Source organism: Juglans microcarpa x Juglans regia, chromosome 3S, assembly GCF_004785595.1.
Source record: "Juglans microcarpa x Juglans regia isolate MS1-56 chromosome 3S, Jm3101_v1.0, whole genome shotgun sequence".
Lineage (NCBI taxonomy): Eukaryota > Viridiplantae > Streptophyta > Magnoliopsida > Fagales > Juglandaceae > Juglans > Juglans microcarpa x Juglans regia.
Window position 1 is genome coordinate 25,164,014 of NC_054599.1, and position 116,176 is coordinate 25,280,189.

Below are 116,176 nucleotides of genomic sequence, written 5' to 3' on the forward strand. Positions count from 1 at the left end.
ATATTTTTTAATTTTTTCATCTAATCATTGTCTAATCATCATAGTTTTTTCAAACTTTCAAACGAAACAATAAAACACAAAAGATAATTCAATTTTTTCAAATCTAAAAAAAAATTATATTAAAAAAAATTATATTATAACAATATTTGAACTTTTTTTTATTCTAAGTTTTATATGTTCTTTCTCAAAACTGTATAAAATATTTTAATTTAAATTATTTTATTATTATGCACAAAATATTTCACTATTATATATAGATTTCTCATCCTTATCTCATCTTAACATTCAAGAGAGGAGGCCTTGCATGATTGCATAGAAAATTTTGGAGAAGATGAGAAAAACAAAAAAATTAACAGGTTACTAAGAGAAGATTGATGGAGGAGGGGGTTAGTTGAACAAATCTAAAAGTTTAAGATTCTCGTTTGTTTTTTTAAATGTGATGAGTTGAAATTAAAATATTATTAAAATATATTTTTTTAATATTATTTTTATTTTAAGATTTAAAAATGTTGAATTGTTTATTTTATTTTATGTGAAAATTTAAAAAAAAATATAAAAATTATATGAAATAAATTGAGAATAGTTATAAAAACAAACAAGTAAATGTCCCAATTGAAACCTAAAGAATCATTCCGTCTAAAAGGCAAATCACGAGAGATTTGAAAAGCAGGAATAAGAATGAAGATAGAAGTTGGAAAAAGATTTGGCCTTTTTTTTCCTCAAAGTGAATAAAGTCAAGAAATAAAATTTCTTTACATAGTTGGGGAGCTACGAGTGGTGTGGCGAGGAATCCCTTATGGGAGACGATATTCGACGTTATCCGAACCCCCTTTTTCTTTTTCTTTTTTTATTTGGTTCCCTTCCACAAATATCGGACAAGTGTGGTGACTAGTGTTTTAACCTAATTAGGTCTCTGGAGATAGACTAGATAAGTTAATTAATTCTAATAAATTCTTACCGCGAATTAAATTAATAGATCAAAAAATCAAATAAATGGAGTACTTTATTACTAGTCGACCTTTATTTAGATAGGTGGCATGTCGTATATATACTAGCTAGGTTATATATATAAGACATAAGACTATATGCAGGGGTGGACCTACGTTGGTTGTTGGGGCGATATTTTTCAAAAATATGCTTTAATATATGGTTTTTTCAAAGATATCTTAATATAAAGATAATTTATCCCCCCAAAATATTTTCAAAAATCTCATTTAGTATTTAGTTGTCTAGGTTTCTTTTAGTTTTTTAATAATTTTTTCATAATTATACCTATTTTTTGTCATTAATAAAATCTCACATTCTCATTTTTTTTTTTTTTTTTTACATCTCATAAGAGGCAATAAAGTATCTTGGCCTTTTTTTATAAGCTATTTGGTAAATTTACAACCTCATTTTTTCAATTTATTTACACTTTTCCTTTTAAGTCTTCCACTAACTAGCTTGTTTGGATTAATTTTATTAGTAAGTACATATATACTACCATCAAGTTAACAATTAGGAGTGAATGCAACAAATCTTGCATAGTTATTTCTATCTATATTATAGAGATTTTATAATATTCAATGTTAGATTCAACAAAAAAATTTATCTTTGTTTACTTAATTTTTATCATTTGCTTCAAAAAATCTTACATAACTATTTCTATCTTAATTTTTATCTTTCACTTGAGTCCGATGGAGCTCAAGTGAGAGGTTTAGATGGGTGACTTTAATAATTTAATTTATCTCTAGATAACAACTTTATATGGTTAATGTTAAATGTCGGTGACATATTTTGCTACCTTAAATATCGATTACTGTTCATCTTTACATACGACACACTTTACCAATCGCCCCCCACCCCCCCGCCCCCACGCACCAAATCCTAGTTTCGCCCCTGACAACATGCTCCTTTTCGGAGAACTCAAAAAATTTTCAAAGGTATGTTCCTAAGGTTCATGTACTATAAAAGATTACAGAAGCTAGCTTAAATTTAAATAATTTTTTTATAAGGCATTTAAAATGTTTCCCACCAATTAGAAATTTTAACATATGACTTTTGATTTATTTGAAGAATGGACACTGGACAGTACTATAGATTATATATGGAAGAGCTAATTAAGTAGAAAGGTAACACAAAGAGCTAGGTAGTTCAGAACTCATTATCTATTTTATCTTCAAAAGAGTATTTATTACATTTGAGAATAGAGAAAAAAGAAAGAAAAGAAAAACATTGTGAGACAGGTTGCTCGTGAGAGTACATAATATTGTCATTAGCTAACTTAAACCCAATTTAATCCTAGTGCCTGTGTGCATGTATGGGAGTGTGTATTGGTTTCCCTAGTCTCTGCATCTCACGAGTCTCTTCTCATGGGTTTTTTCCGTCCTTTCTTTTTCCTTATGATCGATCTTTCTTTTTTGAGTTTTGCTTTGAATCTCTCTTTTATCTTTTTTGCTTTGAAGCTTTTCTTTCAATTTGCATTGTCATACCCCCTTGGGAACTTGTTCCTCTTGGGAAGGTAAGGAGAGGGCATCCCATGTTGCCACAAGAAAACCTATGCATGCCGAGCTAATAAGGATCGACTAAGCAATGAGAGGGATTAGTATCCATTAAACGAGCCTAGCTAGCTAGCAAAGCAAAGCGGCCTCTCTAGAACTTTTGGGTGCTCAACCATCATCAGTGATCAGCACATGACTTCATGAAACAAAACGAAATCGATGGTTGATATCCATAGATCATGGTTTGCATCATGTCATGAACTTCCCTCAGAATATTGGGAGATATAACCCAAGTTATTAGAGGCCGGTAGCATTTTAGGTTATTGACTGCATGTCTTTCTTAATTAGAATTTAGGGAGTCCACTGAGCTGCAATCTATGGTTATCATTTCTGTTCTCGTTTGGTTGGCGGCCATTTTTATAATACTTTTCTTGAAAGCAATAAAGCGTGCTTTCTTTTCTGGCATTCATATTTGTGAATAGCAAATTAGCAATGCTAATTATATTAACTCCAAGTAAACAAGTTTTGTGCAGAGACTTAGCAAAAAAATGAGTTTTATTAAAAATAAAGAGATTTTTTTTTCTTTTTTTTTTAACGATGGGATCCATTTTTTTATAAAGGGGCTGTGCTAGACTTGTGCAAATCATTAGGCTCCTTTTAGATACAAGAAATATTTTATCTCATCTCATCTCATCATTATAATTTTTTTAAATTTTCACATAAAATTTAATAAATAATTTAATTTTTTTAAATTTTAAAATAATAATAATATTAAAAAATAATATTTTATCCAATTTTATCCGAATCGCATTTTACTTTTTCATTGAAAACTCCTTCCACGTATGTGCGCGCGCACATACATATATATATATATATATATATATATATATATATAATGTTTCCAATCTTGAGCTCATGATTTAGTTCCATATTTAGGGAAGAGGGAATAGAGTCGAAGAATCACAATATTTATGACTTGTAAAAAGGAAAGAGCAGCCTGGCCATGATCATTCAAGTTGGCCAAAGAGGTTCTTGAATGGAGATAAGATTTGTTGCCAAAACATCGAAACGATAACCAAACTTGACAGCTTGTATGGTATCCAACGTGCTCAAAAGCAATTAAGCAGATAATATAGTTAAAATGAGTATCTTTTTATGTACCATCATAATTAAATAGAAAAAGTATGTATTATGAAATGAAAAATACTAGAGAGTTGGGTCCCCACAATTTTTATTTTTATTGTTATTATTTTATATTTAGTGATTAAAGAAGTGTTTTTAAATAATATTATGATTTTTTTAAAAAATATTTAAGAGTATAAAAAAATAAATAAAAAATAAAAAAATAATACTTTTTTATCCTTATCAAGACCGTTTTGTGCTACACCACACCGCTTATTATGAAATAAATAAATGATTTATACAATTCTAAGTGTTCAAATTTTGTACATTTTATTTATAAAAAAAATAGATAAAATGATGATTTTTATATATATAAAATACACTTTTTAAGGATGCATCCATTTTTTCTCAAAATAAATACGTGAAATTTGCATCATCTAGAACTCTATATAGAGAAAACGAGAGATTGTAGGGATGGAGTCAGGAATTGAGAATGCATCCACATGCTCAGTCGGTGTCTGCGCTTTCATCAAATGCGCCACTTATGATCTATATGATTGGAGCACGTGAAGCGCGTGGAACGTTAAAATTTGTAGATCCATACTGTAGCAAGCCGAGATAGAATGATCCTGGCCGTCCATGCACTTTACAAACACTCCTGATTATTAGCCCTAATTCTCATGTCTTTTCCCTTAACAGAACATATCATAATACGCTTTTTTTTTTAACAATTAATTATTTGATAAGAAAAAAACTACTCTCTCGTGCTTCCATGGTTTTATTATTTTGGTATCTTTTCGATTAATACTTAATTTTTTTTTTAAATAAAAATTAATTTAAAGATAAATGTGTAATATTATACCAATACAGTCTAAAAAAATTGAATAAAAATATAAGATATAAAATAATAAAAAAGGTAAAATTATGTAAGATAAGAATGTAGCGTAATATATATTAACAAAGGTCATATAATGATCATTCAACTTTGTATTAATTTATTTTCAAAAAAAAAAAAAACTTTGTATTAATTAATAAAAATCGATAAGGTAATCCCAGTTGTAGCTTTTTCTTGCGGAAATTTGGGATTAGTGGAACAGTACCCACCATGCCAAAATTCTAAATATTGTATTAATGTTCTTTATATTTTATTTTGTCATAATTACTAGTCAAACTATATATGTTATGTGATGTATTATAAGCAATTTTCTATGTCAAGTACATAAATGAATATTGACTTAAATTAATAACAGCCATGCATTTAAAATCATGTGTTATTCAGCACTAGTACGACTGGCCGGGGCTGATAAAATCGAACATGAAGAATAGCATCGCTCCATACTCATGCATGTGAACTAATCTAGCTATAAAGTAGAAAAATAATAGTTGATCGATCTTTAAACCTTAAGAAGAATATAATCGTAACGCAGGCTTTTCTCTTCAAACTGTTCAAAAGTAAAACAGAATATATATATATATATATATATATATATATAGCTGTTTTTAACTTGGTTGTAGTAATGAAGTATATCTAAGTTCATATGAACCTTTAGTACTTAGATTAGATTTTATACGCGCATTTAAATGGAAAGACACTACATATTCACATGAAATGCAGAATAATATATATATATATATATATATTTATATGCTTCTTATCTACAAAGTTTACTCCCCATCTCTGTCTCGATAAATGTTAGCATTACATTAACAATAGAGAAAAAAAAAAAAAGAGTCGGCCTCGCTCGCGCCCGCCAACAACGCTCACTAGCTACCTCATCCAGTTTTGCTGGCTACCGATTTGCATGGATAATGGAAAACAAAAGAAAATCGAAGAGAGAAAATTAGGGAATGGGAAATAAATGAAAGGTTAGTATACTGGACATGAGAGTGGGAGATGCAAAAGCCGAGAATTAAAATGAAAATGAAAAACCAAGGAAATAGCCAGTGCATGGGAGGCCCCTAATAAGGAGGAAGATCATCAGGATGCAGTACTTTTCCATGTCCGAGGCCAACAAATACAACACCCCATGCAATCTTATATATATTAGCTACATATATAGTATATATGTACGTGAAATTGGGTCTTCTAAGATTAATTATAAGACTATATATATGAGCAGTACTACTACTTTTCTAAAAATTTATGACAGAAATAGAGACTAAGTAAAATTATTAATGGAGCTAGCTTTCGAAGGGGGGCAGGTGACAGCCGCAAGTAAGAAATCATGTTTTGTGATGTATTAAACGGGGAAGGAAAAAACGTGAACAAGGTACAAGTATTGAGTACAAATTAGCAAGCCATCCGAATTGACTGTTCAGATCAAAACAAAAGTCACCCTCAGTGTCTTTGGCTTTAACCATGCACAAGCTGGTCGTAACCGCTTTCACTTCATAGATTTTATCTTTCGACATTAACAATCCGACAAAAATATGTATCATGATTTTCTGTTGAAAATGATGACTGCACTAAACAAAATTATAATATTCCTGAAAGCCGAAAATCATGGAGATATCCAGTGATGTACGGCTCTGCTTGAAAGAAAGCAGCTAGAAATATTTTCATATATGCACGTAATACCATCATTATCACATGCATTTTGTTGTAGTTTTCCACGTATCAGAAGGGAAGATTGCTATGGAAAAAAAATAAAAAACCGAAAGAAAGAAAGAAAAGTAGAAGGTTATAAAACCCACCTGACATGCTCGTTTGGATGTGTCTTTACAACCACAGAAAGAAAGGTGGTCGTGAGTAAACTCTTGGGGTTTGTCTAGTCTCTTTCTTGTGTCAAAGGATATCTGTACTCCATTGGAGCTCTCCCTATCTCTCATACATAAAGGGCTTTAAGTTACTTACTGCTGCTTTGCTGCATTTCTTTTCTTCATGTCCTTTCTGCACGATCTTTTTTCATTTCTATAATTAGAACCACAGGCGCTGAGGTTTATTTATCTGGCAATTTATAATGCTCCTCTTCATCTCCAAAGATTGAAAAAGAACTTAAAAATATTATTGCTCATATTTGTCTGTGTGTTTTGAAAGCAACGAGAATGAAAGAAGATGCTTTATACAATGTTCCTGAAAAAAATAAAAAGAAACAAGAATGGTCAAACATACTATATTAACCCAAAAGATCTGAAGTTTACCCCTCGGTTGTTTTCCATTCTTCCTGTTTTCTTTTTCATTTTCTCACACAAAGCAAGCAAATAACAGTACTGAACAAGAACGAATTAATATCCTCCTATACAATCTTATCACTCTGCCTGTTCCTTTTAGTCCCTTTGGACCAAATTAACTAACAAATTACATCTCGCACTCCACATCAATCTAGACAAATCCCAAAACCAGTAAAAAAAAAAATTAAAAGAAGAAACTTAAAACTCAAAGAACGCTAGAATGAGAACTAGGAGCCACTCTCCTCAGACGATGATCGCTTGAATTTTGAAGAACTCGACTCAACACAATTTAAGCTTCCAACTCTGCAAAACAAAGCCAACAATCTCTAGCACCTGGCCCCATAGCACGGAAGAAAAAGGAAACAAATCAAGCTGTTCTATACACAACATATATATTATTAGAGCAACTGATCAAGTACTCGTATATTGTGACTGTCACTGAGAACTACTGGGGCCTTCATCTCCACTATCAGTAGCTTGAGGCTGGTGTTGATGATGCTCTAATGGGTGATTTTGATGGCCAGAATTCATATTCAAACTGCCCCTAGAATAAGCTGCATTAAGAGCGGCCAACATCCCCAGATTGGACTCCGACATTCCTAGCCCAAGATGCTGAGAGGGCGGCTGCTGCTGCTGCATTAACATGGAACCCAGTTGTAGAGGACTGGCTCTACTTCCTTGGAATTCAAGACTGCCCGGAAGATTGAACCTCGGCATGAAATGCAGTGGTGCTTGCAATGTGTTCCCGCTCGCGGTTGGCGCCGTGGGAAAAGTCCACATATGTGATTCTGAAGGACCAGCCCCAGAAGTGGTGGTAGTGGTGACGGATGGACCAGCGGCACCAGCGGTCACGGGCAGCATCCAGAATGTGCTGCCTGCACCGCTGCTGGGTGCTGGTGCCACTGCCCACATGGCAGTGGCAGGCAGGATATTGGAAGGCCTAAGCAGCCCAGAAGATCCTGCCTGATCCTGTACTTGTGCTTTCGGTAATTGTAAGCCACTCTTGAAATGTTTATTCCCTGAAGGTGAATTGCCGTCTCCACCACCTCCACTTTCACTACCTTGCGGTTGATTATGAACATCTTCCTTGAATAGATCTTCTCTGAAGCGCTTTCTCATATAATTCTCTGTGGATTCTCCGCCACCTCCGCTCTCGACACCACCGCCACTAGGAAGCGCTTCTGCTATTTGATCTGCTGTCATAAGATGTTGCTGCTGCTGCTGATGAAAACCTAAAAAAGCCGGATGACCGAATCCTTCTTCAAGGTAAGAATGGTGAGCTAGAGCCAAATGGCCGTGAAAGGAATGAGAAGCAGATTTTGAAGGCGGGGCAGAGAGCGTGGAACCACTGCTGCGAAGCGAGACGTTGAGAGTGGAAAAATTGGCTGGGATGGTACCAGTCCCGGTGGCATCGATGATTGCTGGTTCGGCCTGCTGTAGCAGCCACTCGATGGTCTCACCGTCGGACTTGTGGCCCAATTCTCTCGTCAATTGGAAGACCCTGGCGGCGCAAGTGGCCGGCATTCTGATGCGGCGGCCTCGGCCGTCGACTTTGGTGTGCCGGTCCTTGGTGGATCGCTTTACTGGGGTGGTCGTTGTGGTAGCTGTTGTTGTCGTTGTAGTGGGTGTGGGTACGATTGACAGTTGTTGATTCTGTTGGTTTGGGCTCTTCTTTATGGAGTCAAGGAGGGGTGCGGATCGGGTTGAGGGTTGGGAGTCGGATCTGGTAGCGATGGCAAGCGAGGCGTCGACGAGGTGAGGAGGGGCAGTGGAGGAGGAGGGCGAGGAAGAGGTGGAGGAGGAGGACAAAGAAGAGGAAGACGAGGAAGTGGATGAACCACCGTGGGTGGAGAGGCCAGCTTGGATGGAGATGGAGCCCATGAAGGGTCCTCCCGATCTGCCATCAAAAGGGCCACAAGGTGGGAATTAGAGGACTGGTTCTGTTGTGGGTGATGATGATGATGGTGTTGGTGTTGCTGATGGTGGCGAGTGGTGGTAGTGTTGCTTTGCTTGTTGCTTTGCAAATCTGTTAGTTCCATTTGGTGGGGGTGGGGGTGGGGTGGGGTTTGAGGGGTCTTCTTTTACTACTACTGGGTTCAAAGGTGATTGATCAACCCCATATCTTTGCTTCTCTGACTCATCCCACTTATGTTATAGAGAGAGAGAGAGAGAGAGAGAGAGAGAGAGGGTCTTCAGTTTTGCAGGGTTTGGGCCTTGCTAAGACAGAGTTTGTGGGGGTTCTTTCTTGGTTCGTAATTGACTATTGTTTTTCCCTGAGCTGTGTGTGTGTGTGAGAGAGAGAGAGAGAGAGAGAGGTTTAGCTCAGATGGAGGGACGAGTAGACGGGGGACCTCGGAGAGGAAAAGGTAGCAGAAGACAGAAGCCCACTCGTGGGGTCTCGTAAAAGGAACGTTAAAATTCGCCATTTTGTTACTTTTAAACAAAACTACACCCTCGGTAAAAATACAGTAGTAATTTTGTTTAGGATTTTGGATGTTGTTTATAAATAACAGTGGGTTAAATAGATATAATAAATTACGTAGGATTTATTTAAAATGAATTTAGATGTATTTAAATGTTAAGATGAATTTAAAATTATTTATAAAATATTTAAAAAGTTTGTGGATCTTACGTATAAAACTATAAGAGGTAAAAAAAAATTGTATTGCACACGTATAGGAAGGTTTTAAATTAAGATGAGTTTAATAATTTGATAATTGAGGGCCAATTTTGGAATTCCTAGATTATTCATTGAAGAGGTTTTTCTGTAGTCTCGGTACCCCTTGGTTGCAAGACTTAACTGAAATTAATTATTTAGTTTAATTTAATTTGAAGTTGAATTTAATATCTAACTATTATCTTCTCAACTCATCATTACAATTTTTTTAAATTTCAACACGAAATATAATAAGCAATTCAATTTTTTCAAATCTCAAAATAATAATAATATTAAAAAATAATATTATAACAATATTTTATCATCTCAACTTAACTTAACTTAACTCAAGCTTCGTTTGGAACCTCAATTCATCATTATAATTTTTTCAAATCTCAACATAAAATATAATAAACAATTCAGTTTTTTCAAATTCTAAAATAATAATAATATTAAAAAATAATATTCTAATAAGATTTTTATCATTTCAACTCAATTCAACATCCGAATGCACCTATTCAACATCTTAATGCATCCTTAATTGTTCTTCACTATCTTTGACCAAATGGTTCTAAATTCTAAAATGGGGGTCAATGTCATATTTCAGTGGAATATGATAAGTATAATAGTTTACCACTCAACCCTCTGATCCCACTCTTTCATCCCTGGATCTCACCCTCTAATTTCATGCAGTGGAGCCGAGCAACAGTTTTTTCGATTCGGAAATCAATACAGAAGATGGGACTTTCTTCTTTGTTCATGATCTGCTCATTGCTGTTGTCATGAAAACCCTAATCCATACGCATGGTGGCTTACCAGAACACCACCAATAACAATGCTAGTTGTTCTACAGATTGTGGTCAGTAGTACTATTACTGTAGGCCAGATCAACAAAAGAAAAAAGAAAAAGAAAAAACAGAAACAAAATAGCTCGAGATAAGGACGTTATTAGGTAGAGAAAGGATTGGTGGTGTCTGTGTTTTGGAGAGCAGTGGGTAAATAGATGAGTCCAGGGCAGCAAGCAGCGAGACAGCACAGGTATGCATGCATCAGATAATAAAGCATCTAATGCAGTAGGACAGCTCATCCCAACCCAACCCCACACTGTTTTTGTTGTTTCTCTTTTGATTTTCTGGATTTTCTTTTCTTTTCTTTTTCATTCTAAATTTTCTCTTCTTTTCTGGCTGTAGTCAACTTGGGCAAACCCCTGCTTTTCAATTAGTGTAGCCTATGGGTTTTGAGATGACCCTATTGACCTTGCTTGGAGATCATTTTAGCAAACTTGGTAATTGAGACGAAATTATATGTCATGAGATTACATTACACAACAACTATATATTAGGATCAGTTAACTAAATAAGAAAAATAGTTGATCTACAAATTCTATATTAAATCAAAGGATAATTTTATAAAATATAGATTCATTTTTAATGAAGTGACATGTTTATATTGATTATTTATACGCGAAGTAAATTGTAAAAAAATTATAAAAGAGTCGTAGATGTATCATTATTCATATTTTGGAACTAACAATAATACTAATAACGATGGACATCCTTATTGATGATTTATAAATCTTAATGTATTCATAGAAATAAATTCTACATTTTATTTTAAGTGAAACCTTGTTTATAAGTATTCCCAATGTATGTAGAACAGTTAGCTTCGGTTACTATTGGTCAATATTTTCAATTTAATTCCTTTTTTTTTACGTACTTTATATATGTCATGTTAACCCACAAACACCGATACATTAGTCAAACAATCATTAATATCAACCTACTTCACTACCAAGCAAATAATGCACCAATCAAAACATCCCAAAACCAAACATCTATTGATGAACTAGTAGTAGTACATGTCACATATATATCCATACACTTGGACTATACAAAATGTTCATCAAAATTTATAAATTCCGATATCCAAATTTTGATAATGTAGCCCCAAAAGTCTACATGATTTAGAGCTTTTTCTTGAAAAAACAATGGAAAGACTTGTGGGTTTGAAATTGCCACGTCCATCGATGCCCTTATTAGTGCGTGTATTAAAAAACTTAGATAGTGTCTTTGTCAATTGAATTTGTGCTAAATAATATTCTTAGCATAATGACTTGTGGATGCCTTTAACTGTTGATTTGGAAAAAATTAGATTTTAGTCCAATTATAATTATTTGTCCCCAAAAGAGACTTAGTCCTATCATCATTAGGGTGGCCAATTTGTAAACTTTCGGAAAGCTTGTCCATATCAATTCCACTTTTCTTTTAATTCAATCCAAGAAAAATATAATCAAAATACTAATCAGCCATGAAGTTCCACATGGACCTACTTTCTTATTTAATTCCCTATAAAATAATTTAATTTGAGCAGATAATCATCTCACATAATTAATTCTAAAAACCACAAAAACCCCCAAACCCACATCTTTATCTCTTAGATATATATTTAAAAATAAAAAAAACTATACATCAGTTACTATTTATTTTCACACTTCATACTTATAATTTTTTTTATAAGATGTGGAGTATAGGATAGTGAATAGTGATCGATGTATATAATTTTTCTTTAAAAAATGCTAATTCAATAATTAAGAGAATTATCATATTCTCAAGTTGATATATAAAACACATAATTTAAATAATATATTTGATTTAAAAAAATTAAATTTATTTTTTAAATTAAATTATAACACATAAGCATCATGCGATTTCGAAGCCTTAAAATAGCATTAAATAGAAATAAGCAATCTGCAAGGCCAAGCTACTCGATTTAGGGGGGGGGGTGGGGGGCATAAAATGTAGTTGGAGATATAGTTGATGGGTGAATATGTCAGTTAGGGTATAATTGGTATATTAATTTCACTGTAGTGCCTGCAAGGCTCTTGGCAGTGGTCACAGTGGGAATTACTGTTCAAACATCATAGCCTCTTTGTTTGGTTCTCCATATATAAAGGGATTATTGATGGTGACCTCTCCCATCCCCATTTTTTTCAGTTTTATTTATTTATTTATTCCTATAACTTTTCCTTCCACGTCTCTCTCTCTCTCTCTCTGAAAGACTCTTTCTATCTTAAACCTTCTTCCACCTAACAAAAATAATTAAAATTACGTCACATTCCAAAACGATGGTGTCACTGTCTGTCTGAAACACCCGGCCCCACTTTGGCCTACGTCAAAAATAGACCACTTGTCTGAATGAAGGTATCAAAGATCAAGATTATCTTCAAATAAGCTTATATTTAATATCTTTAGAAAAAGAAAAAGCTTATATTTAATATGTGAATTTCTTTATTAAATATTATAGTATTTATAAAAATTAATATATATATTTATTTTTAAGTTATTGAGAATACCTGTAAAATTAATATTTATCCGTGAGGTAATATTTTAATAAAAAATGATTTATAAAAGCCTCAAATAATCAAGTTTACACAAATTTTTTATAAAAAAATAGATCTTATAAAGAATAAGTTTTTTTTAACTTTTTTAAGTTAAATTTGTTTTTTTATAAGTATTTGGATAGAATTTATTTATTTAAAATTTATAGAAATTATTTCTCTATTTCAGTACGGCTAATACTCGGTTTTTAGAAAGAAAAAAAAACATTAATAAAAGCTGCAGCAAAAATGAACAGTTGCGTCGGGATAAGAAAAGCTGCAACTATTTCAGGCTTTTCAGTAATCTCAAATTCAGTCCCACCGACCGTAAAAAGTAAGAATTTGATAATTTGTGCTTGAGGTTATTATAATGATATCCACCCAATAAATTATATAATAATATTATAAAATAGGTATTTTTATAAAATTATATTATTTTTATAAAATATTTTATAAAAATATTCTTTATTTAACATATTATTATATAATGTATTATACAAAATATTTTGTATATAGATCATTTTCTTAGAGTATTAACCTAAGTAAAATGATAAGATGACCATTGTGTTACTACTTATTTATTATTATTTTTATTTAATTTTTTTATTTTAAGAAAGTAAATATTAATAAAATTATATATTTTTTTAATTATTTTAATGATTAAGAATGTTAACAAAATATTTAAAAAATAATAATAATAAAATAAATACATTATAAATAATAAATAAATAGTAAAAAAAATAAATACATTACAAATAATAAATAAGTAGTATACTACCTAACCCTAATATTAGGGTTCCTCTCTACTTTGGATCATGTGTAGAAGAGGGTGCGAGTAAAAGTTTATTATTAAAAATTAATTTTTTTATATAAATTTTGTGTTTATTTAATTTTTTTTAAATGTAACACTATCGCTAATATCATTTTTCTTAATACAATTAGAATTTCGGCAGGGGACTTTCTTGCGTCCTTATCGTGCATTCATTATCTCCTCCGCACAACAGCCAAGCACGTGTTACGTGTACGGTCCTAATTCAGAAAACTTAATTATTTATTTATTTTAAGAAAAAGTATTCTTACGAACGATTTTACCTACTAAATCATACACCAATATTAATACGTAAAATATTCATTTAATAAAATGATACGAATTAAAAATAAAAATAATTTTTGTGAGATATGAAACTTTCTTATTCTTTTAAAATTATTTTATTTTTATTTTTTTAATAAAAAAATTATATCAATATTAATACGTAGTTTCATACGTCAAATTGCTTGTATTTATAATCTCTCCCTCATGCGCTATTGTTACATAAATCTTTTAAGTATAATAACCTGACTTGGCTGCATTTGGTTCCTTCGTCATCAAGCTGAGTTCGGTTCAGATATTTTTTAATATCTAAATATTTAATTTTTAAATCATTAAATTTATTTTAATTTAAAATTTCTTTATGCATAAGATTCACAAATTTTTTTTAACTCAATATCTCTTTATACGTAAAATCTACAACCTTTTATAATTCTTATAAATACATTTAAATTCATCTTAATATTTAAATACATCTAAACTCATCTTAAATAAACTCTACAAAACTCACTCTATTATCTCAATTCAATACTATTTATAAAGAACTCAACTCAGCTTAACATCCAAATACAGCCTTAAACTCTTTGTAAAATGTTAAATTCCATCATAATAAAATGGTTTACGAGTTTTGATATTCATCATTCATACACATTATATACTATTTTTATTTTTATATTTTTTTAATTATATTTGATTTTATTTTTCTTAAACTAATTTAGTTATTCTATTTATCATCTATACATCATATATTTAGTAAAAAAAATTAAAAAATTTAAGTGTGATGTGTGGTATGAAGATAATAGAGTATAATTTTTCTATTAATAATGAGCCTAAGCGAAGTTTATATATTTGAGGTTTGTTGAAATTATTACCCATGTCTAAATACGTAATTAATTAAATATCAAATGCGCACTAATCAACCATATTGAATTGAATTGAGATTGAATAATCTACCTTGTTGAAGTGTACATAAAAAAAAAGAACATAAAATAAAAAAGTATATAATGAGATTGTCCTATCTATGCATGAAGAGAAAAAAAAAAAAAGTATTTCTTGGATTATAAAATAAAGACAATAATACTATCCTCGTTCATGCCATTTCAATATAAAATTAGAATATATCTTATAAAGTAAATAAAAAAGGGATTGACATGACATGAATAAGACATGTTTACAATCTGTCAAAGACAATAACACAACTTAAAAAAAAAAAAAAAAGAGAAAAGAAAAAAAAAAAAAGAGAGAGTTGTTTTTCCTTAGTAGTGTACAGTGGCGTTGATTTCTACTTCACTTGGTAGTTAAATCATAGTCGCATCTGTCCTTTTCAATCCCAATTTAAATCAGTCATAATAACCATGCAATCTCCCATCCTCCCTATTTGTTATAATCGGTACAAATTTTAAATATATAAATTTTAAAAAGAGAAACGATAAAACAACCACTATTTTACAAATTTTTTTAATAATTTGTATTAAAATAATTTTTTCAAAATATTTATTTTAATTTTTATTTTTACTTGATATATTTACATTTTTAAATATATTATTTTATTAATAAGTTGTAAATAAGTTGTGGTTGAGTTATCACTGCTCTTTTAAAAATACGAACTCTATCATACAAATTTATACTTTATGTTTAACTTAAAAAAATATTTAAGAATATGTAAAAATAATTTGAAATAATTATATTATCAAAATATTTAAAAAATTATGGTGTGGAGATTTTTATTATCAAACGTATCTTGTTTTTGGTTGTCGGATTTATTGACCGGCCTTGTTTTAACTTTTAACTGCTGCTTCGTGGCAGCAAATGTCGTGTACGCGCGCGTGTTCAATGCCCCTCCCTTTTCTTGATACCAGTGGTTGAACCTTACGGCTTATAGCCCAATTGTGGCCCAAAAACAAAGAAGTTGTACCAAACCTAACCTCTTTATGGCCTTGTACTAAGGTGTGGGCTACTTCAACTGGATCTCGTATGAATTATTATTTAAAGAAGTTTTGTTTTTTGTTTTTCACCTTGATATTTAATTTCAATGATGATCTACTATAAACCTACTTTAAATATTGTAAACTTTTCATCAAAAAATATATATATATATATATTAAAAAACACATCTCGTGTGTGGCTGGCCGTGGCCCTAGTGAGATGGTCGGACCTATCAATTCTCTAGAGTTTTATTTTGTTAAATATTATCATTAAGAATAATTTATTAAATGCTTATTTTTTTTAAATAAAAGAAGTAATATTATATACAATTTTATAATGTATAAATCTCATGCATTTCTTTAAAGAAAAATAAAAAATTACTATTAAAAAGAATTTATGATTGTCTATATTCTCTTTTAAAATATTATTATTATGAATAATTTAGTAAATGTGTATTTTTTAATAAAAGAAAAATACTATATACAAATAAATTAAAGTTTCGCACACTTTTTAAAAATAAAAATAAAAATAACCATTAAAAAGAATTGAGTATTGTCTGTATTCCAAATTTGACTACCTTTTTAAAAAAATAGAATATACAAAACTTTTACCCTTAAAACTTACCAATAATTTTGTATCAATAAAATTATAGAGATTGATGCTAAATTGAGTTGTGCGGTAAGTCCTATGGGGCAGGTAGCACCCCTACCCCGCCCTTTGCCCCACATGGGCAGGGGTAAGAATTTTTTCCCAAGCTCTGCCTAGGTCCGTTGATGGGGGTGTGGGGGTGGATCTCCAACCATTCGCCTCCCACCCCTCCAATCTCCACAGCAACTCAATGATTCATAACACATTGAACACAATTAAGCAATTCACAAAACCATATGCACAATCAAATCTTATACAATTCACAATCTCATCTTCCTTTAATCTTATTCTCCAATATCCATCCACAAATAATAAAAAAAATAAAAAATATAGAGCGATTCAAGAAGAGATTCAGGAGTGAGCCATTGAACCCTACTTGCAATCGCCTGGTGCTAAGGCTGAGACAATGATGACAATCTGCGACTGCAACGGCGACTCAATATGACAATGGTGATTGGTGAGACAAACGACAAATTAGAGGGAATCTATAATTGAGAAAGAGAGGAGAAGAGGAATCACGAGGAAGAAGAGAAATAGGGGCGGGGGGTCTTCGACTAGATATTAACCTATAATCAAAAAAATACATGGATATATATTTTTTAATATAATACGTATTATATATAATATATAATTAATATATATATTGCAAACGGCCAGAGCGGGGTGGGACCTCACCCCTTCCTCCGCTTGGAGCCCCAAATGTGGACGGAGTCCCCCACACCCCGTAGCGCCGAATGGGGTAATCCGCCCCGCCATACAAGGGCGGGGCGGTTGGGGGATGGGGCAGCAGGGGCAGCGGCCCCTGCCCACCCCTATAATGTGCGGAGCTTCGTTTTAATTTTTACATAATTTCATGAACCCACCATTAGTTAGACAGCCCGGTCGGGCCGTCTGAATAACGTGATTCGGTCGAGTACAGTTTGACTTCGACCCTCCACTCTCCAGTCCATAAAAGCACCAAACAGAGATTAACGGGCATGAATGAGTCACCTCAAGCATTTTCCCTCGCGCGCGCTCTCTCTCTCTCTCTCTCTCCCCCTCACTTCTCGAGGCCGAAACCCTAACCCGAACTGTAACTCCGAGAGGCTTTGGTGATTCGCGAAGCTCGTGTTGAATGCATAAAGAAAACAAGGGGACAAAGTGATGGACACGCAGTTCACTCACAATCTGTACGAACGGCGCTCCATTGTCAAGTCCAATACCCCTGCCGTTAAGTGGTTCAAGGAGTGGTATGCTTCTTCTTCTTCTTATTTTTGTTTTTGTTTTTGTTTTTTATTTTTAAAAGAACTTGTTTAGTTTTAGCTTTTATGTTAATCTTGGTTCTACTTAACTAAAAAAAGAAACTTGGTTATATTGTATCGGTTTATAGGGATTAATAACTGTTATTATTTTTGTTCCCGAAAAAAATTAGCGGAAACGAAAAAAAAATGAAAATTTTAGATTATTTGACCATGTGCGGTTTTTGGTTTTGATGCTAATGGAAAACTGGCATCGCTTGAGCGCGAATGGATATCATTATTTGTGATAGGCTGTGATTTTTGTTTTTTGGGCGGGGGGTTTAAATAACTAGAATGATCCGTCTCTTGGATCAATTATGTTGTTATCTGCTTTCATGAAAATTGAGGAAAATATAAATGGAGTTTTAATTTTCTGAGATGCTATTCAATGTATTCTATGCTTGGTCTCTGAGAATTGGTATAAAGGATGAACATTTCAGGTGTTATGAAGGAAGGAAACTAATTGGGAATTGACTTGAATTTAGCGGTTTTTATTTTTTGTTTCTTTTTTCTTGTCCCATGAATATGAAATATTAGTTCATCGGTTTTTGATGTCTAAGAGTTTCAATTAACTGTAGTTAAGTCATTCCATTGCATATTGTTTTCTTTTTACATATTTAACACTTCAAATCTTATTTATCTTTTTTTTTGATAATCAATAAGAATTTTATTACCATGAATGGGCATAGCTCAAGTACATAGGAAGCATACAAGAGGAAATACCTACATATAGCGTCTAAGAAGATAGAAAAATGTCGTGTTGGAGAGGGATTTGGGGACATCGTAATATTGCAGCTGTTTGGAAGATGGTGCCCCTATGTTTAATGTGTTGTACATGGATCGAAAGAAATGGTCGATGTTTTGAAAATAGGGAACGTTCTCTGGATGTTTTAGGGCCTTCTTCTATCACACATTGTTGCTTTGGGCTTCATCCATAGTATGGAATGGAGCGAGCTTTAATGACTTTTATGCTACTTTTCGTAGCGGGTAGTTTGTAATTAGGCTTTTTTATTATATACTTCCTGTGTATTTGGGCATTGTCTATTAACGTGGATCAATAGAACTTCTTACTTATAAAAAAAAAAAAAAAAAAGATAGAAAAAGCTAGAATAACTCCAACACATCATCATCATTCATTACATTAGCCTTAGCCCATAGACATAGAGTTTTAAAGAAAAATTCCCTAATTTTCAATCGTTCTTTGTCTTCAAAACATCTCCCATTCCTTTCTAGCCATAGACATCACATCAGCACGAAGGAATCATTTTCCAAAATTACCTTATGTATCTTTTGTTTTGGTTTCCAAATTATATGAGCTCTACTTAAGATATATATGTATATATAAGTTTTGTTTAGACCCAAACTTTGTGAGGTTTTGCAGCAGTGCTTTCAAATTTTTACATAAGGTTGAGGTATGTGAGAACCAAAGGGTTGATTTGAAGTTTCTTCTCTCTCAATATTTGGGATAACCAATGAGATACTTAAGAATAGATTAGTTTTTGAGATATTTGTGCTCTAGCTGATTGGTTTATGCTATTTACTCCTTGTGTGTCGTGTGCCAATAATATACTGGCTTTCTTACAGGGTTCCTCAGGATGTTGTAGTAACTGGTGGGAAGTGCTTTCTCTTGAAATGGGTAACAGGTTTGTCTTACTTGATTTTTACTTGTCTGACTCTTTTTTAAAGGTATTTTGCAATTATCTTCCAGTAGGAGGATTTTTCAAACACTTCTAGTCCATGTTCTTTGAAGGCGTCTGTTTGTTTTCTCTGTCTTAAAACTAAACCAGTTTACATTAGAAGAGTGAAAATCAGCCCCAATTTGGAATTTCACCTTCAACTTTTGGTGTTGGTGCTTTCTAAAGGGGATGATCTTTTGTAACGCCCCAATGAAAGGCCCAAACCACATGGTCTTATCCTTATCATATGGAGTATCACAATATACCTCCCTTAAGTTCCCGACGTTCTCGTCGGGCCTGTTCGTTGTAGGTAGTACGGCTCAAGTCCCACATTTCTGGTTGAGATAGGTTCTGATACCATTTGTAACGCCCCGATGAAAGGCCCAAACCACTGGCCTATACTTCAAAATGACTAGTCAATGATACAATTGGAGTCTCATTGGAACATTATAAAGTGCAAAAACTTCTCATTCCTAAGCAATATGAGATCTCATACACCACTTACCCTTATCCTTCTCATATGGGGTGTCACATTTTTTTTTTCACATTTTTGGTTGAGAATTTATTAGAAGGGGAAACAATGACAAAGTTATGATATCGGTCTATGAAATCAAATGAATCTGTTGCAATCTGAAGATAAAGTACAAGCATACATATTTTACACCAGATGTACCTGTATCCTATTATATAGATCAACACAACAACAAGCTTCCATGAATTCAGTTCACCTGAAATTTATTCACCCGATCTGAATTGGAAGTTGAAGATTGTGCCTACCTGTTTTTTATGTAGCACGCTGTCTAGAAGTTAGACTGTGCCTACCTGTTTTTGATGTAGCACGCTGTCTAGAAGTTCGGAAAGTGGAACTCCAGCCAATGCACCATGACAACATCCCATAATAATGCCTAAAGTTTCGGCATCAACTTACCTTTTAATTGTTTATGTTTTTCATGCTTGAATTGCTCCTTAATTTATTGTTTCCTTTCCCAACCAATGACTTTACCAATCGTCCACTTCCCCTTTTGTCCTTTTGTGACCTCCTTATATAATGGGTTATCATTGTAGTATTGGTCATCATGAAAAATTGAATAAGAAAGAAAGTGACTTTTCTTCCACTTGTGATAGTATCGGAAGACATAGTTCTTTCAAGTATTCTATTTTTTTTACTTCGTTCCGCTATGCCAATTTTGGCATTAGAGCTAGGCTTTACCTGCTTAATGGCGAGAGATAACTCTCAAGATGAAGACCGTGGCATGCAAGCCATTTGGGTAGCCGTTAACTCTCAAGATCAAAGGAACCAACAACGTTTTGAAGGGATTGAACACATGTTACAGGAAATTCAAGCAGCCATCACTAATGTTCATGTTGGTGGTGACAGGGACCAAGAAATGAAGGCACAAACCGTCCAAGGGGAGGTCGTGGCTTTATGCATCAGCAGAGGGACCAAGTGCATGACAATTCTTCTAGTGATGAGGAAGTGGAGGGCTTCATTCATGGAAACCAAGGTGGTAGAAGGGCCCCAAACAACAACAACAACTTTAGAATTAAAATTGACTTGACATGCTTCAATGGTCACTTTTATGTCGAGAGCTTTCTTGATTGGATGCTTGAAGTGGAGAATTTTTTCGACTATATGCAAATTCCTGAAGCGCAACAAGTAAAATTAGTTGCTTATAAACTGCGAGGTGGTGCATCAGCCTGGTGGGAGCATATGCAAAATAATAGGAGGAGACAAGGCAAGCAGCCAGTCCGTGCATGGCCAAAGATGAAACAATTGACGAGGGCCGGATTTCTTCCTCCAGATTATGAGCAAATTCTCTACCAACAATATCAAAACTGCAAGCAAGGAATGAAGATTGTCAATGAGTATACGGAAGAGTTCTATCGACTAAATGCTCGAAATAATCTCTCGGAAACTGAGGGGAAACAAATTGCAAGGTACATGGGAGGTTTACGAATAGCCATCCAAGACAAAGTGTCCTTGCATACCGTCTAGACTTTGTCGGAAGCAGTCAACCTAGTCGTGAAGATTGAGATGCAGTTGGCTAGACCATCACTGAGGACATTGAATCAAGCACTAGAAACAAAAGTTGTCACCCAACATCAACAACCGAGTGATTCCTGTCCACCTTCATACAACATGATACAAAAAGGGGAAAGCAGTAATCAAAATACAAAGACTCCAATGCACATGGAAGGAGGAAGCAACACCCCGTATACTAGGCCCATGGTAGGGAAGTGCTTTCGGTGCAACCAGCCGGGGCATCGATCCAATGAGTGCCCCACATGCCGATCAGTCCATGTGATAGAAGAAGGTGAAGAGAATCCGAGAAAAGGAGAAAGCAGTGAAGATGATGTAGTAGAAGAACTCGAAGATGGAGATGAAGGAGAGCCAATCAACTGTTCATCCAACGAGTGTTGCTTGCACCCATGCTGGAGGATAGAAGCCAATGACACTCTATTTTCAAGACACGCTGCACTATCAACAATAAGGTATGCAATGTAATAATCAACAGTGGAAGTTGTGAGAACATAGTATCAAAGGCTCTTGTGAATGCATTGGAGTTAAAGACGGACAAGCACCCACGTCCATATAAGACTAGCTGGATCCAAAAGGGAGTCGAGGCAAGGATAAGTAACGTTTGTCGTGTTCCCTTTTCCATCGAAAAATACTACAAAGATGAAGCTATGTGCGATGTGGTGGAAATGGACGCTTGCCACATCTTACTCGGGAGACCTTGGCAATTCGATGTAGACGCCACTTACAGGGGGCGCGACAACACTATTTCATTTTGGTGGAGAGACCGAAAAATAGTGTAATGCCCATAGGGGATAAGGGTCCCAACTCCTTACAAGCTGAAGAGAAGAGTGCCTTGTTTACCATAAGAGAAGAAGTTGTTGACTCCAACGTCATACCCCCACAAGTGCAATATCTCTTGACTGAATTTGAAGGCCTCGTACCACAAGAGTTACTTGAGGGATTACCACCCATGCGTGATGTCCAACATCACATTGACTTAGTTCTTGGAGCCAGCTTGCCGAATCTGTCACATTATCGAATGAGTCCTAGTGAGCACCATATCTTACAAGAACAAGAAGAGGACCTCCTTCGTAAGGGACTAATTAGGGAAAGCATGAGCCTGTGCGTGGTATCAGCACTAATCACGCTAAAGAAAGATGGGAGTTGGCGGATGTGCGTGGACAACCGCACCATCAACAAAATAACGGTAAAATACCGGTTCCCCATTCTGTGACTACTGATATGTTGGATATGTTTGCGGGGTCAAACATTTTTTCAACACTTTTATGCTCATCATGCACCAAGTTCTCAAGCCCTTCATTGGAAAATTTGTTGTGGTCTATTTTGACGGCATTCTTATTTACAGCCACAATGAAGTTGATCACTTGAGTCATCTAAGGGAGGTTCTATCAGAGCTGTTCCATCACAAGTTATATATTAACTTGAAGAAATGCACTTTCTTAAGCAGCAGATTACTATTTCTTGGATTTGTGGTAAGTGCCGAAGGGATACATGTGGATGACGAGAAAGTGTGTGCTATCCGTGATTGGCCAACGCCCACCACCGTCAGCCAAGTTCACTGCTTCCATGGACTGGCCACTTTCTATTGCAGGTTCATTAGGAATTTTAGCTCCATGGCAGCACCCATCACAGAGTGTATGAAGAAAGGACGATTCATGTGGGGTAAGGAGCAAGAGGTTAGTTTTAATACTATCAAAGAGAAGATTTCCACGACACCAGTACTTCCCTTCCCAGCTTTGATAAGCTTTTTGAAGTTGAATGTGACGCCTCCATAATTGGTATCGGCGCTGTCTTGTTCCAAGAAGGGCAACCCATGGAATTCTTTAGAGAAAAACTAAATGAGGCCAGGCGAAAGTGGACTACATATGTGTAACAACCCGACCCAAAAATTAGGATATAAGATAAATTTTATGTATTTTTTCTTATAGTTATAAATATTATTATTATTATATAATATTTTAGAGTTTTGTTTGAATTTTAAATATCATTTCTTTCTATCCCAACCCGTTAGCAACAACCTCACACTCATCCTTATCCCTTAAATTGATAAATTCGAATCCTATTAGGAGACGAACTCGTATGAGAAAACCCTACCATAGTTTTTCCTCTATAAAAGCTCACGAAGCCTCTTATTAAATACACCACAAACCAGATCCACGCACCCAGCCACTACACAGCACCCTCACCGACAGTTCCTCCACGTCGAGACCCCACAGAAAACTGCCATGCATCACGCTGCCATGCACATGCCCCTCATGCACGAAAGCAGCCCTGTTTTGCACCCATTGAACAGAGCATCGTCAGCAACAACCATGAAAGGCCACGACTGGACGACGGAGCCACCGCAGCGACTCCACTACGCAGACCATGCATGACCGCGAGAACCACCAGGGCACGCCGCCGCCAGCCACCACAGAAGACATCGGCAGTGGCTCTTTGGCCGTATACTTCTACTGCCGTCACCAACCACTTCAAGGGACATCGGAGCACCACCCACGGTGACAGAAACTGCCGGCCGTCCTAGTCCCGTCGCACCCACTCCCTTCCGGGTAGCCTACCGCCGTCCGCCACCCTCACCTCACTCTTTTCCTCTCGGTAAACATCACTCTCTCTCTCTCTCTCTCTCTCGGTTGCACTGCCGCAGTTCACTTCCTTCGGCGTCGCACCACCTCAGACGAGCCCCCATTCGCGCTGCCGTGACCCCCGCCAGCAACCCAGAACCGCCACACGTCAGCCTCTCTCTCGGTGAGTCCTCTGCCTCGCACGCGTCTCCCGTTGCCTCTGTTTCTCTACATAACGTATTAGTTGCTTTTTAGGTTTATTTCACTCAGTGCAAGTGTTTAAAGTAGATTACTTTTATACCCTTTGTAACCCCTTCCCATAGTATCTTCAGTGTTTTTAAGTACGATTACATTTATAACTTATTGTTTAAGTGTATGTTAATTTATGAATATTAATATGTCATTGTATTGAAGTTGAGTTTATTTTATTAAATAAATATATTAGTCATGAGCTCATTTTACAAGAAAGTGTTTAAAGAATTGGAAATATATTTTTAAAGTATACTTTTAAGTCTAATATTTTAGTTAATATTTCCTTTATCAATTTAGTAAGATTTTAATAAAATTATTATGTTAAGAAGTAAAACTTAGTTAAGAATTTAAGTTTTATGAATTATTTTAAAATAGCTCGAGTATTCCACTATATTATAGATTAGTATTTTAGTAATTTAAATATTATGATTTATTGATTAAAGGGTTAAACAAAAGATTTGTTTGACTACCTATTAGATTGTGAATTTGATTTAGTAGGATATTAGTACATATTGTTTTCAAACAGATTTAGTGATAGTTATTATTGCATATAGGTGTCGAGTTACGAAGTGATATTCAGGAAGAAGCACAACGAGGTAAGTAATTTGATCATAAATTAGGATCATCACAATTAGCTTATATGTATGTATTATTCAAGCCAGTTCATTGACAACCATTATTTATAAACCGCTCATATCATATGCAAACATGTCATCCAGCATAGCATATGATCATGTCATTCCGCATCATGTTTCAGATTTAGAAATTATAATTATGTATGTATTATGTCATGCATCTCATGTGTATAAGACACGTAAGCCATCTTAATTTCAAGTGCAAGATAAGATCAGATCAGTTAATAAGATGGTCATTCAGATGCATGGTACCAATGCAGTTCAGTTCAGTTCAGGGTGGTGTGCAAGCCATGAACTTAGTCGTGGTCCACCATAGTATGCTAGAATACTATCAGCGGTTCCCCTTGCTACAGCGGGATGTGGGGCCGGTGCACAACTTTGCACACAGAGTTAAGTGTGTTGGCCAGTCAGATAAATCAGTTAAATCAGATAAATCAGTTAGATCAGTCAGTTAAAACAGTCATACATGGCATAAGCATAAGTATGAACAATCATGAATTTTAAGCTCAGCATGAAAGTTTTTATGAAAATCTTATGTTTATTACGTTTACGTTGTGATGGATTTCTTGCTGAGTCTTCGACTCATTTTAGTTTGTTTTCATGTTTTTTTAACCACCCAGGTGGAGATGATGATTACGAGCAGGCAGGCCAGGAGTAGAATGAGCATTTATTTTAAGTTCAGACTTTCTAAAATAAAACATGTTTTTTTTACATGAATTTATTCAGTTTATTTCATTAATGTTTTGGAAGACAGTTTTATTAGACGTTTTTTCCGCTTAATAAATTTCAGTTTTTTTCAATCATGAAATTATGGGATCTATTGCCGGATTTATTTTATGAAAAACACGTGACACACTTAGCCTACGGGAAGGGGGTGTTACAATATGAGTTGAAATTTTATGCGGTTATGTAGTCTCTGAAAGTGAAACACTGGGAGCACTACTTGATTCAGCGTGAGTTTATCCTCTACAGTGACCATCACGCCTTGAAATTCATCAACACCCAGAATAGCTTGAACCATCTGCATGCCAGATGGATTGGCTTTATGCAAAAATTTACTATGGTACTTAAACACAAATCTGGGCAACAAAACAAGGTTGCCGACGCTCTCAGCTGTCGTGCATCCATGCTTGTGACAATAAAGGCCGAGATCACTGTCTTTGAACAACTTAGGGACTTGTATGCCAATGATGAGGACTTTGCTGAGGTCTGGAATAAATGTACAATGGGGCAGCCAAGTTCAGACTTTCATATATAGGAGGGATACCTTTTCCGTGGAAATCAACTCTGTATTCCTCGGACTTCTCTGCATGAATACATCCTATGTGAGCTACACGGGGGAGGATTGGGAGGCCATGTGGGTCGAGACAAAACAATTTCGCTGGTGACTGAGCGGTATTTCTGGCCACAGTTGAAATGAGATGTAGGGAGGTTCGTGCAAAGGTGCCCTGTTTGTCAAGTGAAGAAGGGCCAATCACAAAACACGGGATTATATATGCCACTACCAGTACCCCAAAACGTTTGGGAGGATTTAAGCATGGACTTCGTGCTTGGGTTACCACGTACTCAACGAGGTGTTGATTCTATTTTTGTAGTTGTGGATAGATTTTCCAAGATGGCGCACTTTATTCCTTGTCAAAAGACTTCAGATGCGTCTAGTGTGGCTCACTTGTTCTTTAAAGAAATTGTCCGCCTACACGGCATTCCCAGAACAATTACCTCTGACCGTGATACCAAGTTTCTTAGTCATTTTTGGATCACCTTGTGGAAGAAGTTTGGAACCTCTCTCAAGTGTAAAAGCACTTGTCACCCACAAATTGACGGCCAAACCGAAGTGACCAACAGGACGCTTGGCAACATGCTGCGTTGTAATTTGTATTTTCGAAGATAAGCCGAAGCAGTGGGACGTGAACCTTCCACTAGTTGAATTTTCCTTCAACAACATGAGTAATTGTTCGACTGGAAAGAGCCCCTTCGAAATAGTGTATACTACACCTCCAAAACTAAAATTCCGGGATTGAGCACAACAACTAAAAATATGGCCAAGAGAATTCAAGGAGTGCAGGCAGAGGTGCGAAGCAACCTGGAGCAATCCAACGAGAGATATAAGCATGTTGCAGACAAGCACATGCGAGCCAAAATATTCCAAGAAGGGGATTTAGTGATGGTTCATTTACGAAAGAATTGCTTTCCCACGGGCACTTACAGTAAACTACAAAATAAAAAGTATGGCCCTTTCCGCATTGTGAAGAAAATTAATGATAACGCCTACGTGGTTGAGCTCCTGGAAGACATGTCCATCTCCCCCACTTTCAATATAGCCGACTTGTTTGAATATCACCCTCCCGATGAACCGCTCTACGCAGACCAAACTCTGAGGCGAGTTTCTTTCTAAGTGGAGGGGAATTGATGCAGCACGCTGTCTAGAAGTTCGGAAAGTTGAACTCCAGTCAATGCACCATGACAACATCCCGTAATAATGCCTGACGTTTCGGCGTCAACTTACCTTTTAATTGTTTATGTTTTTCATGCTTGAATTACTCCTTAATTTATTGTTTCCTTTCCCAACCAATGACTTTACCAATCGTCCACTTCCCCTTTTGTCCTTTTGTGACCTCCTTATATAATGGGTCATCATTGTAGTAGTGGTCATCATGAAAAATTGAATAAGAAAGAAAGTGACTTTTCTTTTCTGCCATTTGTGATAGTATCGGAAGACACAGTTCTTTCGAGTACTCTATTTTTTTTACGTCGTTCTGCTATGCCAGTTTTTGATGTAAGATTTAAGAATATGAGTAAAATTTGATGTAGAGATGAGGAAACTTCAGTTGGAATAAAGGATTTAGTCCAAGTAAGGGTGTTGGGCATGATCTCAGCTTGTTAGAAGTCTTAATGCTTCACAATTCTAAAGTGATAGATGAAGTATATTTTCTTTCTCTGCTTCTTTTTTTATTTGATAAGGATATTTTCAAATACGAGTCTTTCACCATTAGGACACTTTCTGTTTACCTCAATAATGCCTTTGTTCATTTTCTTTGACCATCATAAAAAATTTATTAACAAGATTTATGTTTGAGTTTAATGTTTCTCTTTTTGATGCATTGCTTAGAGGAAACATTGAAGGCCTTGAAAGAGAAGGCAAAAGAACCAGAGGCACTGGAGCCAGAACCAGAACCAACAACTGAAGTACTTTTCCTTTGCAGCTATGAAGGTTGTGGCAAGACCTTCATTGATGCTGGTGCTTTGAGGAAGCATTCTCATATACATGGAGAGAGACAATATGTTTGTCACTATGAAGGGTGTGGAAAGGTATAATGCCCAACGGTTTTCCTATGTTCTGTTTTTTGTTTTTTTTTTTTAATTTCTTTATTTTTCTTGATATCAGTTTCGTACTAATTCAACAAAAATATGGGAAGTGTACATCAGTTCACTGTTTTAAATCTCAACGATATGAGTACTAAAGTTAGATTCTGTGTACACTATGATAAGTTGTGTGATATCTGACCATGCTGGTTTATGAGGTAAAAGAGAAAAAAATATAGGTAGATATTTTGGGAATTTCGAGGGTTGTTGCAACTTCAGCTTTTGTGATTTCCATTTAGGTCGTGTTTGATGAATAGGAAACCTTTGCAAAGTTTAACTCAATTGGGTTTCAGCTTGGGCCAGAGCAGTGCTTTTTTAAAGGTGCTTGAACCCAATATGCCCATTTATTTCTTGTGATGCAATTCTGTGTACTCCCACCATTTTGAAAAAGCAGATAGACACTGCCTAAGAGGTAAGTTCTACAAAGAAAAGTTTAAGCTCACGGGAAAGAGAGAGGCACCAATAATGCAATGAGAATTGGGTAATATTTTGAGGTGTAAAAATATGGGAATTTCATGAGATTTTGCTTTCTGGTTTAGCCCTGTAGTCAGAAATTGCCAAACCACATGTAGATATGGTTGGGTTGCCCAGCAGTGATTGAGTTGACATTGCATTTGTCACACACACACACACACACACACATTTTGCTTAGAACAACTTGTGTTCCAGTCTCATATTGTCTGACTATTCACCCTCATGCATGACGTTTAATATATATATATATATATATATTCTTTAAATTTCATTTTGTCTTTTACCATCACATCATGATTATTTGACAGTCTCAAATGTGTATGTGTCACAGAAATTTTTGGATAGTTCGAAATTGAAAAGACACTTTCTCATTCATACTGGAGAAAGAGATTTCATATGTCCTCATGAAGGCTGTGGTAAGGTGATTAACCTGTCTACTGAAATTCTTCTTGTATTATTTCTAGCCTTTTTTTTTTGTTTGGCTTCAAAGTGAAATCTGAACATTATATCATAATAAAGGAGTTGTTGACTTTAAGAGTATGTTGGAGTTAGGAAGGTTGTTTCTTTCTCCACTCCTTTGTGTGTATGCGATATGCATGTCTGAGATGAACGAATTTGGAGTACTTTCAATGAAAATTGCAGTTCTGGGCCTTTTGGCACCTGAATACTCTTTCTGGTTCAAGTCAAGTGCGAAAACTGGGATGAAATATGATCCTTTTTGTTGAACAAGAACTAATCAGTGGTGAAAGAATTAACAGTGCCCTAGTCTACCAAGCAAATTCGTGTTTTTTTTTAGCCTGACATCAATGGAACATCATGACTTTGTTATGAAATGCTCTACCCTTTTGAATTGTGACCAGCTCATACTTTTTTTTCTTTGTAGAAGTAATCGAGAATTTTATTGATAAAAATGAAAGGCAAAGTCCAAGTACGCAGGACATATATAAAAGAGATGACCAGCTCATACTATATTCATATCTTTGTTTCTGCTTCAGAAAGCTTTCCTTATGCATTTGTTTGTCTGCAATCATGTGTGTGTGTGAGTGTTGTGTCCCGATGCATATGTGCACATGACATTTGTTTGTTCTAAAAGTTTTCTAGTTTGAACTGCAGGCATTTTCTCTGGATTTCAACCTAAGGTCACACATGAAAACACATTCACAGGAAAACTATCATATATGCCCATACCCTGATTGTGGAAAGAGATATGCTCATGAGTACAAGCTGAAGAACCACATTGCATCTCATCACGAAAAGGTTGGTTACACACTTACTCTCTCTCACCACTGCTGTTTTTGACAAATCCTTTGCTCCATTTTGCTATGCAATTGCTTTATCTGATCTCCATATCAAGTAGTTTTTTTAGGGAATCTAAATTATTTATTGTCAAATAAAAGCCTATGTTTCTTTTCTAAGTCATATATTTACTATTGACATGAATACTTACTCAACTTTGGATCCTCTTTCACTCGTGCATTTATCAGTCTCCATTGCACCATTCTTAAGTGATAGCCTCTTGCCTTAGAACTCGTTGAGCTGGTACAGAACTCGAGTGACCTGACACAAATTGTCACTTCTAGGTTTGATAGCTTTGAAAGGGGCTACTTTGTGGAAGATTTTTGGCTTGGGTTATGTGGTGCATATAGAGGGAAATAAATGATCAGACTTTTGAGAATTGTGAGAATACATATGGTGGCAAGAAAAACCCTTTTCTTCTGGATGTCTGCCATATCATGTTTTTCCCTTTCTTGTTATCAGGATCTTCTATTGCTTCTCTTTTTTCTGATTAGGGGTATATCCTGTATACTCCCCATATACCTGGATAACATATTTCTTGATTATAAATAAAGCCTAACTTACTAATTATAAAAAATAAATAAAGCTCAACTTATTGTCTTGTGTATATGAAAATAAATAAATTGTGTGGCAAAGTTCTTATTTTTCTTTGCAAATACCATTTTCCCACATGCTTTCTTGCATAAGGGCCATCCTTTGAATTTAACATGAACGCTGAAATTTTACAGGCGACATGATTTATAAAAAGGCATTTTCCCATGTTATTTCTTTACTGTAAGAACTGGTACTTGATTACTAATCTCACCGTTTATTTGCAGGGTGTGACCATGGATGTGGTAAAATACAACCCCCCTCAGATAAGCAGAACAAACCTCCCAAACCTTCTTCTGGGGCTTATGGCTCTGCATCATCTGACCGCCCTTATGCTTGTCCTTATGAAGGGTGTGAGAAGGCCTACATCCATGAATACAAGCTTAAACTCCATTTGAGGAAAGAGCACCCTGGCCACATGTCTGATGAGTATGCAGAGAATGCCCTAGCTAATGCTGATAATGAGATGGATGAAGCCAGTGACCAAGATGCCTACGGTGGAAAGCATGTAAATGGCAAAAGTCAGAAACAAAGCAGGCCCAAACCAAACTTGAGGTTGCCGCCTCCAAAAGCCACACAGCGAAAAGGCTTGACTCCATCTGCAATACCTGTGAATGTAATGAAAAAGAGATGGCCTGTCAAAGAAGAAGGTTACGTGGAAGAAGATAGTGAAGAAACAGAGGAGGACCGTGAAAATGTCGAGGACGGTTGGAGATATGCAGAAAACGAAGATGACGATGAAGAAACAGATTTTGAAGATTAGATCTTAATCATGGCACTCTGAATGTAACTTAAAATTTTCACCTTTTCTTAAGCTTTGTTTATTTATTTTTAACTGGCCACGGGTTCTAGACCGCTTAGCAGTTATCAAAGTGTACTCGGATTCTCGTGGCATCTTTTTGCAAGCCGTTAGGCTTAATTTGGGTTCAGTTCCCTGAGGTATAGGCATTAAAAAAAAAAAAAAAAAAAGGTTTTTGCATCTTTTGCTTACTTTTCTAAATCATTAGAGGTTGTTGGGAGTCGGACTCTAATAAATCTGTTTCCAGAGAGGAGTGAAAGAATGGTTTAACAATCAAGCCATTGGGGAAAGCTCATTCAAGTCGAGACAACGATCAGGAACTGTTGAAGCTTTACCCAGTACTTGCTGGCCATTACAAAACTTGACGACTTGAGCACCCTTGAAAATAATTGTCGGGAGAGGTTTACTCGTGAAGACACGTTTATTTGTCTTCCTTTTATTTACATTTTTCCGCATTTTGGACGTTCATCATATAACTGTTTGGTAAATAAATAAATAAAATACTAAATAATCTTAATTATTTGATGACACATTATGAATGATGAAAGAATGACAATTAAAATTAATAATAAATAATATTTTTTAATTTCTAATGCTATCTACTTTTGAGGTACTTAACATTATTAATGAATTCCCGGTATTGCCTTTTTTTTTTTTTTATCTAAAAATAAAATACAATGAATGATATTGGCTATAGAGTATAGAGACAAATGCACGGCACAATGTTCATATATAAATTTAGGAGAGAATTTGCAGTGGTTTTGAGACGAGTATACTGTCTCGTTTGTTTTTACATATGAGATAAGTTGAGATTAAAGTTAAAAGTTGAATAAAATATTATTAAAATATATTTTTTAATATTATTTTTATTTTGAGATTTGAAAAAATTGAATTACTTATTTTATTTTGTGTGAAAATTTAGAAAGTTGTAATGATTAGATGAGATGAATTGAGAGTAGTTGCGAAAACAAATGAGACCTAAATTTGATATTTTGGATTTAAAATTTCACATTCATACTGTTGAGTTATCAAACGAGAAGTTTTTCCTTAAATTATCCTTTATTAATCGAGATTTTGTCCCAAACACTTGCCCAAAAAAAAAAAACATTTATATATACTATTGAACTTATTTTTAAAGGGTGAGACCCGAGACGCTTCGATTCAATTGGGCGGGATCCGGACCCGAAGGATTTTGGTCTGAGAAAAACAAAACGGGAACAATAAAATGGCAAAAAAGTGCGATTTGGGCTGGAACTGGAAGGGCTTCTGAATCTCACTGAAACCCTACAGAGAGGGCTTTGATCGATGGCTCTTCGCCGTGCTTCATCCAGCTTCTTCAACAAGCTCGACCTCCGTCTCAATCTTGTCCATCCTACAATCCGCCGCTCTCTCTACAACAACGTTGCTCGTCGCAGTCTCTCCTCCGGTACTTTTCTTTTTCATAGCTTTCGCATTTTTCTTTCTTTGACCACCCACTAATTGGTTCCGAGGATACCATTGACGGATTTTTTTAAAAAAAGTTGTTTGGTTGCTGAGAAAACGCTGTGGAAGTATAGAAACCGAAAGCTTTGGTCTTTCTCGCAAAAATGATTTAAGTTTTGATTAGGCAGCTTCTTCTAAAAAGAACGAAGTTTGATTTTGTTCTTTTTCGGGAATATGAGAGAAACTACTTTACGGGGCAAATTGCTGTATTAATCTCGCTTTGGAGGTTGAAATCCGAATTGCTGCTTCATCCTGATATGATTGAAAAAGAGAGATGTGTTTCAATTTTCTTCTTGTTTTGGTCCTTGGGAAATAAAATGCTCTGCTTAAGTGGGCCAAACTGTTGTCTCGGTTTTAGTTTTTGGTCGAAAGCGAGTTGCTTTTCCGTCGTCCATGCAATGAGGTATTTTCCTTTGGACATTTTCAAGAGAGAGAATTCAAGTCAATCATGCGAACTAGTGCATCAGGCTCAATTATATTTGAGTTCATTGCTCTATCATCTGGTCAGAAACTGATAAAAATACAAAATTTTGTACCAAGTCTTATGGTTCGTTATTTCACTTTTCATAGATGTGCTGGCACTCCTCCTTTGCGTGATAGCATGATGAACCAGATGTTCCATCTAGACATAAATTCACAAATTGGGAGTTGCATGCCACTTGCTGCCATGCGTATTGGAACAATGATCCATAATATTGAGATGAACCCGGGTCAAGGTGGCAAGCTAGTTCGAGCTGCAGGTACTTCTGCAAAGATCTTGAAAGAGCCAACGTCCAAGTATTGTTTAGTGAGACTACCTTCAGGTGCTGAGAAGTTGATCAATTCTCGGTGTCGGGCCACAATCGGTCAGGTGTCAAACCCAGGTCATGGGGCTCGGAAGCTCAGGAAAGCTGGGCAGAGCCGATGGCTGGGTATAAGACCAAAAGTTCGAGGAGTGGCTATGAATCCAGTAGATCATCCACACGGTGGAGGTGAGGGTAAGAGCAAGAGTAGTGGAAGTCATGGGAAGTGTTCTCGTACTCCTTGGGGGAAGCCTTGCAAGTCTGGGTACAAAACTGGACCCCTGAAGCGCAGAAAGTAGCATCTATTAATTTCTTTTCTTTTGTTGCTCTAGTTTTGTTTCGTTTTGCCTTTGGGATTTTTTAAATTGCGTTTGAAGCAGGGTTTTTTAAGTTGTTTTTTTATTTTTTCAATTTTGTTTCTGTTAGATAAATGCTACTGTGCTGCCATAGAAGTTTGAAATCATGTCTGTTGTTTAAGGATGCAGACCAGTTTTAAGTTCTCTCTCGCACTTTCTCGATTTGTATATGAATTCTCCGAACAAGCTTGAGAGATTCAAGTGAAAGGGAGAGATAAAGATACATAAAGTGGAAGGGGGTTTTTTCCTTGAATATTAGGCTGAGCACAGGAGGGACTATCCGGTAGTGTTCGTCAGCTGTTTAGTTCACATCGGTCCTAGTAACAAAAACGAAACATGAGTAAAGATGTCAAATGGTGTAATTGAAGAGTGTTTGATAATTCTTTACGGATTTTTGTCAAAAGCTTTGGAACTGGCACATACCTATTCTGGCCATTAATTCTACAGTTTGGTTTAAAATGGGAAAAAAGAACTAGCAAACGATGTATGGATTTCAAAGTAACTTATCTTATTAAATAATTGAAGGCTGTAAGCTGTGAAAGCGTTTGGAGTGGAGCGTAAATTGACATATCTTGATTATGAAGAAAGAGAAAACAACTGAAGAATGACTGTAATACAAGCTGTGCCATGATTCACAATCTAACTAGTGGAACTGAAATAGCTGTTCTAGCGTGAAAGATTAATGTCGCATTGTCATGCGTCAACCATTTACAGTATAAAATAAAAAGAGAAGTATATGCTGTCACATTAATTACGATTTTTTTTTCAGGGCACACCCATGCAACATCTAACGCGGCTTATAAAGGAAATAAAGAAAAATAGAAAAAAAAAAAGCATATCAAATTTGATGTTTAAAGTCGATATTATGGTGAATAAATGCGAGAAGAAAGAAAACACAGGAAAGAAAATTAAAAAGGAACTGCTTGAAAGTTGGAAGGTCATAAACTTCAAATGAAAGAAGAAAAATAGAACACAGAGAGGAGAGCGAGAGAGACAGGAGAGAGACCGAGAGGACCGAGATGCCGGGGATCACAGTACGCGTGAACTTTGAATGAGTCAACACTGACAAAAATTGAACTGATCTTAGACGTTATCATGATAATCTTCCAGATTTGGCATTATACCATAGCGGCATTTAATTCGTAAGAATTCCGTAATTTGTTTTAAAGAGAGATAAAAAGTGATAGAGACAAACAGTCCCACATTTGAACGTTTTCTTGGCACGATTTATGACTTTGGCACTGAGTCAAGAAGGAGAGTTAGCGTTTATATCGGGCTTTCGAAACGAACCCATTTTTATTCATTGATCAAAGATCAATGGGTATGGCCTTGATTTTCATCTTCCTCTTTCTCTTAAGCTCTATCTCATCTTCTTGTAAGTACCTTTTCTATGGCTTTTTTAAACTTGATTCTCCATTCAATTTTTATCTTTGCATTACTTGATCTTTTGGGGTCAATTTGATGGAAGTTCAGATGGGTATGATTCACTGGACCCTGATGCCATATAACGATTACATGGGATCTCATGCTCGACAATGGTAACACGTATGATGTAAGTTCTTCATTTTGTTTTTAATGGTGTAATCCTATTTTTATTTATCTGTATTTATGCCACTTATCTGACACTCTCTGGGTTTTGATTATTCGAGGGCCATCCTCATCAGAAATGATCATTGATCTTAGTTAGGGCATACTAACGAAAGATTCTCGTTTGGATAGTGAGATGAGATGATTTTAAATTAGTTGAATAAAATATTGTTAGAATATTAATTTTTAATATTATTGTTGTTTTGAGATTTGAAAAAGTTAATTATTTATTATATTTTGTGTGAGAATTTGAAAAAATTTATAATAATGAGATGAATTTTTTAAGTCCAAACGGTATCTTCATACTTGTCTGTTTACATTCTAAACTAATAAAATTGAACAGCTGATAACTTAGGATGCAAAGTCCTAAGATTTTTTTAAAATCAATAAAAAAATAATATGAATTTTCTTATTTTTTTATTATTTTTTTTTTTTTTTGTAAGTTCCATTTTTGGCGTGAACGTTGTAAATGAGAATACTTGTTTGTCATGACCTTTCGATCGGTTTCAGAATATTTGTGTTTTATCTCAAGAAGAAAACGAGAATTCTTATTTGTCTATTTATTTGCTTGGAATGTTAGAAGGAACCAATTCCGACATGCATGTTGTGCTCTTTCCGGTTGACTTCTATTCAATCACTGCATCTCGCATCATTTTTCGAAGGGCATGCATTACAATCTTTTACAATTCCGACATGCATGTTGTGATTGGATATAGTTTGCTGGAGAGAGGAGCGGTGCCTGCATGCATGGCTGCCTCCTAATATTGTACAGTTTATAATATTGATTTTAATAAATACAGTCTCAAAATGTTTCGAAAAAGATAATGATACTCTGTCCTCTTATGTGTATCCTAAACTATAAATTTTAGCAGTAGTTGCAGTATCTACCATTGTTGCATTCAACAAAGTGCACCAACATATTAACATAATCATGCATTTTGGTTCAGATATTGTCAAATTTTAGTTTGTTCTCCATATCTGTGTAAATGTTGCAGTTAAGGGTATCACTCTACAACTTCCAACTATTTCGACATGTGGAACGGCCTGGTTGGAAACTGAGCTGGACATGGAAAGGGGACGAGGCAATATGGGATATGTGGGGAGCAGAGGCAACCCAGCAAGGAAACTGCTCCAGATTTAGGGGTCAATTTCTTCCTCATTGCTGTGAGAAGCAGCCAGTGATTGTTGATCTCATGCCAGGAGCACGTTATAACAAGCAGTTTTCCAAATGCTGCAAGGAGGGTTGCTCTCCTCCATGACACAAGACTCTAGCATGTCTGTTGCCGCTTTTCGGATGAATGTTAATAAAGCTTCTGCGGGCAACATTAGTGGAGACAGCAGCTTCATGCCCATGAATTTCAACCTTGGTCTTCCTGGTTATACATGTGGAGACCCGTTTCAGGTTCCACCAACCATGTTCAAAGAGGATGGAAGCCGTCGATGGACACAAGCTCTTGGTTCGTATTTAGGTTCTTTCTAAAAATATTTGCTGTGCTAAGCCTTTTTGATCTTCTGCCTTTGGTGAAAATTATCAGCATGATAACTGAGTTTGGAATCCAATCACCTCAATTCTTACACTTCCCAGTCAGTCACTCCTGCCACCATCTCAAAGTACGCCTAAAGACAGAAAAGAATTCTGATCTAAATTCTGGGAGGATTTTCAATTCCAAGCCTGATATATACATCTCATTCTTGTTGTATAACTTGTCATCACTATCATATTTATTATTTTTCAAAGAAAACAAGGAAAATTCAAGCAATATATGTTGATTAATGAATATGTAGTTTTTTTTTTTTTTTTTTCTTCGTCTTTGTTTTTTCCTTAAGAAGTAAATTTGAAACTGCTGTTTACATGATGTGATCAGATCGAATGGTGTAATATTGATTCTTTTACTTTATGTTTTGACATAATCGTAGAGACGTGGAATGTAACCTGTATATACTCGCAATTTCAAGCATCACCTGCTCCAAAATGTTGTGTTTCCTTGTCTGCATTCTACAACAGTACCATTGTTCCTTGCCCCCAGTGCAGCTGTAATTGTCAAGGATTGGCTGGAGGAAAATGTGTAAAGTAAGACTTATTTGCTCTCTCTCTCTCTCTCTCTCTCTCTTAGTCATTCTTATGTCCACCCATATGCTACATCTTTTTCTTCCTCAATTTTCAAATTATCTGTTGTTGTTTTTCTTTCCTAAAAATTGCAGGTCTGGCGAAACTCCTTCCTTGTTGGAACAACCACATGCAAATGAAGAAGACCCACAACCTTTGGTGAGGTGCTCTCCCCACATGTGCCCAATACAGGTGCATTGGCATGTGAAAAACAGTTACAGAGAGTATTGGCGTGTCAAGATCACCATCACAAATCTAAATTTTGTTAAAAACTATTCCATGTGGAACTTGGTGGTGCTCCACCCCAACCTGGGAAATGTCACTCAGGTTTTCAGTTTCAACTACCACCCCCTTAACTCGTATGCATACATAAGTAAGTTCAGATTTATTAATGAGGCAGCCTCTCTGTTCTTTCTGCTCTTTCTTTTAGTATTACTTTTTAAAAAAAAAAAAAAAAAAAAAATTCCGATACTAAAAGTAAGCTTGTCAATACATTTTAATCAGATGACACCGGAATGCTTTGGGGGATTCAGTATTACAATGACATGTTACTGCAATCGGGACCAAGTGGAAATGTACAAACCGAGATGCTACTGCACAAAGTTCCGGGGATTTTCACTTTTAGAGAAGGATGGACTTTTCCAAGAAGAATTTCCTTCAACGGTGATGAATGTGTCATGCCCCCTCCAGATCAATACCCTAGGCTCCCAAACACAGCTCATACTCATAGTGCTACACCAACGCTTTCCATACTCTCTTTCTCGTTGTTGTTGTTGCTTACAGTAGTGCTCTGAGAAGTCTCTGAAAGCATTCGAGATTACAGCTCAGTTTTGAATACCCAACTCATTTCTTAGTGCTGCAGCTCATAATTTTGAGGACGCAAAAATGAGATACAAACTGGGTTAAACCTATACAATTCGGCTGGTTTGGATAGTAGATGAGATGAGATGAGATATTTTAAATAAAAATTAAAAATTAAATAAAATATTATTAAAGATATTATTTTTAATATTATTATTATTTAGAGATTTAAAAAATTAAATTGTTTATTATATTATGTAAAAATTTGAAAATAATTGTAATGATAAAATGAGATGAATCAGATATCCGCTTAGCATAAAAACAGGACTTTTCCAGGATTACTCACTGTCCAACTTTTCTAGATCTTATATTTTATAGCTTAAAATTTATATTCATTAAAAAAAAAAAAAACGTTTTTAGATTGTTTTGTTCCTCATGATTCCTTTTCGTTTACCAGCTAGACTGCTTTAGCGGTAACCAAACAAAACTATATTTTTAATTTCTTCCTTCTTACTTCCCAAGCGCAGACTCCATCTCGCATTGAAGAAAAGAAAAAATGGAAAATGCAGGATCCAGCGGGGAATGAAACTAATAAATTAAATAGTTTTTATGGAAGGGCCCACCTTTTGGCCGGTGGGGGGTGTGGATGTAAGAATTGACAACCAGGTACATGTGCATTCAAGAAATTAAATTTCTCACCGTACCAAAAACAAAACCCAATAATAAACATGGGTTTCATTAAAAACATTTTACAAGTACGCATTATCTTGCTATGATTGGTGTACATCCAAACTGCCTAAAGATCTCTGCACGGGGTTCAACTCAACAAATGTGGAATTCTCAATGGGCAACAAATGGAGAAAAGACTTCAATGGATTAATGTTCTAAGAAACATACAGACTGACACATCAAATCTGTTTTGAGTTACCACCTCCGATAAGTCACCTGCCAGAAATGAATAATTTTCTGGCAATGACTACCAGGTGCACATGAAGATATCAAGTTAACAGGTGTAAAAAATGGAATGAAATCGCAAGAATCTGGCAGAGAGAGGGCATCAGTTATTTCGCACAAGGGAAACGGCAAATTTGGTCACAGACAGGGCAATGCCAATCGAGGAGGGAAACATACACAGCTCTTGACAGATCACAACCTATATGCGAAGTGGACCCGTTACAGGGTCACTGCCTGAATTGGCTTCCTTGTGTTTCAAAGAGAGGTTAGCAATTGGGAAGCTAGGTCTCTGCTGTTCGTGCGTCGATGGCTAGAAGATGGCTTCTGTTGCTGTTGCTGTAGATGCTGCTGCTGATACAAGGCTCGTAGCCTCCCAATCTCTCTCTCAAATACTTCCTGCTCCACTGAAGATAGCATTACATATTTTAGTCTCTTTCCATCATTACCAGAATGAATGTATGAATGCAAATATTTGATGTCCAGGACATAGCAAATCCGTGATCTTCTCGATTCATTTTAGTCTATCAATCTTTTAATCTCCTGGTGGTGTAATTGAAACAATGCTGATATGGTGGTACAAAATTTACCAGCAAATTTCAGAAAGATCCGATGCATCCAAAAGGATACCTATGCTCTCAGTATACATTTTTTAAGGACTGCTTGTTTTGTGGATCATGTTTAGGAACAGAATCTACTAGCTGTGGATTTAGAATGCAACTTATAACCAATAAAAGGTAACATAGCATGTCTATCAATAATCTTATTTTAAAAATAAAAATAAAAATAAAAAATTCATCCAACGTGGCTATTTATAACTAAGCATGTATTTAAAACTGATCTATGTAGCCAAGCAATAAATGAGACAGATAAAAAGATGGAATAGCAAAATCTTAATTGTCAAGGATAGAAGCTTACAGTATTTTATGACCTGCTCCTGAGCTAGACTTTCTAACCGTTGTTTGAGGGCTTTGTTCTCCATGCTCAGAATAAGATTCTGCTGATTGAGAAATTCAAGTTCAGCTGAAACTTCACACCCTTCTGCCTGTGAAGTACACATGAAATTAATGTTTGAGCTTTTTTTTTTTGTACAGCATAAATTCAACTTATTTAACACCAAATCAATCTTATGTAGTATTTCAACTTCTGCCATTGCTTGCCTGCAAAGCTTGTATGTTCCTTTCAAGCTCAGCTATGTATTGAAGCTTCCGGACCCGTGAACGTTGAGCGAATTGCCTGCAACAAATAGCATTTCACATGTAGTGATAAATGAATCCCCTCCAGAACACGGCAACCTTTCCTCTCTTCTACAATTTTATCCTATAATTACCAATCTGAATATAAATACCAGTAGCACAAAAATCATGTAGGTGTATGGACACATCTGAACCAACATAATTGTCATATTTAAGAGAGAGAGAGAGAGAGAGAGAGAGAGAGAGAGAGAGAGAGAGAGAGAATGTCAAAAGATAAAAAAACTCAACCACTACAGACCCTCTAAGAGCCTCATAGGATAAACTAACCTCAAACCTCCCTTTATTAGAAAGCCTTCAACACATTATTTTCACCTCAAAATGATGAAAGACTAGAATGCAATAGATTGAAAAAGGTGTCAATTGACTCAGCTCACGGATATAATATTCCACTATAGCGTTTATCATGTTATACATTTTTTTTTATCGATAAACAAGATTTTATTAAGCATGAAATAGATGTTTATCACGTTATACATCAACAGCAACAACAAGAAATAAAATATAAACAACAATTAAAACTGGATACATACTGCTTAGCACGTTTTGTATCCGTCTCGGAAGCAGAAGCCTTAGCATGAGAACCATCCCTTCTTTCAGAAAAAGCTTTTGCATCTTGTGAACCGTATTCAACTTGGTCCTGCTTCTCACTTTCTGTAGATTGAAACCTATCAGCTTCCTGTAGTAAACATGATGATCCTGAACTCCGGCGAACGGTGTTATCCCTGATAGAATGGCTGCTTGGGTTAGTCACAGCATTGTAAGATGGTTCCCATGCCCTATTATTCTGCTTTGCCAAGTTGAAGTCCACATATAATGAAGCATGCTGCACATCTTTGTGATGCTCAAAGTCTTCAGATCCCCAAGAAGGTACAGAAATCAAATTCTTATATTTGTACTCATCCTGAGCTACATAATCTAAGTTAGAAACATGTGCTGCGTCAATGTAAGCAAAGGAATCACTTGATGAGCGCCTATGACCTCCTCTGCGAATAGGTGTTTCCGGTTCATTGAGAAGATCATCAAGCCAAGAAGGTTGCTCCTCTAAGAGAAGATTCTCGGATGAAGTTCGTTGGTGGTGTACATTTCCCTCTCTAGGCTTCTGAATGGATTTTGATCCAACTGCATTACTAGGGAAATCAGCATATGGTGGGGAAACACTGGGAAATGGACTTTTAGGAGGAAGTAGAGCATGCTTTCCAGAGCACATAAAATTTCTAATACTTGATGACCCCTTGGAACTTGCCATAGCGTAAGTACCAGATCCTGTCAAACAATATGGCATGAAATGACAAAAAAAAAAAAAAGAACAAATATAATAGTTAATGAATACACAAAAAAAAAAAAAAAGGGAACAAAAATGCCAAATAATTTTTTGCAAAACCATCTTATTCAATAAATTGTCTGCAATAAGGATCTTCAACAAACAAGGTACAGTAGAACAACCAAAAGGTCCAAAAAACACTGTCAACACTTCAACATTACATAATATAGTTTTGATCGGAGCATTACATACTAAAGTCCAATAGTTCCTTTTTTTCCTAGGTAATAATGTCGTAGAATAACTCACTTACCCAAACCCTTAGCTTCTCCCAGCTAGCTAGGTTACTTTTATTTTTGACAGGCACCGGGTGACTGAGAACAAAGTTTTGACTAATCCCGGGAGTGCATAGGCCCTCGGTAAGGAGGTTCCCGCAAATGTCCCAGCTAGCTAGGTTATTATTGCCTACTAGATGGGACTCTTCAAAATGAGGAAAATTATTTAAGAATATGAGAAAAGAACAGAGACATGCACTAGCAATCATGCCTGACCACCATATCTGAGTCCGCATGACACAACAAGACATTCAAGAAACTGAAAAAAAAAATCATTTACACATGCAGTCTATACGCCACTATGTGTCTAAAAACGTTTTGGCAACTACAGATCGAACATGCCAAAAGATCCACTACTCTATTATACAGAATCGATACACTCCTAACAAACCACAAGTAGCATTCCATAAAGCACAGTGCTACCTCACAATAGAGCAAGAGATGATCAACCGTTTCCCAACTTGTCTTACACATGTAGCACCAATCCAACACCGACACTGTTATGTGCATCTCCCGGGTGCCACACAATGGAGGCCCAGATCGGCCGCCATAGTGGCTCTGCAAGCCACCTTTCTGTTGGCCTGATTCTGGGCAACCACATGGCTCTCTAATAGAATGGGAAAACTCTCCCGAGCCCCTCCAAATATTTTTACAAAGGCTGGCCTCATACAAGAAATTTGCCTTAAGAGAACACAACCCACACCACTCACAACCAACCGCCAAAGTCTCTATTTCAAAAACATACCTTCATAAACATATTCCAACAAGGCTCGGTTGAACAGAATAAGGTTTCTAACACGTAATCCTCAGTGATAACATACCTTGGACCAATTTACCAAATGAAACCTAAGCTCTTCATTCATATCTCCTCACAAAAGAAACTCCTCTGTAACCTTTCTAACTGATCATCAATGCCCACCGGAAGAGGAAAAAGCGAACAACAACGATATGTATAAATCCTCAGACACCATGTGCTACTAATTGAGAATAAAGCCCCAGCTTTCTGTTTGGCAGACAATAAAACAAGAAAAGACGAAAATAAATGTTGGATCCTAAATCCTTAGCTAAAGAGACCAATTGCGCCAGGCTCCGTTCATTTAAGATTTTGCTTTCTTTCTCAGGTCCCAAACAATTAAAAATATAAAGAATATAAAATTTCAGCTTCTTGGCAACCAAACAGAACACAAGTAGAGAAAGACAATGACACGGCTCCTAAATTTAAAGATTTAGCCAAACGAAAATGTCGCAATGTATGAGATTAAAAATCAAACGAAAGATAATTGGGAACTGATTCAATGGAAACGGAAACGGATTCGGTTCTCGGAAGCATAAAAGGATTCAAGGAATGCGGTTTTTTTTTTTTTTTTCCAAATACAAAAGGCCTACCCTTTGGAACGAAGGATCGAGATCTCGAATTGAGAATTCGGAAAGGGTTGTGGGAATGAAATCGTAGCTAGCTTTCTCCGTCCTAGGGTTTATTTTATGTTTCCCTCTCTGGAAGAATCTCTCTCTCTCTCTCTCTAGTTTCTCACTCTTGTTGTGGAACTGTGGCCCTGTGGGAGGTTTGAAGGATAGGCTGGCATCGATAAAATATAGAATGTAAACGAAAGATAATAAAAATTAAAAAGGAAAAAGGAAAATATCAAAAAGACCTTCACAGATTGGCCCCCAATCATCTCTCTTGTATCGTTCATACCATAACGTACCTTTTGCCCCTTTGTAACTGCCTCCTCTTAATGTACAAGTCAATCACATTAATTAATATAAATAAAGTATCTGTATTTTCAATTTTTTTTTATAATAATTCTCCATCTTACGGTTAGCATTATTTTTATAAATAAAAAAATATTTACAATCGTGAATCATATAATCGTTGTGTAATCGTTTTGAAAAAAATGAATAAAATATGAGATCTATATAAAAAATATTAATTTTTTAATAATAGACCCCACTCATTTTTAAAATGATTACACGACATTTATACACTTCACAATTATATACAGAACTACTCTTTTTATAAATTAGTTTGTTGATAATTTAATCATTCCAATCATTTTGTTAATATTTAATAAATTATTTAAAAAATCGCATTAATGTTGATAAATACGTGTCACTTCCTCTCACACAACGCATGTAAAAGGAAAAAAATAGATATATAGTGAAATATCAATTTAAAAGGAAAAATTATTTTTATTAGTTACTATTTATTACTTCATACTCCACATCTTATGAAAAATACCTCTACATCCTATAAAAAATATCTATATACTTTATGAAAAATATCTCTACACTTTATAAAAAAAAAAAACTACAAATCTAGAATATAGAAGTGAATAGTGACTGGAATTACTCATTTAAAAGATTACCAAACCAATGAAGTACTAGTTGACATAGTTTGATGACTGATCCAACATCCCTCCACCAATGAGATTTTCTATATTATTTAGAAACGAAAATAAAGACAGGAACAATAATTGCCCAAGTTCAAGTAGAAGGATAGGATCCACAACTATTGCCACTATTTTATCCATTTATTTTTAAAATTATCATATTCTAATTGTTCTATTTAGGAGTTGAGAAGCGAGAATTGCAATTTGCACGCAAAGCAAAGCAGCAAGTTGCAGTCTTGCAGATACCAAAAAAAAAAGTGGGATTTTATTAAAAGATGTGGAGAAAGAGAGTGAGAGAGACATAAAGGTGCCAAGATTGGGACAACCAACTAAGTGCAGATTTGGACAACCAACTCCATGCATAAAGTGAACAAGAAGCCAACAAATTCCAGATGTGTATTCTCAAATATGTACCCCAAGATCGACCCCACACAAAACAATGACTATGACATACATGTTCGAAGCTTCCCACCTAGGAAGGTAAAGAGAGAGATTCTTTTATTCTTTACCGAATATTTTGCCATCTATCTTTCTTTTTTTTTTTTTTTTTTTTTTTGGAGGAAATTTCAAATTACAAACCTCCATTTTAAAAGTTAAGGATTATATCGATCAGGCCACCTACCTTGACAATAATTTTGCCATCTAAAGAGTTAAATTTACCAATTTCTTTCAAATTCTTGGAAAGATGTTTGCATTTATGAAGTGATGAACATGCTGGTTAATTCAAATCATTCTAGCCACTAAGAATGCCTCCTAGCACCCAAAAGTGAAAAAAAAGGGGCCTGGCTTTGCAACAATGGCATAGGCCGCAAAGGAGCTTCAGCTTTGCAACAAAAGAACCCTGGAAAAAGTCGATCTACCCGTATATCAACTGATCAACACCCACTAAAAGAAATAAAGTACACAGATCTAGCAATTCCACTTTCTAGCTTTTACGATCGCTTAAACTACTTTAGTATAGAGCTACGCTGTACAGACAACATGGAAGGAAATTGCCAATAAAATCTTAATCACCAAAGTCTAGCACAGAAAATCTATCAGCAGTCCGCCAGGAATTACTATCCAGTTTGGTATGCAAACCTTCCCTTTTGAGTGTCACCTCTCTCTATTATACCTAAAATATAATTTGATTATGCTGACAAAATATGTAAAAAGTTCGATTTCCAGAAGAAATGCTGGAAGTCATTTTCATGCAATGACACTAAAGGTCAGAAACTGCCAACACAATCATATTGACTATATTCGGACCTGTCAACGTAAGATGAAATAAATGATGTGATCTCTGGCTATAGGACATTGATCATAATCACCTATGTATCCTCCAAAAGAAGTCCGAAGTAGATTTTATAGCAACTCTTATCATATACAAAGAAAGAAAGTCAAGAGGAAGTTGCATCAGCCACATCAAATATACCCTTTTAGTTTTTATGTATCCTTGCATGTATCGAAAGAAATTTGATACTGGCTCCCAACTATGGAATGTCACTTGAATGACTTCCTTTAATAGGACCCAGAAATAAGATTGTCAAGATGGTGATGTTCAAATATTAAAAACTTGAGTGAATATGATAGAAGGTGGACTATGAACCAAGCAACTTCTTCCATCTGGCATATCCTAAAACAAGCAGGAATAGCAACAAACAACCGGCTGAAGTGCCTCCGACAAAGAACCCAAATATCCCGTCCATTTTGTACAATGGACAAGGGATGTTCATACCAAACAGCCCGGCTATCAAGGTTTCAGCAGCAATAGCAAATGATGCAATGGTCAATGTCAACTGAAGTTGAATAAGTTCATTCCGCTGGTTGTCAAGCTGGATGTTGACATAGTCTTCTGTGTCATCAATATACTCCCGAACCTGCAAACCCAGAAAAAAAAGTAAGGGAGAGATCAAGTAAATTTCAAATAGATGATCTATATATAAACAAAGTTATGCTCGACACATGCTGGCGTGTTAGCACACCACTTGTTGTGGGACCCATTACAACCCTAAAAAAGCCAAAACACCAATCATTTTTTAACATAGCTGATGTGGAAAAGCCTTCCACATCAGCGGTGTGTTGGGTGTGTAAAAAATGAGGCTTGTGAATAGATTTTTTCTAATAAATAAGTAAGATTCACAGTTAAATGAATAAAAAACTCCTTGATAGATCAACATACATCCCATTCTATACTGGCTCCTTCGCAAAACCATACTTGCGCACCCATAAGATAATTTTGTACAAACTATAAAATAATTACAACATCCTCTCCTGAACCCAACTTTTTAAGATATTATAAGAACCCACTACACCATCAAAATAGTCATCACAACCATGACTTCGGGCCTAAAGATTTATCTTTAGTCAGCACAAAACAGTTAAAACACGAAAAAAGTAGCCCTTTTGATCAAACACCTGTTACTATCTAGCCCCATATAAGAAATAAGTTTTGATAATTCATTTTATCATGTTAATGTACAAAAGCTTAGCACAAAGCCCTTATGCATCAATTCCTAGTGCATGGCATCAAAAGGAGATAAAATGTTCTATTAACAAATAGGTATCTAACGGGTTAATCTACTCTCCCCATTCTTCTCCAATTTGAATTGTTTCAAACATGGATTTCCGTGTGGTCCCAAAGCTTCTATTAGCTCCAGATTTGTCAAAGTCAAACTCTCACAAGGTCTGAAATCATCCAAATACCCAAATGGGTAATGCGTAAAGAATCAAATAACAGCGCTACATTACATTTATCTATCAAATACTAGATCAAATTTGACAAAGTAACAAAGCATGCCTTTGATACATTAAGTTTAAAATACATGACATATACCAGTGCAATGGTCCAAAAGGGAAATACTCACAGACAATATCTTGTTACGAGTTCCATCCAGCTGCATAAAATAAGCTTCAAGCAACATCTCCAGATCCTCTACATCATCATCATTCTGAAAGTTGCTAGTCACTAAACTTCCGCTTCTGGTAGAACTAAGTCGACGAAGACGAGGAGAAGCAGTAACTATGCTATTCGAAGCCACAGCCCCAAGTAAAGCCTCGGATTGCTGATTCTGGATCCACTTCCTAGTCAGATACAAATGTGCCATATCTTCGCTATCATCTAAAAGATGTTCAATTTCATCCCTTACCTGACATTAGATGGAATGTTCTCCTCGTTATAGATGATATGTCACAAAAATATGAGAAATAGAAAAAATCATAAACATCTATAAGGAGATATATACTTGTTTCAAATACAAATATTTCTCCATGTAGAGATAAAATCGACATATAGCTAGATAAATACATATAGAAAGAGACATCTAGACAGAGAAAAAAACAGAGGAGATAACATTTTTTATGATACCTCACATCAACTAATGTTTCACTAATAATTTATTCTTGAAAAATGAATGTTAATCAACAAGAATACCTTTTGAACACGTGCAAGCAGACGGGTAAGATTGCTTTTCAGACTCCTCACGTGTTCAAGATTCTTGGTGCTAACATTCCTGGCCAGTTCATCCAACACAGGGTAAGCATTTCTCTCAAGGTCTGCCACACTGGAATCCAAATATGTACAGACAACCTCTAATGCAATCTCCAGAACCTGAAACTCGAAAGGAAGCTCACACTGCAAACCTTCAGTGGCTTCTGGAACAGGTAACCATTGTCTGCCTGTAGAAACACGCATTCCATTATCTTGTTCATCTCTGTGGCCTGCCGCATGGGATGGGCTTCTATGAGGAAGTTGTTGTCTTAATTGATCCACAAATGGAAGAACCTCCTGACGAAGAGGATCAAGCAACAGCACTTCTTCAGCCATAACTATAGCCTTTATAAACTCTAAATTGACAACCATGGCTTTCTCCCTAGCTGCAAGGAAACATAAGATGATTTAGTTCATTTTCATCGTCAGAATCACCCACTACAAAAGCTAGCAGCAACCAGAAGGCAGAGACTTCTCAAAGATAACTTTGATAACAACTGCAACAGAGTTTATCAATTTAGTAGCACAAAATTTGGTTTAAACATCTAAAAAGCAAAGAAAGCATTATTGCATCCGAAATTCATATTAAGCGAGAAGATAGATGTTGATGATCAGTAATAGATTAAAGTAAAGTTGGTTCTTGCGTGCATCCGGTAAGACAATTGCATATATTTGTCGAATGCACTGAAACTCATTCATTTCCTTTTTATAAGAAAAAGGAACAAAGCACAATGAAACTCGTTCATTTCAACAAGGATATGTCCTTAACAGATGATAAGAAATTCATATAACCAAAGCATTCCCACACATGGAAACTAGCCTGCACAACTGCGTAAAGTTCTATTTTCTGAAGAAAAAAAAATGGTAAACAGACCCTTTCCAAATCTGCACGCCAACATTTCCAAGAAGATATTTTTTACAAGTAAAAAGACAAATTTTTTTAAAAGGTTAAGTTAAACAAGCACGCTTCCATATCTTTGATGTTACCATATCAATTAAATTTATAGCTAGAGCAATCGTAAAAATGGACAACTGATAAACAGATTCAAAAACTTCATATTTTATAAAATTTATCATACAAAGAATATTGAAATTACCAAGGATACTTGAGGAATGTGAGAAGACAGGGCCAAGGATCCTCAAATCCCTAGCGGGAATAGCGGCACGCCGAATGATGGCGCTCTTGTCCAACTCAACCAGCTCGGACCGGCCCGACTGGTCGAATCTCATCCACAGCTTCGCTCCCCCGGTCTTCTTCTTCCCCTTCCCTACACTTGCTCCTATCAAGTTGCTGTTGTTGTTCGGAGGCGATCCGGCTCCTCCTACCGGCGGAGACGGAGACTCCGTAGACCTCTTCAAGCGGCGCCACCCGGTGGTCCGGGGAGATGAGGCGGCCTTTTTGCCCATAATTCGTTACAAGACGCTTTTTTTTCCTGCGTGATACGAACGAAGACGTAACCGAGGAAGATACCCGCCGCCGGGGGGAGGGGCTATCCCCGTCGCTCGCCACGAGCCACCCGGAGGAGCTATCGATTTTCGTGTATAAAAATTGGATTTGGGCCTGTGGCCGTGGGTATTAGGTGAAGGTAAAAATGGTCTGAGTGGCCTGCGTCTCCACTTCCTCCTCTTCTTCTCCCTCTCCTTCTTCTGCCATAAACGCCGCCCTAGATTTCACACCTTTCTGACAGTTTTGTTCTCTTAATAAGAGAATAAAAAAAGGTTAATAATAATAATAATTAGGTAAAGAAAGTATTCGGCCTCCAATGGGGAAGTAATTTATATAGTCGTTTTAATTCATCTCGTTCGTCGTTTTCTTAACAGGTGCAGGTAAGTTATTGGCGTATATGACAGATGTTAGATATAATTATAAAAAATAAAAAATAAGAATTTAATAAAGAAGTTATTTTTATAAATTAATTTGTAAAAATAATACTATTTCATTAAAATATTCTTATTTTATCATATATATATATTGTAGGTATCATTACATATTATGAATTGTATAAACGTAACACATTCTTTTTAAAATGATTGGAATTTATTATTAAAAACTTAAATTTTTATATAAATTTTATATTTATTAATTAATCAGCATGACATGCAGATAGTATCCCTCTAAAAAGTTATTCGCGATAGATTATTGCCCAGCAAAGTGACAAATAATTCTGTACTATAAGCAATAAGTAGTAATAACAATAATATCACCAATGGCTCTGATACCAAAGGCGTATATCCCAGGTATAATATAATAGAACAGTAATGTATTAATAGAAATTAAAGGCGGTAAGACCGGCCATATGCATGATGGCAAAGTAGGCAGGCGGTATAACCGACCATATGCATGAGGAAATAAAAACTAAAGAAAAGAGATATGAAATAAACTTCTTCATTAAAAATATAATACTTACAAGGAGACTAATTCTCAAAAGAGTTGGGAGCTGAAGACATGAGGGAAGGACGATTGAAGATTTACAGAGAGAGGAGGACAGGACTAAGGAGGACAGGACTTGGACTGGAGAGGTTTGGACGAGAGAGGAAGGGATCAGATTAGAACTCTGAATGCCCTTCTTGCCTCGTGAACCCCTTTATATAGACACTAAAACAGTAACTTTAATAATACATGAACAGTACCAGCCGTTATAAGAACAGTATTAGCCGACGCTAAAGACAAACACAGTACCGGCCGACATTAAAGACAAGAACAGTGTCAGCCGACACTAAAAACAAACATAATACAGAACACGTAATCCAATCACGAAATCCAGTACTATGAGCATAATAAAAATCCATCGTAAATATCAGGAAAATAAGATAGAAATATCAATAGCAATAAAATAAGCAATAAGTAGTAATAACAATAATATTTACACATTTTATAATTACAAAATTCATTCTTAATTCAAATCAGTTGAATATTATATTGATGAAATATTTAATATAGAAGTTAGACTACAATAAAAATAAATATTAAATATTAAATATTAAATTGTAGTGCTGATCCAATTTCCACCAGACCCATGATTATTAATGGGTGGAGTTATTTTATCCGGATTACACAATTCATATTATTTAAATAGTACAATTGGTCCGTAAAATTTACAAAATATATGTTTGGTTGATTTCGATCCTCCATTTACGAGGAATTCAATTTTTGGTCCGGTCTCGAGGTTTGTAATTTTTGGACAAGATCCAACCGGATTGAAACCGATCGAACTATATATATATTTAAAATATTATATATATAACATTATTTTATATAATGACTGTACAAGTTAATTATATAATTTTTATTTAATATATCATCATTGATCATATAAAATGTTAAATAATATATGCTATCAATTAATAATATATCATAAATCATATAATAATTTATGTCATTATATATAGATACATTATACATCCATACATACTTTACTATTTTCTCTTAATTAAAATAACTAGGTAATTTTTTATGAGATACCTAAGTTGCAAGCATACATTAATAATCTATGGACAATGAAGTTATTTAATATTTATTAACTATATATGATATATAAAATATTAGAATTTTAATTTTTAATATATGCCATTATTAATGATTATGAATACTAAAGTCTAAGTTATAACCATTGCCATCATAAATATACTTATAATTAATAATTTTTTTAACTACATAATCTACATTAAAATATTTATTAATTTATCTGCCAAAAAAAAAAGATGAAACAATTTTTGCTTGGTATTGGATCGGATTGAATGGTTCTAGTCGAGTCTGATCCATATGGGAGTTCGGTCTGGTCCAGGGTGTGAGAATCCTGGACCAAAGGGGTTTGGTCCGATCCAAAAAGCCCCCTATGGACTGACCAACCAAATCGAATTCACTCATAAGTAAGATTTAATTTGTAAGATTCAAATTTTAAAATTTATTTTTAAAATTAAATTATATCATATAAAAAATTTATCAAGTGTGCTATACATATCGTCTTAAAAAGATAATTTTTCTAATAATTCACTAATGAATATTTTGTTTTAAAAAAATACTTGTAAAATTTTAAGATATGCATATCTCGTACACTCATTTTTAAAAAATGGTCAAATTTGAGATCGATAAAAAAATTATGATATGTCAATTTTTAATAACAAGTGTGTGAGATTTACACATTATAAGATTGTATTTAGTTAATCTTTTATTTTAATGAATATTAATTTAAATTTGTTTGTATTGAAACGTGAAATACCTGGGATATTTTTCTCTTATAAGTAAGCTGGGCCAACTTCAAAATGCCCCAAAACAGACCCAAAATATCAGAGATTCAGAGACAGCCCTATAGTAAACAGTCCGACTCGTTTTCATTAGGGCAAAATAAAGCCATCTCTTGCCCCCCTCAGAATGTTATTATGAGAGACGGACACTGAAAACTCTCAATCCCGATCAACTGAAAAGCCCTACAAAGGGCAAAGTCTCAATCTCTCTCCCTCTCGATTTCTCTCAAGGTATGTTTGTTGTAGTTTACTTTTTCATTCTCTCTTTGGTCTTGTTGTTTTTGTTGTTGTTGTTGTTCTTCTTCTTCTTCGTTTTCCCTTCCCCTTTTTTGTCCAGTTAATCCACCCTGTGGGCGGCGGACCCCGATGCATGCAAAATACATATGACCAGAAATATGGAATGGAATCTACCAAATAGAGAATCAGATTGTTTTTATTTAGTTTATGTTTGATCTTAACTGGCTGTGTTTTTTACTTGAATTTTTTTATTAGATATTCTCAAATAATGCATATTCTTTCCCTAAAATTTCATCGATTGTCTTTTTTTTTATTGTGATTTTTTTATTCAACAGCGACGGTTTGACCTTTTGTCCAATATTGCTATGTGCACATGCATATATGCTAGGTGCTAAGAATGCTAGTCTTAATCTTTTTAGGGTTTTTTTTTTTTCAATCCTCAATATAAACTTTCATTGCTCAATGATCCTTGGTAGGATCACAAGTTTCATAAATCCATCGGTTGGATTTTCTAATGGACATGCCTTACACTTTTTGTTGCTCAGTACTTACCCCCCTCAAACTCATGCCTTACGCCACCAATATATTTTCATGTTCTCGTAACTACTAAACTACACAAGTATTATTTTCTCTGCACTATAGTAGCTTATGCATCATGTATTTTATGTGCTAAGCGGGAAAAGTTTTGATTGATAAACTTTCTTTCTATTGCAGTTGGACTTTGTTTAATTTCTGATTAAACGAGGTACGGTTCTGAACTGAAGTGTAGCTAGTCCCACATATCGATATTGGCTTTTTTGACAGTCATGGCTGTCTGTACGAAGTTTCGGTTGATTTCATACACAGAAGAGATTGTAGATGGACAGCCAATCTATGTCTATTCGAATTGCCTTCCTGTCAAGGCTCCAAGGTACGAACCTGCTGGGCATGCTTTCCATGCTGCTGCTCTCAGGCTCCTTGGTTGTGAGGAGAAAGAGGCAGATGATGATGATCAAAAGGTAGTCGATGATAAGGGCCAGACATATGTGCCATCATCTGATTCATATAGCAGCAAAGGGAAAAAGAAATCTGGTGCTGGAGCGAAGCAACAAGATCACTATGCATTATTGGGTTTGAGCCATTTAAGATATCTTGCCACTGAGGAGCAGATAAGAAAAAGCTACCGTGAGACTGCTCTGAAGCATCATCCTGACAAACAGGCTGCTCTTCTTCTTGCTGAGGAAACAGAAGACGCAAAACAAGCAAGGAAGGATGAAATAGAAAACCATTTTAAGTCCATCCAGGAAGCATATGAGGTGTTAATGGATCCTGTCAGGAGAAGAATATATGACTCGACAGATGAGTTTGATGATGACATTCCCACTGACTGTGCCCCACAGGACTTCTTCAAGGTGTTCGGTCCAGCTTTTTTGAGAAACGGGAGGTGGTCTGTTAACCAACCAATCCCATTTTTAGGTGATGAGAATACTCTGTTAAAAGAAGTGGATAGTTTCTATAACTTTTGGTATAGCTTTAAAAGTTGGAGAGAATTCCCACATGCTGATGAGTTTGATTTGGAGCAAGCTGAGTCTCGTGACCATAAGCGGTGGATGGAGAGGCAGAATGCAAAACTCTCAGAAAAGGCTAGGAAGGAAGAATGTACACGGATACGTGTACTTGTTGACAATGCCTATAAAAGAGACCCAAGAATACTGAGGAGAAAGGAAGAGGAGAGAGCTGAGAAGCAGAGGAAAAAAGAGGCTAAGTTTCTTGCAAAGAAGTTGCAGGAGGAAGAAGCTGCTAGGATAGCTGAAGAGGAGAGACGTCAGAAAGAGGAGGAGGAAAGACGAGCTGCAGAAGTGGCTTCACAGCAAAAGAAGGAGAAAGAGAAGGAGAAGAAACTCCTACGCAAAGAAAGGGCTCGTCTTAGAACACTTTCAAGGCCTGTTGTATCACAGCATTTGCTTGATCTTTCAGAGGATGATGTTGAAAGTCTTTGTATGTCACTTGATATCAAGCAGCTAAGGACTTTATGCGACATGATGGAGGGGAAAGAAGGAATGGAGCTTGCAAAAGTTCTCAGAGATGCAGATGGATATAAAAATGATTCCGAGGGTAAGAAAGAACATGGACAAACTCAACAGCAGAATGGTACAGTAGGGTCCAACGGTAATGTCTCATTAAACAGTTTTGAGAAGAAGGAGAAACCTTGGAGCAAAGAAGAAATTGAGCTTTTGAAAAAGGGTATGCAGAAGTATCCCAAAGGAATATCTCGTAGGTGGGAGGTTGTTTCAGAATACATTGGAACAGGTAGATCTGTGGAAGAGATTCTGAAGGCAACCAAAACGGTTCTTCTCCAGAAGCCTGATGCTGCCAAAGCATTTGATTCATTTATTGAGAAGAGAAAACCTGCACCGGCCATTGCATCTCCACTTACAACTAGAGAGGAAATAGAAGGGGTATCGACAAGTCAGGGTTCTGAAAGCAGTGCTCTAAAGAACAATAGTTTGGAAGGGTCTTTAACCAGAAGCTCAAACAACCAGAATGCTTCTGATTCAACTGCGGCAAATGGGGTTTCGTCTAGTTCAGAGCAAGATGTGTGGTCTGCTGTACAAGAAAGGGCACTGGTTCAGGCTTTAAAAACCTTCCCAAAGGAAGCCAATCAGCGTTGGGAACGAGTTGCAGCAGCGGTGCCTGGGAAGACTGTGAACCAGTGCAAGAAGAAATTTACATTGCTGAAGGAGAGCTTTAGAAACAAGAAAAATGCAGTATAATTGGTTGGGTTTTGTCTGAGGGTGCATAAAAATTGAAAAGGCGCATGAGGGAAATGTTTTTGGGTACCTATCTCATATTTAGTTCTTCCATGGTAGGCAACATTCAAGCTACGCTGTACTTGACATAAATTTCTTCATCAGGTTTCAATCCTGATTTTGTTCCTATGCCATATAGGCTTTATAGTTAATATTTTTTTGAATGGGAGAGTTCAAGATGGCAAGAGTTGTTCCAACTTCCAAATCCTCTTGATCCACCGTTGAAGTTTATTTTTGTTGATGGGGATCTATTTTATGCTCTCGTGTTTTCAGACCATACTTCATAATAATAGAATATGGATTCACGGTGTTGTACTGAGAGAGCAGAGCAGGTCTAGTTTTGATATATAATAGAGAGGAATAGTAATAACAATAATTTATATGAATATCAGTCGATGGTGTTTTGTGGTGGAAATATGATACTGTGTTTTTTTTTTTTTTTTTTTTTTTCTTCTTTTGGCGAGAATGTCTACAAGAATTAAGACTGTTTGGTAAGTCAAGTAATCTCAACTACCTAACTACTATTTACAAACAATTTATTAACAGCTCATCTAAGATCATAAGATTGATTACTTTTTTGAGGGTGCTATTCTGATCAAAAGGATATCTATTATCTATTATATCAAAGATAATTGAAGTGGTGGACAGGGTAGCGTTTTTATAGAATAATTTTCAGAACGAAAATGTCAAGAACACTGGTACGAAGACCGCTCTAGGTTTGTATTTACCCAGATTTTCAAATCATCTAAATGAATATTTGTTTAGACGGTCTGGTAAATGCGGAGATATGATTTGAGTAACATTATTGTAATTTTAGTAACATTTTCCTTTATAGTTAAGATACTTTCCTTTCTAGCTAGATATATACATAACCGTGTAAATACTTGTATAGATATTAGGCGCTGGAAATCTGTCATCTATTGTGTAAAATCCCTTCTATATAATGAAAGCAATCCAATTTGACAAAAACAGGCCCTCGTTTCGATTTCAAAGCCCTGATCTAATTCGATAATAATACGAGGTGGGGGGGGGGGGGGGGGGGGGGGGGGTTTTGGGGTGGGGAATGAATAACAGGCATCTCGACTCTTGAGTGTCTATCTATCGAACTCTGAATTGGGAATACCTAACGAACTGTATTCTTTACTTTCAGCAAGTTCATTAAAGCTTTTAAGTTAAGAAACAAACATGGTAAATAAATAAATAAACAACAAGACATTCAACAGACTTGGAACATAAATCCAGATATCCAATCAGTGCCAGAATTGAATTGTCTCCCCATCAATAGTCATCACCCCTGGATATGACCTCTTTACAGGTTGGCCGAAGTAAAATGGTATGCTCGAACTGAGATACATAGCTGCCCTTAACATCACAGAGAGGAGGATAAGGCTGCCAAAAACAAGAGGTGAGTATAATTATTTTAAAGTACAAGCATGCTGCATAACAATAATTTCGTAGTCTATACACCTTATTGTGTGGTATAATCTTATACCAATATCAAGATATCTTCATACACAAGCCTCGATAAGTTTTGATCATTAATGAAGCTTATCTTACATAAGGCCCCCCCCCCCCCCCCCCCCCCCCCCCCCCCCCCCCCCCCCCCCCCCCCCAAAAAAAAAAAAAAGCATACACAAGCCAATTGGTGACAAGTACCTGCACAATGCCAGTGTCACATAAATTCTTCAGCGCCATAAGGTATTTAGTCTCCCCCAGGCGGTCCAAATACCGTCTGCAGAAGGCCAATGTGGAGAAGTTCTTGTTAATTGTAGCCAAGAGTTGCTTTGCCCGGGGCAACCTCAATGGTATATGGCCTGCTTCAAAATTTTCATGTAATGGCTGCATTCTAGATCTTCTCTGACATATCCTTTTCCTGAACATGACAAATGATTAATTCCAACTGCTATCTATTTTCTGTCAGATATCAATCACAACCAAAGTATTACCAGTTGATGCAAAAGTTTCTATTGCGAAAAATTCACCCTCTTCCATTTTTGTCTGCTCCCCTCCTTTCACGATAGGGACAGATTTCCCAGCATGGATCTGATAGCGCCCAATGCTATGTCCATTCAAGTTTCGGATACTCTTAACTGCCAACAATTGCCGAAGTCTTACATGTCAATGTATATAACACATGCTTTACATAACTTTTAGAGATGTAAGATGAGTAAGAATTTGTCTGAGGAACAGTTACAATACTGAATCAAAAAAGAAGATATTTCATTCCAAAAGGTCACCGAATATAAAAGAGACACAAGGTGGAAACGGTTGTGTGCCTTGATCAAATATGAGTACATCACTATTTTCAATCCATTACTGGAAGTCTTTATGAGTTTTAGGCCACAAGTAGTGGAGATTCTCCAAGGTACATACGATTTTAAAAAGTTGCAGAAACATGCTTTGAGTTAGTGGTGTGTTGTCTATCTTGCTATCCCCAATATCAAAGGTCCAAAGGTTGAAGAAGGCAAAGAGAAAAGAAGATTCTAGCAAATTACCTATAAATATGGTGCAAGTATAATAAATATTTATACACAAACCAATCAAGACACAAAAATTTGACAACTAAAAAAATGTCCACCATTGCCGTACCTTGATACACCTTTCCATTAATTTCAACCTCGTATGATTCCATCACCTCTTGAATTGCAGCCCCAACATCACAAAGTCGTACATCAATTCCAGATTCCTAAGCAATTACATGACCATCAGTAACACAGTAAACTGTGATGTTGGTATTAATGATTTTCAGAATTAGTAAAGGGTGCATTGCGGTAAGCATATGAAAGACAACCCAAAAGAAAAGCCATTTATATGTTATTTATGACATCAACATAAATTACATAAAGACATGAAAAGAGGAAAAAATAAAAAGGCTAGAGAGTTTTAAACACTTCCATACATCCAACCATTATCAGCAGTAACATCTTATTAGAATTTACTTGGAACAATTTTGGGCTGTCAAATTTGAGCTGTCATCATCAGCCTTACTATCCCCTCCCTCTTAGCATCTTAACTTAAAACTAAATTACATCTGTTGGCGCCATCTTATATCACAAACAAGTCGAGAACAGTCTTAATCAATATCCTTCTCATCAGTGATAGAAGCTAAATTAATGCAGCAAACATACAAGAATGATCCACAGACCATTTTTCATTTAATAGGGACAACAAACATGAATATAGGAAGCCTGAGAGAAATTTTAATAACATACATCTCCCAGTCATTCGCCAATGGAATTCCTCAGTGAAGATACAGTACCTTGATACCTGTATTGGTTGCTTCACGAGAAGCTTCAAGAAGTGGATCAAACATAGGATTGAATGCCACTGTAAATGCACAGTCAACTATATACCCTGCATACCAATCAATAAATCATGACTGATAACAGCAGCCAAGAAAAATTGCAGTAAACTGCACCAAAGGGTATAATTCTACCAACATAGACAAGTTAGACAAACTGAAATAATCAGAGAAGGATGTAGTCAAAGTAGAAGTACCATCAATATGAGTTCCAAAATCCAGCTTCATCACATCATCGTACTGAAGCACAGTCTTATCTCCTGTATTTGGGGTCCAATGAGCAGCAACCCTGACAAAGGAAAAGAGCTTAGACTACAAATGAAATTCTATGAATAGAATTAAAATCCTTAAACTTCTCTCATAGACTCATATATCGGAATTAAAAATGTTTACCAGTTCAGGGAGCATCCAGTAGGGAAAGCAATGCCTGCTTGCAGACCATTCTCGGATATCAGCTTACGCACTGTATTCTCCAATGTCTCACAAAGGTCAGTCATCAACATTCCAGGCTTCAAAATACCTTTGAGGTATTTCCGAACCTAATCACAACTTACAACCCTCAATTTAATGCAATGTTTTGAAAATAAACTAATAAGTGAACCATAACAAAGAATATAAAAAAAATCCTGCATCTTCATTTAGAGATAGAGAGAGCATTTGAAATTATCGAATGTGATTTCTATTTCAGTTTTTTTCATAAGTAAATTTTATTTCAAAAAAAAAAAAAAAATTGATAAGTAAGAACATTTCAAAAAAATTGATAGAAATATCTACAATTCAACCAGTTACTAGTTCAATGACTGGTTCATTCCAGTTTGATCCAATTCAAATAAATAGAGGGGTTCAAGGGAACCAAGCCAGAAATGAGATCAGTTCACAATTCAATAGCTTGAACCAGTCAGTTTGATACAGTTCCTAAAAGACTGGTTTGTCTGTAATTTTCAAGTTTTCTGTGTACTTGGGCTATGCCTATTTATATCATCAATAAAATCCTCTTTTACTGATAAAAAAATTAAGTTTTCCGACCCTTGACATAATAAATATTTCTTTTTTCAGTTTGAGCAGCAATGCATGTACATATAATAACAAATTGCAACCTGACGATGAACTTCAGCAGCTCGGCGAACTGAATTGTATAATGGTTTTTCAAGGCGCTCCAATTCCCTCTTCTCTTCAGATGTGGTCCTCCATAGGTTACTGATATACAACCACCAACTTTAAGTACCAATATCTCAGAATTTACAAATGTTTGTTGATAGGTGAAAACACTTGCATTTACAACCGCCAAATGTAAATGAAACCAAAAAACATGAAGTAGCAATGTCAGTATATTATGACTGAAAAGCATGGGGGCAAAGATGCTTGAGTCCTTGACAACCCCATGACCACCATATAAACACATACAAACACATGTATGCATAGAACTCTGAACTAAAGGAACAAAAATTAAGGTATACTTTCTGTAAATTGCCACAACTATGGGCATATTTTTTATCGAATAAAGATAGCCAAACAAAATTAGTTGGCTTACAGCTTAGTAGCAGTGAGTTAATTTAGTAGAAATACATATACTCACTCGTCTTTGTACTGCTGAATCTCACCCTCAGGAAACTCGCCAGAAGGGAAAAGATCACTAACAGGAATAGAAGGTGGATCAGTTTGCTCTGGCACTTCTTTCTTTTTCCTGTGCATAAAAATAAAGATTAGCAATTTTCAAGTGAATATTCAACCAGTTAGAGAGCAAAGTTAGAATAAGGTCCTCACTTGCTTTTATTTTTCTTCTTCTTTTTCTTTGAAACTTCTGTGAAAATAAATAAATAAATAATTCAGTCAACTGCATATATTAGCTACACATCAACAAATTCCCAGTACAAAAGAATTAAATCACCCTATAAATAAATAAAAATACAATTTAGAAAATATTTGTTCATCATGCTCAGTTTCTATTATGGTCTCTTTAGGATAATCCAGGTCAACATGAAGGGTTATGCTAATCAATTACGAGTTAGCTACATACCTTTTTCTCTTAAATATGAAAGGCATCCTTACAAATTTGTGTGTACATGCATAACCACACAAATCATATTTGCTCATGCATCATTCCAAATACTTAGGAAGTTTGGAAGTGAATATTTATATTTACACTAAAAAGGGTAAAATAATTTGTTTGTAAGAAATTGCTGAAATTGCATATTTCAATCTAAACAAATATCTAGTTTTTCATTATTCTCTCTTATTTTCCAAAGACCATTCAGTACTCCAGGATTAATTCTCCCACCTCTCACATGAATAATGAGCCTCACCATGCATTTCGCCAGCGGAACCCACTACAATATGATGGGAGAGCATTGTTCCCATGGCAAAAACTTCCTCATTATTTCCACATTATCCTTCATATATCTTTTTCTGTATTTATCATATCCAGTCGAATCAGGAACCCAACGATTGAACCAATGGCTCAAACGACCCACTCTCTCATCCAGTTCAAAGGCTACTCTAGGATGGGAAGTATGCCGCTGGCAATACAAACAATAACTAAATAAAATCGCGAGCAAGAAACGAGTATAAAAAAGGACTCATCTAACAAGAAATCATCACCTTTCACGTCGTCTTCATCTTTTTTCCCATCATCTTCATCTTTTTCCAATGTCGAAGAAGATTCAGATGCCTCTTCATGGCCATTCACGGGCTCCGGGGTCCCATTTTCTTCAATTGGGACTTCTGTATTCAATTTTTCCTCCGCCATTGATGAAAACCTGGAGAAAATCACCAACACAATAAAAAAATAGTTTCAGTAAACAAAAAATGAAGTAACCTTCCAAGTTTTTCCAATTTAACATGATGAGATGACTCATCTTCATACCTAATCTATTTAATTCCATTCAAAGGCATGGTCAATAAATAAAAATCAAGATTTCCGTTTTCTATTAAAGAATGAGGGTAGAGCTCGGTTGTGGTCGGTGAGATCGGGAGGGGAAGGAGAGAAACTGAACGACATAAGCAATAAGAGCGAGAGAGTTGAAATTCGGAACCCTAGGTAGGCCCAGAAAAGAAGAAATTGTGAAAAGAAGAAAACTTTACCTGTTTGAAAAAAGTTAAGAGTGAGGATGGAGACGGAGGCGGAGGCGGAGGCGGAGGCGGAGGAGGAGGAGGCGAGTGTGGAGTGAGAGCTGGCGGTTGTGGCAGGGCGAAGTGGAGATAGCTTGGGAGAGTCGGTGTCGGTTCACAACCCTGAGCTTTTGTTGCCAAACTTCGACCAGTTCGTCAGCTCAAGAGTCAAGACGGCTGCGGAAGCGATTAAAGGTTAGGTATGAATAAGGATTTAAATGAAATGAACTGAAATTTATAAGTTAAATAAAATAATATTTTTTATAAAAAATACAGTACTGCTATATACCACCGGTTGTAACTCCGCCGCGGCCTCGCGGCTGACGTGGTAGTTGCCACGTTAGTCGATTAAAAAAAAAATCAAAATCTAGAAATAAGACCAAACACGGGAAGAGAAATTTCATTTTCACTACGTTTGAATAAACCAGAGCCCCAAACCATTCTCTAACTGTGCGCGATCTGAGATCCCTCTCACGGTCTTCTCTGCTCGATTTGAAGACTAATTTTCATCTGCATTTTTGGGTAAGAGTTCTTCATCTGTTTGTTGTTGGGTTTTTATTTTTTTGGGTTGAGGTCTCTGCCGTTCTCTTTGGATTGCTGAAGTCCTTTTTGTTTGTATGTGAAAAATCTGTGCTTAAGAATCTGTTGGTGTATGAACCCCATTAAAGCATGTTTGTCTTCATCGTTACTTGTATGTTGTAGCGCTTCAAACCTGAAAGCTACCCTAATTTAATTTAATAAATTTAATAAATGAATGAATCCCAGTAATGGTTACCTCACTTGATCAGTACAGCCTATTTTGATTTAATAATCCCAGAAGAAAAAAGGGTCTCATTCGAAATTAAGTTGGGATGTTATTTGGAGATTGTCATTTTGAGGAGTAGGGTCACATTCGTACACGGCAGCAAGCAAATGATGCATTAAAAGCAATGAATGGAGAGATAACAATTTAGGAGTACAAACAATAAGTAAATCTGAAACTAACTCTGTATTATTTTCAGAATTTTGCTTATGTTTTTGTGGGTGAATGAGGCATGTGTCCACTGTCCATGGTGTTCTATTTGGTGGCAGCATCATTTTGTATATTTTGCATAAAAGATATGTTTTTCCTAATTTTATGCAAGTTTGTTTATCTCCCCTTAAAAAATCTTTCTCCATTTAGTCAAAGTAATTTATTTTTGAGATGTAACCCAAGTACACAGGAGGCATATCTCTTTTGTATACTTCATTAATCAACAATCAATAAAGTTCACATTTGCTTATCGGGAAAAAAAATTATTAATCAACAAGAAATTGCTATGAATTTCTCTTAGTAATTTCCTTATGAAAAAAAAAAATCATGATGATGTAGTAGAATATAGTTGTAACCAATTAGACTTGAAGTTGAGGATCCATCCCACAAGATGCTTTCAAAATGAAAGAATATAGTAAATTCTATCTAGAGTCCTGTTTCATTCTTTCATAATTGTAATTGTAATGATGAAATCTAGACTGCGAGACACCATTGAGAGGCCGTATTATTATTAGAGGCCGTATGTTTTATGATGGTGTGGTGTCTGCTTGTAAACTGCATTTTCTTAATTAGATAAATGTGCAGACGACCTTGCTTGTGCTAACGGTGTGCTAAAACCTCAGGGTTTACATGCAACATGTTCACATTCAGGTATAGAGAAAAGCATTCTCAATACCTTGGAAACAATCCCCTGCTTGTGTTCTGTTAACAATCCCTTGGAAAGTTCTCAAGTCATATATACATAACAATATCAAATACAAAACAAAAATAGAGAAAACAACTCCAAATGCATTTCTGAAGCAATCTGTGTCAATAAGCATTCTCAACCAAAAAGCATTCTAAAATAGAGAAGTGGATTATTTCTGAAGCAATCTGTCCAAATGCATTACTGAAGCATTCTGAACCAATTAGCATTCAAAAATGAAAAACCAAAAACATTACTTCAGCATTCTGAACCAATAAGCATTCTGAACCAAACAATGGAGAAAACAACTCCAAACAGTGTTGCTTTATCCATTCCCATATAACTGAACTTAATTTATTTACATAAAGTACAAAATCCAATACTTAGATACTAATACTAGGCAGCAATTAAATTACTTATAAACTACCAAGTAAAATGCAACGACAAATAAAAAAGCCCAAAACACCCGATGTAGTGTCCGTCCCCGCCTCATTACAGTTTCTTGTTCCAGAAGCACCTTCTCTCTTGTGGATACCACTATCTCTCTATTCAATACCACCAGCTCTCTCTTCTCGATTTCATCCACTCTTTTACGGAGCTCAGTCTTCATCTTTTCCACATCGTCCAGCATCTTCTCGACCTCCTTCTCCCTCCTTAACAGATCATTGTTTCTTTCTTGAAGATGGAACTCAATCTCTTGATTACTATCTGCCCACTTGAAAAATTTACAATATGGTAATCCCTGGAAAATGCAAATTCACAAATGTTACATGTTGAACATATTCATCAATATAATTTACAAATGTTGTAACTACAACTAATGTAGTTATTACCTCCGTATTGTACTTTGGACACCCTAAGAAGGGTCGTCCTGGATTTCTTGGAGTACTTGAATATCTCAATGTCGCATCGACCTTACAGAAGCAATGTGCTTGTCCCAAAGTACGTTTTGCAAACGATGAAGAAGACATTGATGATGACGACGACGACATTCTAACATGATGTTTTATAAATTGTAAAAAGAAGTTTCAACCAAAGAGAGTGAGCTGCCACTTGACAGCAATGTGGAAATGCATGGCTTAAAAGAGAAGCTGCACTGCAGCAGGACACTCACAGTGGCAGTACAACCTATTCACAGCAGCACTACATGATAGATGAATGGATTGATAACACCATTTTTCCTTCACTCTACTACTCATTTTGTTCAAACCTCTCATAGAATGCAGCATGTAATGGAAATGGACATACTGATATGAAAAGTTTCAACCAAAGAGAGTGAGCTGCCACTTGACAGCAATGTGGAAATGCATGGCTTAAAAGAGAAGCTGCACTGCAGCAGGACACTCACAGTGGCAGTACAACCTATTCACAGCAGCACTACATGACAGATGAATTGATAACACCATCACAGATGATGAAACTATAAACCAACACAAGCATAACACCATCAACCTCTAATTATATAATTAAATTACAAACAACACCACCACTTGAGAACAAGCACTTGCTTCCAGAATATCCTTACCCACGAAATTCATAAACTCAGAACAACAATACGAAACAAAAACCTCAAACAAATTAGGAAACCACGAATCAGTTTCTCTTCATAAAAGAGAAACTCACAATACTATCATAATACGATAAAATCCCAGATATAGAAACTGTCAATCTACAATAGAATGCTGTAGATATCAAAACCGGGAAAATGCAACCTTACCTGGGAGCCAAACTGTGTTGCTAGTGGAAGTGAGGGTATGGGTTACGTTTCGGGTTAGGGTTTCGGGTTGGGGTTGGGGTTAGGGTTTCGGGTTGGGGTTGGGGTGAAGGTTTCGGGTTGGGGGTGGGCTTCGGGTTAGGGTTAGGGTTTCGATTTAGGGTTAGGGTTGGGGTGAGGGTTTCGGGTTAGGGTTTCGATTTAGGGTTAGGGTTTCAGGTTGGGGTTAGGGTTTCGTTTGTTCGCGGGAAGGGGATTGAGAGGTGGGTGGAGAAGACGAAGGGTCAGACCAGGCTTCGTGGAGAAGACGAAGAGGTGTGTCTAAAAACCCAGTGAGACGATTTCAAGGGATGTGAATGGAACCACAGCGATGAATCACGAAGAAGAAATCAAGAAAGACTTAGCTTCGTAGCGAAGATGAAGAGAAATGAAGAGATTTCTCTTCGTGCTTCGTGGGATTTCGTGGGTTGATGGAAATCTAGCTTTCGTGGGTCGTGGCTTCGTCGCGAAGACGAAATCTACGTTTATTCTCAGAGGAAGACGAAATCTAGGAGAGAAATTAGGGCTTGGTGCAGATGAAAGTCAGAATCGTGGAAGAGAGTGTTTATTTCTCTTTCGAGAAAGTGTGGGTTTGAAATGAAACCAGGAAGACTGAACGAGGGAGACGAGGACCCCGTTGAAGACCCGTGCCCAAAAAAACTTAAACCGAAAACGACGCCGTTGTATTTTGCCACGTTGGATGCGAGGCCGCGGCGAGGACGCGAGGCCGGTTGTCCCCAGCATTTTCGAAAAAAAAATAGAAAGATGACTTGAGAAAGCAAACTAAGCCATTGCAGACCGTTCAAACATTTTATAAAACATTTTGCATGCATTCTTAACTCCAGTGCAGCAGCTCTTCTACATTTACACCGTTTCTTCCTTATACAACCAAATCAATAACAAGTTTTAAGACTCCAAATACAAGATAACCCCATCGCAGCAGCTCTTCTTTATTGGTCCCATAAGAGTTTTCAAAGAACGGCACGAGGCAAAAACAATTTCCTAGGCATGCTTCTTTGCAAGCATCTAGATCGGGTTTCATCAAAGGTGTAACGATGTTCAGTGCAAAATAGTTAAGCTCTTCGCCAATGTGTAGAAGCTTTACTGAACTCTTGGAGCCATTGCACAAAAAAAAAAAAAAAAAAAAAAGCGGACGAAAAATTACTTGAAGAAAAGAAAGTAGCCCAGGCTACGTTGACTCTGAGGAGAAAGCAAACTAAGCCATCGCACATTTTATTAAACATTTTTCTTTTGTTGTGTGAATTGTGAGTTTTTAGCACGATGAAGAAGAAGTTTGCGAAGCGGAACAATGAGCGTGGCATTGTTGCCGTTCACGAGGAGTACCAAGGAGCTCCTGATCCTCACGCCTGCGAAAAAAGAAATGAGTGGAAAATCAGTAGACTAACTAAATCAATTTGTTTTGTTTTATTTAACTCTAAGAAACAGGAAGATAGTTAGATGACACAATGGAATATGCAATATACACACGTATGTATGCATGCACAACCTGCACATCGCAGCTGCACCTTCACGTAAACCTCCGCCAGTTCCTCCATCTTCACATAGACCTCCACCCAGTTCATCCACTGCCACCGTATATTAAGCCTCTGCACAACCCACATGCACGGCCAGCCACCTCTGTTTTTCTTATATAAAACAGAACAAATTTACGCAGCCACAGTGGGCCTCAATTCAGCCACCTTGCACCGTCAATCCTCCACGAAGCCACTACCCAGCCTCTCCCTGAGCCTCGTCATGCACCTCATCCACTGTAGCACCCTTTGCACAACCCACATGCACGGCCAGCCACCTCTGTTTTTCTTCCATAAAACAGAGTAAATTTACGCAGCTACAAAGAAATTATTTTTCTTCTTTTTCAGCCAAAGGCTCAACGTGAGTGTTGCTTTCTGCATCCAGCCTTTCTTCATGCGGAGCCCATGCGCGTGTGTTCCCCCTAGCCGAAAGTTTCCCTTTTATTTTTCTTTCTTTCCGTCTTGCGTTGTTTCTTGATTTTTCTTCCAAGCGTGCGTGAGTTTTCTTCTGTCTTTTCTTTTTGTCATTGGCCTATTCTTTCTTTCTTTTTTCTTTGGTTTTCTTTCATCTCCTTTGGTTTTGTTTTCTGCATGCTCCTTCTTCCTTTTTATTTGCATTACATAAAAGTTCTTCTAAATCTGTTGTTATGACGAAAACCACTGTTTTTTTTTTCTCTCTTTAGGAAGTAGAAGATCCTCAGAAATCCGTAAATCAGTGATTGATGTGCAAATGTGTTTTTTTTTCATCCATTTGTTTCCGTTATGATTTTCAACAAATGAAACAATCGAATTAACAGATAATTGACAAAACTCAATAAAGCTAATCACTTCTGTGTCAAAACCGTTCTTATTTTTTTTCCTTCCATGGTCTGTAGAGTTTTGGCTTGCTAGAAGGCGTAGACCCAGATGTGATTTTTTTACTTTTATGGTCTGTAGTGTTTTGGCCTGCTAGACGACGCAGACCCAGATGCAATATCTTCTTCTTTGGCTTCTGAAATGAGAAAATCTGAAGACTCTGGACGTGCAATCAGGACGAGCGAAAAAGCTGAAGACTCTGGTTCAAGGCAGAGGAAGGGACGTCCGTTTACTCTGGAAGGTTCTGTTCGTGCAAAAGACTCATCTCAGAGTTTTGTAACAGAATGATTAGCGATTTCAAGGGAGAGGGAGAGGGAGTGGTCTGACGGAGATGGAGATAAGAGGGAGAGAGAGAAGGAAGGAAGGAGGTAGAAATGAAATTTGGAGGGATAGAGAGGGGAAACGGAATGGAGAGGGAGAAGAAAAGAAAAATAAAAAAAAATGAAATTTGTAGTGACGAGGGTGTAAGTATGTATAGTCGTTTTAAAAAATAAATAAATATAAAATTTATAAAAAAAAAATTAATTTTTTAATAATAAATGTGTAAGTATGTATAATCGTTTTAAAAAATAAATAAATATAAAATTTATATAAAAAAAATTAATTTTTTAATAATAAATTTTATTTTTTTTAAAATAACTGTAGGATATTTATATATTTTATACGTGACATTACTAAAAAAATAAAACGGGTAACGTGTATAAGCCGGTTGCACGCCGGTTTTATGGGATGGTTGCTTCTATCATTTTTCTTTTTTTTTTAAGATCTGACATGGCAAAAAGATTGTACCGCGGTTTCTCACCGCAGTTGTACGTAGCAGCTCTGTATTATAAAAGGTCTATCTAGTTTTTGTATGTGGGTTGCACATCACATACTTGGTGTGGTGAATCCAGTTCTTCACCCACGTCAAGGTTCAGTCGCCCACTTATCTCAAACTTCTCTCATTCGAGTTTCTCTCACTCAGCTCCCTACTTCTCTCTCTTCTTATAACCAAGAGAACGAGTAGACAGTCTCTTCTCTCAGCACCCCAGCCAGCACCCCAGCAACAGATCACTCCCCCTCAACCTAGCCCCTTCACGTCTCTACCATGAAATCCTAGACGATTTTGTCCTCACCTCTCACCCCAACCCCTTCACGTCTCTCACCCCTGAAATCCTCGATCTCGCTCTCAAACTCCATACGGTGTGCTGAGCTTCTGTTGCAAACTCCATACATCAAACACCAACGCTCACTCCGTCCAAATCTGCCTCCTCACATCATAGTAGCATCTTTTCCTTTTTTTTTTTTTTTTTTTTTTCTTGGAGTTTTCATTGGTTGTTGAGAAAAAAGAAAAAAGTGGGTGGATTCGAGGTTATTTAAATGTGGAAACTGGAAAAAGTTTACCTTTAGTGAAGTCTGTCAATACATGTAAGTGAAGACTTTCAGTGGAGATGCCTAAGGCATCTTGGAATGCCGTCCTTTCTGCCTTTACCAAAAGCAATACATGTAAACTGAGGAAAACAACCATTTTTTCTTCTCTGTAGAGGCCCCCTTCTGTCCCAGTACAGGCCTTGCTTTTTCTTGGTGCTAATGGCTGACGAATTAGAAACTTTATACAAAACATGTCCTTGTTTGAGAAGGAAAAAAGAGAACTGCTAGTGGATTCGACCATCATTGAGTCTACGATTGCACGTGGGGAGAAATGTTTAATTGTATCTCTTCTTACTGATCGATATTACAACCGAGGAGCCTTCAAGAATATGATGAAGTTTGAAAACCTGTTAGAAAACTCGCATTCAAGGAGTTAGGATCCAGATTAATGCTGGTTGAATTTGAAGATGACAGAGATAAACAACGTGTCATCAGAGAAGGGCCATGGTCATTCAATAGGAACCTTGTATTATTGAAACCAATGGAATATGAGTTACAAGTTACAAAGATCCGTATTGTATAAGCCTCCTTTTGCGTAAGACTATATGATATGCCACTGCATGCCATGAATGAACGGGTGGGAGATTGATTGGAAGTGTTATTGGAAATGTGGAGGAAGTGGATGTAGAATAGGGTGATGTTGCCTGGGGGGAATATATGTGGATCAAAGTGAAGATGGATATAACTTAACCTCTTATACGTGGTATAAAGATCAATCTAGAATTGCAAGCTGCATCTAGAGATTGGAAGCGTGGAATAAACAAAAGTTTGGCTTGGTTCACAAAAAAATCAAGCAGGCTCGAGATAAACTTCAGCAGATTCAAACTGGTGATCTACTTTGTACTAGAAGGGAGGCTTATCAAGCTGCTCGTGATAATCTTCAATGTTGGTTAGAAAGGGAAGAAATCCTTAGGAAACAAAGGTCTAAAGCACTCTGGCTAAAAGAGGGTGATCATAATACTAAATTTTTCCATCATAAAGCTTCCCAAATGAGAAGTAAAAATTGGATTAAATGCTTGAAGGATGAGGATGGAGTTTGGCAGTTTGAAGAAGCAAGGGATCAAGTGATTTTAAATTACTTTCAGTCTTTGTTTACTGCTGCTAATCAGACCAGTAACATTGATTTCTAGAGGGTTTTTTTGGAAGAGTCACTGATGATATGATTATATGAACAAGGAGCTGTTGAAGGAGTTCAAGAAAGAATAAGTGAAAGCTACACTTGACCAGATGCATCCTACTAAGGCCCCAGGACCTGATGGAATGACACATTTTTTTCCAACAATATTAGCACATTGTTGGTGATGCTATCACTAATGTTGTTCTTCAGGCCTTGCAAAGTGGTACTCTTCCCTCTACTCTTAACCACACTTTTATTACTTTGATTCCAAAAAGAAGGAAGCATGAGAAAATTACTGAGTTTAGGCCTATAAGCTTGTATAATGTTATGTATAAACTGATTTATAAGGTGTTAGCTAATAGGCTCCAGCTTATCCTTAATGATATTATATCTAGCTCCCAAAGTGCCTTTGTACCAGGGTGCCTCATTACTAATAATGTACTAGTAGCATATGAAATGATTCACTTCTTGAGGAACAGGAGACAAGGCAAGGATGGATACATGTCCATTAAGTTGGACATGAGCAAGGCTTATGATCGTGTTGAATGGGCTACTTAGAGACTGTTATGGGCAAGATAGGATTTCAAGCTGAATGGATTGCCCTTATAATGATGTGTATCAAGTATATTACATTTTTAGTATTGATAAATGTGAGCCTAAAAGTCCTATTATACCTTCAAGAGGTATCAGACAAGGGGACCCCTTGTCTCCTTACCTTTTCCTACTATGCACAAAAGGTCTTATCACTTTACTTCACCAAGCTGAAAGAGAAAGACAATTATCTGCAATCCAAATATGCAAAGGAGCTACTAAGATTTCACATCTTCTATTTGCTGATGATGGTATTATGTTCTATAAGGCTATAATTGAAGAGAACACTCGGATTCAACAATTGTTGGACATATATGAAGAGGCTTCAGGGCAAAAAGTTAATAGGGGGAAGACTGCAATGGTTTTTAGCAGGAACGTGGATGCTGTAAAGTAAGAGGAGATAATGTCATTCTGGGGGGGTGTAACAGTTGTTACAATATGAGAAGTATTTAGGCTTACCTACTTTGGTTGGTAGATCAAATAATAAAGTCTTATTTGATATCAAGCATACAGTGTAGAAGAAGTTGCTAAGCTGGAAGGAGAAGATGTTATCCCTGGTTGGAAAAAAGGTTCTTATCAAGGTTGTAGCTTTCTCAATCCCTACTTATTCTATGAGTTGTTTCAAACTCCCTGGCAGCTTGTGTCATGAACTTGAACAAATGATGACAAGATTTTGGTGGGGTCAGGGAAAAAAAAAAAACAAAAAAAAAAAAAGGAACATAAAATTCATTGGATTAGTTGGGCCAAAATGTGTGAGACCAAACAGGCTGGGGGAATGGGTTTTAAGGATCTTGAAACTTCCAACGATGCTCTCTTAGCTAAGCAGTGGTGGAGGATTATGCAATAAACTTCTACTTTGCTCCACCAATTTTTTCAAACTAAGTACTTTCCAAGAGTCCAATTCTTGGATGCCAAGTTGGGCTATAAACCCTCTTTTGTGTGGAAATGAATATGGGAAGTCAAAAAGTTTCTGGCACTGGGGTTTAGATGTAGGGTAGGTGAGGGTTAAGTCCATTAATATATGGAGGGATCATTGGATTCCTGGTTATGTTAATCTAGCCAACAACATGCGAGAAGAGGAAATCAGAGACAATAATGCAACTGTGGACAGTCTAATTGATCATCATACCAAGTGGTGAAATGTGGAGAAGGTGAGATTAGTGTTACCTACAGATGTTGCTAATAAAGTGCTAAAACTGATCCTCAACCCTGGTACATCAGTTGATAAGTTGATTTGGACCCTTGAAAATAATAGACATTTTAGAGTGAAGAGTGCATATAGATTATTCAGAGCATCAAAGAAGACTGGGATGGAAGGTGAGTTCTCAAAGACTATGTCCCTGCAGAAGTTATGGAAAAGCATATGGTCTATGCAACTCCCTTCTAAGATCAAGATATTTGCTTGGAAAGCTTGAAAAGAGAGTTTGCCTACCAAACATAATATGAGAAAGAGGCCGGTTTGAATGAGGAGATGTGTCAATTTTTTGGTTCTGAGATTGAGGATGTGGCACATGCACTTTGCTACTGCCCTACTATACAAGAGTGCTGGGATAAACACTTACCTATTGCTAGAGCAGACCATTCTTACAAAAATTACAGTGATATTGCAGGCCAACTAAATGGGATGGGGAGAAAGGATGATCTTGAATTTTTCTTTATGATATCTTGGAGCTGCTGGTATAGAAGAAATATAATGACTTTCGAGAACAAGTGCTTACATCCTGAACAAGCTGTTGGGCATGCTATGGCAGTGCAAAAGGTGTTTAAAGAATCCAAAGGGAAACCTTAAAAAGCAGTGAGACACCATTGCAGATGGGAACATCCACGTACAAGAGTGTTTAAATTAAATGTTGATGGAGCCATGTTTCCAACACATCACAGTGCAGGTATTGGAGCAATTCTTAGAGATTGTAAGGGTGAGGTACTTATGACAGCTAGCAAGAGAAAGCAGGATGTTAGTGATGCAGCAGGAATTGAAATGTTGGTGATACTCAGGGGTCTTCAGCTTAGTGTTCACTTGGGAATCAACAACCTCATAATTGAACGTGATTTTCTGATCATGGTAAAGGAGCTGCAACAGCCTGAGCCATCCATGTCTATGTTAGGCAATGTCATAAATGATGCAAATGAGTTGATGGTAAGGTTCAGCAGCTATGAAGTTCGACATGTAGGAAGAATGTGTAATGAAGCTGCGCATAGGCTTGCAAGACTTGCTTGGAATGTCAATGACATTAGCTTGTGGTGGGGATATTTCCCTGATGTAATTTCTCAAGTCCTTTGGGCTGAGAGACAGTTGTAAGGTTGATGTCTGTTAATGAAGTTCGTTTTCTATAAAAAAAAAAAAAAAAAATGAGGAAAACATTATTTGTGAAGTATTTGTTGCATCTCCACTGCTACTCCGAAAATGTGTTTCCTTAACACTATATGTTCTTATTAATATTTTTGGACTTATTTTTGTAATATTTTAATTTCTTATCCATTTGCTTGGAGAAAATTATATGCTAATTGAGTTATCGGATATTGAGTGTAGGTTCTGAACAATTTTGTTTTCTTCCTGGAACCAGGTCTTGACTGCTCTAGTTTTTCTATAGATTTTGGCAATTTTAATTTGGACAGCAGAAGCTGGGCTGGAAATGATCTTCACTATCATGTTGCACTGCATAGGGGTGGTGTATTGGAGCAATGAGTGTCAATAAGGAAATGATGATTGGATCGGGTTTATGAGAGGCTTGTTGAAGAAATGTCCAACTTTGTAATACATAGAGTACAGTTGGATCGAGTTTATGGTTCCAAGTTTTTTAGTTTTTAATGTCACTGGTTTTAATTTCTTATAATGTATGTTTGGTGCTTTTGGATACTGGATGCTAAATGAAATGATGACTTGATTTAGGATACTCGGTGGATACTTTTGGCATCATTATATTCATGTTTCTTTTGTGAATGGTATATGAAATGACGCTACAGGTCGTATTGGGCTGCTATGTGTCTCAGGATTATGCTTCATGCACTCTCAGGTGAAGCATCGATGACAAAAATATGCAAGAATGGCCAGAATCCTTAAGATATTAAATGTGTAACTTAAAAATGGAATATTTGATGCATTTTGTATGCACATTTACTAGAGACCTCAATACCTTCTTTCAACAAGATTAAATTACAACTTCCACATACACGTTTAATAGTTCACAATACACTGCTAATATGTAAACTTCTACATACACAGAGTTTCCAGCTACATCCATAATTCTATTACAACATCAAATGACTAACATTTTTCTTTGAACCAACAAGTGGATATAAGTAATCCCAAAAAAATTAACCATGACATTGAAATTGTAAGAACATAAGTAGTCTTCTTCAGTTTTCTCTTGCGCCTCTCAGTCTTTATTTCTAGTTGATGTCAAATGGTTTGAATATTCATTGCTGATTGTATCTTTTCAGTTTCAGTTTTTAATCTATCAAGTGACTGTTGTATTCGTTTGATTGTCTTCTCGCCATATTTTGGTATTTCCAGGTCATACCAACAAAAAAAAATCGCAAGAATGCCTAGCCTGCAAAATCGACACGTCACATATTAATAGATCGGAAACAATACAAAATACGACAATCTTTCAAACCCAAAACATTTAAAATAGCCAAATAGAAATTCTTGAAGAATGTCCCATATGTGCATATATGTTGGCAGTTTTTCCCTCCTTACATGCTACAAACAAACAATGCAAAGAACCCAACAAGAGCAAGACATTGGATATATGTTATTGTAATGTGAGCGAATCTCGGTGCATTTCATAATTAATCAATGGTAACTTCTAATTGGGAGTGTCAATATAATCAGTCATTGTACTTTTAGAACGCATGTACTCTATTGTTTTCATCAATTTTCAACTCCATGAATGACTCTTTGAGGCCACATAAATTCATGGATTTCAGCTCTAACTTTTCAATATGACCCACTGACTGGGATAGAATGAAAAATGTTTTTCCATTTCAAACCATGGATTTTAAACAAAAGTTCAATTTCAAACCATCTCAAACAACAAAATAGAAATCCATTTATCTAAATAATACTACGAAGCCCATTTCAACCATAGATTTCACACAAAATTTCAATTTCAAATCATCTCAAACAACAAAACAGAAATCCATTCCTCTAAATAAGAATACATAAACCCATTTCAAACAGAAAATCCATTTCCAAGCATGCCACAAGCTATAAATAAATTACCACTTTCCTAAAGCAATAAGGGGAGGAAGGGCAGAATTGAATAGTAGTAAGAAAAATTATCACTTTCCTAGAGCAAATAAATATCAGGAATTGAGAAAAAAAATGCTTATACTATTTACAAATCAATTAAAAGTTTGATTCGGAATTGAGATTTGCCCCAATTGTCTCAAGTAGTAAACACATTGCCCCTGGCCCGTGCACCCTATTCTACTAAGTGCGATATTGCTACTGCAAATTCCACACCTTATTCATCTTCCGCCGCACTCTCCCCCTTTCGGAATCTCGTTCTCCCCCCCAGATAGACAAATTAATGAAAGCAATTTACAGCAGCTAGGCAAATTAATGAAAGCAGTTTACAGCAGCTAGCTAGATACGGGATACGAAAACGAAAACACAAAAACACACTAGATATGGGATGCTAGGAAACGGAAACGGAAACGGAATGGAGAGAGAGAGAGAGAGAGAGAGAGATACAAACCCTCCTTTCGGAATAGACCACTGTCGACGGCACCGTTCGGGAGACGAGCGGTGAGAAGCAACACCGCGGGCTGTGCGATGAAGTCGTACGGAAGAGAACTAAGCTGGAGGGAGAACGCTAGGCGGAGGGGGGACGCGAGGGTAGGGGTGATACCCGCCCCCTACGGGGCGGGGCCACCCCTCCCCCGCCCCCCGCCCCCGCATATGCGGGGGTGGGGAATTTCTCCCCGGACCCCGCCCCCGCATGGCGGGGGCGGGGTCCCCCGTCCGTTGGGCCGGGGTGCGGGGGTGGACCCCCACCCGTCCGCACCCCCCGCCTTCATACTGGGCCTTCGGCCCAGTACATTTTTCTGGGCCCTAATTGGCTCAGAATCGGTTTTTGGGCCACTTTGGGCCCAGAATTCGTTTTTGGGCCATTTGAGCCCATTATTTAGATTAAAAAGTATATAGATTTAAAAACAGGAAAAAAAATATATATATAAGGGATATATAGAATCATACATTGAACTATTACGTTATTAACTAATTAAGTAGTAATCATCACTAAGGCAGTAAGGCACTATGCTAAAATATTTTGTTCACAATTATACAAATTAAGAGAACTAATAAACTATTACACTATTACAAACTCCTCTAAAAGAAATAAATATTACAAATTATACAATTAACTATTGTAACAACATTATAATTAATTATAAATTAATAAAATCATAATTTTTCAATTTGATCAATTTGATTTTGGGGTGGAGCCGTAGCGGTGAGTTTACTGAGTGGTGAGTTATGTCAATTGCTGTGAGACTGAAAATCAAGATCATAAAAGTCAATAAGTTATAAAACCTGAAATATTAATAAGTTAAAAATAAAACAAATTAGAATTAAAAAGTTATAAAGATGAAACAAAATTTTAAATGCAAAAAACAATTATGGAAGAAATTGTGCAAACCATGACAATGGTGGGTCCAATACAAAGTCATACTGCATCGGAGGTAGCCGTAGACGTCGTCTCATGTATCACTATAAGTATTAAATTTGAAATCAAATTAATGAATACCAATTAAATGAAAATAAATAAATTAAAATAAGAAATTATAAAATGAAATTAAAATAAATACCAGATCCAAACTGATCATCACTATCCTCCTCGACGTCGGCCTTCTCATACTCAAGAACATCCGGAACATGAATTGGAGTTCCCTTGATCCAATTCTGCATGCAAATCAAAGCCTCCACAGTGGCAGGAGCTAATGAACTCCGAAATGAATCTAATACACGTCCTCCCGTGCTAAAGGCCGACTCTGAGGCTACTGTGCTAACAAGGATGGCCAAAAGTGTGCGGGCTATCTCTCCAAGGATGGGATACTTCACGGCATTCACCTTCCACCAACTTAATATATCAAAATCTCGTGAAAATGGTAGAATCTCTGCTGCTAAGTATCTGTCTATCTCTGGCTGAGCCTCTATAGAACTCCGAAGGAAAGGGGTCTGCTCATACCTCTCACCCCACTCCAATCTACGTCTTTTCCCAACCTCGACTTCAGGAAACTGTGAGCTTGAGGCTGAGGGGGTAGGTGTAGGTGCCACAATATTACCACCCCGCAGGGTGGAAAACTCATCAAATAATCTAGTAAGGGTTTCCCGAACCCTTGCTGCAATAAGCTCTGCCCATACTTGCCCGTACGCAAGGCCCAATCCAAATATCATGCCATCCAACTTATACCTCGGGTCAAAGACGACAGCTACATATAACAAAATATTAGCCTACGTTAAATCTCCCCAATACTTGTCGTACTTTGTCCTCATAATCAATGACATCTCCCGCATCCTAATGTGACCACCCGCGACCATGTCATCTAATTCTTCTTTTACCCTACATATTTGCTGACATACAATATTGGATGTAGGGTACAAAGTTCCAGATAGCCTCATGGTGACATCATAAAAAAGCCTCAAAAACTCTACAAAATTAGTTACAATTTCCCAATCATCCTCTACGGGTTTCCCCAATCCCCCATGATCATCAAAATATTTAACATATTGGATGTCTTCGTCACCCAATAATGTAAATGCCAGCTTATATTCTTGGGCCGCCTCCAACATCAGAAATGTTGAGTTCCATCGTGTAGGCATATCAGTACAAAGGCCCCTCTTAGATGTTAGGCCCGCAGATCTCGCAGCAACCTTGAATTTGTCCAACCTCGAAGGAGAAGATCTCACCCATCTCACATCAGTCCTAACCCGAGCAATCGAGTCATGAAGATCTCTCAAACCATCAGTGACAATCAGATTCAGAATATGTGCCGCACATCTCACATGCAGACACTCACCACCCATGAGTGTCTTATTTGCCTCTCTAAGAGAGGTCTTTAGATGTCCCAATGCAACATCGTTAGACGAGGCATTATCGACTGTGACTGTAACCACTCGGGTCAACCCCCACTCCTTTATTGCGGCCTCCAAGGCCTTTCCAATTGTCTCACCCTTATGATCGGTGATTTTACAAAATTTTATAATTTTCTTTTGCAATGTCCAATGACAATTAATAAAATGCACAGTCAAAGAAATATAATTAAAATTTTGGATCGATGTCCAAGTGTCAGTGGTGAGACAAACAAATTGATCCGCCAATTGACCCCTCAACTTCTCCTTTTCAATGTAATAATGTTTTTTTACATCCTTTGCCACCGTGTGACGAGAATGAATGTTAAACCTTGGTTCCAAGTAGCGAGAATACGCTTGGAACCCTTTCCCATCAACAATTTGAAAAGGTAGCTCGTCCATTATGACCATACGAGCTAGGTGTCTTCTACACTCATCGGGATCATACTTAGTATACCCCTTCAAAGTTGCACCCCCACTAGTCTCATCCGCCATTTTTTTTAAGTCCAATTTCTAGCCTAGATTGGCTTTTGTCTTGTAATGATCTTAATATTAGACTTTTTTTGCATTGCTCTTCTAAGTGCACCTTTAATTGTGAGGTGCCATGTTTCCTATAGTGACATCCATAAATTTTTCCACAATAGTTACACTTGGCTTGGGGGTTACTTGAGTCACCACCCTCTAGTTTGGTGAAATGACTCCAAACTATTGAAGCAGGTTTCTTGTTGGGCTTGGGGGCGGGGCAAGGTGCCGTAGGGCTAGGGGTAGGGGTTTGACTAGGAGGGGTAGGTGTAGGTGTAGGGGTAGGGGTAGGGGTAGGGGTGCCCTCTGCCTGGAAAGGAGAGCTCGCACTAGAATCTGCTGGCATATCCATTCAAGCGAACAACAAATCTGAAATTATAGAAAACATAGCAAATATATAATGAACATAAAAAAAAATAGAATAAAAACAACATGTTTATGCAAATTCTCTTTTGTGTTCAAATGAATTTGACATTCATAATATATATATATATATATATATATATTTATAACTTAAAAGACTATAAGGCATAAGCATAGCAACTATATAAATTATAATGAACATAAAAAAAAAAAAAAAGTAGAATAAAAAAAAGTACCACTTGACATTCATAATTATATATATATATATATATATATATATATATTTCATCTTAATTCATTATATTGAATTTCGAAATACCCTAGTGCATTCTTTTTTTTTTTTTTTTTGTTCAATTTGGTAGGGAACATCAAATTCTATTTTTAAACCCCTAAATTAATTTTTTAAACCCCTAGTGCATAGCAATTTTAAAGATTAAACCCCTAAATTAATTTAGGGGTTTCAAATATTAAAACCCCTAAATTAATTTAGGGTTTCGGATTGGGCTCTTTAGGGTATTTCGAAACCCTAAATTAATTTAGGGGTTTCAAAGATTGAAACCCCTAAATTAATTTAGGGTTTCGGATTGGGCTCTTTAGGGTATTTCGAAACCCTAAATTAATTTAGGGGTTTCAAAGATTAAAACCCCTAAATTAATTTAGGGTTTCGGATTGGAGCCCTAGACACAATAATATTGAAATTCAGTGATTTACACACATTATATAATGCAAAAAAAAAAAAATCACAGCACACAATTCACGGGTCACGGGAGCCATTCAAAATTTCAAAGATCAAACCACATGCACAATCTAAACTCCATAGCACACAATTCACAAAATCCCATCCTCCATCTCCGATAAACCCCATCCTTCCTCCAATCTCCATTAAATATGTAAATAAATAAAAAAAAATTGAAGTGTCGAATTTGGGTTTCTTACCTTCGGAGATGAAGAGAGAGAAACCGGGTGAGAGTCCGAGTCGTGCGACTGGGATGGCGATGCAGATAGATGGACCGGGCGGCGGCTCACGGCTGCGAGAAGTAACTCAGAGAGAGAGAGAGGCGAGAGCGAGACTGCGAGAGTGAGAACTGAGAAGTAGGGGGGCTGCGTAAGGGTTTCGGTTTTAATTTTAAACCCAGGCATGAAACGACGTCGTTTCATGCCTGGGTTTTTTTTTTTTTTTTTTAAATATATGTAAATAACGTATAATATATAATATAATTATATATAATTATAATTATATATATAATAATATCCGGCGGGGCGGGGCGGGGGTCACCCCAGCCCGCCCCCGCCCCCGGATGTTGCCCCAGATGCGGGCGGGTGGCCCCGCCGCCCACATCTGACGGGCGGGGTGATCCGCCCCGCCTAACGGAGGCGGGGCGGAAGCGGGTCGGGGCAGCGGGGGCAGGGCCCCGCTACCCACCCCTACGCGAGGGGGTGGGGGTGGAATGCAAATTTTGATTTATGAAAGTTGAAACGCACGTTTGATTTTAAAAAAAAAAAAATTACACGTAAGTGAAGTGGAGATTGTATAGCCTAACTTTATTTTTTAATATTATTATTATTATTTTAAGATTTAAAAAAATTAAATTATTTATTATAAATATAATAAATAATTTTTAATTTTTAATTTTTAAAATAATAATATTCTAACAATATTTCATTTAATTTTCAATTTTTATCTCAACTAACTATCAAATCAGAACCCAAGTCTTCTCTTCATAAAAGAAATAAAATAAGTTCTCTCTTTTTCTCTTTTTTATAAGCAAATAATAGTAAAAAGAAATCCGATAATTTGTTTTTTTTTTTCGTAAACTAAATTTGGGCCATATATGATAAAACATTACAACTCCAAATCAATCAGGATTAATGGTGCGTCCTGGAAAATTTTGGGAGTAATCACTAGCTATTTTTAACACAAATAAATTATTTCCAGTTAATACAAAACTACAGAAGTTAAACATCAAAATACAGCAAGAAAGAGATGGAATAATAGGTGGAGAGACTAGTAGTAAAGCTAAGATGCAAATAGAGGGATTGGCTTCACGGCACTTTGAATTCGCTGGAATGCCGTCCTTACTCTTTCTTTTAAACCTTCGTTTTCACTCTCAACGTCCCCAGTCTGTTTGTCAAGCTCTGCCACATTCCCATCCACGCTAATCACCAGCTTCCCATTTTCTCCGGACTTCACGTCTCCGAAAAGAGAAACAAGCAGCGCATAAGTAACCTTTTCCACCTTCTTTTCATTCTCTTCCTCAGTTTTTATTGCCTCTGATTCTACAACTACCTTGGGGATCTCCCGGTTGATGTTTAAAACCAGAGCCACAATGGAGTCTGAAACCATGTCACTCACAGGATCGGATGCCCAATGCAATGAAATGTGTTTCTCAGAATCCTGCTTAACTGTCACTCGATCATGCACTCGCAGTATTGGGATTCCGGACTCCTCATCGGTTGAAGACTCTACGCTCTCAAATATCTGCTTGAGCCGGTGATTTAATACACTGAAGGCACCAGCATACGGGATGGTAATTCTCTGAGTAATGTTTGCAGTCGATAGCTGGGAAAAGATGTGGAGATCATCAGGTGCCATTATCTGATAAGTAAAACCTTTCTTGACCAGTAAACCACTGACAGTTTCCCCAACTTCTGGTGTCTTTTCGCCAAGCCTGCCAATAGTTTTTGCCATTTTCAGAGAGTTGAAGTACATTTCAATAGACTGACAGTTCTTTGGATTGAAGATTTTGATGTTGCGATCAGCAAACTGGCTTATGAGTTTCTGTTTGAGCCTCCCCATCTCATTAGCTTCTCCATGAACAAGAATTATGTTATTAGGCAAGAGCTCTTCCAAGAATGCACTTGTCTGAGCAGAGTCTGCATGGGCAGAGAATGATATGTAATGGACCTGCATGTTGAGAGGAGCAGTGAGTCCATTCATGAGCGTAACCTCCTTGGGCTCATTAATAATGGTCTTAGCGAGTGTCCCTTCAACCACATACCCAGGTAAAACACAAGCATTTTTCCTATCAGAGCACCACATGTCAAATAGTTGTCGTGACAACCCACTTTGAAGCCCACCAGGACTTGCCATCACCACCGATGGACCAACATCTTTGAAATTCTCAATGCTCTTTATGGGTGATATGTACTTGAATATAAAGGGGTTTGACTTTGCTGCATGTTGACTGCGTATCCTGTCATTCATTGAATGGATGTATGTCTCATAGACACTCAAACACCTTTTTGCAAGAGGAGAAGCATAATATATGGGAATGTTCTGAAGCTCAGGATGGTTTGACCAGTACTCATCAAGAATCAAAAGCAGCTCCTGGGCACGGCCAAGGGCAAAAACTGGAATAAGGACACGACCTCCTTCAGAAATAGTTGAATGAATAACATCAGTGAAGCGCTTCTCTCGGACGTTCCGAGGTTGATGTTGTTGGACACCATAAGTGGATTCGATTATGCATACATCAGGGGAGAACTGTGGGGTCTCAGCAGCTCGAAGATGTCTGTCTTCTTCACGTGAATAGTCTCCAGTGTAGAGTACTCGAACACCGGCAATATCAACCATAAACATAGCAGCACCCAGGACATGACCAGCAGTATAGCACCAAAATCTAATGCCATTCACCTCTACTGTTTGATGGAAATCGATAACCTGCAATTACTATGTTCTGTTAGAAGATGGATTGGGAGAATAATTAATGTTTATTGGCTTAAGATAACATAATGTATAAAAATGTTAGGATATAGCCTTGAATATGGATTATATCAAAAATTAAGTAAGAATTAATTCATATATCTAGGTAGCTAACTAATCTGAAGAGTAATGCTAGAGACAAGCTCCAAATGTATAAGCCTCGCGTAGGCCTTTTATAAAATTAAAATAATAATAACAATAATAATAATAAAAAAAAAAAAGTGAACCCCACAAAGAAAAAGTAAGTTTTTCACATTTTTTCATGGTAGGGTCCATTTTTTTTATAAAAGGCGCGCGAGGCCTGTACATTTTTTTTTATTGGCACCGGGTGTCCACGAACGGCAAGCCCTCGGCAAGGAGTTTCTCACAACTACACCTCAGATAATTCAAGGAAAAAATCCCCCAGTCCAATGGCCCCTAGAGATTGTTTGCACCCAGTGGGATTCGAACCTTAGACCTTGGAGGGAGCATACCACTAAGACCAAGGCATTTACCACTTGAGCCAACCCCTAGGAGTTTTGTACATTTAGGGCTTGTATATATCATTATACAAATTCTGAATAAATTATATGGCATTATACAATAGAACATATAGATAAAACTCTCAAGCATTTGATGGCATAGTCTCATATAGACCAAATATGATGCTATGACTTGTTCATGAGAGACCTTCAATATGGAATTAAAGGGTTTGAACTAACAAGATGAAGAATAATAATCTTGAAACCTATATACAAATGGGAGAGAGAACATTAAGCAAACTCCAACTCCAATGTGAATACCTTTTTGTTCAGGGGAATCAATGCAAGACACTTGATAGAATAGAAAGATTACAAAAAATCAAATGTAAAACCTGACTTAAGAAACATAAAATTGAAATTTCAAAAAGTTCATATGATCTAGGGTGAGGCGTGCATTGGAAATAACTTTGCAGTCAACCTGAAATTATAGAACCAATTTAGGAACAATGCAAACCTAGAGCCAATGAGAACTTGAAAATGCATTGATTGAAAAATACAGACCTCAATTTTATCCATTGAGCGATTGATGTCCTGTTCATTGTACAACATATCTTCAACCGAAACTTTACTAACTTTAACATAATCAGTCAAAAGCAGCTTGTAGATTGCCTTTGTTGGATAAGTCATGAAAACTCGACCTCTGAACGTGGTCTGAACAAAGTTCCAATATATTAGTTGTCAGCAGGGAAAAAAATGACAGCACACAACTTATGTTAATTCACGAAGTAAGCAAGATACCTTTTCCAGAAAATATGGTAGGGATGCAGCATGATCCAAGTGAAAGCTGGAAGCAGAAGCATCACTTTAGGTTAAACAAAGAGGCAAGACTATACATTACATCAACGTCGTTGGAAGAAAAATATAACTGTTCCTATTGATAAGTCAATGAAGGAAAATTGCAGAAAGAGAAAACCAGTTAAAATATAATAAAGGAACTCTCGGAGAGAATTTTTGGTCCTGTGATTCCTTGACTCCCTAAAGTAGGGGAAAGAAAGGAGCACAAATATAAAGTACCACAATCTCACTCAACCAAATGGAGTGGTATTAAAAGTTATATTCTTTGCAAATAAGGCATTAAAATAGGAGAAATAACAAAGATGTGCATCTTGTCCAACAAGCATCCACTGAAAGATAAACGTCCAGACTCAATTTATAAAGTTGGAATCTGGAACATAATATAAAAGAGCAACTACAATAAGCAGAGCAAGAAGGACTTCACAACATTTCATTAAAGCATAAAGTGAAATTTAAAAGGAAAAAAAAAAAAAAAAAAGAACAGATAAACATACTGAGTGATGAGAAGGACATCAATTGTTGAAGGATCTATCTCATCGAAGTACGGCAAAGCAGCCATGCCCGAATAAGCAGGATGAATTCCACAATCAAACTACCATCCATGAAAAGTGACAAAAAGGATATAAAATAAGACAGCACATGGAAGAAAAAAACTCTATAAATAACCTTCTAAAAACTAAGAGTAAACGTTTTTTAACTAAAAATGAAGAGTACTACGTTTTTAATGTTCATACCAGTACGGTTTTTCCTTTGTAGGACATGTACACACAAGACCGACCCACTTCATTACCAGCACCTAAAGGAGTTATAATAAGTTGATCGTCTTCTCTAGTCACAGATGAATCACGTCTCTTGAGAGATTGTTGTGGCCCTGCTGAAGCCATTCTCTTTCCTTAACAGGAATGTACCACAAGCCCTTCAATCAAACTGCATCATCGATCACCGAAAAAAGTTTAAGTCCCAACTAAAATAATTGTGGAACTGATTCCAACAAACACCAAATATCAACTTCCAGCTGAACGCCTAATTGAAAAGGCAATAAATTCTACCTTTGGCTGCTAAAGATTTCTAAGAGTTCATAAAGGTAAATTGTTTTATTCAAAAATGAAAAAATAAGTCAACAATCTGAGCCTAACTAAACACCGTTTCTGTGATGGATCGAATTCTTCATAACTCCGTAGTCTACAACTCAAAAATTATCGTTTTATATTTATTTTATTTTCCTCAGTTTTAACCCTAGTAATGGCTCTAGATAGAACAGGCAGTAAAATTTTCTCGCTATTTCGTTTCTTTGCTTCTCTATTTCTCAGCTTTTCATTTCTATTCCTTTTCTTTGCCTTCCCCCCTTTTTTTCCTCACGGTTTCTCCGCAGCATAAACAGAGAAAGTGCTATGAAGCTTCTGAATAAGATATCAGCAACACAAAACACATTGATTTACGAGTTATCTTAATCCAGAAAAGTTTAGACTACTAAATGTAATAAATTCAGCACACACTCGCACAAAGAGTTAATGCGATGTGATATTGAGAGATTATAGGGGACTAGATTTAGGAGAATGCACAAAGAAAAGCTTAGAGAGAAAGGGAGAGCTTACATTCTTCAAGATTTCTCAAAAATTCACAGAGAGGCAGACACTAGACAGTGCGCTAAACCCTAACGTGAAGTACGATTTTGTCTGTCTTGCGGTTTGACCGAATGCGCTTGAAATTGTACCGGGTAGAGAGAGAGAGGAACCGCTTCAACACAAACCGGGTTCCCATGGGTTGAATTGAATAATTTGTTAATCTCTCTTTTTTTTTTCTTTTTTTTTTTTTCATTTTAAGGGCAGTATTATTTTTGTTTGTATTTTTATTTTTTTTAAGGTTAAACACTTAAATTTATTTATTTTTTTTAAAAGAATGATACAATACTTACATACATTAAAATTACAAATATCATTTTTCTTTATAATAATTTTAATGGCATATTAAAATTCTTTTGAATAAACTATTATAACTATACCATTATAACTAAATGCTATACGTTCAAACGCCTAATAATCATCGTTTCATAATATTTTTGCTAAAATAATATTTCTGAATTAAAATCATGTTTTATTACATGATTTATATTAGGAGTTATGTTATTTAAAGGTGATTGAAAGTACCATATTTATAAATAATAATAATAATAATTAATAATTAAAAGCTAATGCTATATATTACATTCTCAAAATGTGACATTTTTATAAGTGTTGGGTCATATTTTAATTTTTAAATAAAAATTTAAAAGTTGATGAACCTCATCACAATAGGTAAGAGTGGCATGTAAAATTTCTAAAAAAATAAATAAATCTGGGATAAATTTTTAAAATATAAATGAAAAATGTAAGGGAAATAAAGAAAAATAAGAAAAGAACGACCACAGTGGGAGTCGAACCCACGACCTTCTGATCCGAAGTCAGACGCGCTAATCCACTGCGCTATGCGGTCGGGATGGAACGAATGTACAACAATTATTACTTATTTTATGGAATCTTCATTCATTCTCCCCTTTCAACAAAACTATTTTCTCGAGGAATTTGAGGATAGATGGTTGAGACTTGAGCGGAGCGTATGATTCATTTTTTTTTTGTCTTGTTAAATGAACAATTGGCATAGGGATCATCTTAAATTAATAAAAAGGTTTAAAATCGTAATAAGAATTAAGAGAGACTTGAATCACCGACAAAATGATTTGAAAGAGAAACAGAGGAGGATATTCATTGAAGGGAACTTGATTAGGAAGAGAGAAGAAACGAAATCCAAGAGCATCGGCAATAGTTGAAAGCAATGCAAGCTGGAAACGAAAGGATGGGATAGAAAAGGGCAGAGGACATGTATGGTAGAAACGCTCGAACATTACTTGCTATTTGCTAGTTGCCACACAGCAAAATCAGTTTGTTAGTCAATAACTTAAAAGGCGCGGCGTTACCAGGTTTATCATTATTACACCATTCACGAAAAATTCATGCATTTTGTAACATACCCTCGACAAATAATCAAGTTAAAAAGCCTTAAACAACTGTTTTTTGTGCCCAATACACCAAAAAATGCATTGGTGAATCTACAAAGGGGCAATCAGACTGGCCATTGGGGGCTCCACACACCAAAAGTTAAAAAAAAAAAAAAGAAAAAAAGAAAAAAGAAAAAAAAAAGGATGAGATAAACAAGTCCCCTCTTAATTAACCTACAGAACAGGGTAGAAGCAGAAACCACATCTTTACTAACCTACAGAACTTGGTATAACCAGAAATCAAAGATACAGCTTCATAGAAGAAAATTGTCAGTTCCAACTTCACAAGTTAAACAAACAAAAAGCTTGCAGACTATTATCGGAAAATCTCAAAAGGCCTTATATTTGATGTCCTTGCTAGGGAGAGTGTAGGAGCCGTTTGAAATGTGTTATCAATATCTCCCCTGCAGAAAGCAATAGCCACATGTCATCTAAATTTGCCAGAGCATGCATACATAAGTCATCTAAATTTTCCAGAGCATGCACACGCCACACAAAGACGGTGGTGATTGAGAAATTTGTGAGCACATTCACTTCGACAATAAAATGTTATTAGATATTTCCCAAATAAAGAATATAACACAAAAACATGCAACACTATTCCTTTCCATTCCAGCTTTGGGATGAAGATGCTCGACAAGTCACTTTATAAATACTGGGATATCATCCTTAATTTGGAGATAACAGGATTTGTTTCTAAAGACTTCTGAAAGTTCACAATCAAGTTGTCCAACAGGAACTTTTTTCCTGGTTAGCACAGTACAACTTTTTGTGTGAACTGTTTAGGAGGTAAATTCATTTTCATACCAACACAGGATTGGGAAAGGTAAAATGACCAACAATATCCACCAAAGGATGGAGTCGGTGACTTGGGGTAGGCATAAGAGGGAGGTAAACACTTTCCAAGTGTTTGGACTTCAAAATTAAGATTTGGGCTTCTCCCTCACCGCAATTTTTTTTTTTTTTTTTTTGTGGTTGTGGTTTCTTTTTTTTTTGGGGGGAGAGAGAGAGAGAGAGAGAGAGAGAGAGATAAGGCTCCCATGAGAGCATAAATTCTGCATTGAGAGAATGGGCAGTACCTTCATCATTTTATGCCCTTCTCGTAGTGTGGAACAATTCATGAGAGTCAATATAAGTTTTGTCTATTAAAACATTACTATCTGTATTGCTACCAAGATGCTTTTTTGTGTATGAATACTTTCAATCCAATCAACAGCTTCTTTAGATCCATTCATTAGGCAGGTGAAAGTAGCACTGTCTCACAGGCAAGCTAAAACAACAGTACCTCTGAAATGATCAAATAAAAGTAAGATATTCAGAAATCATGTTGAGATTACGCTACATATTCACCTCACAGCTGAGCCAAAACCCTCTCCAACAAGGGAGAGGAGAACAACGAGAGCAGGATTTGAGATGCCTTCGACAAGGCTGCCCTCATTGGTATCCACATTTACCATTTCCATCCACAAAGTGAACTATACAGTTCCCATTAAATCAAAAGGTCATGATGAAGGCATGACATGGCAATGTTAAAGTCTCCTCCAGCAAAATATCAGATTTTAAAGATGTTCTACTGGTCAAAGCTCCAAATTACTTTTTTTTTTTTATGTAAGTAAATGTTCAAATTAGTTTCTAAAAGGAAAAATGTCTCACTTGGTCATTTCCAGTTGGTCCCCTCGGTGCATAGGTCCTTGGCTCTCCTTGCCAGTTTCTCTGCTCCTCTTGTGAGAACCTTTGAGCTTCTCCATGCCCTGGGTAACCCTGGCCATGCCCTGGGTAACCCTGGCCATTGCCAGAACTTGCACCCTGCCCAGAAGGTCCATATGTTTCCTGGCCCTGATATCCACCTGGTCCTCGCCCATAAGATCCATCCTGTGAAGGACCATAGTTCCTATTAGCTCCAGCAAAATTCCCCTGTCCAGGAGGTCCATAATGACTCTGATCGCGTTGGGGGAAGTCCCTTTGTTCTTGGGGAGAATAATTTCCCCGCCCCCCTGGGTTGTAATTACTCTGATAGGAAGGAACTGGATCTCCCCGCCCTGACTGGTAATTGCCCGTTCCTCCTGGGGCATAATTCCTGTTGTTCATGGGTATATGATCGCCTCTTTCTCCTTGTCTAGGTGGAGCATAATTCTGCTGTGGTGGATGGTTTTGTGGAGCACCATAGTTCCTTCCATCTCCTGACATCTGGTAGTCATTTGAGGGTTTCCATTGCTGGTTTGACGTTGGACCCTGTCCATATCTACGATCACGGTTTCGTCCCGGCCTCCCGTACTGAACTGGGGGTGGCCTTGGTATAATTGTTCCATTAATGTATTTATCTCCTGATAAGTAAAATACATTAGTCCCAATTGAAAGCTGATTTCCCAACATGGAAGGACCAGCTCGTTAATTTCTCAAGTTAAAATATACACCATAAGATGGTGTATATTTTAAGAACGCTTTGTACTTGGGCCATTGCTGTGGACTTTAATGGCATGGAACTTCATGATTTCTTAGTTTCTAATGTGCCTACGTAGATAGGACATACTTACTTTGTAATTGGCAGTTGTTGCCCATTCTTGGATTAATAATACTTATTTTACTTATAAAAAAAAAAAAAAAAAAAAAAAAAAAATCTATATATATATATATATATATATATATACACACCATAAGATAACATGATGAATTAATTCACGAGGACTGATACACCAACTACTAGTTCACAATTTATTTACAACTTCATCATAAAATAATATTATTTTGAAATTCAAATCCAACAAATTAAAACAAAAGTAAAAGGAACAATTTTGAAAACTAATATTTTATTAGATAGTTGTCAAGTAATTGTAAACTAGCGGTTAGTTTATATTTTCTCTTAGCTCACAATCTGCAATAAGTCTCTGAATAAAAGAAAGCATCCGTGAGAGAAAAAAAAAGCCCAACCTCCATACTCCTTGTTTATTGGATCTATGTAAGAATCTGGCAGCACGAAAATAACTCCAGGTAAACCTATTTAAAACAAATTGGAAAGTCAGCATCAGTACCAAATACCAGTTCTATTTGGGATACCAACAGAAACAGTTACCATGAAACTTGTTGGACTCTTCTTCCGTCATCACAGCCTGAAAGCCCGAGTATGTTGTTGTGCTACAGGCATACATTTTCTTTTTCGCTTCTTCCAAACTGAATCCATAACATAAGAATAGGAATGGGAATTAAGAATAATACAAGTACCACGAAATCAGTATGGTCACCCAAATAATAAGCTCCGTTCTTTTAGTATTTTTATTTTCCTATCATCTCAGGAACCAAACAGAATCATAAATGACAAGCAGCATAGCCATAAAAATCTTTTTTCATTGACACCGGGTGTCCAGGATAAAGTCTGGACTAATCCCGGAAGTGGACAGGCTCTCGACAATTACTTTCTCGCAAGTGTACCTCGGATAATTCAAAGGAAAATTATTCTCCCAATCCGAAGCTTAGCCATAAAAATTTTTCAAATGTTAGATTTTTTCTCAAAAAAAAAAAAAAATCTTTCTCCTTTCTTTTGCCTAGTTTTTGTTTTCTCAATCATCTCAGGAACCAAACAAAGTCATACACCAGTAGCAGCTTAGTCATTCAACAAAAACAAAAGAGCGTAAAATATAATGCCAAAAGTTCTTCCCCTTCATAATATTTAACATGAACCAAGCACAAGGCTAAGAAAAACATTCGGCACCTAACCTTCCGAACACTTCGCTGACAAAACGTAACAAATTCAAGGACCATTGATATCTCACTCGTTACATTCTTTCCGTGTCCCTGAATTTTCTCAGACGCCAAATAGGGGAAGAAAATGAAGTGGATCCTTTACAATTATTTATCTTCATAAAGTGTCATTTAAATCTTAAAAAAATCTCAATTACCATATCAATATAAGATTTCTCTCTTTTTTGCCACACCTCTCGGGACCCAACCAGACAAAGTGGATTAAACAAAGAAAGGAATAAATCAAAGCAGAGAATTTACTCCTTGGGAACCCCGATTTTAAGTTCAAACTTCCAAGCGATTCATTTGACAGAAATCTTCTAAAAACAGAAAGATGTGCGTGTGGGTGTGCTTGAGAGTGTAGGTGTCTGGCAGAGAGAGTGAGAGAGAGAGAGAGAGAGAGTTGCCTAATGTTGAGGCCCTTAGCACAGGTTTCCTCGTAGGTCTGGACCATTTGCTCGGGTGTGGGCTTGGGGTCCTTCGGGAAATCCATAACGATAAGCCAGTGGTTGTAGTCGCAACCTTCGAACAGTATCGTATCAGGCCCGATTTCCTCGGTGCTGTTGCTATTGTATGTTGAGCGGGCCGAGGAGGGCACGAAGGTCGTCGATTTGAACGGCCGGGATTGAAATAGAAGAGTGAAGGGCCTTGATGACCTGAAAGTGCTGCCCTGGAGAAGTGGGGACTGTGAAGCGGGAGTAGAGATTGCAGGAATTGAAGAAACTTCATAGAGACTGCGGTTGAGGGTGGAGAGAGAGGTTAGGGTTCGACGGAGGCGGAAAGAGTACAACGCCATTGCCGCTGGTGTTGGCGTTACTGGGCTAGCAGCTTGAGAGAGGAATATGCTTCCGAGGGCTTTGGGGAGGTTTCTAGAGAAATGGAAATAGATTGTCGACCGTCGAGGGCTGATGTACGCATTATATCGTTGTACGATTTGGGCCGTGATTGTCCTTTTTGGGTAATGCACAGCTAGCGCTGCCCAAAACCTAAAGGAAAATCTTGAATTTATTAAAAATTTTACTATACAAAATTTTAAATTCTACAATATAATTAGTATTCAGTTAATTACCTTAGAGAGGAAATATATTAATTTTATTTATTTTATTTTTGATTGGTGATATATGAATTTAAAAAACCTATATACTTTTAAAAAAAAAAGGCTTGCAACCATATAGATAGTAAGTACAAGCTCAAGCGCTCATAAAATTAGAAAAAAATAAAAATAAAGGTCGAGATTTTGTATAGATAGCAATCCAAGTTGTTCCCTAGCTGATCAACAAGACCATACCCACATTTGATTCCAACGCTGTCGCTCGGGACCCGATCAGCTGAAATGTCGACAACAGATGGTTTATATTAAGGGTGTATCTGGTCGGTCTGATTTTGGATGAAATTTAGGACTAAATTAGTATATATCGATTTTTTATTTTTCAAAACCGATTACGTCTCGGTTACCCTCCTAAACCGGTACATCCAGTTTTAGGTCCGGTCCGGTCCGGTTTTTCGATTTTTTTAAAATATAAAAAACATATAATAAAATGTTACTTCTTATGATAAAATATTATTAATAATTTAATATATATATTATGTTTAAAGCATATGATCAATTAAATTTTCATCTTTAAGATTAAACTTTTATTTTATAAATTATAATAACATTATCTTATATATAATTATATTAATAACATATGATCAAACAAATTACAAATGTTCATATTTAACATTAACATTTTATGTTATAATTTATAAATTATAATATGAAATTATTTTATATATAATATATAATTATATATCATATATAAAAATTTAATATATAATTATATATTATATATAAAACTTATATATATAAATATTTTGTATAATATATAAAATTAATTTTTATATATATATTTTTTTCAACCGGTCCGGTCCGGTTCCGGAAACTACGGAACTGAAACCGGACCCGTTCCGGCCGGTTTTCATAATATAGGAACCGGTTCCGAACCAGACCCATTCAAAACCGGACCAACCGAGCCGGTCTGATTTTTTGATTTTTCGATTTAAATTTACACCCATAATTTATATCAACATGCAATGACATCGTGGCTTGATGATTTGTTGACGTGTGGCCTCACCCAAAATCATATAGCAGTCTTAAATGAAATTACTAGATTGGTGACTATCAAATCCGGAATGTTAATCAAGCTCTCTCCGATTGCTATCCCAGCTTTATCATAGTTGTAATTACTAGTCATAATATAAAGCAGTTAACAAAAGATATATCCCGAGTGGATGTTTTGTGCATAGTTTTAAGCTCTAACAATGCAAGACCAATCATTGGAAAGAAACTCCCCATGATTAATGAAGATAATCTCATGATGATTAGATAATGTGTGTCTACAACAATTCTTTCATGTAAACTTGAACACCCACGTGTTTCTATTTCATCTATTTGGGTTGGACTTCTGATCTATTTTAATTCGCAAAAGACTAGCGATTAGAGATATGCTGCATGAGTTGGATGGGCGCTCAACCATAATATAGTTAGTCAAGAGCATAGCAAGTCAAGTTGTTTATGTAGCTGACTAACAAGACCATGCCCACATTTGAATTCACTGCATTATAAGAAAAATGAGCATTTATAACGAGTTATTTACAATTAGAATGAATATTTGTGATTATAATAGATTCGTTTGGATAGAAAAGTAATTTTAACAAAAAATAACTGAATGACCAATCGACAGTGGATGTTGTCCATCTGCATGTGACGGCATTTTGGCTCAATGACTTGTTGACGAGTGGTATCATCCAAAATCATATGGAAATATTAAATGAAATTACTCGATTGGTGGCTACCAAATCCGGAATATTTATCAAGCCCTCTCCGTTTGCTTTCCCGAATTTATCATAGTTGTAGTTGTTGATCATGATATAAAGAAGTTAATAAAAGATGCATCCGGAGTTGATGATGTGTGCATAGTTTTAAGCTCTAAAAATGCAAGATCGATCTTTGGAGAGAAACTCTCACCGTAATTAATGAAGATAATCTCAAGATGATTAAAGAATGCGTGCCTATTTATAATAATGATTGGAAAATGATAGTATGTCCCATGAATTTGTCTCCTTATTTTGACCGCTTGTGTATTTTAATTTTAATTTTTTTTAATTTAATGATTAAGAAAATGACTTTTAGTGTATTGGTATTTTTAAATTTTTTTTTTAAATATCTAAAGATGTTTAAAAAACATGAAAAAGAAAAAAAAAATTAAAATGTACAATTTGTATTAATGGTCACTACCAATGGTGAAAACTGGACGGCAGACTAACAAATTTCATGTAAACTTAAATATCTATGTATTTCTATTTCATATATTTAGGTTGGAGGACTCTTCTATTTTAATTCGCAAGAGACTAGTGATTAGAGAGACCTACTGCGTGAGCTGGACTTGGATGGGCCTAGACCATAATATAGTCAGCCAGGATAGCAATGGCCCGTTACTGGTTACAAAGTGAAATGCAGGAGTGAACAATGGCTTGTCCCTTGCAAAGCAATATTCCCATTCATATGGGCCATCTGGTGCACCCACCTCGCCAGACTCCTGCACAACGATCTTGTAGTTTGTGGACTCGACAAAAAGGGTAAAACAGGACCCATCATCCAGATATTAAAATGAAGTACATCCAGTGGTATTAATTTTCAGCTTGTTTGGTTTCGATAATCCACGTATGCATGGCACGTACATGCGTATATATTCACGACAGATGGATATATATAAGAGAAATAATAGCCGCATAATCATTTAAAAAATAAAAAATTTACATGAAAAGAAAATTAATTTTTTAATAGTAGAGACTCTACTCTTTTTCAAAACAATTGTACTATATTTATACACTCTACAATCGTATGTAATATTACTCTTTAAACTAAATATATAGTGTGGACCTTATTTAGCCAAAGCTCTATCCATTGATGACAAAATACCACATACACGGTGGAGGACATGCCCCATTCCTTCCGTCACAAAATATCCCAACTCCTTCACTCAGACTAGCTATAGGGACCATCCGAATGTTTGACTGACTTTAACATATTAATATATTACGGAAAACGTTGGATTTTTTTATTATTTAATAATTAAGTAAGTATTTTTTAATAATATTATATTTTTTTTACAAAATATATAATTAAAAATATTAAAAAAATACATATATATATAAAAAAAAAAAACTAAAATCAATCAGTGAGCCCAGCGGGAGCTGTTAGTGGTGGGAGTTGAGCCACCCATATATTATATATAGTTGTCTCAGGGTCGGGTCCTTCGCGCCTACCTACCTCCGTCTTCCTCACCGGTTTCGGATTAGTTTGATATATAGAATATGCAGGAGATGTTTGGAAATAAATTTTATCTTATTTTATCTAATTTTTTTTAAATATCATTTAAATAAAAATAATTTTAAATTAATCATTACAATTTTTTTTTAATTTTTAAATAAAAAATAAAAAATAATTTGATTTTTTCAAATCTCAAAACAAAAATTATATTTTAACAATATTATAACTTTATAATATTTTTATTCAGCTTTCTTTTTATCTCATTTTCTAAAATCTAATAAATATTTGACTCAAACTATCTCACTACTATTTACAAATCATCTTATATTATTCATAAAATTTTCATCTCATCTTATTTCTTAAATATCCCATTTTCATATGCAGCTAGCATTCTGTTGAATATTGAAGTACAATATATATTGACGTTAAAGTTTCGTTTGTTTATACATATGAGATGAAATAAGATGAGATGAAAGTTGAATAAAATATTGTTAGAATATAAACTTTTAATATTATTTTTATTTTGAGATTTGAAAAAATTGAATTATTTATTATATTTTATGTAATAGTTTGTGAGAATTATAATATTGATGAGATGCGATTAAATGATTTGTGAAAATGAACGAAGCGTAACAGAGTTAAGGACATCCGAATTTATCTATTTTGGTCCTCAAATTTATCCCTTGGAAATTAGATATACCCATAATTATTCCGGGACGAGGACAACAATAACATTCAAGGCTGACACCTTCCCTTAATCAAGGGGAAGATATAGAGAATAGAGTCAAAGAGAGACAGGGAGATGGCCCATGGGAATGGCCAGCGGTGTTTTTTTAAGTGTGAGTCTAGACGTTGCAAATTTAACTCTTTCTTTATTCATATCTTGAGCTTTCTTTATTCATATTGGAGTTCAAGAGAAATATATAATCTCCAATTACATGTGGTTAATTGCTAATAAGTGCAGTACTTGGGTATGCATCGATCTTAGGCAAAAGGCCTTTGATTATAGCAATCCAAGTTGTCCCCGTAGCTCACTCCGAATACGTCACAGTATCTTTTATAGAACCCAATCCTGTCAGCCACCCTAGAATCGGAACCACGCCCACATTCGATCCCGCCATTGATTATGTTGGTGATGACACCATAACCTGGGACTCGACCAGCTGACCTGTCGGCGGCAGACGGTGCCCATTTCCCAATGATAACATCGTGGCTGGATGGTTTGTTTCCCTGTGCGGTCATCCAAAACCATATGGCTGTCTTGAACGATATGGTCGGGTCTGTGGCTACCAAATCCGGATTATTTATGAGATTAGATCCAATGGCGTTACCGGCTGGCCCATAATTGTAGTTGCTGAAAAATTCAATGAAAAATCCAAATCAAGATCAAATTAAGTCCTTGATTCACGAACCATATGCATGGCTAGAAATAAAGAGTAGACAACCAAATTAATCCTTGATTAATATCAATATTCTTTACTTAGATTCAGAGAGACTAACTGGGTGAGTTGAATGGGTCCCCGGCCATAGTATTGTTTGCCTGGAGCGCATGGCCAAGCTGCACTGGGCGTACAATAGGCTGCCTTGTTGATTTCTGTAATAAAGCAATATCCCCATGCATATGGGCCATCTGGTGCACTTGGCCACCCTCCTACATACGTACAAGTACAAAAGTATTATATATCTTTTTTCGATGAACAACAATATTGATCTATATACCAAACACTTGAACGTACAGAATCCGTTAACCCAAGAAAGCTAACCAAACCAACCTGTGGTCTCGTGAGAGGTTTGACCCAAGAAAGCGGCAATCTCCCTTTTACGCGTGTTAACATCACCAGTTGTGCCAAAGCCATTGAAAGATCGTGCAGCAGCGATGAAAGCATTGTAAGTATAGAATCCGTTACTTTTGCATCTCCCGTCGTTCCTATATTTGAGCAGTTGGTCAAAAAGAGATGAGCTTATGATGCTGCTAACATCGCCGCCACCAGTATTGGGGGTTGGGGTAGGGTTTGCACCAGAGCATTGGCTTTGGCAGCCAGCTCCACAATACTCAGTTGTGCGGCCACAATACCCATGTTGGCTGCAACATAGTCCATTCATACACACAGCACCCCCGGCCTGTCTCCCACATTGTTGTGCCGAGGCTCCAAGCAAGAAAGCGAAAAGGAGAATCAAAGAAAAAAACTTCATTTTCAATTTTAATCCCATATATGGGTCGATATGCAGGGTTTGTGGAAAAGAATGGTGAGTATCCGTGTATTATATAGGGCCATTTAATGGATTTTTTCCTCGAGTACTATTGTGGTCAAGATGGGTTGGCTGAGCCTGACTTCGCCATCAATAGCCATGTAGGGGTTTAACTTCCGTTTTGTGGTGGGAAATATATGGGGTCAATAGATGACGAGATATGGGGTCAACAGATGACGAGATACGGCTGCGATTTGAATTATTGAGATGGTGTAGTAAATTTGGTAGAAAATTTATTTAAGATGAATTTAGATCTATTTATAAAAAATTAAAAAAAAATTGTGGCGCGCGTAAAGATTCATGTGTTGAATTGAAAAAAATTATAAATTTTATATGTAAAAAGATTTTAAGTTGAGATAAATTTAATTATTTAAAAATTTAATATTCAAATGTTAAAAGAGATATAAATCTTAACCGAAGTCAAAGAACCATCTTGACTTTACCTTACCTTGCGTGCATTTGGGGCTGAACAAATTTTTTTCATACACTGCGGATTCCATTTTGTTGCCGAAGAATAAATGGAGAAATTACCATTTTCAGGATCTCAAACTTAATTTGAATTGAACGATGGTAATTACATCTATGTTATTCTTTCATTTTTATGTGCAATTTTTACCGCATTGTTTAAAGAGTCAAACTTCTAAGCGATTCATTTGGAGAGAGAGAGAGAGAGAGAGAGAAGCCTGATGTTGAGGCCCTTAGCAGAGGCTTCCTCGTACGTCTGGACCATTTGCTCGTGTGTGGGCTTGGGTCTGCCAGTGGTTATCCTATTAGGCCCCATTTTCCTCTGTCGTAATTCGTTCATGTTGTATGGTGAACGGATCGATAAGAGCACGAAGATTGTCGACATAAACGGAAGGGAATGAAAGATGAGAGTGAAGGGGCGAGATGACCTCAAAATGATGCGCTGGAGAAGTGGAGACTGTTAAGCCGAAGTGGAGACTGAAGGGATTGAAGGAAATTCTGATAAAGAGCGGTGAAGAGCAGAGAGAGAGGTTAAGGCCGTTTGACAGGCGCTGAGAGAGTACAACGCCATTGTTGCTGGTGACGGCGGTAAGAGGTGTAAATCGGTCCGGTCCGGTTCGGGGGGATAGACCGAAAATTCATTTTTTCCGAACTGGTAGCTATCGGTCCAGACCAAAATTTATAGACCCCTAGACCGGACTGAATTTTCTTGATACATAATTTATGGAACCGAAACTGACCAGTCTAGAGGTCGGTCAGGTCTATTCCGGACCGGACAGTTGATTTTTCCAGTCTGGACCGATCAACAAAGCAACATCCCCATGCATATATGGCATCTGGCCGTGCACACGGCCACTCTCTTCACAATCGTTAAAATTCCTTAACAAATTCAATTGTTATTTTTAAATTAAATGATTTTGTCTTAACCAATATTCATCGCAACATATTTGAAGTGTCTAACGGGCAAGTGTGATTACAGATATATATCAAAATTTAGGAGTAATAACATCATTTTGTAAACAGTAAATATTACATTAAAAAATAACAAATATTATGAGTTGCTTTTGTCAATCATGGATTTAGCTACGTTTAGAATTTCTATTTGAACGTCTGTTGAACTTATAAGGAGCGGAGCTGGGCATACACATTAATAGACCAAGAGATATAGGGCTGTACAACAAACCCAAGAACCAGCTGGGATCGACTCAGACCGGCCGGCAGAGCTCAGAACCGTCTGAAACAGGTGGAGAACCAGTTGGCGTGCGGTAGAAAATTGAGAAAACCGATATTGGCTGGTTCGGCGTCGATTCGAACCTAGTTCAAACCGCTAAACTGGCCGACTAAAGAAATTAGTTTTTTTTTTTTATATATATTATGTACTCAAAACGACGTTGTTTTACATAAATTTAAGTGGAACGGTGTCGTTTTAATTCTATAGTTGTATTTTAAACACAACTAAAACGACACCGTTTGATATTACAATTCTTCTATATGCAACCGCCGGTGCGAAACAGCTCGAGCTGAACCCAGAGACCCATCCTCGGAAGGATTCCGTATGTCGTCGTCGCTCTCGTGGACTGAAGAACCGGTTGTTGCAGTCGCCGTTTGTCACACATTCCGCATCTAAGCCGCAGTCGACGAGGGATTCTCCTTGATTTCCAGATCTGCTTCTTCCCCTGCCACGTTGAGTATTTGTTTCTCTTCTTTTAGCTTTAATTTTCTGTTGTTCTTCACACATTCTCATGTATATGTCTTTTACTGGTGAGTAAAGATCCAATGAAGTTTTTGACACATGATGTTCCAGACGATGAGGGTTTCGGGCTTTAGGTATATGTTCCAGTTATAATACTCTGAGCTATTATTTTCGTGGGTATGTTTTTATAATATTTTGCCTTCCTTTTATGTCATTTACATTTGTTTGAGAAGCATTTCAGTGGGTAATTCTGTGCAGGTATGACTATTCTAGATACGGGCAATCATCTGGAAAGGTTTGTTGGAAATTTGGAAATTTTTGCTTACAAAACTACATTGTTCTGTAACTATGAAGTAGTTGTTATGCATAGTCCCATACTCTCTGGGTTAAGGGTCATGTATACTGTAAAGCGTACATACTGGTTTGACATTTATAAGGTAATATAATTCTTCTTGGATTTCCTTTCATATTTATTAGGCTTGATCAATACATTAATGAATTGTTTAATCGAATAGGATACTGCTTTCTGTTGTTTAAGTGCATAATATTGACAAAATCCCACTGGTCAATTGTCCTGTTCTTATCATTCATGTAAGTATGCTAATCTAATTTTTTTTAAATGTTTCTGTTGAATAATCGCACATGCTAAATATCATCACATTAATGACTTTTTGTTGTGTTCCTAAATCTGTAGCGAACGTCTTTCCCAAAGTAATTGCATGATACCCAAAATATTTGATAGATATAATTGGAGTTATATAGCATCTGTAAATGCAAGTCCAGAACTTAGCACTAGTGCTAAAGAATTGATGAATGTTAAGAAATTAAAAATCAACCTCTCAATATCTAAAAACCACCTTGAGATATTGACATGACCTATTAAACCTTCTTAGGAAGGCAAGACGTCGTCTTGGCTTTTAGCCATCCATCCTATAACATCTGCTATCCTTTTTCATAGCATCCCATCTCAAAGTTCATTAAACTAGAAAGGAAAAAGCCCATATGAAAAGGAATGCCTAATATGAAGCCATTCTAAATAATTTAAGAGTGAAAATTAGAAACTGCAATCTTTACAAAATGAAGAGATATCCAAAACATTCCTTCACAATGATAACGAACAGCCACAGTACACAATTCTAAAAACTCTATCATCAACACCTCCATCAATTATCCTAGTTATCATTCATGCACCAAAAGTCAAGGATACAAACCAAATCATGGACACCTGAGGCACAACATTCTAAGTATTCAATCCCTGCTGAAAAACTAGTTCAAATTTATATAAAAAAAATTTAACTAAATGGCATTAAAATATCTTTTTTGCACCCTCCAAGTCACATACAAAAGGCCTGTAGTACCAATTTGAGAATCTACCAACAGCAATTTCCCACTGTTTAAAGACTGAAGTAGACCAGCCCGTAAAAATTTCAAACCATTACCCAAGAATATCAAAAGCATCAATTCCTCCGAATCAAGCTACTAGTGGGGTCTAAAACCTTTGTGCATTCGTAAACCACTTCAACAAGACCAAACTTGAGATTGTCTTTGACATCTCTTCAGGGTCTATCTATAGTTGGAACTGGGCTTGAAGCTCCCCAAGTCTTATTGCTGTGTCATATAATATGGAAAGAAAACTAATTATCAGATCTTTACAAAACAAGGATAAAAATATTGAGGGACAAATGGGGGGAACTAACCTCTTTTTGGCCTTAGCAAGCTTATGTATAAGGGAAGGTTCAGAAGTATTCTTCTGTTGAAACACAAAGACAGACATTAATGCCATCGCTTCTTCTGTTTATATTCATCAAAATATAAACCGCCATGCTCAATTACAACTTTTGTGTCGTCCTATGTTTTTTTTTTTTTTTTTTCTGGTCTTCTTTTCAATCAAGTCTAATTAAAGTGGTGTTGTTATGGTTCTTAAATTCCATTTCCTGCAGGACCCTATAGAGGGAAAGTTGAAATGTTGAGGAAGAAGAAATTGGAACAGTAGATTGCTAGGTTTTTTTTATGGCGATGATGACAGTGATGAGAATTTTGCAGTTGGTTGGAGAGCTCAACACTTGTGAACAACATATTTTGCGTGTCACGGAACATAAAACTATAAATTATTGTCAATATTTTAGCGCCTTTCATAGAGGAGTGAAACTATAAATTATTGTAAAGTAGTTTGAAAATATGTAATTTCATGTTTGAATCTAGCTGGATGACTCATGCATAGGATAGCAGGAGGTGTATTCTGTTTTAGACAATGGCTCGAGTTTTTATTTTTTATTTTTAAGTGGTTGGCTCCTTTAGGTTTCAGCTAGGTGCAGATTGTTCAATAGCCTTTGGCAGCTGCGTTAATGTTACCTTTTTAATGTTCAATAGCATTTGACAGAGAGTTGAAATTAGTTTTGTTGCTGTGTATGAAAGCTGCTGGATGTTTTTGGTACGCTTGGTATATGTATATGCTGCTGTCATATGTTTTTGGGGCTGTTCAATTGCCACGCTTGGTTTGAGCACATGATGCTAATACGGGTGGTCTTGATTGGAGGAGGATTGAATTATGGCTGGCTATGTATATGTATATGACCGACTATTCTGATGTAAGTTAGACTTATGGCAGTCTTAGAATTCTAGGCATAATCACTCACTTCACAACACCTTTCAGTAAATGGTTGCACATGATACAATTATAACTTCAGGGAAAAACTAATATTGGGGGAAAAATTAGAAAAAGTGCAAGGTAGATTTTGCTTTCAAGAAAATTGAAACATTCCAAACACCTAGCATGATTACTAGTTTGTGTTCCAATCCCTAGAAGAAAATAGAAACAATTCCAATACCTAGCAGTACCAGTTCACAGTTACACCAAATAAAAGCAGTACAACACATTTCTGAATTTCAGCAACTTAGAATCCAATGCTCATCAAATGGAAATTCATTCCACTACATATAATTCTCCATAGGGATTCAAAGCAAAATTTCTTATATCATCCCAAAATATACACAAATTCTGTGTGGAAGAACATATTTATAAGGTAGATGGTTACTTAAACTAGCCAAAATGAACCTAGACTTTTTACATGGAATTTATCCAAACCAAGCAAACAAAATAACAAAGGTGACAACCCAATGCAAACACAATAACTTTCACTTTTCCTTTTTCAGATTCTTCGTCATCTTTCTCACTTTATCTTCCCTTTTCCGCACAGCATACTTGCGCTGTAATACATCATCACACATCTTCTACACCTTAGTCTCTCCAAATACAATGTTCTCCTCTAGCAACTGTTGGATATCCGCCCATACAAAGAATTCACACATTGTATCTCCCTACACACAGTACAAACTCCCAATTAACATGATAAAATAAACTCGGCAACCAGCAAATCAATATGCAAATATGACAAATTAGAAGTTGTTTTACCGTATGATACTTTGGGCAGGCAAACTAAAGCCATTCAATGTTGAAGATTATTTCATTCAGTAAGAGGTGGATTCTTCATCACTTTCATAAAACTAAAGCCATTCTACGTGACCTCATTGCAGAACTGGGTAAGAATCAAATCAAAGCTCTGGAAACCACCACCAGCAATGGAAACTAAAGCCTTTCATAGTCTTAGAAGAAAAACCCATTTTTCTTCCCCCACATCACATGCATGGGCATCTATATATGCAATGAGCTAGGCGAATCAGAATAATTAACCAGCAGGTTACAATATGAAAGGGTCATCGATCTTACAAAATATTGATGATTTTCTAATATTATATTCAAGTAAAAAAGAACAATGATTTCTTACACAAAACTAAAATGATCAATATATGCTTATAATTAGTATACAATACAACCTCTAGTAGCTTTTCCTATACAGCAAACCCATCCAAATAAGTCAGAAGTTATAAAATTTATCAAGCATGTGCGTGCTTATCCCATTGTAAGGACTATTTTTTGGCGTTCACCACCTGAAGATCAACATTAATGTAACAAATCAATTAAAATCAAAGCATTGATACCAAGACACGAAATCCTCGGGTGGGCAATAAATTTTCATTCAATCAATTGCACAAGATCAACAATATTCGGGTTAGTTCCTCTATGGGCAGAGGATGGACAAATTTTTTGGGGTTAGAGTTAGGGTTAAGGTTTCGATGCTATATGGGCTTCACATTTCAGATTTGGTGTTTGTGGGTCTTGGGTTCGAGGAGAAGAGGAGTAGAAGTGCCTACCTGCTCTGTAGGCTTCAGATTTCTGATACGGTGGAGAAGACGAACTGGGTTCGTGGCTCTGGTGGAGGAGACGAAGAAGTTTTCATGAAATTCAGAAGCAGAGCGGAGGAACAGCTTACTCGTTTCGAGGGTCGACGAAGCAGAGCGGAAGAAGACGATGGGAGTCGGGAGGATGGGAATGGGGAGAAGGGTCTATTTCTAGCGGGAGAAATCGAAGTGAGATGTGAAAAGGCAGAAATATGCAGGAAAACGTATTATGGGATTCAAAATGCAAAATGAAGCCGTTCCGTGCCACGTAGGACACGGTTTCCCGCAGGGTCCCCAAACACGGTTGTGAGTAGATTTATTCTTGATATTAATACCAAACAGCGTCGTTTTATTCATAACGTATTAAAAAAAATAAGTAGAACATCGTCGTTTCGATATCAGCTTGTCTTCTTCCTCGCGTGTCTCAATTCTCATCCATTCTCTCTCTCCTCTGCAACTTTCTCTCTCTATAGTCTCTACTCTCTTAGACGAAGCTCGGTCTGAGAACCGACCGTGAGCTGCCACAAAAATTAAGCATCGGCCGGCGTTGGCGTTTCTCCTCTCCATTGACCGGTTTCAGCCGGTTTTCTCCCCCAAAACTTAAGCGTAGGTCGGCATCAGTTTTACCTAAAAACCGTTTCGGAGGGGTCGATTTTTACTCCTAAAGAGATATAAACCTCAGACGAGTCGTACGTACGTACAATATTTATAATTATCTAATGAATTTCTTTTACAATATTAAATTTTTAATAAATATAATAAAAGTTAACCTCATTTTTTTATACAAATAGTGAGTACGGTATCCCAAATTAACCCTATATATTTTAGAGAAATGATAGTTACAGTAGTAAGTATGTAGGTACCGTGCAGTCACTTTGAAAAGGAATAAGATTCATTATTAAAATTAATAATTTTTAATAGTTGATCTCACTATTTTTCAAAGCGATTGTACGGTACTTACGTATTCCATAACTATATGTAGTATTACTCTATTTATATTAAGAAAGTTGAATGGCATGACAACTAGCTATAACAAGAAGATGAAAATTTAATAATGTTGATGTAAAAGTTTGTTGGCTACGATTAGATGACTAGGATCTATTTGAATTATTGGATGAATGTAATTTGTATTTATCTTTATTTATGAATATTTAAATTCAAAGATAAATAGATTAATAGATAAAGATTTGACTTTATCTTTATCTATGAATATTTGAACTCGAAGATAAGTAGTTGAATAGATAAAGGTTTAAAAGACTTTTGATCAAGATTGAATGTTCGAAAAGATAGGAGATATCAAGTGATCTGGATAAAAGATTACAAAAGAAGATATCAAGTAGAAAGAATTTTGAACTATCAAGAAGTTATCTAAAGCAGTTATCTGATGAAGCTTCAGCGCTGGTTGTTAGCAATCTGTCAGCAGAGTTCTCTCGTCAGTAGATTCCTGTTGCACCTGAAACTCCTATCAGATTTGTTCCGTCAGCAGAATCCTACATCAATTAGAATTGATGTTCAGATTGTTTATTTAGGAGATTATATTGGTTAGCATCGGTAGAGATTCAGATCTACATATTTTCTAGAACACTTTTTAATGCATATTTTCGTGAGAAAATTTCTTAGTGAATCTTCATATTTGTGATATCTCTTTGAGTGTGATCGTGCTTCGACCGTGGAAGATCGTGTGATTGGACTTCAGCCCCTAGAGTTCTAGGAGGAAATGCAATATTTAAAGATCACCAGAGATTCTAGTTGCTACCGTGATAGAAAACAAACGGGTCGTTTGTCTGGGCAAGTAAGAGAGTCAAGTTGCAAAAGTTTTGTAATTGCTGAGTACTTGTAATTGATTTTCAAATAATAAGATTGACTTTTCTGAATTTAGTTGTCCCGTAGGATTTTAATTTTAAAGAATTCTTTAAAGGGTTTCCCTTCAATACTAATTTTAGTGTTATGCAATTTATTTATTTTATATTATTGTTTAATTATTAAATTAATTGCATGTTTGAATACTAACCAATTTATTGAGTGAATTAATTGATATTTTCACTGCGTTACAAGAATACTTGAGTAATTCCAAATAATTTTCATACAGTAATTATAGCTGTCTTCAGGTCTGCCATTGGACGGCTTACCTCTTCCCACGACTGATCATCCTGTAACGTATGCATCTTCATAAATACATATGCAGCTATATATCGGTTGAATATATAGCTCAGGATAGCACATTATTCGCGTTGACAAGGACAACTTATCTTGTATGCATGCATCTTCATAAATATGCAGCGATCGGTCGAATAGCACATTATTCACGTTGACAAGGACATCCAAAATTGACAAGGACAACCGAAATTAACACGACATAAAAATATAAACACACAATATTTTTTATAATACACTACTTAATTATGTTTTAAATTGAAAGATATTTTTATAAAATAATTTATAAAAGTAACATCACTATTTTATAAAAATATTATTATTTTGAAATATAATTATAAAATATGCTGTGAAAAATATTGTGCGGATATATAACATTACTCTAACCGTTGACAATTAGGACATCCAAAATTATCCAGATATTCATATTTATCCTTTTTAGGATATATTTACTTGCATATATTTTTATATATTATTTCATCTGGATAATACGAAAAAAATCTTTGGCAGTCCAAACAAGAAATAATGTGAATCACATGACACACGTCACACATAATATATATATATATATATATATATATATATATATATAATGATGAATCTTCTATATTTATTATTTATTATTTTTTCTCAAAGAAGAGCCACGACACCTCTAATTTTATTCATAATCTTCGCTTTTGGCAGAAGAATACCTTTTACACTCAAACCATGTAATTTTAGGAGCTTTCTCATTAGACGTACAAGAAAACCAACCTGCAATTACATTATATGGTTTATTAAATATTTTACAGGCATGTGGATAGCAGCGCCGTAGGCAAAAGAACGTTGATTATAGCAATCCAAGTTGTCACCATAGCTTACTCCAAATTCGTCACAGTAAGTCGTATAGAACCCGATCCTATTAGCCACTCTATCATCGTAACCATGCCCGCATTCGAGCCCACCGTTGATTATGTTGGTGATGACACCGTAGCCTGGAAGTCGACCTGCGGATATGTCCGCGGCAGAAGGTACCCATTTTCCGATTATAACATCGTGGCTGGATGGCTTGTTTCCTTGCGCGGTCATCCAAAACCATATGGCTGTCTTGAATGATAGGATCGGGTCTGTCGCTACCAGATCCGGATTATTTAGGAGATCATATCCAAGGGCTTCACCTGCTTGCCCATAATTGTAGTTCCTGAAAATTTGAATAAAAATCCAAATGAGGATTATATATATCAAATTAATCTAGCTATATCATAATTGGCATTTATATATGAACCCTCTTTATGAGGCTAACTAGCTGCATGCAGTGTAATGATGCCGATCGAGAAGCAGAGATATTGTAGTAGAGAATTAATATATATCATGCCACAGAGTGATCATATATAGATCGAGCATCTTTGTTTAGATTTAGAGAGATATACCAAGTGAGTTGAATGGGTCCACGGCCATAGTATTGTTTGCCTGGAACGCATGGCCATTCTGCACTGGGACTACAATAGTCGAGTTTGTTTCTTTCCGTAATAAAGCAATATCCCCATGCAAATGGACCACCTGGTGCAGTTGCCCACCCTCCTACACGTACACAAAAAGTGTTAGATTTTGTGACGATTATGATCATACGTACTTAAACATATATACATGATCATGATGATTAACATTAACAGATCAGTAGTTCTGTGTGCAAATTAGCTAAACACAATAGCCAACCTGTGGTTTCATGAGAGGTTTGACCCAAGAAAGCGGCAATCTCCCTTTTACGCGTATCAACATCACCAGTAGTGCCAAAGCCAGTAAAAGATCGTGCAGCAGCAAGGAAAGCATCATAACTGTAGAATCCATTAGTACTACCTTCGCATCTGGGATCATTCCTATATGGGAGCAGTTTGTCGAAAAGAGACGAGGTGATGATGCTGCTAACATCGTCGCCACTGGGTGTAGGGCTTGGGGGTGGGGGTGGGGTTGGGACGATGGGAGATGGAGGAGGAGGAGGAGAAGGGCATTGGCTCTGACAGCCAGTTCCACAGTAGTCAGCCGTGTTGCCACACCACCCCCATTGGCTACAACATAGCCCATTCGGACATAGAGCACCCCCAGCTTGCATTCCGCATTGTTCTGCTGAGGTTGATCCAGCAAGCATGAAAGCGAAAAAGAGAATCCATGAAACAAGGTTCATTTTTATCTTTGAAGGTATATATGGGGCGATCGATATACATGTTTTGTGCAAGAGAATGGTGGGTTTATATACTATTATTATTAGGAGTCAGGACCACTTGGCTAGTGGATTTTTTCCTCGATTCTCATGAGTCATCATCTGGTCATGTATAGAGCATGATTGATTAATCGATTTTTTCCTCGATTATCATGTGGTCAAGATGGGTTGCCTGATCAGCTTAACTTCATCGACGGGGACGAATCCTGGGGTTGTCGAGGGGGCCCCCACCTCCCCGTGTAGAAGAAAAGATTTCACTCGGTGCACGTCTTCTTTTTCAATTTTGACAATTTTATTCATATAAATTTTTTTTTTTTTTTTTTTTTTGGGGGGTGGTAAAGGGGGTGGCGTTTCGAACCAGATTTTTTTTTAGAGAATTGAATCATATGCTATGAGGCTCTTGGGAAAATTTTTAAGACAGTTAGTTTCTTATCAAAAATGAAAAAGCGTTCATTTTCCATAGTTTTTTTTAAGTGGACTTTTTTATCATTATTAAATTAATTTTTGGACATCAGTAATTAATTTTTTCTGGATAATTAGCTATGTAATTCATATACTACTTAGATTTTTAATATAATTTGTTGTTATACATTATTTAGAAAAACCCAAAACTTAGTTTATTTTTCACATATAATTATGATCTCTTTTTTTATGATTCATATATAACTTGTTTACATATGACAATACACCTCACATGTTCGAAATTATAATTCACTATAAGAAAAATAGACTTTTGTGACTAGTTAATTCCAGCGAAATGATTATTTGTAACTAAAATTAGTTGTGAATAGTCTTTTAGTTGCAATAAATCAGTCACAAAAGTCTGTTTTTCTTGTAGTGTTATTGGAATAATGAAATTTAAAAATTTACTTTTTCTTTTTCCTTTTATTTTTACTTTATTTATATGTTGTATCACTTTGTTGATGATATTGTTCCTACAAAACTTCAATTGAACTATTTTTCTAAATCGAAACGTTAGAGAATTGGAGAAAAAAAATTCTTTAATCAATATATAAAAATGAAAAATATCCGTTAATATAATTAAAAAAAGTATGTAGTTCTCGCTGCTCAGAAAATAACGTGGCAGAGCATGCACCTACTAATACAAATATGAAATTACAGCAAATGACATATCGGTCATTTCCCACGAGACACAGATAAATTATCACCTGAGGTATTGTTAAAAATAAATATTTATCTAAGTAATTTTAATGATATAATATTTTATACGTAATAAGTTGAAAGTATCACAACATATATATATTTTAAAAATATCTAATAAATTTTTAAATAAAACTTATAGAAAAAATACTTTAGTTACAAATAAATTATATAAAAGCAAATATATAAATTGATGTGACTTGATATAGAATGTCAGATTGTAAAGTTATTTTTATTAAAAAATAAATTTAACAAATTTTTAAGAATTAATTTGAATTCAGAGATGAGATAAAAATGATTTTAAATGAAAAATAAAAGTTAAACAAATATTATTAAAATATTATTTTTTAATAATAATATTATTTTAAAATTAAAAAAAATTAAATTTAAATTTAAAAAAATTATAATAATAGTACAAACAAGGTTAAATATTTATTTAATCCAAAGAGACCAACACCTCTTCTTATACAGCTAGCTCTACCTAGCAATCAATTGCTAGTTAGCAATATATTCGTTAGAATAATGTTAGGAAGAAATTATTGTAATAGTATATATTTTATATTTATTATATGGCTGTTTTTAATTTTTAATTTTTTTTATTTTAAATTTGAGAGATATGTAATTTAGATTATACTATATTATATATATAAAATAGTTATTTTTAACAGTAATTTTTATCTATATTTATATTTATATTTATTCTATTCGTTGTTCACGTTGGCAATTAATCGAATGCGCTTCATTACTGTCGCGTCACATTCGTCACAGGATTGGAGCACGACCTGGTGACGTGTCCGCAGTAGAAGGTACCAATTTTCCAATGATAACATCGTGCGTGGCTGGATGGCTTGTTTCTCTGCACTGTCATCTAGAACCATATTCCTGGCCATATACAGTACTGTTTGCCTGGAGCCCATGGCCAAGCATGACTACCAGACGTACAATAGTCTCATTTGTTTCTTTCGCATTCATTGGACCATCTGCTGGCTGGTGCGGTTGCCCACCATATGATTGTATATTCCTTCCTTCCTTCCTTTTTGTTTTTTTTTTTTTTGCATGCCGCATCGTCCCTAGAGGCTTTTTGAGCAGTTGGTCGAAAAGAGAAGTGCCTATGATGCCGCTAACAGTATTGGCAATAGCCTAATTTTTGTCAAATTTAAAATTTGGTTAGAATTTTAATTTTTAATTATAGTATCAATTTTTGATTAAGTAAATTCATATTGAACTAAGGTTGTACAGAAATCGACGCCACCTGCCGCCACTGACACAAACCGACCGGCCACGTCAGGAACCGGCCAGAACCGGTCGGTGTGCGGTGGAAATTTAAAGAAATCGATGTTCAGTGGTTCAGTCCAGATTTAAAGCTGGACCGTACCACTGAACCGACCGATGAAATAATTTTTTTTTTAATATACACTTATCGACGACGTTGTTTTACTTAAATTTAAGTGGAACGACGTCGTTTTAGTTAATAAGTATTACAATAGATAATGGAAACGAAGCCGTTTGGCATTAAACCAAACGACGTTGTTTTATTAAGGACGTAAAGGAAAATAAAAAAAGTCTGAAACAATGCCGTCCCACTTAAGTGAAACAGAAGTGGAACGGCGTCGTCGTTTCGAGATAAGTTTTCTTCTTCTCCAGCTTCTTCTTCTCGAATCCGATCTCTGCAACTCTTTCTCTCTTTCCAATGCAACTCTCTCTCTCTCTCTCATTATTCTCTCAGTAGAACCACCAGAGAACCGATGTCGACCGAGAACCGCCTCGATCGATTTCCTTCTCCCCATCGACCGGTTACGGTCGGTGCTTCTCCCCTTTTTTTAGACGTTGGTCGGTGTTGGTATTGTCCAAAAATCGTGCCGACGACATCGGTTTTCACTCATGTATTGAACTAGTCATCTTAAACTCAAAATAATAATATAATATTATATTATATATTTTAATAATATTTGACATTTTTTTTTATATTTTATAATTACAATTCATATATTTCCTAGATCTCTATGTTTTGTAGAAATAATGCGTCAACTCTATGAATATTCACAATCAGTAGAATAAATAAAAAATTCTGCCAGTCCATGCCATGCATGTTTTATCATTCAAAGTTTCAAAAGTCAAAGTAGTATTGAATAAATATTAACAACACAGTTTATATAAATACAAACACAGTCTACAAAAATACCAACACAGTCCATACAAATACCAATATAGTCTACAAAATACCAACACAGTCCATATAAATACCAATACAATCCACAAAAATACCAACACAATCCATACAAATGACCAATACGGTTCACAAAATACCAACATTGTCCATATAAATACCACCTTCAACAGGTTCAAGTATGCAACGAGAATCTCCAACAGATGCAACTTTTATGACCCATTCTTCTATTATTACAAAGGTGACAGTCGTTCCTGATCTTTGTGCTGAGATAACCATAACAAATGCATCAATAGCATGCATGGAAATTATAGTACAAGAAAATGAAATAGAGATTATAGGTAGAGACATATAGCTACATGGCAAACTGTCCAACACACTAACCTTTACAAGAAGCCTTTACAAGAAGCCTACAAAATATGTCCATCTAATAACTGAAAAACATGGTTTAGTAAGAGTAGCCAACAAAATATGAAAGGGATTGTGAAGGATCAAATACTACAATATAACATAGATGAAATGTAGGCACTAGTACTCCAATGGTTTTCAAGCTCATAGATAACTAATATAGTAGCAAAGGCACAAATATATCAAAACTGAACCCAAAACCACAAATCAACATAAAAAAAAAATGGAGAAAATATAAGCAAAATCACGTCAAACTAACTGGTGACTACATATCCAAAAGGCAAGCCTTTATATTCCTTGTTTGGCTTAAAATATTGTGAAGACCAAGTCAATCTTTTGCCAAAAAGGGAAGACCAGTATACAGAAAATCATTCATGTCTAGCTAAGAGCCAACTTGAGATCAACTTTAGAAGTAACGTTATTTTCCATGTTTCCCAGCAACAATTTTTAATGTATAAGTTTAGGGCCTCTAATATTAAGTTTCTGCCAATTCGTCAACCTTAATTTCATTCAAACTACTAAAAGATCATGAATTGACATCCTATACAATCAACCCATATCTCAAAAGTAGTTGACCACAAATAACAAGAAACTCTAAAGTCAAAGAATGCACTGAATGCAAGCACCAATCAATCAACATATCAAACCAAGAAACTCTTCATTGGTTCGTGGTCTTATAAGCACTATATCACAACTTCCACCTATGTTCTTTCAATCAGCCAGTTGGCAACAATCTCTCTCTAACACTATGGGAGGTATGTTACTCTAATACACATTGCAAATTGACCTCAATCATATAAGGTTGGCTTGAGTTTCCAATTTTGTGAAACAGAACAATGCGATGTCCCATGTAAGAACTAAACCAAATTTTAAAAAGGAAGCCCCTTGGCTCTTTGAGATGCACAACAGAGTTTCTAGAGTCTAAGTTTTTATTTCGGGAATTCCCTTGGCTCTTCAACAAATCAGAATTTATATGAACTCAAACAAATTAGCAACAAAATATTCAAGTAGCAGACCACATAAAATGCACATAGCAGATGAATATATGAGTTTCTAAGGAAAAGGCCACAAAATTTGGACTTGATAAGCTAGGATCGCTGTAAAATCAGAGACATATTCAAGAAATTGAAAGCAATAACCTGCCAAGAATACAGATACTGCAGCCATGAGCAGTTCATTTTAGCAGCCATGAAATACCATTGTGAAATACCTGAGTTCATCGAGGGAATATCGTGTTGTTGATCTCGGTAGTCTAGGGCAAAAATCATGGCTGGAGAGAAGTCTAGATACTCTGTGTTGCTAATGCCTTCGATGGGTTTTTTGCAAATAGAAAGGAAAAAAAATCTGGAGGTAGGGAATGAAAAATGTGTGGGTTGGTCTACAAATGGGTTCTGAGAGCGAAAAGGAAAAAAGGTTTTGCTAAGGGAGTCGAAAATGGGAGAAAAAGAAAATGGGAGGGGGGAAATGAGAGGATGCAAGACGACGGCAACGTGGACGATCGACGAAGAGAAGGGTCCGTGCGGGTTGAAGAAGGCGAAGCCGAAGGATCAATGTGCTCGGAGCTTTCAATAGAGTAAAGGGAAAACGAGGGAAATGAGGCTATTCGGGATGAAAAAAGAGAAAAGAACGAAGGAAAGAAAGAGGGAGGTAGATGAAATAATAAAATATTACTTTCTATTGTGAACAGTAACTCGCCATGTTTAGTGAGGACTCAAGATTTACTATAACTCAAGTCTTAAACTTTGGACTATTGACTAGTTCAATGTGGAGGCTTTTTCTCACATCTAGCTAAAGTTTGGACTTACATTGACATTTGGCCAGTCCATTCCCATTGCTCTAATATCGCCACTGGGTGTTGGGGCTATGCCTGATTTCATCGTTGAGACCCATGTATGTACGATCGGACCAGCCCACTTTTGTGGTAGAAAATTTGCAAATTTTTGGGACGAAACATATCTTTTCAGGCACTACTAGCCGCGGCTTTCATTTTGTTCATGTGGAAGAACAAACGGTTAAATTTCATTTTCAGGGTCTCAAATGGTAAGTTTAAGACATAATTTTAAGAAATTGTGGTAATTTAAAGATGTAAATCAAGTGAAATCACTATTTATACCAAAAGTTTAAGCTGATAAGGATATGTATATTAAATTATATTTTTAACACTCTCTCTCATATGTATGTCAGAATTCTCTTAATGGGTGAGCCCAATATGTAGCATATTTAAATGCGATGGAGTGTAGATTCAAAATTTGAATTTAGACCTCTTTTATGATATCTCGTGGAATATTTTAATTATATGTCTTAACTGTCATCTCACATTTGGGCCAGGTTCCCCCTTAATAAGTTAGTCAATCACGTTAGATATTTAATTATTTGGGTGAGGTGTAAAGTTAGAACTCGAACTCATGATCCGACTCTAAACCATCACTTATCTTAAAAGTTTAAGCAGATAGAAAGATGTAAATTTAATTATTTATATTATATTGATGAGAAACTATAATTTAAAAATCAAAATTTTGATTTTTTTTTTTATTAAGCATAATATACCGCTTATTCAGTTACACCTGTGTTCTTTTATTAAGATTTAAGTGTTGGATTTTTACTATATTTTTTAAAGAGTTAACATGGCACTATCTATCAATCCTCAGCAATGAAATTTTTTTAATCTCCTTGAACCAAATTAAGAATTTGGGTCTTTAATTCATACCATCATGAGCAATGAGGTGTTACATCAGCTACCAAAAAGAACAATGACAACGACAAGAACTAAGATAAGATATATTTTAACCAAAGTGCAATTTGTACATCGTGCACGCCCCTTAGGACAAAATTCTACAGAATACCAGTGCAAAGCAATATATACATACCCATACATATGATATGGGCCATCTGGTGCAACCAGCCACTGGCAGCCAGCCTCCTAGTCAACAATAAATACAGAAATGCTATATATAACCGCCCTGGGTAACTTTTCGAAAACCGTTGCCCTCGTAGAGATGAAATGTTCCGTTTCATTTGATGACTCAAACGCCCCTCCCCTTCCCTTCATCTTCTCCACTCCAGCCAAGCAAATCTCTTCATCTTCTCCACCTCTGGTTGTCTCCACGAAGCCACCATCATATACCATTGGCTCAGTCGATATATTATTAACAAAAAAAAAATGAAAACAAAACACAATGAAAACGAAAAAAAAATTGTTGAAGAGGGAAGCTGGAGGTTGTGTCGTCTGGAAGAAGTGGAGAAAAGATCTGCTCTGCTCAATCTCTGAACTGGAAGAAGAGATTTCACCGCCTGGGTTTGGGAACCGTAGATCGCGTCGTCTAGGTTTGGGAAGAAAAAGTCATTTCGATCTTGGGTCTGAGAAGAAAAGCTTGGCTCTGTTCGATATCGAGTTTGGAAGAAGGAGAGATCATCGTCGCCATCCTCGTCGTCTTCGTGTTTGGAAGAGAAAAACCTACTTAAGCTCAGATCTGGTTTCTTTAATCTGTTTTGCTCAAACTCATACTTATTTTCTCATTTTGGTCTCTGCAAACTCATGTTGGTACTGGTTTCTTTATGGTTTCTGCAAACTCATACTTATTTTCTCATTTTGTTGGTTTTCTTTATGGTTTTGTTTTACTCTTAATTTGTTGTGGGAATATTTCATTAAGATGGGTGTGAACAGCAGACTGGAGTGAAATCACTGGAGGGAAAATTGTTGAAGACGAAAGATCGCTAACGGAGTGAAATTGTTGAAGACGAAGGGAAGATGAAGAGACGAAGTTTGGAGTGAGTTTCGAAACAGATGGAAGGAGTGAAAGAAAACGGTTCGTTTCGTTCAAAATGCGTCATTTCATTTGCCACGGGGGCAAGGGTTCCCCCACGGTTACTCAAGACGGTTGCAGATAGAATTTTTCCAATAAATAATGCATGGTTTTGAATTAGATAAACATATCTTATTTGAATTTGAGAATCAAATATGAGAGTGAAAGATACATTAAATATATAAATAAAGCTAATATAAATCTAAAAGTAGTCTTTTTTCTATATGTCCAGGAATTAATTCCGTATTTGTATATCAATGATGATCCGGATCGGAAAAAATAAAAAGTCTTATTGTCTTTAAATGCTTTTTAAATGGCCGAGAGGAAAAAAGAAAGGCTTTTTTAAATGCACCAGACTTTTTTCTTTCCTATAACATTTTAAAATAAATAATGTTAAATACAGTTTGGTTGAACTTGTGGCCATCAACAGACAGCACCCCGCGGGCCTGTCTTCAACACTATCGTGCCGAGGCTCCAAGCAGGAAGGCTAATAGGAGAATCAAAGAAAAAGGCTTTATTTTTGTTTGAATAATTATACTATATTGCTTCATTTTGTGTCTTTATTTTATTTAATTTTTTTTCTTTTATTTACTGATTAAGAAAGTAATTATTAATATATTGATGTATTTTTTATTTTTTTAAAAATATTTAAATATATTAAAAAAATATAAAGAAAAAAATATAAAATTTATACTAATAAACAAGCCCAATGATTAAAGCTTCGCGACACACTAGT

At 36.1% G+C, this 116,176-nt stretch overlaps 12 protein-coding genes and 1 non-coding gene across 16 annotated transcripts; 4 read left to right on the plus strand and 9 right to left on the minus strand.

The window, feature by feature from the left end:
* Positions 1-5,078: 5,078 nt before the first annotated feature.
* Positions 5,079-9,171, minus strand: LOC121258336 (transcription factor TCP8-like). Its single transcript, XM_041159829.1, is given in 3 exon segments — positions 5,079-5,096; positions 7,162-8,681; positions 8,684-9,171. Coding segments are annotated over 2 exon segments (1,602 nt in total). The 5' UTR covers positions 8,813-9,171; the 3' UTR covers positions 5,079-5,096; positions 7,162-7,208.
* An 8,171-nt stretch (positions 9,172-17,342) lies between these two features.
* On the plus strand, positions 17,343-31,611 carry LOC121258404 (zinc finger transcription factor YY1-like). Its single transcript, XM_041159921.1, has 6 exons — positions 17,343-17,695; positions 19,328-19,386; positions 28,018-28,217; positions 29,077-29,166; positions 29,859-30,006; positions 30,860-31,611. The coding sequence occupies exons 1-6, from the start codon at positions 17,610-17,612 to the stop codon at positions 31,393-31,395; spliced, it is 1,119 nt and encodes a 372-aa protein (XP_041015855.1). The 5' UTR covers positions 17,343-17,609; the 3' UTR covers positions 31,396-31,611.
* A 1,005-nt stretch (positions 31,612-32,616) lies between these two features.
* LOC121258396 (60S ribosomal protein L2, mitochondrial) lies at positions 32,617-34,172 on the plus strand. Its single transcript, XM_041159908.1, has 2 exons — positions 32,617-32,857; positions 33,484-34,172. The coding sequence occupies exon 2, from the start codon at positions 33,515-33,517 to the stop codon at positions 33,992-33,994; it is 480 nt and encodes a 159-aa protein (XP_041015842.1). The 5' UTR covers positions 32,617-32,857; positions 33,484-33,514; the 3' UTR covers positions 33,995-34,172.
* An 882-nt stretch (positions 34,173-35,054) lies between these two features.
* On the plus strand, positions 35,055-38,732 carry LOC121258346 (COBRA-like protein 6). Its single transcript, XM_041159848.1, is given in 8 exon segments — positions 35,055-35,426; positions 35,525-35,545; positions 35,548-35,603; positions 36,634-36,871; positions 36,874-37,095; positions 37,556-37,709; positions 37,841-38,118; positions 38,250-38,732. Coding segments are annotated over 8 exon segments (1,317 nt in total). The 5' UTR covers positions 35,055-35,368; the 3' UTR covers positions 38,540-38,732.
* Positions 38,733-39,223: 491 nt separating this feature from the next.
* Positions 39,224-43,939, minus strand: LOC121258365 (uncharacterized protein At4g06598-like). Of its 2 annotated transcripts, none has more exons than XM_041159870.1 (5): positions 43,733-43,939; positions 41,284-42,016; positions 40,658-40,733; positions 40,416-40,542; positions 39,224-39,904 (listed from the first exon to the last, which is right to left on the minus strand). In XM_041159870.1, the coding sequence occupies exons 2-5, from the start codon at positions 41,997-41,999 to the stop codon at positions 39,756-39,758; spliced, it is 1,068 nt and encodes a 355-aa protein (XP_041015804.1). In that variant the 5' UTR covers positions 42,000-42,016; positions 43,733-43,939; the 3' UTR covers positions 39,224-39,755. The 2 variants fall into 2 exon arrangements, with proteins under 2 accessions (XP_041015804.1, XP_041015806.1); XM_041159872.1 differs by lacking the exon at positions 43,733-43,939 and adding an exon at positions 42,770-43,718.
* A 2,112-nt stretch (positions 43,940-46,051) lies between these two features.
* On the minus strand, positions 46,052-49,944 carry LOC121258347 (magnesium transporter MRS2-4). The gene is made up of 4 exons (XM_041159849.1): positions 49,303-49,944; positions 48,149-48,591; positions 47,583-47,864; positions 46,052-46,595 (listed from the first exon to the last, which is right to left on the minus strand). The coding sequence occupies exons 1-4, from the start codon at positions 49,610-49,612 to the stop codon at positions 46,317-46,319; spliced, it is 1,314 nt and encodes a 437-aa protein (XP_041015783.1). The 5' UTR covers positions 49,613-49,944; the 3' UTR covers positions 46,052-46,316.
* A 2,536-nt stretch (positions 49,945-52,480) lies between these two features.
* On the plus strand, positions 52,481-55,795 carry LOC121258329 (dnaJ homolog subfamily C member 2-like). The gene is made up of 2 exons (XM_041159817.1): positions 52,481-52,681; positions 53,402-55,795. The coding sequence occupies exon 2, from the start codon at positions 53,494-53,496 to the stop codon at positions 55,438-55,440; it is 1,947 nt and encodes a 648-aa protein (XP_041015751.1). The 5' UTR covers positions 52,481-52,681; positions 53,402-53,493; the 3' UTR covers positions 55,441-55,795.
* Positions 55,796-56,589: 794 nt separating this feature from the next.
* Positions 56,590-62,094, minus strand: LOC121258351 (methionine aminopeptidase 2B-like). Its single transcript, XM_041159855.1, is given in 13 exon segments — positions 56,590-56,865; positions 57,133-57,305; positions 57,308-57,349; positions 57,423-57,566; positions 58,066-58,162; positions 58,736-58,830; positions 58,975-59,066; positions 59,171-59,316; positions 59,875-59,974; positions 60,354-60,461; positions 60,542-60,578; positions 61,376-61,533; positions 61,859-62,094. Coding segments are annotated over 12 exon segments (1,293 nt in total). The 5' UTR covers positions 61,524-61,533; positions 61,859-62,094; the 3' UTR covers positions 56,590-56,754.
* Positions 62,095-80,666: 18,572 nt separating this feature from the next.
* On the minus strand, positions 80,667-85,600 carry LOC121258323 (cleavage and polyadenylation specificity factor subunit 3-I). Of its 2 annotated transcripts, XM_041159801.1 has the most exons (6): positions 85,418-85,600; positions 84,557-84,749; positions 84,317-84,414; positions 83,766-83,811; positions 83,529-83,678; positions 80,667-82,464 (listed from the first exon to the last, which is right to left on the minus strand). In XM_041159801.1, exons 2-6 carry the CDS (start codon positions 84,704-84,706, stop codon positions 80,821-80,823), a joined length of 2,088 nt encoding a protein of 695 aa, XP_041015735.1. In that variant the 5' UTR covers positions 84,707-84,749; positions 85,418-85,600; the 3' UTR covers positions 80,667-80,820. The 2 variants fall into 2 exon arrangements, with proteins under 2 accessions (XP_041015735.1, XP_041015736.1); XM_041159802.1 differs by lacking the exons at positions 84,317-84,414; positions 85,418-85,600 and having other exon boundaries at positions 84,613-84,736.
* Positions 85,601-86,220: 620 nt separating this feature from the next.
* On the minus strand, positions 86,221-86,294 carry TRNAR-UCG. The gene has a single exon. It is a non-coding gene; the product is annotated as a tRNA-Arg (tRNA).
* A 749-nt stretch (positions 86,295-87,043) lies between these two features.
* LOC121258345 (multiple organellar RNA editing factor 1, mitochondrial) lies at positions 87,044-91,509 on the minus strand. Of its 2 annotated transcripts, none has more exons than XM_041159847.1 (5): positions 90,999-91,509; positions 89,927-90,024; positions 89,785-89,850; positions 88,510-89,180; positions 87,044-87,260 (listed from the first exon to the last, which is right to left on the minus strand). In XM_041159847.1, the coding sequence occupies exons 1-5, from the start codon at positions 91,385-91,387 to the stop codon at positions 87,249-87,251; spliced, it is 1,236 nt and encodes a 411-aa protein (XP_041015781.1). In that variant the 5' UTR covers positions 91,388-91,509; the 3' UTR covers positions 87,044-87,248. The 2 variants fall into 2 exon arrangements, with proteins under 2 accessions (XP_041015781.1, XP_041015780.1); XM_041159846.1 differs by lacking the exon at positions 87,044-87,260 and adding an exon at positions 87,888-88,331 and having other exon boundaries at positions 90,999-91,490.
* Positions 91,510-95,754: 4,245 nt separating this feature from the next.
* On the minus strand, positions 95,755-97,151 carry LOC121258374 (endochitinase-like). Its single transcript, XM_041159881.1, has 3 exons — positions 96,676-97,151; positions 96,404-96,554; positions 95,755-96,257 (listed from the first exon to the last, which is right to left on the minus strand). Exons 1-3 carry the CDS (start codon positions 97,112-97,114, stop codon positions 95,888-95,890), a joined length of 960 nt encoding a protein of 319 aa, XP_041015815.1. The 5' UTR covers positions 97,115-97,151; the 3' UTR covers positions 95,755-95,887.
* Positions 97,152-106,293: 9,142 nt separating this feature from the next.
* On the minus strand, positions 106,294-107,900 carry LOC121258371 (basic endochitinase C-like). The gene is made up of 3 exons (XM_041159879.1): positions 107,400-107,900; positions 107,114-107,264; positions 106,294-106,884 (listed from the first exon to the last, which is right to left on the minus strand). The coding sequence occupies exons 1-3, from the start codon at positions 107,863-107,865 to the stop codon at positions 106,464-106,466; spliced, it is 1,038 nt and encodes a 345-aa protein (XP_041015813.1). The 5' UTR covers positions 107,866-107,900; the 3' UTR covers positions 106,294-106,463.
* Between the last annotated feature and the right edge of the window lie 8,276 nt (positions 107,901-116,176).

Coding starts and splice junctions, on each gene's coding strand:
- LOC121258347 (XM_041159849.1), bottom strand. CDS start 49,612: ATGGGCAAAAAGGCCGCCTCATCTCCCCGGACCACCGGGTGGCGCCGC. Junction 48,592..49,302: donor ACATTCCTCAAGTATCCTTG/GTAATTTCAATA, acceptor GTTTCCTTGCAG/CTAGGGAGAAAGCCATGGTT. Junction 46,596..47,582: donor CTCGTAACAAGATATTGTCT/GTGAGTATTTCC, acceptor CTGGGTTTGCAG/GTTCGGGAGTATATTGATGA.
- LOC121258323 (XM_041159801.1), bottom strand. CDS start 84,706: ATGGCTTCAGCAGGGCCACAACAATCTCTCAAGAGACGTGATTCATCT. Junction 84,415..84,556: donor ACAAAGGAAAAACCGTACTG/GTATGAACATTA, acceptor CATGGATGGTAG/TTTGATTGTGGAATTCATCC. Junction 82,465..83,528: donor GCTCAATGGATAAAATTGAG/GTCTGTATTTTT, acceptor TAGTAATTGCAG/GTTATCGATTTCCATCAAAC.
- LOC121258345 (XM_041159846.1), bottom strand. CDS start 91,387: ATGGCGTTGTACTCTTTCCGCCTCCGTCGAACCCTAACCTCTCTCTCC. Junction 90,025..90,998: donor GCTAAGGGCCTCAACATTAG/GCAACTCTCTCT, acceptor TTATGGATTCAG/TTTGGAAGAAGCGAAAAAGA. Junction 88,332..88,509: donor GACCAACTGGAAATGACCAA/GTGAGACATTTT, acceptor GGAACTGTATAG/TTCACTTTGTGGATGGAAAT.
- LOC121258396 (XM_041159908.1), top strand. CDS start 33,515: ATGATGAACCAGATGTTCCATCTAGACATAAATTCACAAATTGGGAGT.
- LOC121258329 (XM_041159817.1), top strand. CDS start 53,494: ATGGCTGTCTGTACGAAGTTTCGGTTGATTTCATACACAGAAGAGATT.
- LOC121258365 (XM_041159870.1), bottom strand. CDS start 41,999: ATGGCAAGTTCCAAGGGGTCATCAAGTATTAGAAATTTTATGTGCTCT. Junction 40,734..41,283: donor GATACAAAACGTGCTAAGCA/GTATGTATCCAG, acceptor TATTTGTTGCAG/GCAATTCGCTCAACGTTCAC. Junction 39,905..40,415: donor GGAGCAGGTCATAAAATACT/GTAAGCTTCTAT, acceptor TGCTATCTTCAG/TGGAGCAGGAAGTATTTGAG.
- LOC121258404 (XM_041159921.1), top strand. CDS start 17,610: ATGGACACGCAGTTCACTCACAATCTGTACGAACGGCGCTCCATTGTC. Junction 29,167..29,858: donor CTCATGAAGGCTGTGGTAAG/GTGATTAACCTG, acceptor TTTGAACTGCAG/GCATTTTCTCTGGATTTCAA. Junction 30,007..30,859: donor ATCTCATCACGAAAAGGTTG/GTTACACACTTA, acceptor GTTTATTTGCAG/GGTGTGACCATGGATGTGGT.
- LOC121258374 (XM_041159881.1), bottom strand. CDS start 97,114: ATGGGATTAAAATTGAAAATGAAGTTTTTTTCTTTGATTCTCCTTTTC. Junction 96,555..96,675: donor AACCTCTCACGAGACCACAG/GTTGGTTTGGTT, acceptor GTACGTATGTAG/GAGGGTGGCCAAGTGCACCA. Junction 96,258..96,403: donor GGACCCATTCAACTCACCCA/GTTAGTCTCTCT, acceptor TGAATTTTTCAG/CAACTACAATTATGGGCCAG.
- LOC121258371 (XM_041159879.1), bottom strand. CDS start 107,865: ATGAACCTTGTTTCATGGATTCTCTTTTTCGCTTTCATGCTTGCTGGA. Junction 107,265..107,399: donor AACCTCTCATGAAACCACAG/GTTGGCTATTGT, acceptor GTGTACGTGTAG/GAGGGTGGGCAACTGCACCA. Junction 106,885..107,113: donor GGACCCATTCAACTCACTTG/GTATATCTCTCT, acceptor TCAAATTTTCAG/GAACTACAATTATGGGCAAG.